Raw genomic sequence first — 144,179 nt, forward strand, 5'->3', positions numbered from 1 at the left:
ACAGTGGAGAAACTCAGCCAGCCACTAGGCCTTTAGCTTTATCATTTCTCACCAATTTCCATTTGAGGGTAGCTTTTCCAATCTCCTAAAGAGGGGTATGCACCTCCCTTTGTCCTGTATGTAAATTTTGAAATTAAAGCCCATCAGGAAAGGATGAGGCCAGCCCCTAAGCTAAGAGCCTATGCAAAGCTGGCCACCCTCTTATTCTGTTGCAAGAACCAAAGTGGACCATTTGTTAGGTTCTCCACTGGATACTCACCCAAGATGTGCCCCGGGCCATTGTCCCTGAATACTCAGCTGGGGAGGTTGTCCAGACCAGCCTGGTTCAGTATTCTACTTCTGCTTTGCTCTATATTTAGCAACATGTCAGAGGCAAAAATACTAGTATTAGAGGGGAGGAAACAAAAGGAGCCCAGGGGAGAACTGATCATGTTTGAGTAATCAATCATCAATCAAAGCTGAGCATTGCAGCTATTTATTTGGGAATCTTTAGGTTGTAATAGAGACATGTTTACTTATGGCCCAACTCTTTTCTGGGTCAGATATTTCAAAACACACACACATACAATTATACACATACATTTTCCTGCTCTCCCTGAACATAAAGCAGAAGATAAAGCAGAGCATTTTAGAATGGAGTGGGAGATGATCTGAGTGAAGATGTGGGCAGGATAGAGAGAATGAAATAAAAATCAATATAAGGGTGACCATAGTCTGGATTTGCCTAGGACAGTCCCATTTTATACCTATCATAAATCATCAAAAACCATTAATAATTACTTCCAAATGTATCCAGATTTGGAGGGTAAATTTTGCTCATTCTATCAAGTCCATTACTTTAATGAGAAATACCTTGCATTTTTATAACATAATTTTTGGTAGATTTAGTCTCCATGACCTCTAGTAATACTTAAAACAATCTTATGGGGTGGACACAACAGGTGCTATTATGCTCTTTTAACAGATGAGAAAACTGATGTCAAAAGGGTTTCTTTATCCTGAGACTAATAAATGACAAAACCCATTCTTCTTTTCTAGTCCTGTGCAAGGTTTTACACTTGCTTTGCATTCATTCATTTATTCAACAAATATTAAGTGCATACTGCACATCAGGTCACGTGCCAGTGACACAGAAATGAATAAGACATGGTTTCTGCTGTCAATGAGCTCACAGTCTAATGTGGAAAGCAAACAGGTAAATAAATATTTACAATACAGCATAATTAGTGGTATTCATTAATTTGTTCATGCATTTGTTCAACAAATATTTACTGAGCATCTATTATATTCCAAATGTCATTCTAGATACTAAGATATATGATAAGCAAAAAAGATAAGAGGTGGTCTCTCATATCTCTATGCCCTCAGTACTGTATACACAACAAAGTATCTGGCACAAAGACAGCTTTTAGCAAACAAATACATGATTTACTCTGTCATTATGTATAGGACACCTTGACTGCAGGCATGTTCTCTGGCAGATCAATTTTAGGAATTATATTTATGGAAGTTGAGATGATGCTAGAAATTTATTCTCTTCATTTTCTTTTTGCATGATACTCCCTGGGGAGTCTTTGTGATCATCCAGAGAGAAAAAAAGTTCTAATGATTTATGGTCATTCCAAGGTTTCAGAGACCTGACAATTTTTGCTTCAATGCTTCAATACTGTCAACTTGAGCATTATGGTGGTTATAATTGGTGCAAATACTACTAAAATTGTATATGTTATAGTAATAGCTTATATTACATAACACTTTCAAGTTTTCCAAGTTCTCACATTCATATTATTTCATGTCACACTTTCTTGGCCTTAGTTATCCAGAAAGCAGAGCCTGAGGGAAAGGCTTGGGTGTAGGTAGTATATTTGAGAAACAATTCCAGGGAGAGAGATGGAGCCATGAATTAGGGAAAGAAAATACAAGGGAGCATTCTTGAGTTGGTATCTATGTGGATGGTTGGGAAGCTGAAGAAACAAAGGCTGTGTCTCAACACTACCAGCCCAAGGAGAAAATGTAGAATGCATTTATACATCAACTTTGGCTCCCATTGTTCAAGAGTTGTCCCAAGGACATCCAACCCCAAGGTATTCTCAAAACCACAGGGCAAGGAGCAAGAAATAGCAGGAGATAAAAAATGCAGTAGTAGCTGGAGTAGTAGGTAAGGCCACACAAGAGGCACATTATAATGCCCTTACATCAACATTATGAGATAGGACAGATATTATTATTAACCTCATTTTAAGAGACAAATGTGTCAACAACCTATTGTGTTATTTTTAATAAATGACTTGACCTCTCTGTGTCTCATTTTTCACTGCTGGATAAAAGCAGGTATTTAGACCTCTTACCCCTTGCATTATGAAATTAACTAAGACAACAGCTGCAAAATGTATGAGCTCTCTGAAGAATACAGCAATCTAAAAAAATTAGTGTTATTGTGCTTTATAGTCTATTTGAAAACAAGATGAGTCTTTCAAAATATTAAATTCTACATCCAGCAAAATTAAAAATACATAGGGACCAATTTTATCTCTCATTCTTTATGTATATCTTTTATTGACTTTAAAGAGTTTTTGGCTCTTTCTGTTTATATATAGTTATACAGAGTAATCATAAAATTTCATATTTTAGTACTTGTTTAATGAGCCTCAAAAATCAACAATGAAGTAAAATTTTATAGAAAATATTCTTTGCTAATTTTTGAGTTGATAATTCACTGCTGCTTCTGTATTGTGATCAAGAACAGCTATTGGTATGATTACTTCTCAGAATGTATGCCCTCATTCTGGAGCTAAGTGACTTCTTTTGATTGTACTGCATTTGTTTCATTCTTTGAAGGAAGCCATACTAAATCCTTTCCTGGCTCCCTGGCCATCTGTGACTACATGCTACACCAATAAATTTGGTTGTAGGAATAACCTGCGGCCAGATATTGACAGATCTTGTGGGTGGCCTTGAAAAAGTGTTTCCATTTAATTCTTAGAGTATTGGGAAGTCATTCTTTTTTTAAATATGTTTTTAATTATTGATTTCACAGAGAGAAAGGGACAGGGAGAGAGCGATAGAAATATCAATAATGAGAATCATTGATAGGCTGCCTCCTGCACGCCTCCTACTGGTGATTGAGCCTGCAACCTGGGCATGTGCCCTGACTGGGAATCAAACTGTGACCTCCTGGTTCATGGGTCAATGCTCAACCACTGAGCAACACCGACCAGGCAAGGGAAGTCATTAGTTTTTAAGTGGTGGAGTGATGTGGTCTAATTTGTAGTACATAAGATCATTTGACTGCTATGTGGAAAATGGATTAAGTGGAGGAAAAAGTGGAGTCAGAAAGATCAATTTGGAATTGCTTCAGGTGACAGATAACAGCTTGGATTGGGGTGATAGTCATGGAGGTAGTGAAGAATGATCAAATCCATTTTGTATTTTGATGGTACGACCAGAAGATTTACTGACAGATCAGAAGCTGAATGGTGAAGAAAAGAGAGGAATCAAGGATTCTTGGCCTGAACAATTAGAGATAGTCAGGCCATTTATCAAGATGGGGTATGCTGTGGGAGGAACAGATTTGGGGGAAAATATCAAGAGTTTTGTTTTGATCATGTTCAACTGAAGAGGCCCATAAGACCTAAGAGGAGACATTGAATTGGCCATTGGATAAATGAGTCTCAAGTTCCAGAGAGACATCAGGGCTAGATATGTAAATTCAGGAGTCAGAATATAGATAGTAACTAAAACCATGGAGCTGGATGAGGTCATTCAGGGAAAGTCTATTTTGTTTCTTGCCCGTCTCTTGCCCCACACTAGAATATAAGCTCTGTGGTGGCAAGTATTTTTATTCATTGGAGATTCTTTAGTGCCTATAATAGTTCACTTATTAAAAATTATTGAATATGTAGAGCTCATGATTTTAAGTGTCTCATTAAATACCTCTCAATGAATGGACCTCACAATCACATTTGGCCTCAGTTAGCCTCTCATCCCTTGTTTCTTTATTCTTTCTTGTTTCTCTTATAAGAGTCATATTCTCTCATGATACTGACAAATGTCACATCTCCCAGGTCAAAGGAAAGTTCTTAGCTGATCATATCTGTCTCTGCTGATGTATTCTTTTCTGTGAACTTCTTTTGCCTAGACCTTGTGACCCTTTTACTAAATCACCACTCCCACTTCTTTGCCCTAACACCTTCACCTAGAGAGGACAGCTAAAATTGGACCCCACATGGGGGAATCTGAATCATGGTCAGGTTGAGAATTGGCAAAGGCTGCATGCAGTACTAGAGAAACAAAATGGAATAAATGCATTAACTCCAAATTTGATTACATTCTTTGAGACCAAAGCAGCTTACTGTTTGTGTACAGATTGAGCTGCTTAAATTTATTGTCTAGAGCTTCTAATTCCAGAAAATGTTCCCAGAATCCTTGTAATCCAATTGTACTATATAATTTTCTTCAGATACTTTAAAGCAAATCCTCAGTGCATGTCCAATCTGAGTGCCACCAAACAAAATGCCCCACTAAGTCAATGCCTCAACACACGCCTGTTTGGGTTCAAGCCAGTACTCAGTGACACTGCTGTTAGAAGAGGCTTTCCCTGGCTGTTTCCCTTTACAGAAACTCATTGAACTGCCTGAAACAGTCAGATGGCTAGTGTTTGTGCAGACTAATGATGTTACTTGCTTTAAAAATTAATTGAAGTGAGCAGGCCACACACCCTGCAATGGAGCATATAGTAATTTTCCAGATTGGTTTAACCCAACCCAACTCAATAGGGACTAAGTCACATTAAGTAGAAAAATAAAGAGATGCGCCTCTAACTTGAATTAATGCAGTAACGTCTTATATGAACTTATGGACTCACCCCTTCCATGCATGTGTTCTCTAGTCCACGGCTAGAGACATTTCTCATTGGGCTATTTACATATTTAAAACCTCCAGTGACTACCCTTTATCCTCTCAGCTTCTCCATTCTTCTAGCAGCCTCTCAAAACTACCCTAATCTGACTCCAACTTACTGTATAATAAATCTTATCCCTCCCAACACCCCCCAATACACACACATATACACACAGAGCATCTTTTCTACCATCCCCTTCCTCCATCCTGGTGCCAGTACTATGCTCATTCCTACTTCTGTGCCTCAATCTGCAGAACTTCCACTCTTCATTTAAACTGAAATCTTTCATTTACTTAAGGCCTAGCTTAAAGCAAACCTTTTCTGTGGAATCCAGCTCATTGTGATATTTTCCTTCCTCATGATTTCCTCTTCCTTTCATCATATATCTTTTTAAGATAAATTTATTGGGGTGACATTGGTTAATAATATTATATAGGTTTCAGGTGTACAATTCGATAATATATCATCTGTATATTATATTGTGTATTTACTACCCCAAGCCTCGTTCCATCACCATCTATCACCCATATACCCTCTTCTATCTCCCCCAGCCCCACTTACTCTCTGGTAATCACCATACTATTGTCTGTGTCTATGACTTTTTTTTTCTTAATCCCTTCACCTTTTTCACTCAGTCCTCCAACCCCCTCCCCTCTGACAGCTGTCTGTCTGTTCTCTATCTTTGCATCTGTTTCTATTTTGTTTGTTTGTTTACATAGTGGCTGCATCAATCTGAATTCACAACAGGAAAGAGTTCCCTTTCTCCACATCCTTACCAACATTTATTGTTTGTTGATTTATTGATAATAGCCATTCTGACAGATGTAAGGTGATATCCCATTGTGGTTTTAATTTTCATTTCTCTGATGATTAGTGACCTTGAGCATCTTTTCATATGTCTACTGGCCATCTGTATGTCCTATTTGGAGAAGTGTCAATTTGGGTACTTTGCCCATTTTTAAATTTGATTGTTTGGGGGTTGTTGGTTTATTTTATTTTATTTTATTTTATTTTATTTTATTTTATTTTATTTTATTTTATTTTTTGGTGTTGAGTTTTATAAGTTCTTTATCAATTTTGGATATTAACCCCTTATCAAATGTGTAATTGGTGAACATTTTATCCCATTCAGTGGATTGTCTTTTTATTTTGTTGATGGTTTCCTTTGCTGTGCAAAACCTTTTTTGGTTGATGTATTCCAATTTGTTTATTATTTCTCTTGTTTTCCTTGCCTGAGGAGATATATCAGAAAAGAATATTGCTATGAGAAATGTTCAAAATTTTACTGCCTATGTTTTCTTCCAAGAGTTTTTGGTTTCAAGCCTAACATTTAAGTCTTTAATCTATTTTGAGTTTATTCTTATATATGGTGTGAGAAGGTAGTCTAGCTTCATTTTTTGCAAGTATTGTCCAATTTTCCCAACATCATTTATTGAAGAGACTCTTTACCACATTGTATGTTTTTGCCTCCTTTGTCAAATACTAATTGACCATAAAGGCATCAGTTTAATTCTGGCCTCTCTATTCTGTTCCATTGATCTATATGTCTGTTTTTATGCAGGTACTACCATGCTGTTTTAATTACTATGGTATTATAGTTTGACATCAGGTAGCATGATTCCTTCAACTTTGTTCTTCTTTCTCAAAATTGCCGTGGCTATTTGGTGTTTTTTGTGGTTCCATAAAAATATCTGGAATATTTGTTATAGTTCTGTGAAATATGCCATTGGTCACTTGATAGGAATTGCATTGAACCTATAGATTACTTTGGGTATTATGGACATTTTAATAATGTTATCCATGAACACGGTATTTGCTTCCACTTATTTGTATCATCGTAATTTCTTTGTTCAGTGTCTTATAATATTCTGAGTACAGGTCTTTTACCTCCTTGGTTAAATTTATTCCAAGGTATAGTTTTGAAGCAATTGTGAATGGGATTTTTTTTTATTAATTTCCCTTTCTGATAGTTCACTATTGGTTATATAAAAATGCCACAAATTCTGAATACTTATTTTGTATTTTGCTAGTTTACTGAATTAACTTATCGGTTCTAGTAGTTTTATGGTGGACTCTTTAGGGTTCCCTATATAGAGTATCATGTCATCTGCAAATAATGACACTTTTACTTCTTCCTTTCTAATTTGGATGTGTTTTATTTCTTCTTCTTCTCTGATTGCTACTATATTGAATATGAGTAGTAAAAGCAGACATCCCCCTCTTGTTCCCAATTTTAAGAGAAACACTTGTAGTTCTTGCCCATTGAGAATGATATTGGCTGTGTTTTGTCATATATGGCCTTTATTATATTGAGGTATGATCTCTCTATTTTCATTTTGCTAAGAGTTTTTATCATAAATGTGTGCTGGATTTTATCAAATGCCTTTTCTGCATCTATTGATATGATCATGTGGTTTTTATCTTTCAATTTGTTTTTGTGGTGTATCACATTTATTGATTTGCAGATACTGTAACAACCTTGCATCCCCAGAAAAAAACCCCACTTGATCATGATGTATGATATTTTTAATGTGTTGCTGGATCAAGTTTGCTAATATTTTGTTCAGGATTTTAGCACCTATGTTCATCAGGTATATTGGCATATAACTTTCTTTCTTTGTGGTATCTTTATCTGGTTTTAGAATTCGGATACTATTAGTCTCATAAAATGAGCTTGGGAGTCTTTCCTCCTCTTGAATTTTTTTGACTGTTTCGAGAAGGATAGGTGTTAGTTCTTCTTTGAATATTTGGTAAAATTAACCTGTGAAGCCATACGGCCCAGGACTTTCGTTTGTTGGAAGCTTTTTCATTACTGCTTCAATTTCACTAGTTATAATCTTTCTATTCAGATTTTCTGATTTTTCCTGATTTAGTTTTAGAAGATTGTATATTTCTAGAAATTTATCCATTTCTTCCACATTGTTCAATTTGCTGACTTATAGCTGTTTGTAATATTTTCTTACAATCCTATGTATTTCTTTTGTTTCAGTTTTTACTTCTCCTTTTTCATTTCTAATTTTTATTTGGATCTTCTCTTCTTCTTGATGAGTCTGGCCAAAAGTTTGTCAATCTTGTTTATCTTTTCAAATAACCAGCTCTTGGTTTCACTGATGTTTTCAAATAACCAGCTCTTGGTTTCATTGATTATTGGTATTTTTTTAGACTCTACTTCATTTATCTCTCCTCTGATCTTTATTATTTCCTTCCTTCTACTCATGTTGGGCTTGTTTGTTGTTCTTTTTCAAGTGACTTTGAGTGTAAAATTAAAGTGCTTATTTGAGATTTTTCTTGTTTTTTTTTTTGAGATAGGCCTATAATGCTATGAATTTCCTTCTTAGGACTGCTTTCACTATTTTTCATACATTATGTGTTGTTGTGTTCTCATTTTCATTTGTTTCAAGGTAAATTTTGATTTCTTCTTTGATCTCATTGTTAACCCATTTATTGTTTAGTAACATGTTATTTAGCCTCCATGTCTTTATGTGTTTTTCAGGTTTTTTATTGTGATTGATTTCTAGTTGTATACCATTATAGTCAGAGAAGACGCTTGATATGATTTCAATCTTCTTGAATTTATTGAGACTTGTTTTGTGTCTTAACACTTGATCTAACCTAGAAAATAGTCTATGTTCCCTTGAAAGTAAAGGATATTCTGCTACTTCGTGGTAAAATGTTCTGAATATATCCATTAAATCAAACTGAATTAGTGTGTCATTTAAAACCACCATTTCATTATTGATTTTCTGTCTGGAAAATCTGTCCACTGAGGTCAATGGGATGTTAAAATCCCCTACTATGACTGTATTACTGTCACTCTCTCCCTTTATGTTCATCAAGATTTGCTTTACATATTTAAGTGCTCCTATGTTGGGTGCATAAATGTTCACAAAGGTTATAGCCTCTCATTTGATTCCTCCTTTTATCATTATGTAGTGTCCTTCTTAGTTTTAAAGTCTATTTTGTCAGATATAAGTATTGCTACCCCAGCTTCTTTTTCCTTTCCATTTGCATAAAATATATTTTTCCATCCTTTTAATTTTGGTGTGTGTAATTTTTGTTCTGAGGTTGGTCTCTTATAGATGGCATATATATGGATCTTGTTTTCTTATCATTTCAGCTACCCTATGTCTTTTTAATTTATTTACTAGAGGCTCAGTGCATGAAAATTAGTGCACTCGGGGGAGGGGTCCTTCAGCCCAGCCTGCACCCTCTCACAGTCCGGGACCCCTCAGGGGATATTCACCTGCCCGCTTAGGCCCACTCCCCAGGGAAACGGGACTAAGCTGGCAGTTAGACATCCCTCTGGCATCCCAGGAGCCCTTGGGGGATGTCCTTGGGTAGCAGGCCTAAACCTTTAGTTGGACATCCTTAGCACTGCCGCGGAGGCGGGAGAGGCTCCTGCCACCACCACTGTGCTGGTCAGCCATAGCCGGCTTCTGGCTGAGTGGCACTCCCCTGTGGAAGTGCACTGACCACCAGGGGGCAGATCCTGTGTTGAGTGTCTGCTCCCTGGTGGTCAGTGCATGTCATAGCGACTGGTCATTCTCAGTTGTTCAGCCATTAGGGTCAACTTGCATATTACCCTTTTATTATATAGGATTTTAAAAAATACATGTTTATTGATTTCAGAGAGGAAGGAGAAGGGAGAGAGAGACTGAAACATCAATGATGAGAGAGAATCATTGATTGGCTGCCTCCTGCATGCCCCTCACTGGGGATCGAACCTGCAACCCGGGCATGTGCCCCTGACCAGAATCGAACCCAGGACCCTTAAGTGTGCAGGCTGACGCTCTATCCACTGAGCCAAGCCAGCTAGGGTAGCTACCCTATGTCTTTTGATTAAAGCATTTAAGCCATTTACATTTAAAGTGATTATTGATAGTATATATTTACTGCCATTTTATTCTTTTAATTATGTTCCTCTATTTCTTTTTTTCTCCTCCTCCTCCTCCTCCTCTTCCTTCTTCTTCTTTCTTCTTCTTCTTCTTCTTCAAATCCCTTTAACAATTGTAATACTGGTTTGGTGTTAACAATGTCCTCTAGCTTTCTCTTGTCTAGGAAGCTATTTATTTCTCTTTCAATTTTAAGTGGTAGCCTGGTTCGATAAAGTAGTCTTGGTTGTGGGTCCTTTCTTTTCATCACTTTTAATATTTCATGCAAATTCATTCTGGCCTGAAATGTTTCTATTGAGAAATCAGCTGATGGTCTTATGGTAGCTCCCTTGTACTTAACTAACTGTATTTCTCTTGCTCCTCTTAAGATTCTCTCTTTGTTCTCTCTCTTGTCCTTCTGGTGCCCCTCTGATGCACATGTTGTTACATTTCATTTATCACAAATGTCCCTTAAATAATCCTTGCTATTTTTTTCATTCTTTTTTTTTTCTTTTTGCTGCTCTGATTGGGTGCTTTCTGCTACTTAGTCTTCCAAATCACTGATTTGATCCTCTGTTTCATTTAACCTACCATTTATTCCTTTTAGTGTATTCCTTTTTTTCAGATATTGCATTCCTCATTTCTGACTGATTCTTCTTTATGGTTTGTATGTCCTTTTTCATACTGTTGGAATTCTCACTAAGTTCCTTGAATATCCTTATAAACATTTTTCTGAACTGTCTATGTGATGCCTTCATTTCATTTGGCTTTTTTTAATGGATATTTATCCTGTTTTTTCATTTGGGGCATGTTTCTTTGACACCCCATTTTGGCTACCTGTTTCTGTTTGTTTCTATGCATTAGGTAGATCCACTATGCCCATGACTTCAAGAATTAGTAGGGTGGCATTATGTAGTAGGTATACTGTGGGGCTTAGTGGAGCAATCTCTTTGATGACCTGACCTGGGTGCTCCAGGAATGTCCCTTGTGTGGGTTATATGAGCCCTCCTTTATAATTGAATAGTGATTGTTATTTGCCTGATTGTGCATGGGACTGTCCCTCAGACTGGCTAACTGTGTGACTCAACCTTGACCACGGTGTGTGAGCTGCTGTGCAGGTACTGACCACACTGTGCAGAATTCACCTCAGCATGATCTTGTGCCTGTTCAAATCTCCCTTTGGATATGCCTCTTGAGAAACTTATTTGATCTTGCTCTGATGTTGGCTGAAGCTGGCCACTGGGTGTATTTTTTCTATGCCTCTGTTAGGGACTCTGGTGCAGGCCAGTGTCAAACACTTCTTGTGGCTGTCCCTGGGCAACATTTTTGGACCTACAAAGTGATCCACAGATTTTTGGCTGCCTCTGCTGGACCTGAATGTGCATAGGAAGGACCAAGTTGAGCACCAAGGCCAACTATTATTAGTACTGGGTCCAGGGGCAGGGCAGCAAAATTCTCAAGGCACCCCTAAATCTGCCTCTGCCTGCTGGCTGCCTGTTTGACTCAGTTGCTGAAAAAGCCTCTGGTAGTACTCAAGTTTCATGAGGTAGGTTCTTAGTGAGTCACCAGGTAGGGGAGATTGGGATTCACCAGATTGATGCATATTCAAACTAAAGTGTTAGTGCTGGGTCTGAGGCCACTCAGCAAAAGTCCCCAGGTATACCAGTACCAATTCTAGCTGCCATATCTGCTGAGTGCTTATTCTTCTGTGGTGGGGCAGGTTCTCAGGAAGTCATCAGGGTGAGGCCAGCAGAATTTATTGGACTCAATCCACTAAGATTTGTTTATGTAAATGAAGGGCTCTTCACTGGTCAGAAGTGAGATGAAAAAATGGCCCCTGTCCTAGAGCCACACAATTTAGTCTGTCCCAGATTCTGCTGGGAGGAGCTTGAGCTCAGCAGGGTGGGGTCTCCAGGAGTCAGGAAGTTTGGGCTAGTGGATCTCCCATGAGGGGAATGTGGGGTGTAGGAACCCACCCCAGAGTCACTCAACCAAGCCCTCCTCAGGGCAGATCCACCAGGATTTTAGCAGATGTATCTGCAGGGAGTTTGGAAGGTGGGGCTAGTTGGTCTCCTGTGGGGGGATGCACCAGTCAGGTTCATGGGAAAGTAGGGGAAACGGCCTCCAACCCAAAGCCACAAAACTCAGTCACTGAAACCCCCCAAGTCTGCCCAAACCTCTACCCTGGCCAAGGCATCTGACTCCTCAGAAAGACATGAGCTCTGCAGGGTGAGGCAAGAGGACATTTAGAGGGTGGGGCTATTGCATTCTCCTAGGCAGATGCTGTATGAAGGAGAGTGCTCCACCCAAGAAAGATAGCATCTACCATATGGGAAAATGACTCAGCACATTCTGGTGGTTATCCCTTAAGCTCTCTCCCCAGTGCCACAAACCCCAGATCATGACTCAGATCCTACACATCACCCAGAGCCCAGGGTGAGTGGCTGCAAATGAGAATTCGTGTATTGGCCCTTTGAGAAAGCATCTGTGTCACTAGTGGACTCCTGTCTCTCCCTGATGGACAGAATCCCCATTGCTTTTCACAGCCAGATGTTATGTGGGCACCTCTTCCTAGCTCTGGTGCTCTGGGATAGGGAGTCCTGCTTGGGATTGAAATCCCAGCTTCTCAGGGAGAACACCTTGCAGCTGAGATAACCCATCAGAACCTCAGCCACCTTTCATGGAAGCGGGGACAGCGCATTTTGTTTTTCCACCCTTCCTACCAGTACCGATGTGGATTCTTCTGTAAATCCTTGGTTATAAGACTTCTCTTCAGCTAATCTTCAATTAGTTATTTAGGATTATTTTCTATAATTACTTATAATTCCAGTTTGGTCCTCAGAGGAAGAGCATGTAATTTCCACCTACTCTGCCACCACCATGTGTTTCTCTGATGTATACATTTTATGGTCTATCTTAAACTTTGTCTTTCCTATGATAAAGCTTTCTACTCCTTTTAAAATAAACTCAAGAATGCTTATGGGGCTGAATAAACCATAATGAACCTTTGCTGAGAGATTCTTAGCATTCTTGACTCTTTCCTACAGGAGAAAGTGAAGGGAAGACTGAGAGGCATAGCTCTTCAATCCCCACTCTCTGCCCCCAGCACCAGAATAATCAGAGTAGTTCTCCTTTTTTTCATTCTGTATATTGAGTTTCAGAGTAAGATTATATGTGAAAGAAAGGGTTCTCTTTATTTTCTTAAGTATGAAAGCCACTAATTAACACTATTCATTTGTTCATTCAGTTATTGAATATTTACTGCTGGGGTTCTTGTCCCAGCCTTACAAAGAATTCAGCAATCTGGAGAAAGGGGCTGATGTGTAGATTTAAGAAGGAGTCCAAAGACGAAAGATAGTTTTAAAAGGCATTGGGGGTCAGAGGAGCTTCAGCTAAAGGAACTGAAGACTACCCCTTGACTCAGGACCCTGCTTTTATTAACACAATTTGTCCTAAGGCAAGGTGGAGATAATACACTTCAAAGGATAGGGTTTACAGAAGCATTGTCAGGTTGGGGAATAGCCTACAGCTGTTCAGGTGTTTGGCCAACAGGAGGCAATAACATGCAGATTAAAATGCTCTGAGCTGTCTGGCAGCAAGCAATAATCCTATCCAGGTTTGGAGAAATGCCCTTCAGCCATCCCAGATGATTCAGCCCTTCTGACATGCTGGAATTGGCTTCCGGCATCTCACACTTTTTGATTTTTTAAAATTTAATAAGAATGTATGCTTTAAGATTTTTAAATTCAATGGAAAGGACAGAGTTCTATCAAGTCCCTTTAAATTGCTGTCAGGCATTAAAGGAATTAGCCTGCAGTCAGTTTCTTTTTGGGCCAACAGTTCTTTGAGTCCCAATTTCAATGTCCAACAGTTTTGAGTCCCAATTTCATTGTCCAATAGTTCCTTATGTGTACATGTCAGCAATGATATTTCAGTTCTGGATGGTGGACAAATGGTGGCAATGCAGGTCCTACCCACTCTGGTTTGGTCCTGGGCAACCTGCAGCAATGCACAGCTGCTGACTGCTAGCATGGCAAGGTGTCTTCACCATCTTCATTTCTGGACTGTTTCTCCTCTGTTCTTGGGGGCCACTGCTATTTCTGTGGCTGGAGAAGTCCTGTCAATTCCTCTCTGGGATCCGTTGTTGCAGGAATCCACAGGGGCTTGGAGTTTCCTGGAAATATACAAACATATTCTCGACCAAAGGTTAATAAAGAAATCTTTTCTATAAATTTGACTTGGGATCCTTTTTATTTTTGCCCAAACAATTTTCCTTTGGCTTATTTTGACACCATGTTTGTTTTCATGGGTGTCTTGCTATCAACATTACAAATGAAAATTAATTTTCAAAGTAAAAAATTTCTTGATGTAATTTACTTATAGGATATTACTTCTTACAGGATATTATTCTACTATCCCCCTTTTTTGATTTAATTATTAGGAGGCTTTTGGAAACTTTACAATGCAGTCTTGATAACTTTTAATTTTAATTTTTTTTGTACAGCATTATGACTGCTCTGGATTCATTGCATGTTAGGCAAGTTTACTATGAGATCAACCATCAATAAAAATTTTAGTTAATACTTCAGGAACAGTTTTTTGTCCAGTACAACTGAGTTTTCATGAATATTCACTTATTTCAATTAGCCAATTTAAGTTAGTCTGAAATAATGCTTATTTTTTAACTTCACTTGTCCTAGGTTATGGACAGTAAATGGCATTAATTAAATTTCTGTAATTAGTCTTTGAGTAACTTTACATAAACTTTGTCAGAGAGGCAAAAACACAAATTATTTACTTTAGTTTGAGGCCAAATATATAGACTTTTAATTAGTTCTTAAGATGTTTGAAGGAAACTTGTCTTTATTTCCTTCCAAAATAATTTTCAGGCTACAGAGAGTTTTATTTAAAAATCTTTGTCTTTCTTTACACCAAGCAATCTACAGGGCTGGTGCTTGGTGCTTGGTGCTTGGTGCTTGGTGCTTGGTGCTTGGTGCTTGGTGCTTGGTGCTTGGTGCTTGGTGCTTGGTGCTTGGTGCTTGGTGCTTGGTGCTTGGTGCTTGGTGCTTGGTGCTTGGTGCTGGCTTGTGCATCTGAATAGCCATATCACAAGAAATCTCATTACAGTGAAGTTGACTACTATATACTGTCAGATTTAATACTCCAACAACAATCTTCAGTTTACACTGCAAATATTAGTGGAAGAGATTTCAAAATTTTCAAATTTCTCCTTTTTTATTAAATTTAGAATTATATTTTTAGAGTATCCCCTTTGGCTTATTTGCATATACAGAGGGATCATGGGAGGTCTCAGTAACTTTCTTAGAAGACTTAGTCAAATTGCTTACAAAGATATTGGCTTATTCAAAGGGAGAGGTTGGCCTTTGCTGTTTCAAGATGGCAGCTTCCAGGGGAGCGGCAAGCCATGTGGCCAACATGGTGGCTGCCAAGTCAGGCAGTCCCAAATGGTGGCTGTCTAAACTGTTTTTTGACAGAAAAGATGGTTTGTTTACTCTCACAATAAACAAGGGAAGAGCAAACCAAAATCCCTAAAAAATAGACACTCAAAATTATATTGCAGACAAACAGAAATCTCACTAGCTGTTTTTGGTGGCTTTATTAGAATTTAATTGTTTATAAAAATATTGGCTTTTCATATAACTTAATTTATATAAGACCTTGATTATATTTTTAAAAAACTAATTTGTTAAGTAATTAAAGTAGGCATTTTTATTTAAAAAGCAAAGCAAGTAAATTTAGTAAATGTTTACATCTGATTCACAAGGCACAAACTCTGCCCCACCTCCAGCCTAATTAAAAATGCAGGTGGCTATGGGCTTTTGTCTTTTAAATTACATCTTAAAATTTTGCTGATGGATTTTAAGAAATATTTAGTTTTATTTTATATTGCCCTCCTTGGAGGCCAAAATCTTTATAACATTTAAAATATATGTATATAAGTAAATATATATTGATTAATTTTATTTGATAAAGCTTTCCATGTGATTTCAAGTATATTAAATTGGTTAAATTTCAAAAATATTTCCTTTAAGAAGAGAGAAAAACTTCTTGAAAACATTTCAGGGGCCGTGAAAATGTCTTAAAATTATCCCTCGGCTATAGCCTTGAAATTTTAACTTGGAAAAAAATCATCAAATATATATATATGTGATTTAAAGATTATAATACTTTTTATAATTATCTTAAAATATCAATTAAATTTAAACTGGTTTTTGCATAAAAAATTTTGGTTGGGATCACAGAATTAATCCCCTTTTTTAAATTAGATCAATTGTTAACGAAAAAAAAACATTGAAACCTATAAAGAATTTTTGTGAGTTTATTTGAGCCAAACTGTCGACATATGCCTGGAAGCAGAACCTCAATGAATTGAGATAATGCTCCAGAGAAATGGAGGGTTACATCTGTATTTATACATTGCAATCAAAGGAAAGGGACATAGGTGAGTTACATGAAATTCATTGGTGATAGATTAGGGAGGTGGGATAAAGCAAAACGGGGAAACCTCAGGGATAGGGTAAAAAGTGAAATGATGGACATGTGCTTCTTTTATAGAGATGGATACAGTATACTTTAACGTAATTAACAGTTGACAATTAACTTGATAACAATAACAATGAGGGAATGTCCCAGTGCCATTTGTTGTGCCCTGAGGGGTCTGGGTAAAAAAGAAGTTACAAGTTACCCAGACATCTCACAGATATGTTATCTTAGAGGCAAAAAGGCAAATGGGCTCAGTAAAGAAGATCTAAGTTAATCTTTGTCAGGGAAAATATCGGCCTAGGACATGACTACCCACTATAACCTGTTTGTAGTTAAATATTTAATTTTCAAACCATCTTTTGTGGTTATTTTAGGTCTCTGAGTTTGCAAGACTGCCACACAGGCCTCCCCTGAGCTTGTCAGGTTAGCATGTGGCTCCTTTCGTCCACACAATAAAAAACATTTTGAATTCCTAATTATTTCAGAGAAAACACAACATTTTTTCAACAATAAATTTTTATACTTTAGGCATTCAATTACCACAACTATATAATTTCTTCCAATTTAATTTGAACGTTGAACTTTTAGAGCTGGCAAGTCAAATATTTAGCTTATTTAGATTAGTAACACCTTTATATTTTTAAGAATTTCAAAAATACAAGACATAATCAATTAATAGCTTTAATTTTGTCCTCTAGATTTTTCATGAGGCAAATTCAGATTATTGAAGAAGTTTTTATCATTTGATTTAGTAAACCTCTAAGTCTTTTAAGTTTCCAGTGGCTCTGGAAAACCATGCTTGAGGCTGGCAAAACAGGTTTGGTCTTTTCAAATGTAAATTACCACATTCCTTAAAGATGGCTACTGGAGGGAACTGGCCTGCTTGTTCTGCTGGGGGAAGGGCGACCAGCCCCTTCCTCCATTAACAAAGGGTGTAGCCAGTCTTTACCTGGGCTACTTAGATCTTTATAATTAATACATTATTTATCTATATTTCAACAATTTCTTTGAGATTCTAGAGTCAATTATAATTATTTTAAAACATTTTCTTTGGCAAAATTTTTGTAACAGACAATTTACTGATTTTCTTGGAGGCCTTAAAGTTAACTTTTGAACATGGTTCATTAGCATTTTAAAAAACTACTCTTTATTATGGAAATGTCAATCTCACTGCTAGAACTAGCCTGAATTTTTTCCTGGGTCAAAATCCACCATCTTTCTTTTTGCAGGAAAAAACAGTTCTGGGGTTTTATTTATTTTATTTTTTTTTTTGTATAATCATAAAGAGAGAGATTTAAGCTTAAAACTATCTAAATGTCCAAAATTGGACTGTGCACACATTTTGTTTTAAGCTAGCTTCTCTCTTTATGAGCACAGAAATCCCAGACACATTTCTAAATTTTTCATGGAGAGAGAGAGAGAGAGAGAGAGAGAGAGAGAGAGAGAGAGAGAGACTTTAAATTAGCATACTGGGAGAATGGGCTTCCATATTGGCTTGCCACCTGTCTCCCTTCCCCCACATCCTGCTTGCTTTGGGGGAAAGAGTCAGTAACAGATCTGGCCGCTTATCTTTTCATGCTTAATAGACAAAGACAGATCTTAATTTTTTTTCTTTTTCGCTTTCCAAAGTAACAACTAGCACTTAAGTTGACCTTTGCCAAATTTTGCCGGGGGCCATAAAAGAAGAATTTGGTCTTACTTCCTGGTCAGCCCTACTTCCTGATTGAGCAAGGACAAAGCAAGGACAAAGAAAGCCCGAGCGCCCAAGGGCCAGAAGAACCCCCCATATCAGAATAACCGATCAGCTAGGACAGATACCCAGTCCCCAACCAATCATCCCATGGCAACTCCCTATCCTACCCCTCCCCTCTTGAGTGCTTATATACCGAAACACTCGAATAAAAAAACGAGGCTTGATCAGGAACCTTGTCTTGCCTCCGTTCTTCGCGTTCCTTGTTTGTTTCATTCTCTTAGGTGGTTCCTGCGTGCCCTCGTTGCTGCCCCGCGGGCCGGGGCAAAATTTTGCATTTTCCTGTGAGTTCTTGTATAATTTTTAAACAAAACATTGAGGAATCTCCTGGGGAGAGAGCTGACGGCTTTAATCTCTCTAGCTGCCCAGTCTCTCCTCTCCAGGGGCAGAGGATCTGGTAGCTTTTTAGAAATTACAGATTTTCGATCCTCAAAACAAATTGGGTTTTTTATGGTTTGAATAAGAAACCACATTAAAGATGACCACGGCACTCTTTTTTCAGCCTGATTTAAAAAAGTACCTTTTGATATTCCAATTTCTTTATATTTTTGCCTTTTGACCAAATTTTTCCCCATTCTAATCTGACTTAAACACAAAGTATCTCCCAAGCACAGATCCGTGGGGTTCCGAAGCTGACATGGGCTCTGTGCATAGTTAATTTTACCACCATACCAGTGTTTCTGCTCAGGCGAATCCTTCTTTCTCCAGAAGCGCACCATTAATGTTTTCAGGGTTGAAAGCCATCCCCAGTTCAGGTCACCATATGCCGGGGTTCTTGTCCCAGCCTTACAAAGGGTTCAGCAATCTGGAGAAAGGAGCTGCCTGTAGATTCAAGAAGGAGTCCAAGGACGAAAGATAATTTTGAAAGGCATTGGGGATCAGAGGAGCTTCAGCTAAAGCAGTGGTTGGCAAACTGCGGCTCATGAGCCACATGCGGCTCTTTGGTCCCTTGAGTGTGGCTCTTCCACAAAATACCATGGCCTGGGCAAGTCTATTTTGAAGAAGTGGCATTAGAAGAAGTTTAAGTTTAAAAATTTTGGCTCTCAAAAGAAATTTCAATCATTGTACTGTTGATATTTGGCTCTGTTGACTAATGAGTTTGCTGACCACTGAGCTAAAGGAACTGAAGACTACCCCTTGTCTAAGGACCCCGTGCTATTTATTAACACAATTTGTCCTAAAGCAAGGTGGAGATAATACACTTAAAAGGATAGGGTTTACAGAAGCATTGTCAGGTTGGGGAATAGCCTACAGCTGTTCAGGTGTTTGGCCAATAGGAGGCAATAACATGCAGGTTAAAATGCTCTGAGCTGTCTGGCAGCAAGCAATAATCCTATCCAGGTTTTGGAGAAATGCCCTTCAGCCATCCCAGATGATTCAGCCCTTCTGACATGCTGGAATTGGCTTCCTGCATTTACTATGAGGCCAGCACTGTGCTAAGCATTCCTATGGCCAATTAGGCAAGGTATTTGAGTTATTAAGGCATTATATACACCAAGGATTTGGGAGTGTAGAGATAATGGGGAAGGGCTTTCTGGGAACCAGTATAGTTCATCACCTAGTGTGTGATGCACTCAGAAGGCACAGGTTTTGGCTCTCCATCTCTGTTCTCTCAGAGAGATGAACACAAAGAGCAAGGTAGTCCTTCCCTAGTGTCCTCTTCCAATTCCAAGTTCCTTAAAACTCTTGTCACATCAGAATGATGGGGGGCTTAGTTTCTTGCATCTCTCAATCAGACCAGAAGTATTGTGGTGCCAGTTGGTTCTTTTCTGTTTTAAACTAGGATGTCCTGTGGGCACTGGCATTTCTGTGTCTGCTCACATAGCAGGCTGCCTATATGAAATCTTCCTCCTGACCCCCCAGGTCTACTGAGAGACGAAGTTAGCATCAGTAAACTGCTTTTCCCATAATTCACTTCTGTGATACTACACAACAACCACCTGAAGCTAAGTGTCCTACTGCTGCTACCACCACCAGGCAAAACTAAATCATGTGCAGACAGCAAAGCCCAGGCTGCTGGCTAAGAATAAGTTAAGCTCAAAATAACCTGCACTATTACCAGCAGACCTTGTTGCCTTCAACCCCTCTTTAGCACTGTATATGATTGGCTGAAGAGCCAGGTAGACAACTAGTTCCTGAGCCCTGGAATAACATAGAATAGAAATAAATATCTTGCCGGGGTTAGAGGATCATCAAAGCCAAAGGAAGAGCTGCTCAATCATTCTGCTACTTTGCTGCACTCACGATTTCTAGTATGGGCTTCAGTAGTCTTTGGACCCATCCAGTTCAGGAGAGTGGTGTATGCATTTGAATAGAGAAGGTTGGGAACAGGTTGTCAGAGGAACTAAGCTTAGTGGCAGGGGAGAAACAAGAGGTCTATGATCATAAACTCAAAACTTCACTCTTGCACTCAAGACGCTGGTGTTTTTATTCAGGTTGTCAGAATGGACAACTGCAGCCAATATGTGCCTGATTAATGGGAAGCAATGGGTTGCTAAGAATGGGGGCTCCTGCCCAGCTGATGTGGCTCAGTGGTTTAGCATTGACCTATGAACCGGGAGGTCATGGTTCGATTCCAGGTCAGGGCACATGCCCAGGTTTCGGGCTCGATCCCCAGTGAGGGGCATGCAGGAGGCAGCCAATCAATGATTCTCTCTCATCATTGATGTTTCTATCTTTCTATCCCTCTCCCTTCTTCTCTGACATCAATAAAAATATTAAAAAAAAAGAATGGGGGCTCCTCTCTGACCATACTATTAACTATTTCATACCACCTCTTCCAGATCTGGAGACACCTTTTCTAAGAGTGAACAAAATGCAGGAGATAAAGGTATTGGTGTTTTCTAAGTTGAGTCTCAACTATTTAACAATCTGACAGTTGAGACATCCAAGAGCACCCACTCACCCTTCTCATGGTTACTCACAGCTGTTACTTCAGAAGAGACATTTTCTTCTCACCTAGCACACAGTGGTGGTACCATAGGCTGGATTAAATTTTCGACTCTGCCTAACCCAAAGGCAGAAGCTACTGGTTCTTTTAGGATTAGAAGACTTATCAATAACAAGAAGTAGGGACATATGGGTTTATAAGACTGCAGACCTTTCTGACCTTAAATGACATGTAATATCAAAACCAGGGATTCTTAATAGGAATAGGAAGCAAAGGAGTATTTTCAAAAAATAGATTAAGCTTATTATGATGCTCACCTTGCACTTTATATCCATCTATTAGCAAGTTACTCTTATTAATTTCCTAATTCACTGAAGGGACAAAACTGTCCCAGATAAGTAACATGACCTACAAAAGGTCACCTAGCTGACAGCCATGCCAGAACCTGCCTATATCCTCAAGACCTAACACACTCATCACTGTTAGCCTGCTTAAACCTTTGGCTATGAGAATAAGTGACTTAGAGCAACTCTCAATCAGCACTGAGAACCAGGGTTTAAGAACAATCTTTCTGCACATCTGTATTAGTCACCTAGGGCTACTATAACAAAATACCAGAGACTGGGTGGCTTAAACAACAGATATTTATTTTCTCACAATTACAGAGGCTAGAAGTCCAAGATCAAGGGGTCAGCAGAACTGGTTTCTGCCGAGGCACCTCTCCTTGGCTTATAGATGGCCAGCCACCTATTTATACTGGCCTTTTCCTTACATGGCCTTTTCTGCTGTGCACTTCCCTCCCTAGTGTCTCTTCCTCTTCTTATATGGACACTATTCCTATTGGATTAAGTTCCCACACTTATGACTTAATTTATCCTTAATTACCTCTCTGAAGGCCCTATCTCCATCATATACAGTCACACTGCTATGGAGTTAGGTCTTCAATATATTAATTTTGAGGGAACAGAATTCAGTCCAGAAGAGCATAAGAATTCTGTGACAACTGGGTGCAAAGAATGTTTAACCCCACCTCACCCTACATTCATGAAACTACATTTATGTCCCCCTTTCCAACACCATACTAGAAAGAGCCTTACTTTACCCCTCTAAAACCATCACTGCTTCTTCCACTAAGTCACATCCCTTGCATTCGTCTCCGGCCCCAAAATATCCTGTCCCTTCAGTTCTTTTGCATGTGTCTTCTGCATGTCTTTTTCATATATGGGTTCTATGTTCCCCAGCAATTCTGTTAGCTTTTTAAGGGCAGGGACCAAATCACCTGTTTCCTTTGGGGCCTAAGAGACAGAAAATGTCTGGGCACACATGGGGCACTTGTACTGAAGCCACATTATTCCCTGTTCAATGACATGACATGACATGACATGAAATGAAAGTAAATGTCACAACACTCCAGAAATGTTGACTGAGTGACTTCTAAGGGACAGGAACAGGGTCATTTCATCCTCCTTTCTGCTCCCATTTTTAGTCTTTTCCAAACACCAAGGAAAAGGTCTTGCTCTTTGCTTCTGTTAGACTGTTCTATTTTCTGTCCTTACACGCTAGGCAGTGAGAAACTCAAATAGGAATAAAGGGCATTTATCTCACTCTGAGAATCTGAGTGTTTTTGTTTTTTTTTTTTTTCTGCTGCTCTGGGACTCTTGTTCTCCCAACCAAACAGCTTAATAGCAAAAAAAAAAAAAAAAAAAAAAAAAAAAAAAAAAAAAAAGTGATATTATGAATAGGGAGAAGGGAGGGAGAAGAAGAAGGAATGGAGATGAAAGAGAAAGCTAAGCCGACATTACATTGCCCACTGCTGCCCTCTGTGCTAACAAGAAGGGAGCTACATATTGCAAAGTACCTGTAAATATAGCCTTTCTCTGGACAAAAATCTTAATGAGAACTGAAAATGAAAATGAGTCCTTTTTCATTCTTATGATCATGTTAAAACTGTAACTTCATCATCTGGCTTCTCTTCAGCCCAAGAAGGAGGGCAGCAATTGCCTAGTGATTTTTTTAAAAAATTACCTTTATTATTGAAAGTACTACAGATGTCTCCCTTTTACCCCCATTGACCCTTTACACCTCACCCCCACATCCCACCCCCAGGCCTTCAAGGTGCTATTGTCTGTGTCCATGGGTTATGCATATATGCATATAAGTTCTTTGGTTAATCTCTTCCCACCCTCTTAGTTATTTTTATCCCTGATATCACCTCCTAGATCCCAGAGATAGTCCAGCCTGGCTTATTTAAGATCACCTGACATTGCGGTTAAATCCGTGTGTTCCTGAAGGACACTTCCTATCTGTTGTAGGAGAAGAGAGAACCTAAGCTGAACCCCTTGACTCTCTGGCCCTTATCTTCCAGCCAGCAGTTTAATAGTAGCAGTGAGCCAGAGAAGCAGCTCAATGACACTGCAAGTCCAATGAGCACACTGAGCAATTACACCTGGCCCAGTGAGGTTATTTGTCACCAGATAACAGTTTTGGAGTATGATTTATGCCTTCAGGACCTCCAAGATCAAGATTAATTCAGTAATGTATTCATTTTTAGTGATTGCTAACAAATTAGTATAAACTGTGGTTTAAATAACACCCATTTATTAGCTCAGTGATTTTCAACCTTTTTCATCTCATGGCACACATAAATTAATTAGTAAAATTCTGTAGCACACCAAAAAAGATATTTTTTGCTCCAAAGTGACTTTAAAAAAATCAGGTGCCTAAACTTGTATATAATGATTTCTGGTATCAACATCACATAATCAATAAGTTATAACACTATTATATTGAAGCATCCATCTTATATAAATACTGCTATTTGAAATTTTAGCCCTGCTATTTGGCTCCTGTAAATTCTTGCTTGCTAAGACTACTCCCACTTCAGAGAGGCCATTAAACCTTTCCCAGACAAGGTTATCAGTGCTGGTGCCAGGCCAGGCCTCTGGTTGAGGTCTCGAGGCCCCAGCACATACGGGCTCTTTAAGAACTTGGAAAAGGGGCCGGAAACACCCCATATTTGGGAGACAAAGAAGGTAAAAACATATAAATAGGGAAAATTCCTGCATGTTGGGGCCCAGAATTTGAGAGACATTCTCCTCTGGACCCGTGCGTAATAAATGTAACTCCATCTCTCTAAGTATTGCTTTGTTCTTCGGTTTTCTGTAACATTATTGGTTCTCTGAACCGAGGAACAACTGTGCTTGGCCTTTTTGGCCTCCGGTGAATGGGCCGGGTTTGGGGCCCGGGGAGCCAGATAGGCTTCCGGGAGGTGCCGCTCTGCTGATTTAGCAGAACTGAACCGGGGGACTCCGGGCGCTCCCGGACCTCAGCCCAGGACCCGGCCGGCATCTGGAGAGAGTGGACGGACACTTCTGGACCTGTCGACAGAATCTGTAAGGTAGGGGACCCGTCAGTTCAGCCCACTCCAAGTGAGTGGAAGGGGGAGATTGATCACCTCCCCGGAAGCCATACGGCTTCCTCAGGCAAATTAATCAGGAGTCAGGAATCAGGTGGACTGTTTAAACTCTGGGTAAATATCTGGTAGAAGTAAAAAACTCAGACTAGCTAGTATATAAATGTGGGACTCTGGAGGTGAATGAAGGAATTATGAGTGCACTTTGCTGTTTGTTTGTGTGGGACTAGCCAATTTGCTACTGAGAAGGGGGACTGGCCGCAGTCTTAACTCCTCCGGTAGGTTCTCATCAAGTCATTGGTTGAGAATTCTGTTCTGGGGCATGGGTGCCGGGAGTGCCCCCAAGCCCGTCTGGGGCGTTGGGAATTGTTTTGTTTATCTGCTCAGCTCCAGTTTGGGCTAATCTACTGAGAGAGTGTGAGTATGGATGTTTGTCTGTCTTGGCATAATTATCTGCTCATTAACTGGTCTGTGTGAAGCAAAAGCCACTTTGTGCATTCTGGTTGTACACATGAGAGTATTTGTTATCTCTTTCTATTGTTTAATTTGTTTAAAGATAGGGCGGACCTGTTGTGATGGTCTGCAAACGTCTTAAGCAGCGCTGCTGAGTTATTTTTCTGAGATGTTTGCTCTCTATCACAGTAGGAGGGAATCAGCCCATTTAGCTAATAAAAATTTTTCTCTCTGTATAAGTAAGGGTATCAGTTTGCTCTGATTTGTGAATTTGCTGTATTAAATTGAAATGTTAAAGTCCTAGTGTTAATTTAAAGGTATAAATTTGTGACATTTCAAAGAACAAAGAACTTTTATTTATGGCTTTCTTATCTCTTTTGGTGGTTGGAGACTTCCAGGGGCAGGGCTTACAGCTCCGCTGGGCGGAGAGATTTACAGGCCCTGTCCCTGCCTGTGACATCATAGTCCAACATTTGTTTGACTTGCTGTTTTCAGTTATTAGGATCCTCATAGAGGACATAACCTGGGTTTCCCTTCCTCTCTCATCCTGATTCTAATAGCATCTGTAACTGGATTAAAGATCTTTTCTTTCAGGAGGCCATCCAGGCTTTCAGTTCGCAAGAAATCTCCCTACACGCCCTTATCTTCCTCCTCCCTATCTTTCCAGGCTAAGAGTCATTTTTCCCCACAGGTCGGACCTCAGTCTTCGAAAGGGAGGACTGCTACAGTGGTAGTCTGTAGTTTTCTCTGAAACTCCCACTGTTTCTATTTCTCCTCTCTGTAGGAATTGTCTTCCTCTGACTCACAATTGGAAAGAGAGACAAGCAACTGGACTGGGGACGGGACGGGGTGGGGAGGGGATGGTCGAAGAAATCAAGAATGATAAAGGAGGAGGATTTAAGATCCTCTAGGGGCTTAGAGTAAAAAGGGAAAATCTATGAGGGAAAACAATGGTTATAAAAAGAAAAAAGTATCCTTAAATGTAAAAAGCCTAAATATACAGGATCTCAGACCATTTGCCTTGTTTCAGGACAGAGTAAATTGTTAATGCAGAAAAAAGGGGCGGGGGGATCAGCAGTTAATTATGAAGCAGGGAGAGATAGGTTTTTGTTGATTTTACTGGCTGCAGACCGCTCTGCTGGCATAGGGGTATGGTCCAGGTGTCTTATCAGAACTTCACTAGATTCAAGGTTGCAAGTTTTCTGCAAGCATAATTAATACATTAAAAGAACTAAACTCCCAGGAGCCAAGCGGAGGAGAAACGGAGCTGAAGTCCGCAGCTGCCCTGGTGATTTAAAACTGGGTGCTAGTGAAAGGTAAAGAATTTTGTTTACTTTATCTTATCTGGGCAAATCCTGAACTTCTTAACTCCAGAGATTAAAAAGCAACAATAGAAAATGGAGCTTCAGGAAAAAAAGCAAACCCTAACTGAAAGAGTAAAGTTTTTTTTTACAGCTGTCCGTTTTATCTTAAATCTCCAAGGTCTTCCCCCTTCGCCAGTGATGGGAACAAGACCCTTAAACCTGTCCCAGGAAACAGCCCTGAGCTAAGAGCAGACAGAGCAAATAGTGCTCTGACAGATAAGAAAAGCAGGACATGAGATTACCGGATGGGACTGTTGACTGAAAACTTAGGCCCTGTCATTAAACATGTTATTAACAAGCCCTGTTGGAATTTCCTGGCGACTTTGTCCTCTCTTCCCCCCTCACATGTGTAACCCCCCGATGTATGGTTTTTGCCTATATATACTTGTAAGACTTTCTGCTCGGGGTTCGACTCCTCTGCTCCCATGTGAGTTACGAGTTGAGCCCCAGCGCGCTGGAATAAAGCCTCTTGCTGTTTGCATCAAGTGACGCCTCCTGCGGATGATTGCGGTTGCCGTCGATCGGTGGGATAGAGTAAGGGTCTCCCTCTGGGGGTCTTACACTAGGCAGACTCATCACCCAAGAGCCAGATGAAAGAAGGGGGTGAAGGGGTTTGGATGCCTGAGCTGCCTGCAGTGGCCCTGGAAGAAGCCTCAGCAGCAGCGAGAAAAGCAGACATTTACCTGACACTAGAGCTGCCCTGCTGCTGCCCAGTGAGTAATGAGCGTTTTACAACAAGCAATACAAGACTTAGGCCTTTGGCTTGCTGGCTGCAGCAGTTAAACCAGAAGCCAGTGACTGCTACTGGCCTTCCGGCAGCCCCAGGAATAGAGCAGCAGGCCCAGGATCTGTAAAAGCAGCAGATAGAGCTAGTGAAAGCTCCCTGTTTGCAAATGTACTGAAAGGGTTTAGTACCTATTGCTGCTGGAAGAGGAGGGGCTGAGATCCCCTTCCAGCGCACTCCCTTGGGAGAGGCCTGGTCGCTGCTCTGCCACAAAAGGGACTGGCGGGAAGACAAGGGGCCTAATACCCAAGCCACTGCCACAGAAACGCTTTGCAATATGCAAAGCTGTTTCTAACTGCAACTCTGGCTGTTTTGGACTGGCAGCTTAAAGTCAAAGGGCAAAGGAAAGGCACTCTCCCTGGACCGGAGAGCCTTCAGGACTTTGAGATTCTCCAAGAGAGGAGGAGCCTGACTGAGGGATGGCAGAGACCCTGTTGGGTTGGAAGGACCTAAGGCCACATGTTAAACTTATAAATTACAGCTTTCTAGGCAGATGTCCAAGCCCAGTTATGTAGGGGTTAAGCTGCCTGTTTACAGCAAAACAACTTTCTCCCATGCCAGAATAAATTTTAAGGAAATTAGACAGGCTGTGTTTGTGGCTAGAAAGAAGAACTGACCACCATGCACAGCCCTGACAGTGGCCTACAGAAAACTGTATAACAGACTTAGATGATGCCTGCGTCTTCATGGGCATGACTCCAGAAAGACAAGGACAATTTTGCTTTGTGTGGGGAGGTCAAGAATAGACCTTAGTCACCTCCCTAAGATATTTGTATAGCCCTACCATATGTCATATATGGTAGCAGAAGATTTGGCTACCTAAGGTGGCCACAGTGCCAGTGTTACTCTCTTACAGGCCTGTGTGACCATGCCCATGTCAGGGGTGGCACAAACCTCAACTTTAGAAAACTGGAGAAGGCCTGTTTGGAACAGAGGGAAGTAGTGAGTACCAGCCCTTTGTATAGGAATTATAGACCCCGTGAGGTCCTGTGATGTGTGAGACCCTATAAAAGAATAAAGCTCCCTTAGTCCTTTCTGAGAGGGCATGTCATCCCCCCAGAGACCATATGAAATTTTAAGGACAAGTTAAGTAGGGGGAACCCTACTACAAGGACAGCTATAATTGTCTACTTGAATATAGACACATTTTGAATTTCTCCTTGTCATTTGAAGACAGTTATATTACTCTGAAGAATCCATAGAAAGGACTGACAAGGAAAATCAGAAGATCTTAAAGCAGGTCAGTATATTTTTCTCCTTATATAATTCCTCTGAAATTTGGCAATGCTTAATAAATCATGGCAATACATTTCTTTGCATACATTCAATAAGGCCGGTTTCTAATAGTGGTATTATTGACCAGAAAATTTGACTGGAGTGTCATGTTTTAAAGAGCCCTGTCTGAACTATGAAGACTTGAAGCCAGTAAGAGTGCCAAGGAAAAGCCTGGTATCCTGCTTGGGAGCCCTGAAAATGGCTGGTGCTGGAGCATCAGGCCCAGGCCCTACCATCACTGGTGGCTGGTCAGAGTAGAAGGGGAGCAATAAGGATGACTCTGCGTCCCTGCTGAACCCCACACACTCTAGGCTGTGACGAGTAGTAGGGCTACTGAGATAGGCCTTAAAACCTAGGGCGTGGGCCCAGGTGGAGTCGCTGCAGGTGAAGGATTCACCTAACTCAGCAGATACTACAGGCAGGCCTGACGGCAGCTGATTGGCTTGGCTTCCTGGCCCTATGGGGCACAATATGATTCAATCATGAAATTCCGGCAAAGGTAGTCAGTTATCATTCTTGTTGTGTTTATGCAAACAGGCCAAATTAAATACAATAGGTAAATTAGTCTTTATCTGGCTCTTTTGATAAACATAGAGGTAATTTTGAGGAGAAAAATTCTATTTCAATAGAGTTCATTAAAACTGAAATGTTTTCTTTCCCTTCCACTGGACCATTTCTTACAGTTTGTCTCTGCCAGGTCACAAGCCCACCTCCTTCTGGGCCCAGGCCTCATCGTCCCTGTGACAGATAGCAAGGATCTCTTGGCTCTGAGAGAAAACTTCGTCCCTCTTCAGCACAAAGCAGCTACAGAAGAAATTCAACGTCCATTTTCCCTAAAAGAATTCAGAGCCAGGATCCTTGAGGTAATATATTAGGCAGTTAGACAGACATGAGCAGAGCAGGGACGATGGGCCAACTAGTGCTACAAGATGTAACTAAGTCTTTCCACCTCTACGTATGTGAGACAAGGGGCATAGGCAAAGAGGTACTCTCCAAAGTCTCAGCCCCTAGAAAAGGCTGGTAGCCTATTTGTCCAAAAAACTTGACCCCTTTGCATTTGGGTGACTTACTTGCCTCTGGGCGGTAGCAGCCATAGCTATGCTTATTGAAAAAGCAAATAAATTAACCCTAGGGCAGTAACTAATCCTAACTGCCCCACATGGGGTCGAGGTTTTACTCCAGAACACACTAGAGCACTGGATGTCAAACACTTGAGTCACCCAGTTTTAGGCTCTCTGGTAGACAAAAGAAAAATCAGTAACAATTTATACTGATAGCAGGTATGCATTTACAACAAGGTAAGGGTTCTTCACAGAAGCAAGAGGGAACTGGGCCACAGATGAAGCTGCCCAGGAGGCTGCCCTAAAACCAGTGGGGCCTCTACAGATTCTAGTGACTCTTCCAGATCCTGACCTACCCAATCTAGAAAAGCTAAAATCCATAACCAGTCTTTATTCAAGTTCTTACAGTCTACCCAGGAAGCAATCCAGAAGCACATCTGAAATGCTCTGCCTGTACCAACTTCTGATCTGGTTCATCCCTTCCACCCTGGTGACTCTGTTTGGGTAAAGAAATTTGCCACCCAAGGACTGACTCCTACCTGGAAAGGACCACCTCCACGGCAGTTAAGGTCAACGGAATCCCAATGTGGCTTCATCACATCTGGCTTAAAACAGCCCAGGAAAAATTGAGAGTCCAGGACTCTTCGGACTCTCTAAAGATTACTCCTGGCCCTCATTCTGGGCCCTTATCTTATAAGCAGGCCCACTAACTTTATTAGGCAGAAAATTAAGATTATAATCCTCAGGGGTAAATATAACTACAATGACTAAGAGTCAATGATTTGACTCATGTACGTAAAACCAGTGGGGAATGAAGCATCCATCTTATATAAATACTGCTATTTGAAATTTTAGCCCTGCTATTTGGCTCCTGTAAATTCTTGCTTGCTAAGACTACTCCCACTTCAGAGAGGCCATTAAACCTTTCCCAGACAAGGTTATCAGTGCTGGTGCCAGGCCAGGCCTCTGGTTGAGGTCTCGAGGCCCCAGCACATACGGGCTCTTTAAGAACTTGGAAAAGGGGCCGGAAACACCCCATATTTGGGAGACAAAGAAGGTAAAAACATATAAATAGGGAAAATTCCTGCATGTTGGGGCCCAGAATTTGAGAGACATTCTCCTCTGGACCCGTGCGTAATAAATGTAACTCCATCTCTCTAAGTATTGCTTTGTTCTTCTTCAGTTTTCTGTAACAATATAACCTATATATTTATGGTTCAAGACAGGGCATTCAACCAGATGGATATTGTGTTGGCTGTTGTCATTTTTTTTTAATTTGGCAATCTAAGGGAAAAGAGGTCAATGCCCCTAACTAAATAGTCAGGTATCACATGTTTTAAAAAGTTTTGTGGCACACCAGTGTGCCATGCACACATGTTTAAAAATCACTGTATTAGGTCATAGGTCTGTAGGTAGGAAGTGCTACATGTTGTGACTAGAATCTCTGCTTAGGGTCATCCAAAGCTAAAATCAAGTTGTCAGCTGAACTGCATTCTCACCTGAAGTCCAGGACTCTTTTCCAAGCTTGTGTAGTTGTGGCAGAATTAAGTTCTTTGCAGCTAGAGGACTGAGCCCCTCATCTTCTTGCTGATGGTAGCCAGAGGGTCACTTTCTGCTCCCAGAGGCCACTTGCGTTCTTTCTTATATGGCCCCTCAATATTCGAATCCGCAGTAGCACTACAAATCCTTATCATCCTTTGAATCTCTCTGACTTCCATTTCTGCTTTTCCTTTATGCCACCAACCATGAAAACTTTTCTGCTTTTAAGGGTTCTTGTGATTACATTAAGACCACTGGAATAAGCTTCCTATCTAAAGGTCAACTATGCCAAATAACATAATATAACCGCAGATATCTGATCATATACAGTGGTTCTCAACCTTTCTAATGCCGCGACCCTTTAATACAGTTCCTCATGTTGTGGTGACCCCCAACCATAAAATTATTTTCATTGCTACTTCATAACTGTAATTTTGCTACTATTGAGAACCGCTGCTGTAGAGCCTAAGACCATCGGAAAACACAGATATTTACATTACGATTCATAACAGTAGCAAAATTACAGTTATGAAGTAGCAATGAAAATAATTTTATGGTTGGGAGTCACCACAACATGAAGAACTGTATTAAAGGGTCGCGGCATTAGAAAGGTTGAGAACCACTGACCTAGGCTTTTCACCTTGAGTACATTATTGCAAAATGGTATTGAGTATAGAGGGGTTTGAGGAAAAGGAGATTAGAGGATAGGGAAAGAGACCCCTTCATTACATTTATCATGAACACTAAATAAGGATAATCAAATAGTGACCAAAATCATTGGTGATTTGTTGAGCTGGTTATGTAATACATGACAGTCTGAAGATTCTTAACTATACACACACACACGCATCCACCCCCATGCACACAAAATGGTAATTATGTGAGGTTATGGATGTCTTAATTAACTTGATTATGTTTATCACTTCACAATGTATACATATATTAAATCATGTTGTATACCTTAAAACTACATTGTACAATTAAAATATATAAAATTTGTATTTGTCAATTATCCTGTAAAATAAAAGGCTAATATGTAAATTGTCCCCTCTGGAGTTCAACCGACCTGGAGTTCGACTGCCCACTATGATGTGCGCTAACCACCAGGAGGCAGCATGGAATGAAGGAATGCCCTGGCCAGCAGCCAGCAGCCAGGGGAAGGAAGGCCCCGACCGGCCCTGATTGCTGGCCAGGCCTAGGGACCGTACCCATGCACAAATTTCATGCACCAGGCCTCTAGTATTTCAATAAAGCTGAAAAACATAAAGATTCATAGAAGCATTGATATGTGAATTTTACAAAAAATTTCTCACTGAACTGGTAAAGTAAAACAGTTTGTTTTACAGAACTGATCATCTTAAAGGGGGATTTTCCAGGCTGAAGAGCAAGTTTGTTCACTTGTGTCACTTCTTGTTGAATGATAGTATTTCAGTCTAGCTGGAATTACCATTTTAAATGACCAAGAGTGAATCTAATTTATAGAAACAAAAAATGTAAAATCAGAAGATTGTGATATATTAGAGACATTCCAGGGGCTTGAGGAAAGGGCAGAAGGAGGAAAATAAAGCACCAAAAGATTGACCACTATAGCAGGTTACATAATGATCTATGTGTTAACTTACTTTCCCAAACTCTCTTGCATTTAGGTTGGAGTCATGTAGCTAGTTCTGACTAATGGACTCTAAGTGTAAGTCATGTATACCAATTCTAGGTTCAGGGGGTTAAGAGCTAGTATTCCTCCTCCATCTTTCTCTTTTCTTCCTATGATCTTGGAAACTACATGTTGAGATAATGATGTCACAAAATGGACAAAACCTGAATCCCTGAGTCTCTGCTTGGAGAAAAATCTCACCAACTTGAATTAGACTTGGGTAAATAAACATTTGTTGTGTCAAGACATTGAAATGTATACTTATCTTCTGTGGCAGTTAGCAGTAACAATCCCTAATGCAATATTTTCATGAGAATAACCAATGCAGTCACTCCTTTGTGTGATAACCATATTCTTCCCATACATGTCATTAAATGCATTTCTAATTGTTGGCAAATTATAAAAGCTCTTGGTCATTTAAATTTGTATGAATTCTACAGAAATTAATTTTGTACCACTTCATTGGAAGGTACTTATTCCATAAAACTATGTAGCTAAAGTTTGGACATTTTCTAGAATTCCCATCAAGAATACTGAGTAATGGAACAAGGAATGCATTAACCATAAACATGTTAAAATTAGATTGTGTTGATGGTTACACAGATTTATAAATTTACTAAGATTTATATGAAACATACAGTTAAAACAGGTGAATTTTATGATGTTTAAGTTATACTTTAATAAGAATGTTTTAAAAAAGAAATCAACTAGGAACAGGTATTTTCACAAACCTTTGCACATGTTTGCGCACTGATTATAATCACTCCCAAATTCACTTCAAAGAATCCTAAACATGTCCATAAAATGAAATTTGAGCTAAATAATGCAGCCTTCTAAACAGGAGAGCTAAGGATATTATTCCCAGGCTCAGGAAGAAGTCTGGCTAATAACACCTGTGTAGTGAGTTTGAAGTTGTTTTCTCTTGGCAGGTCCCCAATAGGGGGGAGAGATAATGGAACATAAAACAGCTAGAAATAGTCTCAGAACATGGAACACTTGGGAACCCTAATAGAACTTCTTATAGGGTTCTCAATCTCTCACCCACATTACAAGTGACAGACACTACAGAGTTGACTCCTAAGACAGAGCAACTAGAAGCAATTCTGAACAGGGTCATCCTTAAGGTAAAGGGGTAAATAACCCAAGGTTGCCTTTAAAATTTATCCCTTCATTTCTGTTCCCAAACCTGCACCCAAGTCCCTCATGTTGCCCATCTGTCCAACATATCACATAACGTGAATGAGGCTAAACTGTTGGGAGCATAATCCCAATAAAGTTTATAAGAAGCAGCTGGAATGGATATAACATAAATCAAAAGAATAATTTCATAATGGTGAAATTTATGACGCAAATGACAGGTTAGTCTGGAAGATACTATTTTCTTAAAGAAGCCTTCCAAATACTCTTGAACTTATACTACAGAGCAACTGCCTATTTTGTAGTAGTATTAATAGTAGTCATAATAATTATAATATTAATAACAACAACAACAAAAATAATAATAATAAAGCAGCTAACATTTATTTGGCATTTACTATGTGTCATGCCCTCTGCTAAGTGCTTAATGTAATTATATCATTAAATACTCTCAACCAACCTTTGAGGTAGGTATTAATGTGAGATCTGGAAATGAAGACATAGGGAGGCTAAATACCTTGTTAAAGATTGCACAGCTAAGAAGCAATAGAACCTAGACTTTGAGTGTTGTATACATTATTGAGATAGTTCAACAGGGAAACTGCAGATCCAAAATAGAAAAAGAAAAGAAAGGAGGCTGACATAATTGAGTATCTAGATGACAAGTATATGTGCTCATGGACATACTCTCATTTAACCCTCAGTATAACCTTACAAGGCTAGTAGTATTGTCCTATTAACAGATGTGTAAAATTTGTATTTTTTCAACAAGTATTTATTGAGTGCCTACTGTGTGCTAGGCAATGTTTGTGATGCTTGTTCCATAGCCGTCAACAAATAAGGAAAGTTTCCTGCTTTTGTGGAATTTACATTTTTTTGTGAGGGAGAGGGAAACAATAAACAAACACATGAAATGTGGTAAAATGAATCAGGATAAAGGGGGGAAAGGATTCATTGTTCCCTCTCAAAAATAACCACTCTCCTAAATTTACTGTTTATTATTCCTGTTCTTATTATGTACACGTTATCATCTTTAGCTAGGTATTGAAAGGAAGCAAAGGGAGAGTCAGGCATTGTTAAGTATGGTCAGCTGGGAAGCAGAGGCTTTTTTGTCTCACCAGGAAGCTATAGCTTTACACTGTCTCCAGGAAACCACCAGTACATTCCCCACAGATCATAGAACAAAGGGGGAGGTAAACACATGCACAATAAAGTCAAAATGGTGCAGGAGCAGATCTTTCGGTGTAACCTGGGAGAAATATCATTGGCTGGGGGGTAGAGCCAATGCAAGCCTAGGAAATCTAGGGAAGTTAATTGGATATTTTGAAAAAGCTCCTGGTTATAATGCCAGGAGACAAAGCTCTCCCCCACTTTCAATCTCTCCCTTTCTTGCTTCTGACCCACTCTAGCCCCATGCACTTGCCTGTTCTCTCTCCATACCCATGTGGCCTTAGCATTAGCTGGCCACTTCAGACTCCAAATGCAGGGTCCAGGAGGGAGACTGGGTATAGCAGCAAAGCAATGGATTGCAGCTGGGAACAAAAACTAAGCTTGCCAGATGCTGGACTAGGACTAAGGTTTAATATGGCACAGGATCTCTGGACATTGACTCTATTTCTGGACCTAATGTTCATGGTCGGACAGACAGAGATCAGACAGATGGAGTTGGGCCATTGGAGGGGCTTCTTTCTGATTTTGCATTACAAATAAATATTACCCCCAGACCTCATCCTTTCTTGTGAGCTCCAGACATATTTTTTCTCACAACACTGCAAGAATTCTACTTCCATCAGCAACACACATGCATTACAAATATATACATATATATACTAGAGGCCCAGTGCACGAAATTCGTAAATGGGGGTGTGTGTCCCTTAGCCCAGCCTGCACCCTCTCCAATCTGGGACCCCTCGAGGGATGTCCGACTGCCCATTTAGGCCCGATCCAGGTAGGATCGGGCCTAAACGGGCAGTCGGACATCCCTCTCACAATCCAGGACTGCTGGCTCCCAACTGCTTGCCTGCTTGCCTTCCTGATTGCCCCTAACTGCTTCTGCCTGCCAGCTTGATCACACCCTAACCACTCCCCTGCCAGCCTGATTGATGCCTAACTGCTCCCCTGCCAGGCTGTTTGCCCCTAACTGCCCTCCCCTGCAGGCCTGGGTCCCCCCCAACTGCCCTCCCCTGCTGGCCTGATCGCCCACAACTGCCCTCCCTTGCAGACCTGGTCCCTACCAACTGCCCTCTCCTGCTGGCCATCTTGTGGTGGTCATCTTGTGTCCACGTGGGGTCAGTCATCTTTGACCACATGGGGGCAGCCATCTTGTGTGTTGGAGTGACAGTCAATTTACATATTATTCTTTTATAGGAGGATTAGATAGGATAGAGGCCTGGTGCATGGGTGGGGGCCAGCTGGTTTGTGCTGAAGGGTGTCCCGGATCAGGGTGGAGGTTCCCTTGGGGCATGGGGTGGCCTGGGTGAGGGGGCCTGTGGTGGTTTGCAGGCTGGCCACGCCCCCCAGTGACCCAAGCAGAGGCCCTGGTATCTGGGATTTATTTATCTTCTATAATTGAAACTTTGTAGCCTTGAGCGGAGCCAAGCCTCCTGCTTGCTCCATGGCCACAGCTATTTTTGTTGGGATTTATTTATCTTCTATTATTGAAACTTTGTAGCCTTGAGTGTAGACCAAGGCAGGCCAGGGCTGCAGGATCTTGGCTTCCTCCATCACTGGGGGCAACTCAAGCCTCCTGCTCTCTCCAGCTCCGTGGCTGCCACCATTTTTGTTGGGATTTATTTATCTTCTATAATTGAAACTTCGTAGCCTGAAGCAAAGGCCAAGGCAGGCCAAGGCAGGCAGAAAGCTTGGCTTCCTCCATTGCTGGGGAAGCCCAGGCCTCCTGCTCTCTCCCTGGCCGCAGCCATCTTGGTTGGGTTAATTTGCATACTTCCTCCTGATTGGCTGGTGGGCGTGGCTTGTGGGTGTAGCTGAGGTGTGGTCAATTTGCATATTACTCTTTTATTAGATAGAATATATATATAGTGTATATACATAGATATATATGTGAATGTGTGTGTGGGGGGGTGTGCATGTGTAATCATAAACAACATTGTACTTTTCAGGTTTGGCTGTATATCAAACCTAGTGTCATAGAACAATAAGCATTTTTCCAGGTAGGCGTCGCTCAGTGGTTGAGCATCGACCCAGGAACTAAGAGGCCACCAGTTCAATTCCTGGTCAGGGCACATGCTCGGGTTGCAGGCTCAATCCCCTGTGGGGAGCATGCAGGAGGCAGCAGATCTATGATGTTTCCCTCTAATCGACATTTCTATCTTTCTATCCCTCCCCCTCTCTATAAAAACAATAAAAACATAACATATTTTAAAAATAAGCATTTATTCTTCTGCTCCCAGGTCTACATGTCAGCTGAGGAAGATTTTCTCTGCATATTTTCTTTCCCTTTCCTTCTGAGGGTGAAATTGAAGGAATAGTCTCAGGGGATATGCTATGTTGAGAGAGAGAGGGAGAGGGAGAGAGGGAGAGAGGAAGAGAGGGAGAGGGAGAGGGAGAGGGGAGAGGAAGAGGGAAGAAGAAGAAGAAGAAAAAGAAGAAGAAGGAAGAGGAGGAGGAGGAGGAGAGAAAAGGGAGCAAATTCTCTGGTATCTCTTCTTATAAGGCTACTAATCCCATCATGAGGTCCCCACCATAATGACCTTATCAAAACCTAATTGCCTCCAAGAGGCCTCCATATCCAAATACTATCAAATTGTGGGTTAGGACTTTTAACGTATGAATTTTGGGAAGACAAAATTCAATCCTCTATTCTGTTCCATTGGTCTATTTGTTGATCCCTATGTCAACATTACACTTGTTACTCACTATATCTGATATAAGTTTTGATATCTGGATACATATCTGAAAATCAGCAAGTAAACTTACACTAAAAAGAGATGTGATATTTATTGGAACTGCTTGGAATTTACAGATTTGTTTAGAGAACTAAGATACACTAAAATATCTGGTTTTCATTCATGTAACCTATTTATCTCTTCTTTTAGTCTGTTCCCATGTTCTTGAATGATATTTTGTATCATTATCTGCATCTTTGCTTAGATTTAGTCGCAGGTGCCTGATGTTATGGGTTTCTGTTATTGACCTAAATATTTTTCATTGTCTTTTTCTGAATTAAATTAGAATATTTCTAAGATTTATTAGTACGATGTTTGCTGGAGACTTGATAGGTATCTGTTATCAGGTTAGAATATCCCATTTAATCCCAGTTTTCTAAGAATTTTTTATCATTAATGTTTTAGGATGATGGCAGTAGAGATAAGAGAAATAGAGAGATAAGGAATGTATTTCTGGGTAGAATTTATAGGATTTGCACATGGATTGGAGGTAGGGGCCAAGAGAAAGAAAGAAATCCGATATTATTTACAGATTTTTGGCAGAAACAAATGATTGGAGAAGAGGGGAAATAAACTAGTGATTTTCTTTTATTTGAGTAACCTGACCATGTTTAAATTAGAGCATCATTAGCATCTATACCAGGGGTGGGCAAACTTTTTGACTCGAGGGCCACAATGGGTTCTTAAACTGGACCAGAGGGCCGGAACAAAAGCATGGATGGAGTGTTTGTGTGAACTAATATAAATTCAAAGTAAACATCATTACATAAAAGGGTACGGTCTTTTTTTTTATTTCAATAGTTTTATTCATTTCAAACATTTTAACAAGAAGAATGTAAACACTAATTATTATAATTTGAAACTTCAAAAAATGGAGGAATCCTAGCACAATAACATACCTTATATTGAAGATGGCAAAGGCAAAATAAAATTGCCTAACAAAGGAAAGGTACAAAAGCCTTTCAAATTAAACTTAAATATAATAAAATAAGTTAAAACTAAAACAAATAGAAAAGAATAAAATGTGTAAACAGTAAATTAAACATTTTCTTTAGTGCAACTTCCAAATTATGCCCGGGACGTAGATGTAGACGGCAATGTAGACTGGGTTGAAAGGTTTTTGGTCTTTAAAACATCAACTTCAGTGGGAACAGTGTTGTTGGTCTCCTTTTTAGCTAATGCTCTGATACTGTGCTCTCCAGGGGCGTGTCTCCCTACATCACCACGATAACGTGTCTACGCATTCCCAGGGTGATGTCGGGGGACGTGTCTGCGGGCATTACAAGGAGCCTCTGGAAGACTGAGAGGTTGTTCCTTCTACTGAATGGGCGGATATAAATCCACCCACTCAGAAGAAGGAGCTGCGGCGGTGTTTCCCGACGTTGCCATGTTAACACTGCTGCTGGTGAAGGAGCGGAGGGGAGAGCAAGAGAACCCTCTGCTCTTTCGGCTCCGTGGGCCGGATAGAACAGCCGAATGGGCCGGATCCGGCCCGCGGGCTGTAGATTGCCCACGGCTGCTCTATACTAATAAAAGGGTAATATGCTAATTAGACCAGGAGACCTTCTGGATGTCCTTCCAGACAAAGCCATAGTGGTGGGGCCAAGGCAGAGGTGGTTAAAAGCAATCAGGCCAGGAGGGGAGGGCAGTTGGGGGTGATCAAGCTGACGGGGGGCAGTTGGGGGATGATCAGGCCAGCGGAGGGGGGGGCAGTTGGGTGCAATCAGGCTGGCGGTGGGGACAGTTGGGGGTGACCAGGCAAGCAGGCAGAGTGGTTAGGGGAGACCAGGCAGGCAGGCAGGTGAGAAGTTAGGAGCCAGCAGTCCCAAATTGTGAGAGGGATGTCCAACTGCCAGTTTAGGCCCGATCCCACAGGGTCCCAGATTGGAGAGGGTACAGGCCGGGCTGAGGGAAACCCCCCTCCATGCATGAATTTTGTGCACCAGGCCACTATTTTTTATAAGATCACCTGGGGAGATTCTGCAAATTTAAAGGAAAAATGTGTCTCCTGGAGCATTTAAACATTAAGAGGTAGAACAAAAGAAAAGAGTCAGAAAAGGATGGGAAGGGCCACCAAAGTAGTGAAAACCAGGTAAATATGGTGCCATTTACTTACTAAGATGGGGATAATGAAAAGGAGCAGGATTAGGGAGAAGGATTTGGATCTTGGTTGTGGATATGTACAATTTGTCAAGGCCATTAGATATCCAAGTAGAAATATAGAATATGTAATTGGAATTATGAACCTGGAGTTAATAGAAGCTTGGCCTAGAAATATTAATTTGAGACTTCTTGAAGATGGCAGTTGGCAGGACAGAGGTGAGGGAGAGGAAGTGAGTGAGTGAGGGATTGAAAGGAGAGTGTGTGGATGTGTGTGGTGTGTGTGAGAGTGAGTAAGGGACAGTTAAATCCCCCTAGGAGCAGCAGGGGCTGGCAGACCAGGCTCTCTTGGACAAGGAGAGACGACCACCACTGCGGGCACTCCCTGGACTGCGGGACTCCAGCACAGCATGGAGACCATGCCATCTTGAAGGGGAGAATGGCCTTTTTTAGGAACTCATCAGCACAACCAACCAAACAGGCCTTGGAACTGCCCCGCAACCCAGCAGCCACTCCAGCCAAAATCCTTTTGCCCCACCCGCAGACCCATGGACCCTGGGACCTCCTCCTCCAAAGGTGTACCACTCGGCAGCAGTAAGTGCATCTTCCCCCTCCCCAGTGGCAGAACTCCAGACATCACCTTCTTGCGCTTCCAGCCACGCAGGCATCCAGGGCACACCACTCCATAGGCAGTGCCTGGGAGCCACTGGGAGCTCCCGCTGGGAGTGATTTTGTACAGACAAGGACACGCTGCTCTGCAGTAGAAATTCTGAATTCACTCTTCCTGAATAACTGCCCACAGACACCCCAGCTGTGCCCCTTCAGTGCCAGGGCCCCTCAGAGTGTGACAGAGCTCTGCACAGGCAAAGGCACCTCCAAACTCATGCATTTCCAAGGAGCAGGACACCTGAGCCCATGTATCCACAGGGTGCTCCTGGGAGCCACTGTGTGCTCTCCCTGGGTGTGATATTGGACAAACAGGGGCTCACTCCCCCCTCGGCAATAGAAATTCTGAATTCACTCATCCTAGCTACCTGCCCACAGGCTACTCAATTACACAGCTAAAATGCCAGGGCCCTTCAGAGTGCTTCAGTGTGCCTCGAAGCAAACGTACACTGGGTGCCCCTGTGAGCTGCCACTGGGAGTGAGTGCCTATCCACCACAGGTGCATCAGCAAAAGCTGAGTCTGCCCACCCCACAACTACAGAACTCTGACACCACAGTTGCACCTTTCCAGAGTGCAGGCCCCCTGATCCCCATCACCCCAACAGATGGTTCCTGGGTGCCACTGTGAGTCCCTGCTGGCCACACGTGATTTCAATTAAGGGTGCAAGACAGCCAAAATTGGGACAGTCCCCTCCAAGGCTGCTGACTTCTAGACACCACAGTTGTGACTCTCAAGCTCGCAGACCTACATCAAGAGAACCCAAATAGCTCAAGTAGGGAGATACACCAGATTACAAAGCCCAGGAGAACTGAGAGATTACACCAGTAGCACCATCCCCAAAAGAACCTGGGTAGCAAAGCAATTGGATATACAATTAAAACATTACAGGAAAACATGGGGAGACAAAAAAGAAATCCCAAAGGAAAGAATAAGAGGAATCACCAGAAAGGGAGTTAAATGAAATTGAGGCTAGCAGCTTAACAGAGAAAGACTTCAGAGTAATGGTTATAAGGATGTTTAAATGGCTGGATGACAAATACACACAACTGAATGAGAATTATAAGAGGCTGAATGAGAATGTTGCCAACATGAAAAGGAACCAAGAGGAGATGAAGAACGACATAGCTGCAATAAAGAACACAATGGAAGGCTTAAACAGTAGACTAGAAGAGGCTGAGGACCGCATCAGCGAATTAGAAGACAAGGTAGGAAAAAACACACAAACACAGCAGCAACAGGAAAGTAGACTTAAAAAGAAAGAGGAGAGCCAAAGGGAGCTTTGCTACAACACAAAACGAAACAATATTCGCATAATAGGGGTACCAGAAGGAGAGGAAGAGAAGCAAGGAAAAGAAAACCTGTTTGAAGAAATAATGACAGAAAACGTCCCTGATATTGGCAAGAAAAATAACATGCAAGTCCAAGAAGCACACAGATTCCCAAACAAGATGAACGCTAAAAAACTGACACCAAGACACATCATAATTAAATTGGCAAACACCATCAACAAAGTAAGAATCTTAAAGGCTGCCAGAGACAGACAGAAAGTTACCTACAAGGGTTCTCTTATTAGAATATGAACGTATTTCTCAATAGAAACACTCCAGGCCAGAAGGGAATGGAATGCAATTTACAAAGTGATGCAAAGCAAGGGACTGAACCCAAGAATACTATACCCAGCAAGGCTATCATTCAGAATTGAAGGTGGAATCAGGAGCTTCACAGACAAAAAAGGGCTAAGAGAGTTTATCACTACCAAGCCAGCAATACAAGAAGTGCTAAAGGGACTGCTGTATAAAGAAAAAATAGAAAGGCAAGAAGAAACACAAATATTAAGGAAAAATATGACAACAAACTTGTACTTGTCAATAATAACATTAAACATAAATGGATTAAATGCACCAATCAAAAGACATAGGGTAGCTGAATGGATAAGAAAACATGGTCCATATATTTGCTGTCTGCAAGAGACCCACCTCAGAACAAAGGATTCACACAGACTGAGAGTGAAGAAATGGAAAAACATTTTTTTCAGGCAAATGGAAATGAGAAAAAAGCTGTGATTGTGATACTTATATCTGATAAAATAGACCTCAAAGTAAAGGCCAGTACAAGAGATAAGGAACGCCACTACATAATACTAAAGGGAGCAATTCAACAAGAAGATATAACTCTGGTAAACATATATGCACCCAATACAGGAGCACCCAAATACATAAAACAACTTCTGGAAGATATCAAGGGAGAGAGTGATAGCAGTACAGTCATAGTACGGGACTGTAATATCCCACTGACACCACTGGATAAATCAACTAAACAAAAAATCAGCAAAGAAACAGCAATCCTAAATGACACACTAGATCAGATGTACTTAATTGACATGTTTAGAGCATTTCACCCCAAAGCTACAGAATATACATTCTTCTCCAGTGCACATGGAACATTTTCAAGGATAGACCACATATTAGGAAACAGGCAAAGTCTCTTCAAATTCAAGAAGTTAGAAATCATATCAAGCATCTTCTTAGATCACAATGGCATAAAACTGGAAATCAATTATAATAAACACAATCCAAAAAAATCAAACACTTGGAGACTAAATAGCATGCTATTAAACAATGACTGCGTTACGAGAGAGATCAAAGAAGAAATAAAAAACATCATGGCAACAAATGACAATGAAAACACAACAATCCAAAATCTATGGGACACAGCGAAAGCAGTCTTTTTTTTTTTTAATATATTTTATTAATTTTTTACAGAGAGGAAGAGAGAGGAGAGGGATAGAGAGCCAGAAACATCGATGAGAGAGAATCATCGATCAGCTGCCTCCTGCACACCCCCTACTGGGGATGTGCCCGCAACCAAGGTACATGCCCTAGACCGGAATCGAACCCGGGACCCTTCAGTCCGCAGGCCGACGCTCTATCCACTGAGCTAAACCGGTTTCGGCGTGAAAGCAGTCTTGAGAGGGAAGTTCATAGCTCTATAAGCCTACTGCAAAAAACAAGAAACAATGGTAATAAATTATCTAACCCTACAACTCAAAGAGTTAGAACAAGAGCAACAAGAAAAGCCCAGTGTAAGCAGAAGGAAAGAAATGATAAAGATCAGAGCAGAGATAAATAACAAAGAGACCAAAGAAACAATACAAAAGATCAACAAAAACAAGAGCTGGTTCTTTGAAAGGATAAACAAGATTGATGAACCTGCAGCCACACTCACCAAGAAGCGAAGAGAGAGGACCAAATAAACAAAATCAGAAATGAAAGAGGAGAAATAACAACAGAAACACAGAAATACAAAGGATTGTTAAAAAAATATTATGAACAACTCTTTTCCAACAATCTGGAAAACCTGGAGAAAAAGGACTTATTCCTAGAAAAACACAACCTTCCAAAACTCAATCAGGAAGAATCTAAACATCTCAATAGGCCAATAACTATGGAAGAAATTGAAGCAGTCATTAAAAAGCTTCCAGCAAACAAAAGCCTGGGGCCAGATGGCTTCACAGGGGAGTTTTACCAAACATTCAAGGAAGAACTAAAACCTATCCTCCTCAGACAATTTCAAATAATTCAAGAGGAAGGAACACTTCCAAGCTCATTCTATGAAGCCAGCATCACCCTAATACCAAAACCAGATAAATACAATACAATGAAAGAGAATTACAGGCCAATATCCCTCATGAACATAGATGCCAAAATCCTCAACAAAATTCTAGCAAATCGGATCCAGCAGTACATCAGAAAGGTCATACATCATGACCAAGTAGGATTTATCCCAGGGATGCAAGGATGGTACAATACCCGCAAATCAATAAACGTGATACATCACATAATCAAATTTAGAGATAAAAACCACATAGTCATATCAAGTGATGCAGAAAAAACATTTGACAAAATCCAACACCCATTTTTGATAAAAACTCTCAGCAAGGTGGGAATAGAAGGATCATACCTCAACATAATAAAAGCCATAAATGACAAACCCACAGCCAATTATCATACTCAATGGGCAAATACTAAAACCATCTCCCCTAAGTACAGGGACAATACAGGGATGCCCACTCTCACCACTCCTGTTCAACATAATACTGGAAGTACTAGCCATTGCGATTAAACAAGAAGAAGAAATAAAAGGCATCCAAATTGGAAAAGAAGAAGTAAAACTGTCCTTATTCAGAGATGACATGATACTGTACATAGAAAACCCTAAAGACTCCATCAAAAAGTTATTAGACAATGAATTTGGCAATGTAGCAGGATACAAAATTAATGCCAAGAAATCTCTGGCATTTCTATACACCAACAGTGATCTTACAGAAAGAGAGTCTAAGAAAACAATCCCATTTACCATCGCACCAAAAAAATTAAGATACCCAGGAATAAACTTAATTAAGTAGGTAAAAAACCTCTACTCAGAAAAATACAGGACATTGAAAAAAGAGATGGAGGAAGATATAAATAGATGGAAGAGCATACCGTGTTCATGGATTGGTAGAATCAACATCATTAAAATATCCATACTACCCAAAGCAATCTATAGATTCAATGCACTCCCCATTAAAATACCAATGGCATATTTCACAGACCTAGAAAGAACTCTCCAAAAATTCATCTGGAATAAAAAAAGACCCCGAAAAGCCACAACAATCCTGAGAAAGAAGAACAAAGTAGGTGGGATCTCAATACCAGATTTCAAGCTGTATTACAAATCCTCTATTCTCAAAACAGCCTGGTACTGGCACAAGAACAGACATATAGTTCAATGGAATAGAATAAAGAACCCAGAAATCGACCCAATCCACTATGCTCAATTAATATTTGACAAAGGAGGCATGAACATACAATGGAGTCAAGACAGTCCCTTCAATAAATGGTGTTGGGAAAATTGGACAGATATATGCAAAAAATTGAAACTAGACCACAACTTACACCATACACAAAAATAAACTCAAAATGTATAAAGGACTTAAACATAAGACGGGAAACCATAAAAATACTAGAAGAACCCATAGGCAGTGAAATCTCAGACATATGCTGAAGCAATTTCTTCACCGATATCACTCCTAGGGCAATGGAAACCAAAGAGAAAATAAACAAATGGGACTACATCAAAATAAAAAGCTTTTGCACAGGAAAAGAAACATCAACAAAACAACAAGAAAGCCCACTGTATAGGAGAACATATTTGCAAAAGTTATCACTGATAAAGGTTTAATCTCCAACATTTACTGGGAACTCATACAACTCAATAAAAGGAAGATAATCGACCCAATAAAAAAAAGGGAAACGGACCTAAATAGATACTCTTTGACAGAAGACAGAAGAAAGGCCAAGAGACATATGAAAACATGCTCAAAGTCACTAATCATCAGAGAGATGCAAATCAAAACAACAATGCGATACCATCTCACTCCTGTCAGAATGGCTATCATCAACAAATCAACAAATGACAAGTGCTGGCGAGGATGCGGAGAAAAAGGAACCCTCTTGCACTGCTGGTGGGAATGCAGACTGGTGCAGCCACTGTGGAGAATGGTATGGAGTTTCCTCAAAAAACTAAAAATGGAACTCCCATTTGACTTAGTAATCCCACTTCTAGGAATATATCCCAAGAAACTAGAAACACCAATCAGAAGGGTTATATGCACCCCTATGTTCACAGCAGCACAATTTACCATAACTAAGATTTGGAAACAGCGTAGGTGCCCATCAGCAGATGACTGGATCAGAAAACTCTGGTACATCTACACAATGGAATATTATGCTGCTATAAAAAAGAAGGAATTCTTACCATTTGCAGCAGCCTGGATGGAACTGGAGAGCATTATGCTAAGTGAAATAAGCCAGTGAATGAAAGAAAAATACCACATGATCTCACTCATCTATGGATAATAAAGAACATTATAACCTGATGAATAAAAAGATAGATACGAAGGCAGTAAAGCATCAAACAGACTGTCAAATTACAGTGGGATGTTTGGAGAGGGGTCGGGGAGATAAGAGATCAACCGAAGGATTTGTATGCATGCATATAAGCATTACCAATGGATGCAAGACACTGGGGGGGTGAGGGTATGTATGGGAGTGTGGTGTTGGAGGGGGCAATGGGAAGATATGTACACATGTAATACCTTAATCAATAAAAAATGATAAAAATTATTAATTTGGGAGTCATCAATATTTAGTTAGTAGTTCTCAAACATGGCTGCACATTCAAATCACATAGTGACTTACAAAATTTATGTATGTCTAGACCAGTGGTCGGCAAACTCATTAGTCAACAGAGCCAAATATCAACAGTACAAGGATTGAAATTTCTTTTGAGAGACAAATTTTTTAAACTTAAACTTCTTCTAACACCACTTCTTCAAAATAGACTCGCCCAGGCTGTGATATTTTGTGGAAGAGCCACACTCAAGGGGCCAAAGAGCCGCATGTGGCTCGTGAGCCGCAGTTTGCTGACCACTGGTCTAGACCCTACCCTAGACCAATTAAATTAGAACTTTTAAAATTGGTTTTAGGCATTAGCAAAGTTTTAACTCTCCAACTGATTCCAATTTGCAATTAGAGCTGAGAACCACTAGTATAGATCCTGGGAATCTTACTAAAATGAAGATTCTGATTGAGTAAGTCTGAGGTGGGATCTAAGACTCTAAATTTCTAATGTACTCCCATGCTTTTGGAGTATACCTCCCAGTTTGAGTAGCAAGATTACATATAACTAGAGGCCCAGTACACAGATTCATACACCAATGGGGTCCCTCACCTGGCTTCTGGGATCGGGCCAAACCTGGCTTTCTGACATCCCCCAAGGGGTCCCAGATTGCGAGAGGGCACAGGCCAGGCTGAGGGACCCCACTGGTGCACATCCGGGCCCGGGAGGGACACCGGAGGTTGGCCAGCTGGGGAGGGACCACGGGAGGGCTCGAGGGCATGTCTGACCCATCTCACTCAGTCCCAATCATCCGGACCCCAGAAGCAAGCTAACCTACCAGTTGACTATCTTCCCCCTGGTAGTCATTGCACATCACAGAAAACAGTTGAGCAGCTTTAGCATATCATTAGCATATTACACTTTGATTGGTTGAACGGACAACCGGACAACCAGACACTTAGCGTATTAGGCTTTTATTATCCTAATATATAAAAACCCTTGGTCCATCACATCCACGACGACCAGGAGGCTCGACCAACCAGAAGTCAGTCCTGCAGTCAGCGCTGGGTTGCCATGGCGACCCAGCACTGACTGCTATGGCTGCAGGCACAGTGACCCAGCACTGACTGCTGAGGGGACTGCCAATCAGGCCTGGAGAGAGGCCTGAAGAGAGAAGCAGGTTCTCATCTGTAGCCTCTGTGGCAGCTGTTAATTGGCACTTGCCTCTCTCTTTCTTTCCAGGCCTGGTCAGTAGCCATGCCTCCATTTCTCTCTAGGCCTCCACCAGGGCTGCTGATCAGCCCCACCTTTTTTTTTTTTTTTTTTTAAACAACAAAAATTTATTATAATTCTGGAGGTCAGAAGTCACCACCCATGGCTGAGCTTCTTCTGGAGGCTGCAGGAGACAGTCCCTTTTCCTGCTGTGCAGGGCCACCTGTGGTCCTTGGCTCCTGGCTCCTTTCTTGAATCATTCCTGCCTCGGCATGTAATCTTCTTCTTCTTCTTTTTTTTTTTTTAATATTTTATTGATTTCTTACAGAGAGGAAAGGGAGGGGATAGATAGTTAGAAACATCGATGAGAGAAACATTGATCAGCTGCCTCCTGCACACCTCCCACTGGGGATGTGCCCGCAACACAGGTACATGCCCTTAACCGGAATTGAACCCAGGACCCTTCAGTCTGTAGGCCGACGCTGTATCCACTGAGCCAAACTGGTCAGGGCAGCCCCACCTTTTTGATCAGGCCCCGTTGATAGGCCTAGAGACACTGACTGGCATAGAAACCGACCAATCAGAACCAAATCTGGGTCAACTGTGAGGACCCAATGGCTGCCTAAGAGGCAGAGCTTTTGATGCTGACTGGCATAGAAACTGACCAATCAGAACCAAATTGGCCAACAGAGGAGGGCTGTTGGGACGAGATCAGGCCTGCAGGGGAGGGCAGTTGGGGGCAAGATCAGGCCAGCAGGGGAGGGCAGTTAGGGGTGATCAGGCAGGCAAAGGCAGTTAGAGATGATCAGGCTGGCAGGGGAGGGCCGTTGGGGGTGAGATCAGGCTGGCAGGGGAGGGCAGTTGGGGGCTATCGGGCCAGCAGGGGAGCAGTTAGATGTTAATCAGGCTGGCAGGGGAGCAGTTAGGGGGTGGTCAGGCTGGCAGGCGGAAGTGGTTAGTGGCAATCAGGCAGGCAGGCAGGTGAGCAGTTAGGAGCCAGCAGTCCAGAATTGTGAGAAGGATGTTTGAGCTCTGGTGGGATCGGGCCTAAACCGGCAGTCGGATATCCCACAAGGGATCACAGATTGGAGAGGGTGCAGGCTGGGCCAAGGGACACCCCCCCGTGCACAAATTTCGTGCACCAGGTCTCTAGTATAGGATATTTAAAGCCATAAGTTTGGATGAACTCATCAAAAGTGTAGCCCAGCTGGCGTGGCTCAGTGGTTGAGCATCAGCCTATGAACCAGGGGTGTCACAGTTCAATTCCTTGTCAGGGCACATGCCCAAGTTGCAGGCTCAATACCCAGTGTGGGGTGTGTAGGAGGCGGGCAGTCATTTATTCTCTCTCATTATTGATATTTCTGTCTCTCTCCCTCCCTCTCCCTTCCTCTCTGAAGTCAATAAAAATATATATATTTTAAAAAGAGTAAGTGTATACAGAAAAAAATGCAAAAACCATTCTTGTGTTTCTCTGTCAATGGTTGAAAATTTGATGCAAGCTCAGATCAGGCAGATTATTACATTTAGCCAGAATTAGGGCTTTATTGGACAAATATATGACAAGGTGAATGAGGGGAAAAAAGTGGGATATTTATTTAAGAGGTGAATATATTGATGAACTATGGATTCTATACTGGGTAAGTAGCATGGAATCAGAGTTGCTAGAGTGAAAATATTAAAGAACATGAGCTGAAAGGATAAGAAGTGTTGATAAGGAATAGGAGGCTTGAAAGCTGGATTTTGGTGATGTTGCATTTGTTGGTGATGTCAAGAGTGGGAGTAGCAGTGGTTGGGTGGAAGAAAAATATCATTGGAGGTAAGGAAGTCAATGAACTTAGAAGCCAAGAAGTTGGTAGAGTGGTTCACGTGGATTTTGAAGTTTACAAAAGTCTGACAGCAATATGAACAAAAAAGAGAGTGAAACAGGTGCTGAAATTTTCAATAAATGGAAGATGACTAGTAGGTCAGTAAATGCTATCAACAATGAAGATATCATAGTATGGTCTAGCAGCCCCCATAAATTCGGACTCAGTTGAACTAGGGTGAGACATAGCCATCAACCATTTTAAAAGCCTCTCAGAGGATTATGTTGTGAACCAGGATTAAAAATCACTGTGAAAACTGGAAGGTGTGTGGCCATTGGTTAGTAAATGTCTTCTGTAGTTCCTGGGGAGAGCGGGGGCCAACAGCAGACAGGATTTTCTGTCTTATAAAATTTAGTAAATACAGAGAATTTATGTAACTTGCCCAAAGACAGAATTCAGAAGTGTTTGGACTGGGATTCAAACCTTGGTCTGTGTGACTCCAAAGCCTTTACACTCTTCACTTTACTATGTTATCTAGGGGAATTATTTTAGCTTAGAAGATACAGAGAGATATCTTGGAAATAAATTTAAATTTCCCCAAATGAGATTCTAGTAGGCCTCAGTGAAAGGCAACATGTCTCTGGAATGATTCCAATATTTACCTCTCTACCTCTTTTTATTCCCCCTTGATCTTTCTACTTTACTTTGTTTCCTTTCTGTAGTTGCCACCACCTTTCCAGGAAGGAGAGGCACTACATGGATGCCAGTGCCATGGATGCCAGCTGACCTCAATGTCCCTCTCCCCCAAGTACTGTTTTCTGGGGCCTCCTTTCTGTAGAGGGAGGAAGGAGCAGGACACAGTGCTGCAGTCAAAACCAAGCATTTTGTCTCCCCCTACTTCTTCCTCCTGACACATCAGCAGTTCTATAAAATGAAAATCTAAATCATTTGTGTGCACACATAGCAACTGTTTATTTGCTGTTAGCTTTGAGGACTCAGTGGGGGTTCAATGTGTTTAGAAAAGAGATCAACTCTGGGAGGGCCTAATCTCATAAGTAGACAAAATAAAGATTAAATCTGAAAATGCATCTCTCTACATCTGAAAGAGAGGCCAGTAATAAATATTCTTCAACATCAGCACCAATCCAGCTTTAAAAAATGCTTTTAAACCAAGGACACAGGGCAGAGATGACTTTTTGGAAGTGTCCTGCCTCCTGTCTGTTAAGAAAGCTTTACTAGGCCTAGTTGGAGATTGATTGTGAGTTCTGGAAATAGCACACCTTTCCCCTCAAGCCACCAAGTGAGATGCCTTCCATGTTTTACAAAATGCATTCACTATTGTGTGTGTGTGTTTTTTTGAAACTCGTTTTCCCCCCACTGACAGTCTGCCTTGGGACTTAACACAGTCCTAAAGCTTCTCCACATTAGAATTTCTACCAGGAGTGAATGCCATACTGAAGAAAGTGTCCTTATCACATTCTGAAGGGCTAGGCCTTTCTGTCTTAGGGCAATTTGTTGGACAGTGTATAAAGCTTCTGCTTGCCAGCAGCTTTCTCATCCCCTTACCCTTCCAGGATTCACCTTCTCCAGAAACCTCCTATTCCCACCTATTCTTGCAGAAGCCAGAACTCCCTTTCCCAGAGGCCAGAGCCTGTGCTGTCTGTCTTGGTTCACAGCTCATATTCTTGTAAGGTGAGAACACACTGCCAGGAAGCCACCAGAAGCTATAAATGAATGGAGGTGTTTACTCCCAATGGGAGCAGGGATGATGAGTGACATTAAGGAGAGGGCACCACTCAAGACAGACCTGAGTGACTTAACACTTGCAATATACCAAGGGCCATACCAGGTGTAGAAATTGTAACCCTGCACACACAAACACATGCCAATCAGGCAGTGGCTGCCCATCTGCCATCTCTGCTAAATGGACTCTTAATGAATATTCAGTTGATTGTGAGCTAGCCCAGGTGAAAAACCTCCCACCTCTCTAAGTTCCCCCCACCACACACACACACACATAAGATCTAAGTGGTTCCAAAAATCAGGAAGGACCCATGGTTAGGCATTTCATTTGTATACATGCAAGGAGCATGACAACCAGCCAGGCATAGGACAAACCAGTCTCTGAGGTCCTCACTTCATTTGTTTAGCCCTCCATGTGACCTATGGGCTCTCCTTCCTCTGCTCAACAGAAGCCAGACCAGGTAAGCTTATCTTTGAAGATCCTGTTCCAGACCATATGAAACAAAAACAAAAACAGGCTAATCAAAGATCTATGCAAAATATAAGGCCTGGCAAGAAAAAAATCAGACACAGGCAGGAAGGAATTTAAATTCAAACTGAACAAGGGACTGGATCCCTCTTTGAATGTAAGCCCCTGCAGGCCCAGTTTCTTGACAGAAAAAAAATATTTTTAAATTCTATCCCCTTTCTGTGGAAAAGGAGAGGAAACATTCCAACTGACTAGGACCTTATACAAAGTGACAGTCATTTAAAATGGCTCTTTAAATTAACCCTTTCTTGAACAGTTTCTTCTCTAGGGTGCAACTACTTCACAGGGTATTTAGATATCTGGGCCACGGAGAGCAGCAAAGCATTGACTTCCTGGGAAGCAATGGGTAAGGGATTGGTAGCATCAGAAGCTAAGAACACTTACTGAGCTGTTATTTTCCATTTTGCCCCTCATGCCCCCAAGGTCCTTTCTCTGCCCTTCTCTGTCATGCTTTGTGCCAAAGGAACCTGACCTCAATGGACTGTAACAACAGGGTTTCTTGTACCCAAACACTCTGGAGTAATTAAAAATAAAAACAGATGAGCTGGCCTTTTGAGTCATAGGCCCTGCCTAATCCCTAAAGCTGTAGTTATGGGACAGTAGAGCTGACCTGAAGTAGTTGGGTGTGGGGGAGAGACAAATTCTGTCCCTGAGTGACAAGTTCTTCTATACCATTCGTCAGCCTTGAGCACATTTGGGATGGCGGCCAGGCCTAAAAATACATCAGCCCTTGGTGACATCAAGGCTGTGTTCTTTTATGTCTAACTCACCCCAGATGGAGGGGAAATCATTTGATGAGCACTCTTTGAAATAGGCAGAGAAACTTATAACATGGTAGGAATGACTACTGTGGATTTCCTAGTCAATAAAAATGAACTCTGATAGAAATTTCAATAAGAAGTCAGCAGAAACAGTCTTGTCATCATCATCGTAAAATCATGTTTATTGAGTGTACAACAAATGCTATTATATGCTCAGAACATTTAATGAACACCATTTCTGAATCTATAAAGGACTAGAGAATACTTGCCACTATATTTTAATGCCAGTCACCAAGCCAAAACACAAAATGAACTCTTATGAATATTCTAAAGCATAATGAGGAAGGGATCTTAGACTATAAGTAAGTATCCTTGGTTAATATTTTCCTTATTGAGAATCACCCTTACCACAAGCTTTCCCACAAAAGAAAAGGAAAAGAGGCCGGATAAAAGAGGAAGAGTCAAGGTATAGTCCTGAGAAAGTCTCAAATATTTGATCAGTGGCATTTTATAGATAACAATCAATACTAGGGGGAGGGCCATAAGAATGGAATGGCAGGAACCAGCCCTGTCCATCTCCTTGTCCCTCCCTTCTCAAGTGTTCTTACCTAGCCTTGTGCAGTTACATTTCAAGTGAGGATCTTCTCCTTATTTTTCATAAAGGAGTATTTTGGGACTTGGGGGCTAGTGGGTACTCACCAGCTAGGTAAACATTTGAGAAAATTATATTTCTTGATGAATTTTGTAAGTAGTCACTGACCCACTGGCTTAAGGGAAAGTGAAAATGAATGACTGGTGAGTTAAAAAGCATGCAACTCTAGGCTACACTGCTGACAGGCAGGTGGCAACTGGTCTAGTCTTAGTACCTCTTTTCAAGGCTCCTTTCCCTCCTCTTTTCCACCCTCTCCAATCTTCTGCCAAAGCTCAAGGCTTGAGGCAGTAGTCAAGCTCCATGGCATAAGAATTGGTGTTCCTCATGATGCTCTCCACCAACATAACAGGTTTGGGGTTTCTTCCAGCAAAGCAAGAGAGCCAGGTACAGATCAACATGGCTGCAGCTGCTCCACCTCCAGCACAGTAATAGGCCCAACCAAGCCTACAGGTACCTGTAGAAACAGGGACAGAGACATGAGGATTAGTGTAAAGAGTAGGAAGCAGTGAATGCAACTGGGATTCCTGTGTCCTCTTTTCCTCCTTTGCCAGTGGTTGGTATTTGCTTTAGCAGGAGGTTATAATGTTATTCTGTTACAGTAGGAATCTGAGAGTGATGTGGATGGTGAAAGTGGTGGTGACACTGATGACAACGATGATAAGACAATGATAAAGTGTCAAGAACAAGGCTAAGGTCCTTAGACATACATCTCCTTGATCATTACAATAACTATGAGATAGATACTCTTATTATCTTTGTTATCAAGGCATAGGTTAATAGTGAAAAACAACAAAGCTTGAAAGTCATAGAGTCTAAAATATAAACCCTGGCTCATCTTGATTCTGACACCACACTTTTTACCACACTGATATACTATAGTGCATGGACTGTTTTCCAAGAACAATATCCTGCATCATCAGGAGATTTGACAGGTAAAATTGTATTATCTTGACACTCACTCTATGTCTCTATCCCAACCTAGCTTTTCAACATCCAGAAAGGAAATATACATTGGAATCAAGGCCAAGCTACTAAGTGGGTAGTTTCAGTTTGAAGGGAAATAGGAAAGGTCACCTGCTCAAAAACTCTACTCTACCACCTGAAACTCTATCAGAGGTATATTCTTTCATTTGAAGTATGTGTGTGTGTGTGTGTGTGTGTGTGTGTGCGTGTGTGTGTGTGTTTCAGATAATTTTCTCTCAGAGAATTTTCCCTCAGAAAAGGATGATGCCCAAATATAGGAGAGCTATTATGAGCTATTATTTTACCAGGGATGAAAGTAACAATTAAATGTAAAAAATCAAGTGCTTAAGCAAATAGAACTCCAGAAATTGGGATATATGCCCAGTGTTAGAATATTGCATAGGAGTCCTGAGAAAAGAGGTAGACAGCAACCTTCACCTGCCTTACAGTCTTGGAAAAACCTAGTACTGACTACAGTCAGTTGGGGATGTCAAAACTGATCTTTGTAACAATTTACTGTTTAATAAGCAATTATTTATGCTTACTTGGTGCCCAGTGAACCTTAATTTTTCTTTTAATTGACTGGTTGGCGTGTCATATACAGAGTCTAAGATGGCCCCAAGTTAGGTTGTTTTGCTTTTCCAGTCAGGCCACACTAATTTATCTCAAATTTCCCACTTCAAAATAGACTTTCTGCACAAAGTCATCATTCATGCTGACTCTCCTGCCAGAAATATCTTCTTTTTTATCCACCAGTTCATATCATCCTCGGACCACTATATAGGACTCAGCACCTCCAGGAAGCCTTCCCTAATTAATTCCAGTGGGCTCAAATCCCATCAAGCAAGTAGTCCTCCCGGAATTTGTCTATATACCCTTTATGTGTGTGTATATGTTGGGTAAAACATTGGGAGGAATATTTATATATAATATTTTTCATCTGCCCTTTACCTTCTACCAGATTGTTAGCTCAACAGTGCATATGTATTTGTTTCTTTCTTGATAATGCCTCCCATGGTCTCTCAACAGTGGGTACTCAGTATGTGTTATTTAGCCTAACAATACTTCAAATGGGTGTACTTGCATTTTTTACATTTTTATTGATTTCAGAAAGGAAGGGAGAGGAAGAGAGAGATATAAACATATATGATGAGAGAGAATCATGGATAGGCTATCTCCTGCACACCCCCCACTAGGGATCTTTCCAGCAATCCAGGCATGTGGCCTGACCTGGAATCGAACTATGACCTCCTGGTTCATAGGTCGATGCTCAACCACTGAGCCACTACAGCTGGGTAGTATGCTTGCATTTTTAACCCTCAACACCCCAAACTATGGCTTAAATTTTGAATTAAAGTTAAAAACCAGCTATAGTTGTATAATATGTGTTTCTGGAATGTGCTATGGCCTTTCTCACCATAAGGCCTATGCACATTCTGCTTACTTCATGTGCAAGTGTACACACACACTTCCCTCCATTATATTTGCTTAGTCAATGTTTAACCACATTTTGGAGCTCAGGTCAATCATTCATTCCTTAGTGAAGCCTTCCTTGACCTCCCTAAGTCAAATTCCTTTATCACAGGCCCTCATTGCCACTGTGTATCTTTTCTTCTGTACTTAAAATGAATAAGTGAACCCCTTATTCCCACCTATGGCAAGTATCAAATTCTAGTTCTTCAGAGGAAATAGCATTTTACTTATGGACTCAGATAGTCATGTAACTTCTTGATGTTTCATAGCCCCACCCAAAATCATGGTGAAAGCCAGACTGCAATAGCTAAGGAAACAATGCAATTTTAAGAGAGAGGGGTTGAATTTAAAAGAGGAGCCTTCTTAAAGAAAGAAATCCAACTATCTACAAAGTGGTTTCAACATGAATAATAATGATGTAACTCTGGGAAGAGTAAACTAAAGAATACAGCCCAAGTGTCCCTCAGCATATTATTGGATAAAGAAGATAAGGTACATTTGCACAATGAAATACTATCCGGCTGTAAAAAAGAAGGAACCTTTACCCTTTGCAACAGCATGGATAGACTTGGAGAGTATTATGCTAAGTGAAACAAGCCAGTCAGAGTAAAACAAATACTATATGATCTCACTAATATGTGAAACCTAATGAACAAAATAAACCAACAAACAAAATGGAACCAGAGGCATGGATACATGGGAGTGACTGGCTAAAGAACATATATGAATACCCCATGGACATGGACAATAGCTTGGTGAAGTCCAAGGGATGGGGAGGAAGGGGCAGATGGATGTGGGCAAAGGGTGGGGGAAAGGGGACACCTGCAATTAGGTCAACATTTAAAAATTAATTAAAAAAATAAAACCATATTGAGACAAGCAGCCAATAGTTCTGTATCCCCTCCACATCTTGTTGTGCCTCCCCTTAGACACATACTTACTCATTCACTAAAAGTAGGATGTTTTATATAATGCTTTGAATTTCACAGAGTTGAAAATTCTAGAGACAGACAAACCTTCAATTTCTGCCCCCTTGGGAGGAAGGCTGAAGGCTTTATTGCATCCACTACACAGACAGGAATGTGAGCCTCAATTGACAACCCTAGGAATGCCCTCAGAATCAGAGGGGTAGAGGCAGGAATCCAGACCAACTCACTGCTCTCAATCTGGTGCCCTGCCCTCTACTGGTTTTCTAATCCTTCCAAAAGCCATTTTCCTCTTACAGGATCCTTAACCTGCAAGACCTAAAGTGGAGGCTCCTAAATCAATTTGTAATAGACTCATCTGAGCTTCTCCCTTACAACCAAAATCTCCTGTGCTCATATGGGAGAGTAGACAGGAGCCAGTGCTGGTGTAGGCCCAATGTTGGATAACTCCCTCCTTTCTGCCATCATCCCAATCTAGTCTAGACAAGGCAGTAGAGGTCTCATTCTGTTTCTTCACTTGCTTGTCAGGTCATCACTCACATTAGAGTAGCAGTGATATTTCTATTAAGTATGTGAACCCTGGAACCAGGGAAAGACTTGTTTCTGTAACTAAAAGGAATAAATGCATAGCATGCCATTACCCCACAGCTTTAAGCAGGAAGAAAGCCAACAAAATGGGAAGCTCCAGAGTAGGAAACTAGCTAGAAAGGTGTCAATAAAGCTTACTGAAATCAACTCATAACCACGTATCACTGGGCTCGGAGTCAATACCAAATTGCTCTCATTGCCACCCCAAGTGCATTCTGAATTTTCCCCACAAAAACTTTTATTAGGCCACTGCAGAGCATCTAAGCCCCAGACTGCTCCACAGAGAAATCTAAAAAATAAAGGGAATATATCTTCTATTCAACCCTCTCCCCACAACCCTACCTGTTATCTCCTTGAGGAAACAAAGAGGTTGTATCACTACCATTGCAAATGGAAACAAAAACATACCTTCTAAAAACTACATTTCTAGGTTGAGAGCTTCTGTTCGTACTCACCTATTCCACAGAAAGCTTGGATACTATTCTGGTGGCCTACAGAAGAACTTGTGTTTTCTATGGAAGACTGCAAAATTAGGGAACAGGAGCGATGAACTACCACCCGTTACCTCCAATCCTATATAATAAAAGCCTCAGTGTCATCACAAAATGGCCACCCCAATATGGCCACCCCTACATCATCACAAAATGGCCACCACAAGATAGCCACCCCCACGTCACCACAAGATGGCCACCCCACATCATCACAAGATGGCCACCACAAGATGGCTGCCTGCATGTCATCACAAGATGGCTGCCACAAGATGGCCACCACAATATGGCCAGCAGGAGAAGGCAATTGTGGGCAATCAGGCCTGCAGGGGAGGGCAGTTGTGGATGAGATTAGGCCAGCAGGGGAGGGCAGCTGGGGGCAATTGGGCCGGCAGGGGAGCAGTTAGGCGTCAATCAGGCCAGCAGGAGAGCGGTTAGGGGACAATCAGGCAGGCAAGCAGACGAGCAGTTAGGAGCCAGCAGTCCCAGATCATGAGAGGGATGTCTGACTGTGGGATCGGGCCTAAAGCAGCAGTTGGACATCCCCCAAGGGGTCCCAGATTGGAGAGGGTGCAGGCTGGGCTGAGGGACACCCCCCCTGCACAAATTTCGTGCACCAGGCCTCTAGTAACCTTATAATAAAGTCCCATAACTATCATCCATCCCTATATCCTATTCCTTGAAGTACTGCTAATACTTCTATTCATCTGACAAATACTTATTAAGTACCTACTACGTGCCAGACACTTTGAATATACCATCTTATTTTATTCTCATAACAGCCATGATTATTTCCTCATGCAGTTGAGGAAACTGAGTCTCAGGAAGGCAAATTACTTTGCCAACTTACAAGTATCAGAGTTGAGACCTGAATACCAAGACTTGAAGTCCATGGTTATTTATTTCAACCATGCCAAGAGAGTAGAGCCAAGGGCACAAGATTGGTCCAAATTTTATAGGAAAATCTGATACCTTTAACTAATCCACCTTTTTCTTTCAATTTTCATTTTTTTCTAAGTGAAGGTAATTTTACTGGTGAGATTTCTAAAAGCTCCCTGTAATTCAAATTTTTTTTCTACTATGAATGTGATAAATGCTTTGAAAGGCATATGAATAAAATACCACAGGGATATCCAGAGAAAGAGAAAGTATTTGTAGCTGGGAGAATTCAGGCTCAGGCAAGGTTTTGTAGATGAGATAGCATTTCAAATTTACTTTAGTAGTGGTAAGTGAGCATTCAAGGGAGCAGGAGTGATTGGTGTGTGAGCAAAGTTATATAAGTGAGAAAGTAGAACATACGTTTCAGAAAAAGTACTGCATTCAGTATTGTTTCAGAAAAGGTGTTGTTGACAAATAATAAGCTAAATCTAGACCGGGGGTGAGGGGACATGAAATCTGTCATCTTTACCTCTAGTAGTGGGGAACAATGAAACATTTCTGATCAGAGGATGATATGATAGAGCAAGGTTTCTCAACCTTGTAACTATTGACATTTTAGGCCAAAACATTCTTTGTTGTATGGGAGTAAGGTGGGGAGGTTTGTCCTGCACATTGTAGCACCCTGGCCTCCAACCACTAGATTTTCACAACTTGTTCCTCCCCCTGAGTTGAGGAAAGCAAAAATGTCATTGACAGCCATTGTCAAATGTTCCCAGGGGTGGAGAGGTAGATTGCTTTTCATTAAGAACCACTGAATTAGAGGTATGGTTTGGGAAGATTAACCTAAAAAGGACTGGAGGAAGTTGTACTATATGAAGAGACCAGATAACCAGAGGCCAGGGATGCTATTAACACATTCAACAACACCTACAATAGCCTTTCACAACAAAAAATTATCTGGCCAAAAAATGTCAACATTTTCAAGGTTGAGCTACCCTCTTCTAGGCAAACACCAGATATGTATACGTTGGAATTATCTCCAAAATGAATCTTGATGACTGAATGATTAGCCCAACAGAATGGAATCTTCTCCCTTAAAAACAGCTGTGTGTGGTTCGTTACTGACCTGGGAAGCTCGCTGGAACTGGAGCATGGTCAGCATCAAGCATTCTAGTATGTTAGCCCAGGGAAGCTGGGGAAGGTCAAGAAAAGAGACGTCACAAGGTTTCCTCATTTATTGAGGAGGAAGCACTGGAGTCAGGAGACTGAAATCTTTGAAGAAACCTCTTAACCTCACTTGAACACACTCCATCACCCTTAAAATAGGACAAAATAGTTAGGTGCCTGCCTAGAGACAGAGCAATAGGACCAGATGAGTTCTTGAGGTCCCTTTCATAAATAGCCAGGCTCATTGATGCCTTACCTTTCAGGTTGAATGTGAGCTGATATTGCATGTGGAGATTATCTCTACATACATTCATAGGTATCAATGAAGAGAAAGATTGGGGAGAGAAGAGGTCCTAATTGCAAATTAGCTTTATGCAAAGATTCTGGGTGAGTCCTGAGATAAGAATGTTCCTTTTTGTACTCCTCTATATCATTTCTAACACCCTATAATGAGTCATTCTATCCCAGTGTTGAATTTGCTGTGACAAGATTCCTCATAAAAGTTATTAAATCATCACTCAACAGTGGATCTGGCATTTAAATCAAGACATGTTGCTTTTATTCCAAGTTTCAAATCAAATTGGTTTAAAGTTTAACTCTATTTATTTTGATTCAGCATTAACTTCTGTTATTACATCTCTGTTATTTAGAGAACAAATTGTCAGTGGCTGCTACTTAAACTGACCCCCTTCCCTAGAGCCCCAGACTAATTCCCTTCAGGCACTTGGTATCTGGCTAGGTGTTAGTGGATCATGCTAAGCTACTGGGAGAAATTAGCCACAAACAAATGTTTTTGGTGGGGCCTAGCATTGGTGTGGGTTCAGGGTTGCGAATCAGAGAGGGAAAGAGTCTGAAGAGTCTAAAAGAAAGGCTCTCTGTGCTGGGGCATGTTCAGAATACCAGTTTGAATCCAAGAATAATAATGAACTAATCTAAAGAAATGTGTCCTCCTTTGAGGAAGGGGGGAATGCATAAAAAGAGAGTGAGACAACTTTGGAAGACAATTTGATACTGTCTTATAAAACTAAACATACTTATACATATGTGTAGACAGCTCCTGGGAAGGCACATGGGCATTCCTTAATTATTGTCAGCTGAACCCAGTGGAGTCAGCAAAGCCACGCCCTGGGAACATGCCTTGCCGAAAGGGCAAGGGTGTTGTCAGCTTGACCTTCATTTCAGCCCATGGTGTGGGGAAGTGGTTTTGATATCTAAATCCAGCCTAGCACCAGGAATGCTCAGGGCCTACTAAAGAATGCAAATAATCTCCTTTTGTCTTGACCTTTTGGTGAAACTTCCTGGTATTTGGGATATAAAATAAACTCGCTGGATTGGCTCTGGGTCCCTGTCTCTCCATCAGAAGAGGACGGTGGTCCCATCCGGTCCCAACTTTTTCCTTCTATCTCTGTGTCTTGTCTCTTTCTTTTATTTCTCAATCCCCAGCCGCCCCTACTCAGGAACTGGACCCGCTCTCTAGCCATGCTGGACGCAGAAAGAGAGAAATACCTACACATATGATCCAGCAATAGCACTCCTTGGTATTTATCCAGAGGAGTTGAAAACTTATGTCCACACAAAAACATGCGCACAGGTGTTTATAGAAACTTTATTCATAATTGCCAAAACTTAGAAGCAACCAAGATGTCCTTCAGTAGGTGAATGGATAAGGAAACTGTGGCATATCCAGACAATGAAATATTATTCAGAGCCCCCAAAATGAAATGAACTATCAAGTCATGAAAAGACATGGAGGGACCACAAATGCATATTAGTAAGTGAAAGAAGCCAATCTGGAATAGCTGCATACTTATAGTATGCCAACTGTATGACTTTCTGAAAAATGTAAAAAGATGAAGACAATAAAAGGATCAGTGATTGCCATGAGTTAGGAGGTGTGGAGAGGCATGAATAGGAAGAGCACAGAGGATTGATAGAGCAGTAAAAATACTCTGCACGATATTATAATGATGGATACATGTCATTATACATTTGCCTAAATACATAGATTGTACAACACCAACAGTGAACCTTAAAGGTAAATTATGGATTTTAGGTGATTATAATGGTGTTAATGTAGGTTCATCAGTTATAACAAATGTACCAGTCTGGTGCAGGATGCTGATAATAGGAAGACATGTGTGGGAGCAATGGGCATATAGAAAATATGTACCTTCCCCTCAATTTTGCTATGAACTTTAAATTCTTTTATTAAAGCCTAGAGAGAGAGAGAGAGAGAGAGAGAGAGAGAGAGAGAGAGAGAGAGGTAAGTCTGTCTTTTGTGTTTCTCACATCTTCCCTTTTAGAGAATCATCTGATGGAATTCTAGGCCCCTGAAAGGTTTGAGGAAAAGACAGGGAAGTAGAGAAACGACAAGCACATAACGACCACTAACACTCTAAAACTGACCAGGACAGAGTAAATGTAATGGAATTTTCAGATATTTTAAGTTTTGATTTGATGCAAGTGTTGCCAATATCAAGGGTTGAGAGCTGATACTCCAGAAAAAGGTATGCTTGTGACTCAAGACCAGTGGTAAGAAGCCACAAATATTAGTTTGGTCGGGGAGAGGGTGATGGAGGGGATAAGAACTGTAGAATAGCTGGGAGCTTTGAGGTAGTTCAAGAATGGATATAGATAAATGTTTCTTGAGAATATAAACAAACAGTTTAAGGATGTGAGAGGATATTGTATTCTTATAAAATTTATATTCAAAATCTAGGAACTCAAGGAATCAGGATGCTGGGTGGTGTTTCAGGTAGAATTCAAATAAAAAAATTGACATCTGTTATTTCATCTACTATAGTCCAATAACCAGGGAATTTGAGAGACACTGCTCTAAACATAGATAGGCCAAATAAAATAAGGATTTACCCCAAGGATGGAATAGGACCTGCAATGGGAACCAGCATATTACACTCAATCTCACCACCCAGAGCAGGGGGGCAGGGCAGATAGGCAGATATGTCTGTCTTGGAGCCAACTAGAGGGGGTGGCCTTCACAGCCTTCATCATATTAAACCAGGCTGCCTGCACTGACCCTCAGGGCAATATTATCAGCTACAGAGAGACATCTAAGCTTCCTTTGGAATTCTATGGAACAGAGAGGGAAAGGACCAGAAAAAGATCAAAGAGGAGAAAGAGACTAAAGGAGGGTCAATGGGTTTGGTGGAAGAGGAAGGGAAGAAAGGAAGATGGTTTGCTTAAAGAACATTAGAAGATTATAACACTAAAAAACATGGTCCATATGGGCTGAAAAGTGCAGAAATTGAGCTCTTCCACAGACCTCTTATTAAGGAGGGTATTATTTTTTCCAAAGAGGAGCCAGCTCAGAAAATCCAGCTGCTCTTCCCATCGCTGTGTCATCATCTAAGCTTATGAAACCAGGACTACAACTTGCCTCCAAAATGCTGTTTGGTATGTATGGTTGAGGGGAGGGAGAGGGTGGGTTGCTATTTGCTTACTTAACATATTTTTGTCACTGGGACCTGAATTTTGTGTTAAATAAGCAGCAGGAGTTTGGAAGATGCTGATAGTCCCATCTGTTGAGAGAGATACTGCTGACTTTAGGGTCTCCATAGGTAGCAACATAAAAATATTTTCAATGCAGCCAAGGTAAATGATCAGAGAATTTTCTCTTTTAGGTTCTACATAGATGAATAATCATCAGAGATGAAGCAAAGCCAAATAATTCAAGGTCAATTGCCAAATGCCCTACCCTTACACACACACACACACACACACACACACACACACATGCAGCCTACAGTAAAAAGATAGCCAAACCCGTGTGAACAACATTCTTCTCACTCTCCAGGCTGGGTGTCAACAGGAGCCCAGATTGGAGGCCCAGGAACCTATCAGATTTCCTTGCCAGAGATTCCAGGAATCTGTCAGGTTGCCTTGCCAAAGAAGGAAAAAGCATCTTCTGAAAACTTCATTAGTTCAGGTAAACATGTTATTTATTGCTAAAGTGATTATTTGGTTCAGTCAATTCTTCTAGGGAGAAAGTACATTATGAGTGGTAAACACCATCTTGGTCCAACCCAATATTCTAAGGTTAAGAGCAGAAACCAGAGTACTTTCTAAAAAGTCAGGGTAGCACTTAGTAATCCTCATGGTGACAGAGGTACTCTGATATAGTTGATTTTTTTTCTCTTACACACACTTTTGCCAAAAAAATTGTGTCCTTCTATTGAAATCTTCCCCACCACTATTGAGCATTTGCTTCTAACTGATCTTCATACATCAACCAATCTTTCTCATTTATATAATCCCTTGCATAGCTAGCCTGAGTTTTAGCTCATCTGCTCATATTTCTATTAATCGGGGAGTTAGGGGAAAAACCATATCTCAGGCCAATTTAAAATGTGCTTTTGGAGAACCAAGATGGTGTTGTAGGTAAACACCTGCACTCACCACCTCCCATAACCACATCAAAAGTACAGCTAAAATACAGAACAACCATCATTCAGAACTGCCTTAAAGCTGGCTGAATGGAAGTCCTACAACTAGAAAAGTAAAGAAGAAATCACATTGTAACTGGTATGAGGGGTGGAGGTGAAGAATGGGCTGGTCTGACACCCACATGTGCCACTTTTTTAATCGGGAGAAAGATTGTTTCTGTAGAGGCTGCCTGTGTGGGAAAAAGGGGTCCCAGCCCCATACCAGACCCCCATCCCAGGGTTCCAGAGCTGGGAAGAGAAGTCCTGGTAAATATGGGCTATAAAAACCAGCAGGAATTGGGGCTGAGAGACATGGAGGTTGCTGGAGCCCCAGCTGTTCCTTTTAAAAGGCTGGTGCACAAACTCAGACTCAAGACTTCTGAGCTCAAGCACCAGTTGCCTCTGGGGGACCCAGACACTTACAAGTAGGAACTAGACTATCTGGCAGCAGAGAAGGAACTCAGGGGCGGCTTTCTCCCAATCAGGGGTGCTTGCAAGGGTCCTTGTTTTTGTGCTAGAACCTCCCCTGTTGTAGGGTTGACTGGCATCCATATCTGAGCCTCAATCAGCCGAGAGCACACTGTTTGCCCCACCTAGAGGATTCACTGAGAACTTGTCCAATCCATTTTGCAGCCCCACCCAAGCTGTTTGCAACAACTTTTCCATATGAATAGTCTGTCCTGGCTCAGGCTTCAGACTTTGCTAAAATCTCTCAAACAAGCTGCATTGGTAACAGCAAGCCCCAACCTACCAATAAAAGTCCCAAGACCCAGTACTAGCACCAGACTGCCTTACTTCACAACTGGGCTTCACCTCCTACACAGCAGCTCTCTGACTGTAGTCACAGCTTATCCTCACAGCCAATTGGCCTGGAGATAAACTCCTCCCAGAGATGCCAACAGCAACCAAGGCTCAACTACAAAACTGTGCACACAGCGCACACAGGGGCACACCTAGAGTGCCTAGCTCAGGTGATTAGGGAGGTTGACCACTGGGCCCCACAGGACACTTACTATATAAGGCCACTCTTCCAATTCCAGGAGACATAGCAGCTCTACCTAATACATAGAAACAAACACAGGGAAGCAGCCAAAATGCAGAGACAAAGAAACATGTCACAAATGAAAGAAATGGAAGCAAGCAAACTACTGGATACAGAGTTCAAAACTATGGTTATAAAGTTACTCAAGGATCTTCATGAGACTTTCAAGGATATTAGTGAGAAGGTCAAAGACATGAAAAAGGACCAGTCAGAAATTAAGCATACACTAACTGAAATATAGAAAAATTTACAGGGATTCAACAGTAGAGGATTCTGAGAATCAAATCAATATGAGGAAGCAAAAAACACCCAATCAGAAGAGTAAAAATAAAAAAGAATCCAAAAATATGAAGAAAGTATAAGGACCCTCTGGGACAACTTCAAGCATACCAACATTTGCATTATGGTGTGCCAGAGGGAGAAGAGAGAGAGTAGGATATTGAAAACCTATTTGAAGAAATAATGACAGAAAAGTTTCCATACCTGGTGAAAGAAATAGACTTACAAGTCCAGGAAGCACAGAGAGTCCCAAACAAGAGAATTCAAAGAGGCCCACACCAAGACACATCAAAATTAAAATGCCAAGGGTTAAAGACAAAGAAAGAATCTTAAAGGCAGCAAAAGAAAATCAGTTAGTTACCTACAAGGGAGCACCCATACGACTGTCAGCTGATTTCTCAACAGAAACTTTGCAGGCCAGAAGGGAGTGGCAAGAAATATTCAAAGTGATGAATATTAAGGACCTACAACCAAGATTACTCTACGAAGCAAAGCTCTCATTTAGAATTGAGGATCAAAAAGCTTCACAAAGAAAAAGCTAAAGAAGTTCATCACCACCAAACCAGTATTATATGAAATTTTGACCAGCATTATTGAAAAAGAAGAAGGAGGAGGAAGCTGAAGTGGAGGAGGAGGCAGAAAAGGGGGAGGAGGAGGAGGAGGAGGAGGAGGAGGAGGAGGAGGAGGAGGAGATAAAAAACATGAACAAGAAAATGGCAACAAAAACATATCTATCAACAATTAAATCTAAAAATCAAAATAAATGAACAAGAAATCTAATGAACAAAATAAATTGGTGAATAAAACAATTAGTGCATGGAAGCATGGAACAGACTGATGAGTCTCAGAGGGAAGTAGGGAGGTGGAACGGGAAAAGAATAACCTAAGATCTTACCCATGGACACAGGCAGTAGGGTGGTGATGGCCTGGGGTGGGGCAGGAACCAGGTGGAGGGGGGCAATAGGGGTGAAAATCGGGGACATCTGTAATACTCTCAACAATAAAGATTTAAATGTTTAAAAAAATAAATTGTGCTTCTGGGTCTTTCTCAAGATTGATCCCCACCTGTTCCTGAAAAAAACTTCCATACTACTCTGTGTTATCCTTTGTACAGCCCACCAATTACACTGGAGCAGCTTCCTCAAAGAGCTTTGGGTCCCCCAAAATTTGTAAATTAAATCTAATCCCCAATGTGATTGTACTTGGAGGTGGGGCCTTTAAGAGGTAATTAGGTCATGAGGGCAGAGCCCTCATAAATGAGATTAGTGCCCTTATAAAAAGAGACCCCAGAAAGCTCCCTTGCCCCCTTCTACCATGTGAGTGCATGGCAAGAAGATGACCATCTATGAATTAGGAAGTAGGATCTCACCAGACACTGAATCTGCTGGCACCTTGATCTTGGATTTCCCAGCCTCCAGAATTGTGAGAAATAAATCTCTGTTGTAGCCTTAGCTGGTTTGGCTCAGTGGATAGAGTGTTGGCCTGCGGACTGAAGGGTCCCAGGTTCGATTCCGGTCAAGGGCACATGCCTGGGTTGTGGGCTCGATCCCCAGTAGGGGGTGTGCAGGAGGCAGCCAATTCTCTCTCATCATTGATGTTTCTATCTCTCTCTCCCTCTCCTTTCCTCTCTAAAATCAATAAAAATATATTTTTAAAAAACTTAAAGAAAAAGTCTGTTGTTTATAAGCCACCCAGTCTTTGGTATCTGTCATATTAGCCCAAATGGACTAAGACAGATACTTTCCCCAAAGAGACAGGTCAAAACCCACTTAATCAAGTGTTGGGCCTCTTTTAGTCAGCATGAGTTCTCTAGGATACTTGTTCTCTAAGAAATTGACCTCTCTCCTCTAACATCTGCTTAATAAGTCTCTGCTTGCATCCACTTGAACTTCCTCAGCTAATTAAGTCTGGAACTGAAATAGTAATAGCTAATATTGGTCAAATGCCTCCATGTGCCAGACACTGTGGTAAATTCTTTAAACATATTCTCACATAGGTAAGATCAACCAACCAGATGAATGAAAGGTAGCCATAAATGGAAGTGGGACAAGTAAATACACTGCTGGTTTGACAAGTACTGTGACATAGGGTAATTGGAGGATATAAGTGAAGGATATCAAATCAGATTAAAGGGGGCAAGGAGTTTTCAAAGAAAAGTAAGGAGTTAGCTAGGCAAGGAAGGGGAGAAGAGTATTTCTAACAAAGGAAAGAAAGTATGAAAGGTTTCAAAGATTTGAAGATACATTGTATTTGCAGGGTGGCTGGACAAGAGAAAAAAATTGAGTGATGAAGGAGGTGAAGGCCAGGTTTCCTACAGGCCATGTTAAAGAGTTTGGACTTTATCCTGAAGGCAATGGGGAATTACTGCTAAAGAATGGGAATGACATCAGATTTGCATTTATGAAGCATCACTTTGGCCATAGAATTGCAGACCAATTAAGGGAATGGTATGCAGTATCTTTGGGAATAGGGAGAGTGTCAGGGGCTGTTTTTGGTAATCCAAATGAAAAGTGATACTAAGGAAAAGAAGATAGATCCTACTCATTGTGTGTCTTAGCTAGCAGTATTTATTCCTTCTAATGATTGACATAATTAGAGTTTGGGATTGGCATTATTATGGTTGTATTTGTTAAATGTCCATATATATAGTTTCCTTAAATAAGCTACAAGGTCATTGAAGACTATTCCTGAATTCACTGAATTATGTACAGCATCATTCAGCATCTTATATACAGTAAGAGTCCAGGATGTGCTTATTGAGTGACTGTTATCTGTTTTTGACATAATTTTAAAATACTTATGAATGTAAGGAGGCCAGTCCTGGCAAGCTGACTTATTCAGGAGCAGGTGCACCATCATTCTGGCCACTGACTTAGCCCTATACCAACAAGTCCAGCTTTAAGCATCAGCTGTTTCTATGCATGCTCCATTGGCCAAGAGATATAGACCACAGGGACTTTCCTGGGACCCAAGGTCCTTAGATAGCAACCAATCCCACAAATAATATCACCCAATGTGTGTTTGGTGCTTAATAATTTACAAGGCACCTTTGCCATCCATTATCTCATTTAATCTTCTTTCATTTGTTTTATTCATTCATCAAGTCCTAGCTAGAGGCAGGAATATTGTTAAAGAGAAAGCAGCCAGATAAAGTGTTGGACCAAGATTCCCTCTTAGTCAGGAGGTAGGAACTAGGACAGGCCCTTGTGTGCTTGAAAAGTCATGTGATACAGGAAGAAGAGCCTGGGATGAGGGTTACAGGGAACTGTTTTTGAAAACATGCCCTGTCATTTACAAACTGAACCTCTGGGCAAGTCATTTAACCTTTCTGAGTTTCATCTTCCCCGCGGGTAAAATGGAAGTGACACACCTACTTCACAGAGCAGCTGTGAAGGTTAAATGACATGACAAATAATGAAGCACTTAGAACAGCACCAAGAATAATCAACACTTCTCAGCTCCTTTTCTCTCAGCTAAACACTTTTCAACTAGTCCACTAGTTCACAAAAAATATCTGGGGAGAGCTTTATAATACAGATTCCTAGGCCCTGCTCTAGATCTATAGAATTATTATCTCTGAGGAGAAGGCCCAGATGATTCCGATGCACAGTTTAGTGGGCAACATCCTGAACCAAACCATATCCTTAGCCCAAACTGGTCTAGCTTTCAGATGAAAGGTGAAAGGAAATCAACATTTACAGTATTGTGGTTAATGCAATGCTAGGGGCTTTTCTGGAAATATATATTTGTTTGTAAATTCTACTAATTCACCTGGTTGGGACTTGGTAAAAATGATTTGAAAAAGTTATATGACACAGACTACAGACATATATTTTCACACCTATAAGTATAACTTTATCAGAGAATTGTTCCTAGGATGTGGAGTTGTCCCTGGTTTTCCTTCTGGTTCCTACCTTTGCAACCTATTTTATGGTGTTAAAAAATCTTCTGGTTCAGTCTAACCTATAATAATAACAATATTAATAACAGTTATCGTTAACATTTATTGGGTGCAAGCCCTGTACTAAATATTTTAGCTACCTCATTAATCCTCATGAGAGCCCCGTGAAATGGATGCTACAGTATTAATAGCCCCATTTTAAAATGTTCTGTTTCTAAACAAAGGCTTAGAATACAGCATCGTTCTAGAGTAGATAGGGCTAGATAAATGCTCACTGAAGGTGAGGAGGATAAAGAAAACCGATGCTGAGGTTTATGGAAAGAAACCGAGTGTGGAAAATGGAAACAAGGAAATTAAGCGTGAATCACATTCTTTGATCTGAAGACCCAGAGGCAGGGCTGTGAAAGAAGCTGAGAACAGAATGAATTCAACTGACTTTACTGCCATCACGTGGTGGTCCAATGTATACAGACAACCATTGTGCAATTCTGCATTCATTATCTCAGACAGTGAGCCTCCTAGACCCTTTGCAAGGCACTGAGTGGGGAAATGATGTCACATAAAGCAGAACACCTGCTTGAAGCCTTTTTTTTTTTTTTTTTTTTTTTTTTTGAGCCTTGTCTTCCTCTGGAGTCACCAGGCTGGAAGTCACCTTAGGAATAAACTACAACTACCACAGGGGTAAGCACCATTTACTCATGCAGGCTATTTTAGGACAGAGAAATGTTTATAAGCATCACATAATTTTTATTCAAAATGAAAAGAGCTTAGCATCCCATGGATGTATAGAGTCTCATTGTTTTAACTTCACTATTTTGAAGAGAAGATGGTCAGTGAAAAAACTGGCTCTGAATTTTAGGTAATAAAATGATAGGAAGGAGAAAATTTAATGGTATATCAGCTTTCTTATCTTTTACCCCTTATACATGTAGGACATTGTTTACATAAAGCACATTTATATGTACTTAAGTCATTTCTTGGTCAAAACAACCCCTTGAGGGTAGAGAAAATCATCCTCACATAGTCATGGGGAAATAGTTTTAAATAACTAAAATCTATGTGTAGGATCTAAAAAAGCCAAACTTGTAAAAAACAGAGAGCAAAATGGTGGTTACCAGGGGCTTGGGGTATGTTGGAGGTAGGACAGATATTATTTAAAGGTCCAACATTGCAATGAGTAGTAAATAAGCTCTAGAGATCTAATGTACAACAATATTGTATTATAATCATCAAACTTGCTAAGAGACTAGAACTTAATTATTCCAACCACTAAAATAATGATTATTATGGAACATGATGTGCTAATTATTGCTACAATGCAATCATATTACATATAAATGTATCAAATTAACATGTTGTATTCTTCAGATTTATGCAATGCTGTATGTCAAATGTATTTCAATTTAAAAAAAAAAAAAAGAACTGAACTGACTTGGCTGTAATCACTTTTATTAAAGTAGGATGGCAACAGAGATGCCCTAGAATGTTTTCATTCCAGTCAATGAAACATTTAGAGAGTGCCAACAGTGTGCCAGACACCAGGGACATGCAGTTGAATTAAGTTGTTCCCTGACCCCCAGATTCTTTCCTGCCTCCTCTGGTTTAGCCCAGCTTCTCCTCTGGAGGGAGTCTCCTCTCTGTATGGGCTAGAAGGCAACTAAAAAACCTTAAGCAACACCTGAGTTATGAATTTTCCAGAAAGACTGGCTGCCCAGAGCATTCTAGCTGATGCTGACCAATGAATGAGTTGCTTTTGGCAATCCCCTTGGCTGATCTCTGACACTCACCCACATGGATGAGTAATACTAAAAATCTCCTATCCTCTACAAGGGCTGCTTAAATAGATTGCTAATTTTTTCATTATCCTTCTGGTCTTTAAGAACAAAATAGAAAAATATAAAATTAGATCAAAGGCCTCACCCTAAAAGTAAACAGATCACAACAGGCAACTAGTTAGATATCTGGAACCTCAGGTTGCTCTTCAGTCTAGTCCAGTGCACTCTATCTAAAAACAAGGAAACTAAGGCTCAGGGTGGGAAAGTGATGTGCCCAAGCAAGCTTTGGAAATTAAAACCCAGCTGTCCTTATACACAGGCCAGAACTATTTCTACCACACTCTGCTGCCCCTCTGTGGACATGAGGATGAATTAAGCTGCCTCACTGGACTCTGGTGAGCACAAGAAAACAGACTGTCCTTAAAGAAGGAAACTGACAGAGCCTAAAGGTATCAGGAAATGTCTGGAAACTGATCCCACAAGGGCCAAACACCAAATCACCATAAAGGGTTGTGAACTGGTAAGAATAAGAGGAAATGATGGGAATACAAAGGAAATGACCCTCTGAGAGAGGAAACAGGGAGCACACACAAGGGCTTTGGGTAGCTTCTGTTGCAGGCCTTTGTCAAGTTGAGTGGGTCCCTCCCCCACACCCAGCAGCCAAGCCTGGGGCATCCTCTCCAAAGAGGCTCTTGAGAAAGGGGCTGATTACCTACTAACAGCAAATTACATTTAGTGCATACTATTGTACTGAATGCTTTGTATGTATGTTACTTAATTTTCTTAATATCTTATGGAGAAAAATAGTTTTATCAATCCCCTTTGATGGAAATACAGAGAGGTTAAGTAGAATGCTAAAGATGCACAACTAGTGAGTGACAGGGCTCAAATTTGAACTCGGAACTTTCTACCATTAACTTGTGTTTATAACCATCAAGTTATAAAGTAGCTGCTTGCTGTAATAGGTCTTTCTTTTCTGAAAAATAAAGCACTATTGTGTGGTTACTACAGTGATTTTCAACCTTTTTCATCTCATGGCACACATAAACTAATTACTAAAATTCTGTGGCACACCAAAAAATACAGTTTTTGCCGATCTGAATAAAAAAAGGTATAATTTTGATTCATTCACACTGGACAGCTATTGTTGTGTTGGCTGTTGTCATTTTTTTTTTTTAATTTGACTATCTAAGGGAAAAGAGGTCATTGCCCCTGACTAATTTGTCAGGCATTTAATGTTTTTTTAAAATATGTTTTATTGATATTTTTGGATTTTTCTAAGTGAGACTGTGAGTTACTGGATAGTTTTGTGTGTGTGTGTTTTAAATTTATCTTTATTGTTGAAAGTATTACAGATGTCCCCTTGCTCCTCCCCACCCCCATTGATCCCTCCTCCCCACTCCTGTCCCCTCCCCAGGCCTTCACAGCACTATTGTCTGTGTCCATGGGTTATGCATATATGCATATAAGTTCTTTGGTTAATCTCTTCCTACCCCCCTTTCCTTCTGTGATTCATCAGTCTGTTGCATGCTTTTATGGCTCTGGATATATTTTATTTGTCAGTTTATTTTGTTTATTAAATTCCACATATAAGTGAGATCATGTGGTATTTGTCTTTCTCTGACTGGCTTATTTCACTTAGCATAAAAATATCCAAGCCCCTTCATGTTGTCTCAAAGGGTAATAGATCTTTCCTTTTTATAGCTGCATAGTATTCCATTGTGCTATATACCAAGAAGCCTGAAACACCAATCAGAAAGAATTTATTGATTTTTTTTTTTAGAGAGAGAGGAAGGGAAAGGGAGAGAAACATCAATGAGAGAGAGAAACATCAATAGGCTGCCTCCTGCATGCCCCTTATTGGGGATCAAGGCTGCAACCCAGGCATGTGTCCTAACCAGGAATCCAACTGACGATCTCTTGGTGCATTGGCCAATGCTCAACCAACTGAGCCACACTAGCCAGGGCTAGTAGTATTGCATATTTTAAAATTCAGAATTGAAGGGCAGACAAAGAGCTTCACAGATAAGAAAAAGCTGAAGGAGTTCATCACCACCAAACCAGTATTATATGAAATGCTGAAAGGTATTCTTAAAGAAGAGGAAGAAGAAAAAAGTAAAGAGAAAAATTATGAACAACAAATACATATCTATCAACAAGCGAACCTAAAAATCAAGTGAATTAAAAACCCGAGGAACAGAATAATCTGGTGAATATAATAGAATCAGGGGCATAGAAAGGGAGTGGACTGATAATTCTCAGGGGGAAAGGGGTATGGGGGGTTCATGAAGAGAATGGACAAAAATCATACACCTACGGATGAGGACAGTGGGGGGGAGGTAAGGGCAGAAGGTGGGGTGGGAAATGGGTGGAGGGGAGCTATGGGGGGAAAAAGGAGAAATAATTGTAATAATCTGAATAAAGATTTATTTAAAAAAATAAAATAAAATAAAATAAAAATAAAAAATAAAATAGCAAAAAAAAAATTCTTGTGGCACACTAGTTGAAAATCACTGGGTTACTTTATTTTATTTTATTTTATTTTTATTTTTTTATTATTATTTTTTTTTAAAGTGAAAAGGGGCAGGTAAACAATCATCTTTTTTTTTTTTAATATATTTTATTGATATTTTACAGAGAGGAAGGGAGAGGGATAGAGAGCTAGAAACATCGATCAGCTGCCTCCTGCACACCCCCCACTGGGGATGTGCCTGCAACCAAGGTACATGCCCTTGACCGGAATCGAACCCGGGACCTTTCAGTCCGCAGGCCGACGCTCTATCCACTGAGCCAAACCGGTTTCGGCCACTGGGTTACTTTATACCAAACACTGCAGTAAATATTTTGCATGTGCAATCTCATTTAATCCTCACAACAACCCCATGAGATAGCAATAAGCTCCCAAAAGCCCAAGGTCACAAAGCCAAAGATATAGCTATGCTAAAGCTCACTCTTACCACTAGTTAATCCTCCCATGAATTCTTCCTTGGCTTCCACTGTTCTTACTGTCAATTAGAGGCTTGGTGAAGAATAAATAGGAGGTGGAGTTAAAGAATCCATTTAATGTTGGACTGAGAAGGATTCATTTGTTTGGGATCAAGTCCCTGAAATCTTCATTTGATGGTTAGAGTCCAATTAACAGCCATTGAAATAGCTTTCTCAGCTTAAATCTTTCATTTACTTAATTAAAGTATGGGAAAGTGTTCATTGACAGGGCTATTCCTGGGAGTCTTTGTCTTACTTTGTCCTTCTTACTGAATGGGTGATTCATTCAACAAACAGAAATTGTATTGCCATTGAGCCACATCTATAGCATATGTGAGAGTCAGGAATCTAGTCCCTAAGTCTCTCGTGCGAGGCCTTGAGAAAGTCAATGGCGCTTATTGGGTCTCAGTAGCTATAAATGAAATCACTGGTTGATCCACAAGGTGCCTTCCATTGTAGGTTCCAGTGCAAGCTCATGATTAATGTCTTTTTTTTTTCTTTTTTAAATATTTGATTATAAATTCTTATTTTTATTAGCTGTAATTGGCATATAACATTACATTAGTTTCAGGGGTGCCACATAATTTTATATATATACTAGGGGCCCAGTGCACAAATTTTGTGCATGGGTGCGGTCCCTAGGCCTGGCCAGCAATCGAAGTGCAAGCATCTGGCATGAAAGGGCAGGTCCCAGTTGACCTCTGGACCCTGGGCAGCACCTGGGCCCCCAGGCCCCCACACCTCCCCCCTCTTTGCCTGAGTTAGGGTGCCCGAGTCCCCATGTGGAGATGCAGTGAGTGTGGCTGGACGCCATGGCCAGGGCACAGCGTGGGCCTCTGGGCTGCCCAGCGGGCCTCATGGAAGCCAGGTGGGCATGGCACTCTCTCCCAGCCGCCCTTGCAGACCAGCTCCTGTGCGAACCCCTGGGGTGCCCGACTGGCCCCTGTGGTCCTGGCATCTGCAGCCTGGCTTACCTGGAAGAGGCCGCCCGGGTGAGGGGTGGGCTCCTTGCGGGAGCCCAGCACCTGAGCATGGGGGCTTCCCAGGTGCAGGAGTCCTGGTGTCCCGGGATAGGGTAGCAGGGCGAGTGAGAGAGAACTCGGCGGACACCCCGCATTCTCACCGCACCTCCATCCCCATCACCCTCGCCACCAGGTAGCCAGTGAGAGGTCGCAGCCCCCCGCCTGGTGCCACAGGAGGTTGGTCGCAGCCACCCACTCCCAGTTCCCCGTCCCAGCCTGGGGCCCTGCCCGGATCAGGTGATCAGGGCCTGATGGCCACTGGTCATCATCTGTGGGGCAATTGATAGGGCCATGCCCCCCTCCTGGCTCCCTCAGCTGCTGGCCCTCATCTAAGGGACAATCTGCAGGGCGATTGCTCACACCTATTTGGCTTGGCGCCACCTGTTCACCTGCTCCACCATCCTGCTGGTCCTCATCTAAGGGACAATCTACAGGCCTCTGCTCACACCTATTTGGCTTGGCGCCACCTGTTCACCTGCTCCACCATCCTGCCGTGGTCCCACTCTCATTGGCAGCGCCTCCACTGCCTCCAGCTGCGAGCACTGCATCTCCGATGCCCACCATGTTCTGTGCCGCCCCCTGGTGGTCAGTGCATGTCATAGTGAGTGGTTGAACACCCAGTGAATGCCAGTTGAACAATTTCCATATTAGGCTTTTATTATATAGGATATATATATATATATATATATATATATATATATATATATATAATATTTATAATATATAAATTATATACATACAAAATTATTACCACAAAAAGTATAGATAACATCCATTACTAGGCATAGTTATAATTTTATAATGATATTTTTTAATATCTACTCTTGTAGAAACTTTCAAATATCCTATCTAATAAAAGAGTAATATGCAAATTAACCATCATTCCGCTACACCACCAGCCACGCCCACCAGCCACACCCACCAGCCAATCAGGAGCGAATATGCAAATAAACCCAACCAAGATGGCTATGGCCACAGAGAGCAGGAGGGAGGCTTGGGTTTCCCCGGCAATGGAGGAAGCCAAGCTTTCCGCCTGCCCTTGTTGGCCTAGGCCTCCACTCAAGGCTACAAAGTTTCAATGATAGAAGATACATAAACCCAAACAGAAATGGCGGCAGCCACGGAGCTGGAAAGAGCAGGAGGCTAGGGTTGCCCCCAGTGATGGAGGAAGCCAAGCTTTCCGCACACCCTGGCCGGCCCAGGCCTCCGCTTAAGGCTACAAAGTTTCAATTATAGAAGATACATAAATCCCCCCAAAAAAGGCTGCCGCCATGGAGCAAGCAGAAGGCTTGGCTCTGCTCCAAGCTACAAAGTTTCAATTGTAGAAGACAAATAAACCCCAGATACCAGGGCCTCTGCTTGGGTCACCAGGGGGCGTGGCCAGCCTGCAAACCACCACAGGCCCCTCGCCCAGGCCGCCCCATGTCCCAAGGGAACCCCCACCCTAATCCGGGACACCCTTCAGGGCAAACCAGCTGGCCCACACCCATGCACCAGGCCTCTATCCTATCTAATAAAAGAATAATATGCAGATTGACCATCACTCCAACACACAAGATGGCTGCCCCCATGTGGTCAAAGATCCTGCCCCCATGTGGACACAAGATGGCCACCACAAGATGGCCAGCAGGGGAGGGCAGTTGGGAGGGACCAGGCCTGCAAGGGAGGGCAGTTGGGGGTGATCAAGCCTGCAGGGGAGGGCAGTTAGGGGTGACCAGGCCTGCAGGGGAGGGCAGTTAGGGGGTACCCAGGCCTGCAGGGGAGAGTAGTTGAGGGGGACCAGGCCTGCAGGGGAGGGCAGTTAGGGGTGACCAGGTCTGTAGGGGAGGGCAGTTAGGGGTGACCAGGACGGCAGGGGAGCAGTTAGGCATCAATCAGGCTGGCAGGGGAGTAGTTAGTGGGTGATCAGGTTGGCAGGCAGAAGCGGTTAGGGGCAATCAGGAAGGCAGGCAGGCGAGCAGTTGGGAGCCAGCAGTCCTGGATTGTGAGAGGGATGGCTGACTGCCCGTTTAGGCCCGATCCCATGACTGCCCGTTTAGGCCCGATCCCACCGGGCTTAAATGGGCAGTCGGACATCCCTCCAAGGGTCCCAGATTGGAGAAGGTGCAGGCTGGGCTGAGGGACACCCCCTCCACCGTGCACGAATTTCGTGCGCCGGGCCTCTAGTACAATATAATATTATTAACTAAAGTCACCATGCTGTTCATTACGTCTCTAGGACGTATTTTATAATTGAAAATTTGTATTTTTTTTACCTCCTTTAGCCATTTTGTCTATTCCCCAACCCCACCTCTGACAATCACTGATCTGTTCTCTGTATCCATTTTTATAATCCATGAGTTTGTTTGAGGGGTTTTGTTCTTGTTTGGGTTTTTTGTTGTTGTTGTTTTAGATTATATGGTATTTGTCTTTCTGTCTGACTTATTACACTTAGCATAATGTCCTCAAGGACTGTCCATATTCTTGCAAATGGCAACATTTTGTTTTGTGGCTGAATAGCATTCCTTTGTATGTATGTATGTATGTATGTATGTATGTATGTATGTGTGTATTTTTTTCTTTATATGTATTTTCTTTATCCATTCATTGGTTGATGGACATGTAGGTTGTGTCCATGTCTTGATTATCTATAATAATAAAAGTGTAATATGACACCCACTGGTGCCAGGCCAGCCAAGGCAGGTGTGAGGCAATTGGTCAAGGGACCTCACAATCCCCCCATGACTGCCCCACAGAGGGAGGTCCAGGCCACCAGCTGGTGGGGCAACCATTTGGGGGGCTCCACAATCGCCCCAAAGAGGGAGGCTCAGGCCACAAATCAGTGGGCTGCGGTGGGTGGGTAGGGCCTCCCTCTGGGGGGTGATCCATTGTGGGGCTCCTGGACTGCGAGAAGGCTTAGGCCATGCTGATGGACACCCCCACCCCCAAGTGCATAAATTTTGTGCACTGAGCTTCTAGTTGTAAATAATACTGCAATGAACAAGGGAGTATAGATATATTTTTTGAGTTAGTATTTTTGTTTCCTTTAGATAAATGCACAGAAGTGGAATTGCTAGAAAATATGGTCATTCTATTTTTTATTTCTTTTTTTGTTGTTGTTGTCTAAAGCTTTACATATGTCTCCTTTTTCCCCAATTAACCCCCCCCCAGCCATTCCCACCCTGGGCAAGCCCCCACTTCCCCAGTGTCTGTGTCCATTGGTTTTGCTAATATGCATGCATACAAGTCCTTGGGATGATCTCTAACCCCCTCCCCACTTCCCCTGCCATTTGTCTCTGGATCTATTTTTGTTCATCAGTTATGTTGATCATTATATCCCACATATGAGTGAGATCATGTGATATTTATCTTTCTCCGATTGGCTTATTTTGCTTAGCATAATGCTCTCCAGTTCCATCCATGCTGTTGCAAATGGTAAAAGTTCCTTTTTTTAACAGCAGTGTAGTATTCCATTGTGTAGATGTACCACAGTTTTTTAATCCACTCATCTGCTGATGGGCACTTAGGTTGTTTCCAAATCTTAGTTATTGTAAATTGTGCTGCTATGAACATAGGGGTGCATATATCCTTTCTGACTGGTGTTTCTGGTTTCTTGGGATATAGGCCTAGAAGTGGGATTACTGGGTCAAATGGGAGTTCCATTTTTAACTTTTTGAGGAAACTCGATACTGTCTTCCATAGTGGCTGTACCAGTCTGCATTCCCACCAGCAGTACCCAAGGGTTCCTTTTTCGCCACATCCTCACCAGCACTTGTAGTTTGTGGATTTGTTGATGATAGGCATTATGACAGGTGTCAGAAGGAATCTCATTGTTGTTTTGATTCGCATTTCTCAGATAATTAGTGACTTTGAGCATGATTTCATATGTCTCTGGGCCTTCTGTATGTCCTCTTTCGAAAAGTGTATATTTAGGTCCTTTGCCCATTTTTTGATTGGATTGTTTATCTTCATTTTGTTAAGTTGTATGAGTTCTCTGTAAATTTTGGAGATTAAACCCTTATATGAAATAGCATTGGCAAATATGTTCTCTCATGCAGTGGGCTTTCTTGTTGTTTTGTTAATGGTTTCTTTTGCTGTGCAGAAGCTTTTTATTTTGATGTAGTCCCATTTGTTTATTTTCTCCTTAGTCTCCATTGCCCTAGGAGCTGTGTCAGTAAAAATATTGCTATGACATATGTCTGCTATTTTGCTGCCTATGGAGTCTTGTAGTATTTTTATGGTTTTCCATCTTCCATTTAAGTCCTTTAGCCATTTTGAGTTTGTTTTTGTGTATGGTATAAGTTGGTGATCTAGTTTCATTTTTGTGGGTATGTATCTGATCAAATTCCCAGCACCATTTATTGAAGAGACTGTCTTGACTCCATTGTATGCTCTTGCCTCCTTTATCAAATATTAATTGAGGATTATGGCTTGGGTCAATTTCTGGGTGCTCTGTTTTGTTCAACTGGTCTATATGTCTGTTCTTGTGCCATGACCAGGCAGGATTAAGAACAGTGGCTTGGTAATATAGCTTGATATCTGGTATTGTGATCCCTCCAACTTTGTTCTTCTTTCTCAGGATTGCTGTGGCTATTCAGGGTCTTTTTTTATTCCAGATAAATTTTTGGAGAGCTTGTTCTAAATTTTTGAAATATGCCATTGAAATTTTAATGGGGATTGCATTGAATCTGTAGATTGCTTTGGATAGTATGGACATTTTAATGATGTTGATTTTACCAATCCATGAATATGGTATGTTCTTCCATTTGTTTATGTCTTCCTCTATCTCTTTTTTCAATGTCTGTATAAAAACCTGTAGTTTTCTGAGTATGGGTCTTTTACGTCCTTAGTTAAGTTTATTCCTGGTATCTTTATTTATTTGGTGCAATAGTAAATGGGATTTTTTTTTAGTTTCTCTTTCTGTGAGTTCATTACTGGTGTATAAAAAGGCCATAGATTTCTGGATGTTAATTTTGTATCCTGCTACATTGCTGAATTCATTTATTAGGTCTAATAATATTTTGATGGAGTCTTTGGGTTTTTTGTAGGTATAGTATGTCATCTGCAAATAAGGACAGTTTTACTTCTTCTTTTCCAATTTGGATGCCTTTTATTTCTTCTTCTTGTCTGATCGCTATGGCTACCACTTCCAGTACTACATCGAATAAGAGTGGTGAAAATTGGCATCCCTGTCTTGTTCCTGTTCTTAGTGGAAATTGTTTTAGTATTTGCCCATTGAGTATGATGTTGGCTGTGGGTCTGTCATATAAGGCTTTTATTGTCTTGAGGTATGATCCCTCTATTCTCACTTTGCTGAGAGTCTTTATCAAGAAAGGGTGTTGGATTTTGTCAAATGCTTTTTCTGCATCGATTGAAATGATTATGTGATTTTTGTCTCTCAATTTGTTTATGTGATATATCACATTTTTTGATTTGGGGATATTGTACCATCCTTGCATCCCCAGAATAAATCCCACTTTGTGTATGAACTTTCTAATGTAATGCTGAAACCAATTTGCTAGAATTTTGTTGAGGATTTTAGCACTATGTTCATCAAGGATATTGGCCTGTAGTTCTCTCTCTCTCTCTCTCTCTCTCTCTCTCTCTCTCTCTCTCTCTCTCTCTCATTTTTTTTTTTGTGTGGTGTTTTTATCTGGTTTTGGAATTAAGGTCATGCTGGCTTCATAGAAAGAGCTTGGAAGTGTGCCATCCTCTTGAATTTTTTGGAATAGTCTGAGAAGTATAGTTTTTAGTTCTTCTTTGAATGCTTGGTAGAACTCCCCTGTAAAGCCGTCCAGACCAGGGCTTTTGTTTGCTGGATGATTTTTGATAACTGCTTCAATTTCTTTGGTAGTTATCAGCCTATTCAGGTTTTCTGATTCCTCCTGATTGAGTTTTGGGAGTTTGTATTTTTCTAAGAATATGTCCATTTTGTCTAGGTTGTCTAGTTTGTTGGAATACAGTTGTTCATAGTGGTTTTTTTGTAATCCTTTGTATTTCTATGGGATCAGTTGTTCCTTCACCTCTTTCATTTCTGATTTTGTTTATTTGGGTCCTCTCTCTTTGCCTCTTGGTGAGCCTGGATAGAGGGTCATCAATCTTGTTTATCCTTTCAAAGAACCAGCTCTTAGTTTTGTTGATGTTTGGTATTGTTTTTTGGTCTCTATGTCATATATTTCCACTCTGATCTTTATTATTCCCTTCCTTCTGCTTGCGCTGGACTTTTCTTGTTGCTCTCTTTCTAACTCGTTGAGTTGTAGGGTTAGATAATTTATTACAATTTTTTCTTGTTTTTTGAGGTAGGCCTGTAGAGCTATGAACTTCCCTCTCAAGACTGCTTTCACTGTGTCCCATAGATTTTGTATTTTTGTGTTTTCATTATTGTTTGTTGCCAGGATGTTTTTCATTTATTATTTGATATATTTGGTAACCCAATCATTGTTTAATAGCATGCTATTTAGCCTCCAGGTGTTTGATTTTTTCATTGTTTTTATTGTAGTTGATTTCTAATTTCATGCCATTGTAATCTGAGAAGTTGCTTGATATGATTTCTATCTTCTGGAATTTGAAGAGACTTTGCCTGTGTCCCAATATGTGGTCTATCTTTGAAAATGACCCATGTGCACTTGAGAAGAATGTATATTCTGTGGCTTTGGGGTGAAATGTTCTGAAGATGTCAATTCCATCTGATCTAGTGAGTCATTTAGGATTGATGTTTCTTTGCTGATTTTCTGTTTAGAGGATATAACTAATGGTTTTAGTGGGATATTAAAGTCCCCTACTATGATTGTATAGCCATCAATCTTTCCCTTGATATCTTCCAGAAGTTTTTTTATGTTTTTGGGTGCTCCTGTATTGGGTGCATATATATTTATATCTTATTGTAGAATTGTTCCCTTTAGCATTGTGAAGTGGCCTTCCTTATCTCTTGTTATGGCCTTCACTTTGAGGTCTAATTTGTCAGATATAAGTATTGCTACCCCAGTTGTTGTTTTTTTCATTTCCATTCGCCTGAAATTTTTTTTTTCCATCCCTATGCTATCAGTCTGTGTGAGTCCTTTGTTCTGAGGTAGTCTCCTGTAGATAGCATATATATGGGTCATGTTTTCTTTTCCATTCAGCTACCATATGTCTTTTGATTGGGGCATTTAATCCATTTACAATTAATGTTATTATTGATAGGTACTGGTTTGTCACCATTTTTATTCTTTATGCCAATGCTACTTCTTCCCTTCCTATTTCTTCTTTTTACAGCAGTCCCTTTAGCATTTCTTGGATTTCTGGATTGCTGGTAATAAACTCCCTTAGTCCTTTTTTTGTCTGTGAAGCTCCTGATTTCATCTTCAATTTTGAATGATAGCCTTACTGGGTATAATATTCTTGGATTCATACCCTTGCTTTGCATGACTTTGTATATTTCATTCCATTCCCTTCTTGCCTGATGTGTTTCTGTTGAGAAATCAGTTGATAGTCTGATGTGAGATCCCTTGTAGGTAACTTTCTCTCTCTCTCTGGCAGCCTTTAAGATTCTTACTTTGTCATTGGTGTTTTCTAATTGAATTATGATGTGTCTTGGTGTCAGTCTTTTGGGGTTCACCTTATTTGGGACTCTGTGTGCTTCTTGGACTTGTGTGGCTTTTTTCTTCCCAACAACAGGGAAGTTTTCTGTCGTTATTTCTTCAAACAGGTTTTCTATTTCTTGCTCAGTTTCCTCTCCCTCTGGCACCCCTATAATGCAGATGTTGTTTCATCTCATGTTGTTCCAAAGCTCCTTTAGGCTCTCCTCCTGTTTTTTAGTTTTTTTTTTTTTTTTTTCCAGTTGCTGCTCTGCTCGGGTAGTTTTTCCTACCTTGTCTTCTAGCTTACTGATGAGGTCCTCCACATCTTCTAGTCTACTGTTGATGCTTTCTATTGTGTTCTTTATTGCAGCAATGTCATTATTCATTTCTTTTTGGTTCTTCTTCATTTCCTCTTGGTTCTTACACATGTTGTTGAATTTGTGTTCCATCTTTTATTGCGTCCTTATGACCATTGCTCTGAATTTTTTCTCTGACAAATTGCTTGCCTTCATTTACTTCCTTTTCCAGTGATTCCTCCTTTTCTTTTGTATGGGGCTGATTCTTTGTCTCTCCATTTTTGCTCCTTTCAGGGTGTCTGGTTATGTAGCTCATTCTCTACCACATTGACTTAAAAGCACAAAATACAACACGACAAGACAGACCACAGAGGGCACCAAATACGAAAAATATTCATGATACCAATAACCCCAAATAAAGGTGACCAACAAAGAAAAGAGAGTTAGGAGAGAAAAGAGTGCAAAAATGATATTGAGAAAAGAGAAAAAGGTAAGAGAGAAAAGAAAAAAAATGAAAAAAAGAAGGGGAGAAAAATATATGTATATGGGGAGAAAACTCCAAAAAACGAACAAGTAATCCAAAAAATACAAACAAACAAACAAACAAAAAAACCCAGAAAAGAAGCAGGGAAGCTGAATCTGAAGAGGCAGAGCTTATTTCCAGAAGGTAATGTCAAGGAATTGAATGAATGGGGAAATGGCCACGATTCAGTATAGAGGAGTTAGAAAGAGAATTGAGTGTATAAGAAGAAAAGTAAAAAACAAAATACTAAAAATAAATACATAAATAATAAAAATAACAAAATAATAATTGTATATATATATATATATATATATGTATATATATATATATATATATATATATACACACACACATTTTCCCCTTTCTTTAATCTATCTATCTATGTATTCATCTATTTTTGGAAAAGGATAATAGAGAGCAGATAGGCCTGAGTTGGTGATTGAAACTAATTAAGCTATTAGTTGAAGAAGAGAACAAGTGAGGAGAGAAAAAAACAGAAGCATTAAAAAATTAAAATAATGAAAACAGAAAAAAACAAACTAACAAACAATAAAAAAATAACAAGAAGAAAGAAAGAAAGAAAGAAAGAAAGAAAGAAAGAAAGAAAGAAAGAAAGAAAGAAAGAAAAGGGAAAAACTGGCTAGTAAAGAAAGAGAAAAGAGAAGTGTGCATAGACTTGGAACAGGGGAGAGGAAATTAGATATATAAGTAAGATCAATTTTTAACAGGGAGTAAAAAGACAGAATAGAGAAAAACTAAAGCAGGAACAGGTGAAGAGAAAGAGGGTGAAAGGGGGAAAAGTGAGGAAGAAAGTGTTGGCATAAAGGAAAAATTGAGATATAGTAAAATAATGATAAAAATAAAAATGTAGAACACTAATCCAGAAAAAAATAAAATAAAATAAAACTTTAAAAAAATGGTAAAATAATAGTAATAATAATAAAAATATAATAATAAAAAAGTAAAATAGAGTGAGAAAAAAATGTTTCCTAAGTAAAAAATAAAAATTAAAAAGTGAATTAGTGAAGTTTGTTCACTTCAGTGGAGCTTCAGTGACCCATGGGGTCTGGTTTAATACCCCTCTCTACTGTTCTGCCTGGCACGTCTATTTCCTGTCATGTAGTCAGCACAGTGTTGAAGTTCCCAGCAATCCATCGCTCCTCTGTGTCATACGCCACAACCTTGGTTTCAAGTAGGTGGGATCACTCTGCTCACTTTGTTTCTCTGCCTGCCTTCAGTTGTATTTACACAAGCATCTATTTCTGACACAGCCCATGGGTGGTGGTGTTTCTGTATTAGTTTCTGGGACCAAATAGCCCCTCAATCCAATCCCCCAGGGCTCCCTGGGGGTGTTTAGACTCTTCCTTTCCCTGCCACACTCAAGAATGGGTTGGAGGAACCGACTGTCCCAGAGCTGGTTTCCTGCTCGTCTCTCCCTATTCTGCTCCCCAGTTTCCACAAAAACCACCTTCCCCTGCAGTATTGGTGAGTGTTTTTAATTGAAAGATCCTATGCACTGGGTTTAGTAAGTAAAAGCAAGGAAGTTATAAAGACAAAGGAACCATGCCGCCTTGCGTCTTTCTCCCCCTGGCACTGTATGGCTGGTATAAAACTTCAGGCTGCCATTCTGGGCATAGTCTCCCATGGCTGTTGGCTTAGATCTAGAGTACCCCCTGCCAGCAGCCCTGTGGACTCCCTTCCACATTTGAGTGCTATACTGACCCCAAGGGCTGTGGATTTGGTGCAGCACAGTCTCCCTCTGAGACTCTAGTCCCCACTGTGCACATTTTTCCCTCCAGCCCAGAGCCCAGATCCCACTTCTCTCCAGGCGATCTCTGACCTTTCCATCCATGGATTGCCTCACCATCTGTGTTTAATTCACCAATTCCAGGTGTATGTTATTCGATTCAGCTATTTCTTCTAGCTGCTCTGTGAGAAGGCGCAGGACCCAACCACGTATTCGGCCGCCACCTTGTCTCCCCCTGGACAAACTTTTCAGGCACCCGCAGCTGGGTAGGCTTGAGTCTTGGTGTTCATGGGTTCACAGCTGAGGCAGCTGGTCCCTGGGTGTTGAGGCTGTAGGGTCCCAGGAGGTATCCAAAGTCTCCCTGGGTGAAGGTAAGGCTAGGCTTCCGATCACAACTGCTCTCCCCTTCAAGATGGCTCAGTCTCTGCAACAAAGCCAGCCACTCTAGGAGAGATTTCAGTGGTAGGAGAGGCTGCCCAACCAGGGGAGCTTGGTCTGCCAGTCCCCAAAAGTCCTGTGGAATATAACTGTCCCTCACTCACAAATACACACACTCCCCGCACATCCATGCTCTCTTCTTTCACTCTCTCACTCACTCACACTATCTTGATGACTGACGTCCCATCAGCCTCCATCTTGGATCTCTATTTTAATTTCTTGAGGAATCTCCATACTGTTTTCCAAAGTAGCTGCACCAATATGTTCTCAACAACAGTGTACAAGGGTTCTCTTTTCTCCACAACCTCACCACCACTTGTTATTTCTTATCATATACTAGAGGCCCAATGCATGAAATTCATGCAAGAGTAGGCCTTCCTTCCCCTGGCTGCCAGCACTGGCTTCCCTCTAGCACCTGGGACTGGGATTCCCTCGCAGAGTGAGGCCCCGCCCACCCGCTGCAGCCTGCCAGTGGGTGGTGGCCTGGGCCTCCCTCTGTGGGAGATCATAGGGCGATGGCTGGGCCCCTGACCAATTGCATTGCACCCACCTTGGCTAGCCTGGCACCAGTGGCTGTTATAGCATGGTCCCAGATGGTTGTCCAGATGGTCGTTCCACTGTTTGGCTGTTCAGTCGATTTGCATATTACACTTTTATTATATAGGATAATAAAGAGCTAATATGCAAATGGTCATCACACCCTCATGCCCTTGTGCCTGGGCCAGGGGACCTGAGGCCACAACCCTCGCCCCAGTGCTGGGCTGGGGGACCTGAGGCTGTGCCCCCACCCAGCAGGGGTTGACGGGGGACCTGAAGCTGGGCCAGGGGATCTGAGGCCATGCCCCCCCCCCACCTGGCTGGGCTTGATGGGGGACCTGAGGCCATGCCCCCCACCTGGCAGGGCTTGACGGGGGACCTGAGGCCATGCCCCCTCGCCCAGCAGGGCTTGATGGGGGTGGGGTTGGCTGGGTCTGGGTCTCGCACAATTTCAAGGCACGAGTGGGTGGATAGGGACTTGATGCTGGGTCCCGCAGCATGCCTCAGACTCTGACAGGAGGGAGATTTTCATATACATTTTACTAATTTTCTTTCATCTCTGACACTTCTATTATAGAGAAAGGGCAAACAGCAATATTAAAATATTTCCTCTATTTAATTCCTTTTTAATGTGCATGAATTTCATGCATCGGGCCACTAGTCTATATATATATCTATATATATATATATAGATATATATATATAGATATATATATATATATATATATATATATATATATATATAAAGCCTAAGTGACTGTTATGACTGGATGACCAGCCAGTAGCTATGAAATGCACTGACCACCAGGGGGAAAATGCTCAATGCAGGAGCTGACCCCTGGTGGTCAGTCTGCTCCCAAAGCCAACCTCCCATGGTCCCTCCCCCCCGCTGGCCCCAATTGGTCCCGATTGCTGGCCATGCCAAGGGACCCCACCTGTGCAAGAATTCGTGCACCGGGCCTCTAGTTTTTTTTTTTTTTTTTTTTTTTTTTTTATAATGGCCATTCTAACAAGTGTGAGGTGATAGCTCATTGTGATTTTTACTTGCATTTTCCTGATGATTGGTGATGCTGAGTCCCTTTTCATGCACCATATGCTTTTAAAAAATGTTTATTCAGATTCTCTGTCCATGTTTTATCAACTTTTTGCTATTGAGTTGTATAAGTTCTTATATATTTTGGATATTAACCCTTTGTCATATATATGATTTGCATATAGTTTCTCCCATTCTGTGGGTTACCTTTTCATTTTGTTGATGGTTTCTTTTGCTGTGTAGAAAACTTTAGTTTGATGTAGTCCCATTTGTTTCTTTTGTTGCCTTTTCCTTTGGTTTCAAATCCAAAAAAAATCATTGCCAAGATCAATATCTGGAAGCCTACCATTAATGTTTTCTTCTAAGAGTTTTATGGTTTCAGGTCCTATGTTCAAGTTCTTAATCCATTTTGTTACTTTTTGTGTATGGTGTAAGCAAGTGGTTAGTGCAGCTGTGGGCAAACTACGGCCCGCGGGCTGGATCCGGCCTGTTCGGCTGTTCTATCCGACCCGCGGAGCCGAAAGAGCGGAGGGTTCTCTTGCTCTCCCCTCAGCTCCTTTACTTTGAATTTATATTAGTTCACACAAACACTCCATCCATGCTTTTGTTCCAGCCCTCCGGTCCAGTTTAAGAACCCATTGTGGCCCTCGAGTCAAAAAGTTTGCCCACCCCTGCCTTAGAACATACTTTAGCTTTATTGTTTTCAAAAACAAATGTCTGGCACATTATGGAAAGTACCCAGTATTTTTTTTTGTAGGGAGTTCTTTTTTATACCCATGAGTCCAACATCCAAGTTTGAACTACTGTTCTTCATCAACAGAAGATTTCTCAGAATTAGCTATATGAAAAAATTTATCTTGAATGAATGATAACACATATCCTGGATTTTCAAGTGTTAATTCCCTAATTAATGTTGGGCTCTTTTATTTACACATTTGGAGCTTTTGAGATGAATATGACTACATTAAGTAAAAAACATTTTTTCATACCCTAGCCGGTTTGGCTCGGTGGATAGAGCATTGGCCTGCAGACTGAAGGGTCCCAGGTTCGATTCCGGTCAAGGGCACATGCCCGGGTTGCAGGCTCGATCCCCAGTGTGGGGTGTGCAGGAGGCAGCCAATCAATGATTCTCTCTAATCATTGATATTTCTGTCTCTCTCTCCCTCTTCCTTCCTCTCTGAAATAAATAAAAAATATGAAAAAAAGTATTTTTTCACAATGGGGATATTTATTTTAATAATAAAACAATAAAAAATGATCAAAGGACCTAAATAGACACCAAAAAGGACATTTAGATGGCCAAGAGACATATGAAAAAATGCTCAATGTCACCAATCATCAGAGAAATACAAATTAAAACTACAATGAGGTATCATCTCTCACCTGCCAGAATGGCTACCATCAATAAATAACAAATGACAAGTGCTGGAGAAGATGTGGAGAAAAGGGAACCCTAGTACACTACTGGTGGGAATGCAGACTGGTGCAGCCACAATGGAAAACAGTATAGAGTTTCCTCAAAAAATTAAAAATAGAACTGCTGTTTGACTCAGGGATTCCACTTCTAGGAATATATTCTAAGAATCCCAAAATACCATTCAGAAAGAATATGTGCACCCTTATGTTCATAGCATCGTTATCCACAATAGCTAAGATCTGAAAACAATGTAAGTGCTCATCAGTAGATGAGTGGATAAAAAGCTGTGCTACATTTACACAATGGAATACTCTGCAGCATAAAAAAAGAAAGATATCTTACCCTTTGAGACAGCATGGAGAGACCTAGAGATTATTATGCTAAGCGAAATAAGCCAGTCAGAGAAAGACAAACATCACATGTTCTCACTTATATGTGAAATCTAATGAACAAAATAAACTGATGAACAAAATAGATCCAGAGACATAGAAACATGGAACAGACTGACAAATCTCAGAGGAAAGGGGCTAGGATGGGAAGAGATTAATCAAATAACTTATATGCATATATGCATTGCCAATGGTCACAGACAATAGTGCAGTGAAGGCCTGGGGTGGGGTGTGAACTGGGTGGAGGCGGACAATGGGGGGAAAAAAGAGGGGACATCTGTAATACTCTTAATAATAAAGATAAAAAACCAACAACATATACTCCAATGAGGATTAAAAAGAAAATGTTAAAAAGTAATAAATACTCAAAATTCATTGTAACTATAAAAAAACAGCATCTTTCATATTATTTCCTCTTGGAGTATTTGAGAATTAAATTTTATAATTTTTATTGAAGAGCAGCTTAAACATTTTGTTTATAGGAGAGAGAGAGAGAGAGAGAGAGAGAGAGAGAGAGAGATGTGGGGTGTGTGTGAGTGTAAACTCTGTGAGGTGGCTATTTTTATCCTTATTTAACTGATAAAGAAATTGAGACTCAGAGAGAATTCATATGTAATATGCATATGTGTGTGTGGGTATGTTTATGTAAATACATATGCATGTGTGTTTGTATTTATGTATATGCATGTAATTTGAATTAAGAAAAGTAGTGATTATAGAGGGTGGGACAAAAGTAGGTTTATAGTTGTTTGCATGGAAAGTAATACATAATAATATAAGAATAAAATGTGTTTTGCATACTCATAACTGTAAACCTACTTTTGTCCAACACTGTATTTACATTATAATGTTAAAACTTGTCTCCTCTGTATTGTTGATATTTCAAGAAGTATATTCATATGTATTTTTATTTTATTTTTTAACTTTTCAATTACAGTCGACATCAATATTATTTTATATTAGTTTCAGGTGCAGGGGTGGGCAAACTTTTTGACTCGAGGGCCACAATGGGTTCTTAAACTGGACCGGAGGGCCGGAACAAAAGCATGGATGGAGTGTTTGTGTGAACTAATATAAATTCAAAGTAAACATCATTACATAAAAGGGTACAGTCTTTTTTTTTATTTCAATAGTTTTATTCATTTCAAACATTTTAACAAGAAGAATGTAAACACTAATTATTATAATTTGAAACTTCAAAAAATGGAGGAATCATAGCACAATAACATACCTTATATTGAAGATGGCAAAGGCAAAATAAAATTGCCTAACAAAGGAAAGGTACAAAAGCCTTTCAAATTAAACTTAAATATAATAAAATAAGTTAAAACTAAAACAAATAGAAAAGAACAAAATGTGTAAACAGTAAATTAAACATTTTCTTTAGTGCAACTTCCAAATTATGCCCGGGACGTAGATGTAGACGGCAATGTAGACTGGGTTGAAAGGTTTTTGGTCTTTAAAACATCAACTTCAGTGGGAACAGTGTTGTTGGTCTCCTTTTTAGCTAATGCTCTGATACTGTGCTCTCCAGGGGCGTGTCTCCTTACATCACCAGGATAACGTGTCTACGCATTCCCAGGGTGATGTCGGGGGACGCGTCCATGGGCATTACAAGGAGCCTCTGGAAGATTGAGAGGTTGTTCCTTCTACTGAATGGGCGGATATAAATCTGCCCACTCAGAAGAAGGAGCTGCGGCGGTGTTTCCCGACGTTGCCATGTTAACACTGCTGCTGGTGAAGGAGCGGAGGGGAGAGCAAGAGAACCCTCTGCTCTTTCGGCTCCGTGGGCCAGATAGAACAGCCGAATGGGCCGGATCTGGCCCGCGGGCCTTAGTTTGCCCATGGCTGTTATAAGGAAAAGAATTCTCAAATGATTCAAGACATACCCTCACCAAGAGAAAGGGATCTGTTTTTGTTCATCAGTTTATGTTGTTCATTATATTCCATAAATGAGTGAGATCATGTGATATTTATCTTTCTCTGACTGGCTTATTTCACTTAGCATAATGCTCTCCAGTCCCATCCAGAGACAGAAACATCTATCAGAAAGTCAAACCTCAGAGGGAAGGTAGGGAGGGTGGGGGTAAGGGGGAGAGATCAACCAAAGGACTTCTATGCATGCATATAAGTAACCAATGGACACAGACAACAGGGGGGTGAGGGCGTGAGTGAGGGGGGCGGGTTGGGGGGTAATGGGGCAATAAGGACACATATGTAATACCTTAATCAATAAATTAAAAAATAATAATAATAAAGAGAGAAAGGGAAAATGTCATTGTAGCACACACAGGGCAGTGAATTAGGAGATAGGCTCCATTCAGAGTTGTACCTTTAACTTGTTGTGTGATCTTACACAAATCACTTTGCCTTTCCATATCTCATGGTTTCCTCATTATAAAATGAGCATATTACAATCTGCTATGCGTGCACTTTTAAGGATTAGATTAGATTAGATTCGGATTAACATGTTGCAAATGTAATCTATTGATAGATGATACAGACCTTACCTTAGAATTAAGTGCTATTGATAACAGAATGGTTTTATAAGCTTGTTTGAAAAGAGCTATGTTCCATTAGAAGTATTTAGCTTTACTAAATTCTCAGTGAGCCTAATTTGTGTGTCCATTGTCTATAGGACATTGGATATGAAGGAATTCTCTAGCAGTTTTTGTGGCTCTAAGAGGATTTTGAAAATCACAGCAAAGCTGAAATATGTTTATTAGGAAATCAGTTTAGAACATTTGAAATCTCAGTTCAAGGGTCCTCATTGAACCTTCACTTTCTCAAGTACCTTGTTTTTCTGCATCAATCTCTCTCCAATGTAGAATCATTACCATCATCATTCAAGTTTTTGGCTATCTTAGAAAAAGCCTCTTTTCTTCCCACTTGCTCCTCCAGCTATTGCTCGATTTTGCAGCTCTTCTTCATAGCAAAACTTTTTGAAAGAATTGTCTCCACATGCTGCTTTCATTTTCTGTATCTCACAATACCTCCAATATCTATAACTGCAAAAGTGCTCCTCTAGGTCACCTTTGTCTGGCTGACACCAATGGTCACTTCTCCATTCTCATATAGCAACCTGCAAAAGCATTAAACACAATTGACTATGCCCTCTTCCTTGACATACTCTCCTCCTCTTGGCTTTGTGACCTCATATTCTTGATTTTCTTTACATGGTTCTCTGGCTACTCCTTCTGAGTCTCTTTAAGAGGCTGTTTCTTCTCTACAGAGGAGCATAGCAGCTAAGAGCAAAGACTGTAAAGCCCTGCTGCCCAATATGGTAGTCACTAGTCACTTTGTGGCTATTACATTTAAATTAATAAAATAAAAGTAATTAATTAATTAATTATTAAATAAACTTTAAATTAATAATAATAAATTATGAATTCAGACTCACTAACATACACATTTCAATTGTTCAACAACCACACGTGGCTAGTGGCTAACATATTGAACAGTAAGACACAGAACACTTCCATCATTGCAGACACTTCTATTGGATGATCCTACCTAGACCAGACTTCTAGAATTTGAATCCCATCTCTGCCACTCTACCAGCTGAGTTATTCAGTCTTATAGACAAAAATTTCTGCCCTCATAGACTTTATGCTATCCCTACAACGGAAAAATATGGCATACCTAAACTGTGGGAAGAGATCTATAAACATTAATAACTCTCCAAGAGATATTAGTAAGTGAAAAATGCAAGGTGCAGAATGGTATAGCTAGCTAGATGGCTAGATAGATACATAATATGATCTTGCTTAAATATGAAGATATGCATAGAAACACATTATATTAACAATTCTGGAGAGATAAAAAGGAATTTAATGGTCCCTTTGAGGAATGGGATTGAGGTCGGTAAAAAGACTAACTTTGCATTTTAAACCTTTATGTACTGTTTTGTTACATATATTACGTTTTATTATAAATAATTTTAAGTTTATATGTGTATGATTTTGCATTTTCTGGTTATCCATCCTATATAATAAAAGGCTAATATGCAAATAGACTGAACTGCAGAATGACCGGTTGCTATGACACACACTGACCACCAGGGGGCAGACGCTCAATGCAGGAGCTGCCCCCTGGTGGTCAGTGTGCTCCCACAGGAGAGCGCTGCTCATCCAGAAGCCCTGAGCTGGGCTCACAGCTGGCAAACACAGCAGCAGTGGCGGGAGCCTCTCCCACCTCCGCAGCAGCACTAAGTATGTCCAACTGTGGGGTGAGATCTATAAACATTAATAACTCTCCAAGAGATATTAGTAAGTGGGGAGTGGGCTTAAGCCATCAGTCAGACATCCCCCAAGGACTACCCAACTGCACGAGGGTAAAGGCTGGGCCGAACCCCCCCACCAAGTGCATGAATTTCATGCACCGGGCTTCTAGTTGTATAATAAACTATCCCCAAAACATAGTAACTTAAAACAACAACCATTTTAGTATATTTCATGAATCTGTAGGTCACAGTTTTGTCAGGACTCAGAAAAGCGATACTTCTACTGCAATTGGCACTAACTAGGGCCATTCGGTGGCATTCAGATGGCTACTATGGAGTTTCCAAGACTGCTTCAATCACATATCTGGTGCCTTGGTAGAAATGGTTGAAAGTTTTACCTCAGCTGGGACTCTCTCTGTCTCTAAATCTATCTCTGAAATTTTCCATATCTCTCCAGCAGAACAGTCAGATTTTATTATATGATGGCTCAGATTTTCAAGAAACTCACATGGAAACTACATGTTCTGTAGAGGTTAGGCCTAGAACAAGCTTGATGTCCTTCTGCCATACTCTATTGATTAAAGCAGTTATAGGCGCCAGCCCAGATACGGGAGAGAGGGGTTAGAGATGGACCCAGCTTCACTATGGGAAGACTATCAAAGAATCTGTGGCTATGTTTAATCCAATGTAGACATCAAGACTGCTGCCTTAATACAAGTTATATCTTTGGTAATTCAGATTAAGACTAAAAATCATAATTGTGGATGGTTTAGGACAGTGGTCAGCAAATGGCGGCTCATGAGCTGCAGTTTGCAGCTCTGTTGACTAAGGAGTTTGCCGACCACTGGTTTAGGATAACTTGAATGGAGACCTAGGAAAAAAGGAATTGAAGACATGGGTGTGACCCCTTTATACCAGAGGCTGTAGGAGGCCATTCATAGTTTCAGAGTGAGAAATCTCTTTTACTCACTCTCAGAACCATTTTGGTAGACTGACAATGCCCATTTCTATTGTCCTTCTTACCCCCTTCATCTCTCTCAAGGAAGTCAGGGTAAGAAGCTTTGTTCCTTAAATAAGATCCATGTCTTTCTTGATTCTATGAATCTCCCTTCACAAAATAAAGAATGCATAGTAGAGTGTAGAGCCTACAGCAGGATTAAAGTAAATGCTATCAAATGACAGTCTACCCCACCCCACCCCCAGCACATTCTACTCTATCTTTTAAAGAAGGCTACATATACTTTAAGTCAAACACTATGCTTGGTACTTTAATATACCTTTTCTTTTCATTGTAAAAACACTGGTACCGTTATTATCCCCCATTTAAAGATAAGGAAATTGAGACAGAAACATCAAGCAGCTTTACCCCCATGTATTACATAGATGAAAGAGCCTGGATGCCAACTGAGATCTTTGACTCCAAAGCCTACGCTCTTTTAGTATACCATGCTGCCTCTCAATGAAAAAGAAACAAAAGACTGTAAAATAGACATTTCATGTATGTTCTTTTTATTTTGTTCATCCATCCAGAAAATATCTAAGGTGTGTTGAGGATGCTTCCACACTGCCAGAATCTCTAGAGTATTAAAGGAGAAAGGATGTACTTCTAGCATGGCATTCCCAAACCTTGATATTTACAAGCTTGGCATTCCCAAACCTTGATATTTACAAGTTTGGCATTCCCAGCACATCATAAAATTTTTAAATTCTACTCTATGTTTTTCTGATGTGCCTGGATCACCTCTATTTTTTAAGGGAACAATTAATACAGCTGACACTCGTGTGTGTTTGGACAGCTGACCAGAAAGGGGCCAAGGATGGCACAGGTTGTTTCTTCTTTTCAACATTAACCATTAAGGTGTAAATGTGGGGACATGTAATTGGAGAATATGGGCAGCACGAAATGTGAGTCTAAGAGGGATGAGAGACACTTAGGCAGTTGAAAGAATGCAAAGGTGTTTCAAAACAGGAACTAGGAGGCTTGACAAGCAGGATTCAGCAATACCTTTATCCATAAGGATTCATAGAATAACACTGTCCAGTGCACTGAGGAGAGGGGAGTTAGCACCCTTGGGCAGACACATGGTGCAAAAGAGAAAGGTAAGTAAAGGAAGAGAACACAATGGAGAAAGAAGCAATGACAGAAAATTTAGTAAAAGAAGAAAGGGAAAATTAATGATCCTGCGATAAACACAATTGAAGGCCATCAACTTGGGGCAGAGACAGCCACACACAAAATTTTCTGTTTGTAAACTAGGTTCCTGGGGATGCTGATTAATGCAGAAAACTGCCAAATGACTACATGCAAATGATGTATCTAATTTTTAACTTTTGGCATTTTACATTAATCAAAGTAGAATCAGAGCAACTCATTCTATGAGGCCAATATTACCCTCATTCTAAAGTCCAAAAAATACATCATAAGAAAAGAAATATACAGATCAATATTCCTAATGAGTATTGATGCAAAAATCCTCAACTCAAAATACTAGCAAACAAAATCCAGAAAAGTATGAAATGGATTATACAGCATGACCAACAGTAATTTATCCCAGAAATGCAAGGTTGGTTTAACATATGAAAATCAATCAATAGAATTCATATAATTATCTCAGTAGGTGAAGAAAAAGCATTTGACAAAATCCAGTACACTTTTTTTAAAATCCTCACCTGAAGATTTTTTTCCATTGATTTTTAGAGAGAGTGGAAGGGAGGGGGAGAGAACAGAGAGAAAAACATCAATGTGAGAGAGACACATCAATTGGTTGCCTAATTCAGGAGTACTGACCTGGGCTGGGGATCAGGGCTGGGGACTGAGCCTGCAATCGAAGTATGTACCCTTGACTGGAATTGAACCTGGGACTCTTCAGTCTGCGGGCCAAGGATCTATTCACTGAGCCAAACCAGCTAGGGCAGATAGAAACACTGATGATAGAGAAACATCAATTGCCTGCCTCCTGCATGCCCCCTACTGGGGATCAAGCCTGCAACCCGGGTATATGCCTTGACTGGGAATAGAACCAGCAACCTCTTGGTGCATGGGACAATGCTCAATCCACTGAGCCATGCAGGCCAGACACTTTCATTATGAATGGATAGAAGGGAACATTCTCAATGTAATGAAAACCATCTATGTAAAAAACAAAGATGGTGAAAAATTGGGTGTTTTACCCCCCCTAAGATCAGGGATAAGACAAGAATGTGTGCTCTCACAAGTTATATTCAATATTGTCCTGGAGGTTTTAGCCAGGGTAATTAGACAAGGAAAAGAAACAAAAATTGGAAAGGAAAAGGTAAAACTATATCTATTCTCAGATGACATGATCTTGTATATAGAAAATCCCAAGTCATCCACTAAAAATCATTAAAATTAATAAGTGAGTTCAGCTAGGTTGCAAGATAAAAGGTCAATATAGAAAAATCATTTGTATTTCTATACATTGACAATGGTATCCAACAATAAAATTATAAAAACAATTCCATTTATAATATTATAAAAAACAATAAAAATAATTAGGAATATATTTTACAAAGCCACTAAGACTTGTATACTGATAACTATAAAATATCATCAAAATAAATTAAAGATGACCTAACTTGATGGAACATTATCTCATGTTCATGAACTGGAAAACTTAATATTGCTAAAGAAGCAATACTCTCCAAACTAATCATTGGTTCAACACAATCTCTATCAAAATCCCAACTGGCTTTTGTGCAGAAATTGACAAGCTGAACCTTAAATTCACATGGAAATGCAATATTAGCCAAAACAGTCCTCATGACCTTGGATTTGGCAATATATGCTGAGGAATGACACCAAAAGCACAAGCAACAAAAAAAAAATGAAATTGGATTTTATCAAGATTAAATAATTTTGTACTTCAAAGGATATCATCAAAGAAGTGAAAATGCAAACCACAGAATGGGGGAAAAATACTTGCATATTATATATCTGAAAAGGGTCTAGAATCCAGAATACATAAAGAACTCTTACAACTCAACAAAACAAAGCAAATATCCTGTTAAAAATAGCCAAATAATTTGAATAGACATTTCTCTAAAGAAGATAAGGAAATGGCCAATAAGTAAATACAAAGATGTTCAACATCATTCATAATAAGGAAAATGCAAATTAAAGTCACAATGAGCTATTACTTCACACTCATTAGGATAGATATAATTTAAAAAATGGAAAATGAGTATTGGTGAAGATTTGGGGAAATTGGAACACTGGTACATTGTTGTTGGGTATGTAGAATGATGCAGTCACTTTGGAAAATAGCCTGGCAGTTCCTCAAAGTTTTAAACATAAAGCTACCATTTGACCCAGAAATTCTGCACCTAGATACATACTCAAAAACATTGAAAGTATATATGCCCCTGGCCGTGTGGCTCGGTTGGTTAGTTCATCATCCTGATACACCAAGTCTGCTGGTTCGATCCCTGGTCAGAACACATACAAGAATCACCCAATGAATGCATAAACAAGTGGAACAACAAATTGATGTCTGTCTCTCTCCTTCCCTCTCTCTCTCAAATCAATTTTTCAAACTATATATGCATACAAAAATGTGTACACAAATATTCATAGCAGTATTATTAATAACTAGTGGCCTGGTACACGAAATTTGTGCATGGGGGGTGTGTCCCTAAGCCCGGCCTGCACCCTCTCCAATCTTGGACCCCTTGGGGGATGTCTGACTGCCGGTTTAGGCCAGATCCCTGTGTGATCTGGCCTAAACCAGCAGTCGGACATCCCTCTTGCAACCCAGGACCACTGGCTCCTAACTGCTCACCTGCCTGCCTGCCTGATTGCCCCTAACCACTCTGCCTGCCATCCTGCTTGCCCCCAACTGCCCCCCCCGGACTTCTTGCCCCCGTCTGCCCCCCTTGCTGGCCGGATCACCCCCAACTGCCCTCCGCTGGCCTGATTGCCCCCAATTGCCCCCTTGCCAGCCTGCTTGCCCCCAACTGCTCCCCTCCCCGCTGGCCTGATCGCCCCCAACTGCCCCCACCCTGCTGGCTTGCTCACCCCCAACTGACCCCCCCTGCCTGCCTGCCCACCCTGCCAGGGCTCTGTGATCAATGCTGTGCAGAGGGAGGCCCTGCCCACCCTGCTGGGACTCTGGGATCAATGGCAGAGCAGAGGCAGGCATTTCCCTCCCAGCCCGGGTTCTGCCATTAATCCCCGCCACAGGGAGGCCCTTTCCACCAAGCCTGCACTCTGTGATCAATCACTGCCCACAGGGAGGCCCTGCCTGCCCTGCCCATCCTGACACGGCTCTGTGAACAATGCTGTGCAGAGGGAGGCCCTATCCCATTGTGGGATCAATGACAGAGCAGAGGCAGGTGTTTCCTACCCGGCCTGGGCTCCGCCATTAATCCCCACCCACAGGGAGGCCCTGCCCACCAGGCCTGGGCTCTGTGATCAATGGCAGAGCAGAGGCAAGTATTTCCCACCTGGCCTGGGCTCTGCCATTAATCCCCACCCACACAGAGGCTCTGCCCACCCTGCAATCAATCACTGCCCACAGGGAGGCCCTACCTGCCCTGCCCACCCTGCCAGGGCTCTGTGATCAATGCTGCACAGAGGGAGGCCCTGCCCACCCGACTGGGGCTCTGCAATGGGCTCTCCCAGCCTTGGCGGCTTGCCTCGGCCCTCCCAGCCATGGCTTTGTCAGGAAGGAGATCCAGAAGGTTGTCTGTAAGGTCACCCGGTCTAATTAGCATATTACTTTTATTAGTATAGATAGTGTACATGTGGAAAACCTCATCTATCTACTGTGAGTAGACAAATAAAATGTGTTATAGCCATACAGTGAAATGTTAGTTAGCCATGAAAAGCAAAAGTACTGATACATGCTACAATGTGGATGAACTTTAAAAACATTATGCTAAATAAAAGAAGCCAAACACAAAAAGCCACATATTATATGATTCCATTTATATGAAATGTCCAGAATAAGCAAATCTATATATACAGTGGTTGCTGGGGGTTAGGCACAGGGGGAAATTGAGAGTGACTGCTAATGGGTAAGGGATTTCTTTTGGGGTCATGAAAATATTCTGAAATTGAATAGTGATGATGATTGCACAACCTTGTAAACATACTGAAAATCATTAATTACACATTCTAAAAGGGAGAATTTTATGGTATGTGAATTATATATTAACTAGAGGCCCAGTGCATGAAATTTGTGCATGGGTGGGGTCCCTCTGCCTGGCCAGCGATCAGGGCCAATCAGGGCCATCTCGAGCCAAGTACAGATCAAGGCTAATCGGGGCCAGTGACTGGGGAGGGACTGCAGGAGGGACTGAGGGAGGGCTCCAGAGCATGTCTAGCTCCGTCTCGCCCAGTCCCGATCCTCCAGACCCCAGCAGCAAGCTAACCTACTGGTCGGAGCATCTGCCCCCTGGTGGTCAGTGCATGTCATAGTGACCAGTCGGTCGACTGCTTGGTCAGACACTTAACATATTAGGCTTTTATATGTATAGATTGTAACTCATGGCATGGAATGGTCAGCATGCACTTTCCCTCCAGCCCCTGGTCTTGGAGAGCTCATGTCCTTCCAAGGCTCTGCTCACCCTCTTCAGCTGCCACACGAAGTAAATTGCATCGTGTACGTGGAAACCCTTTGCAGGCTCCATGGGTGTGTCTTTACTTCGCTGAAGTTCCGATTACCCCAACATAAGGAGAGACACCCTCATTATCAGGTAACACCATTGTGGTAAGACCCCTGCTCAGCCTACTGCAGCGGTTTTAAATAGGCCATGTGTCGCCCTAGCTGGTTTGGCTCAGTGCATAGAGCCATGACCTGTGGACTGAAGGGTCCTGGGTTCAATTCTGGTCAAGGGTACATTCCTGGGTTGCAGGCTCAATCCCCAGTAGGGGGTGTATGGGAGGCAGCAGATTGATTCTCTCTCATCATTGATGTTTCTATCTCTCTCTCCCTCTGCCTTCCTCTCTGAAATCAAGAAAAATATATTAACAAAAATAAAAATAAATAGGCCATGAATCAAACATTGCTGTTCTCCATCCATCCAGTCCCCTCACACTCTTTTTTGTCCCCCTCCCTCCCCCCCACACACAAACACTCTGCTGAGGTCTGTAAAATGGGGTCAGGATTTCTACTAGTACTTCAACCAAGGGCGACGCTTCAGCATGGCCCACCTACCTTGGCCATCTCTGTTCCCAGTCCTGTGGGGTCTTTCCCTCTCTCCCCTCCATCTAACTTGGTGGGCCCTACTCTGCCCCCTCCTCATGGGACCTCCTGTCTGCAGCCTCCCCCTTTCTCCTCTGGGGGCAGAGCTCCCCAAAGGCTGTGGGGGGGGGTGCAAAAGGGGTGGCAAGGAAGTGCAGGCGAGGCAGTACAGGAGGGGCTGAGGTGGTGTGGAGCTTTTCAGGGGAGAGCCCAGGCAGGGCCTCAGAGGAGAGCTGGGGTGACAGGTCACAGGGAGGAGGAGGGAGGGACTTGGAGCCTGTCCTGTGGGAGAGGCACCAGGATCCTTGGTTGCCCCCACCCAGCAGCTTTTCTAGGCCTCTGGGCAGCTGTCACCCTCCGCCTCTTGCTGCCTCCCCCTTCCTTTCAAGTTTTGGACTCGGTTTCTCTCACTCAGCCCCATCCCCCTCTCTGCTGCATCCCTGGGTCCCCAGGAGCCTGAGGCCGTCCCTTGGCCTTGGGCAGGCGCGCCTGGCCTGTCCCTCCATAATGGTGCTACCCACTCTCCTGGAGTAGTCAGTGAAACTTAACAAATAAAAAGAAGCAGCTCTGAAGATTACAAATTGCGCACTGAGAAAGCCACAAGCTGCAAAGGGCTACACAGTCCAGGGCTCTAGGATCACAGCAGCCTCCTACACCACCCGGTCTCTCCTGGCTCCTGCACCTGCCTGCCTCTGCCTGGGGCTCAGGCCAAACCCTGGGAGCTTCCTGAGGGCTCTCACCTCACACCTCACTTTCCAGTCCAGCCCACCAGTGCCCGAAGCAAGCTAACCTATCAGTTGGAGCATCTTCCCCCTGGTGGTCAGTGCAGGTCATAGTGACTGGTCCAGCGGTCGAATTCCCAGGGGAACTCCAGTTGAGGGCACAATTTGCATATTAGGCTTTTATTATATAGGATAAAGCTTTTTAAAGTAGAATTATAGATCTAACAACCAAGTAGGATAAATGTATAAAATACTTATCTTTCTCTACCCCAGCTAGCAGGATTAGTAGCTTGCTTCCCTTTTCTCCACGCTTGTCATATCTTGCTTCCCTTTTCTCCACGCTTGTCATATCCTTCCCTTATGTTATGTTTTTATAGTGAGCAACTCCTTCCTCCAAAAATTAGTCACATGAGACAAAAAACAGTGTGAGTCAACAGAGAGAAATGGAAGTAATGGGGCATAAGCTATAGGAGATGGGTGGCCTCATTGTTCCAAAGTTCTCTCCTACCTTTGAGAATAGTCAAGGAAATTTAGACATTTTCCTTCTTATTCTCTTCCATCATGGTAAGTTGGAAAAATACTTTTAAGTCTTCTAATTAGAGCCCAATCTATTCCCATTCATATTAGTAAATGTAAGCCATTCTCATTGAGAGTTGGCAATCATAGGATAGTCAAGAGCTATTTCTGTCACTCCTTCTAATATTTAACAGTTATTGCCAATGTAACAATGCCCGTAACATGCCAGTAACAATTCCCAATATTTAACCTGGGTTCCTAATACATGATGAAAACCAAATTACCCTTTGTTATATCCTCAGTGGAGAATAAGAAGAGATACTGTTGATTTGTATTTGAAAAACAGTGCCTAGAAGGATGTATTAATAGGAAGTAGGATTTATTCAGAGGATGACAGATCATCAGTCTCCAAGCATTTGAAATCCTGCTGTAGACAGAGTTGCCCCAAACTGGTCATAAAACTCCAGGTAAAAGTACACAAAGGGTGTGGAGAGACACAGTCAAGGAAGTGGAATTTATGTCTACTCCTTGTGAGTTAGCAAGGCCAGATAATCTGGCCAAGCCACCACTTCTCACAAGCTAGCATAGTGAGAGAGACTCAGGCAAGCACCACTAGCAACCAGAGGCCCATTCAAGATGTAAAGCACTTTGAAAAACAGATGAACCACCATTGCCATCCTGCCCAGGCCACCTTACCTAACTGAAATTGATTGGAGATATTCCCACATGTTTGCATTACTTCTGGGCTATTCCATCCTAAGGGGTATAATGCACAGCCTGAGCTTATCAGCAGCCCTAGAAAGAAAAACACACACAGGTAGAAAAAATAAAATAGGTCTTATGTCACCCCAATATTCCCTAAAGATTATCTCAGCTCAAATTCTGCCTTTTACACTCAGAGTTTACCTCTCCCCTTTTACCCTAAATGTCTATAACACTACCCAACTCAAAAGGATATCTTTGCCATGCCATAAGTGATGAGTTGTAGAGGGGACAGCTTATAAAAGGCAGTATTGGGAATTGAGACAGGACAATGTAATTTTTACAGCTGAAATATTTTTAACAATGATTTACAAAGCTAATTTAGTCTCTCCAACCAGAATCCTCTTCTATCTTTGTCTGATTTACAAAGAGTCACAATATAGAGACTAATACTGCTTCCTAAAAATTCAGCTTTTTCTAACAATCAATTAGGTCCCTAGGAGTTGAAGGTAGGTCATGATTTCTGTAACTTGGAATCAGCTGCCAGACTGAGATCTACACAAAGCATGCATATTGCATCAGCTTCCCCTGGTGAGCAGGCACCACACGCCCTGTTCCAGAAACGCTTACTTCTGAGAAATCATTCCAAATTCATGCTAAACCTGCCTCCTTTCTTTAAAAAAATATATTTTATTTACAAGCATACAAGTCCTTTGGTTGATTCCTCCCCTGCCTTCCCACTGAAGTTTGACAGTCTTTTTGATGCTTCTTTGTCTCTGTATCTATTTTTGTTCATCAGTTTATAATGTTCATTATATTCCACAAATGAGTGAGATCATGTGGTATTTATCTTTCTCTGACTGGCTTGTATGCATGCATATAAGCATAACCAATGGACACAGACACTAGGGTGTGAAGGCCTGTACCAGTGGGTGGGTGTGGCTGGGGGAGGTCAATGGGGGAAAAGGGAGACATATGTAATACTATATGTAATATTTTAAACAATAAAATAAAACTTAAAAAATAAAGTCAAATCTAAAGCTGAAAAAAACCTCCTCATGAACAGTATATTAATGTGTAAGTATTAAACATTGAGCTTTACTGTTTATAAAAACTTGAGTGCCAAAAAGATCACTTCCATATCTTACTCCTTTTATTGTTTTTGTTTCTTTTTTATGTATATTTTATTGGGGTTACATCTATATGTAACCCCAATAAGCAACCAGCCGACCAACCGACCATTTGACCAGTAGCTATGATGTGCACTGACCACCAGGGGGCAGATGCTCAACGCAGGAGTGGAAATCATAGGCATGGAAACATGGAAGAAACTGCCCTGACTGGTTTGGCTCAGTGGATAGAGCGTTGGTCTGCGGACTGAAAGTCCCCAGGTTCGATTCCGGTCAAGGGCATGTACCTTGGTTGTGGGCACATCCCCAGTAGGAGGTGTGCAGGAGGCAGCTGATCGATGTTTCTCTCTCATCGATGTTTCTAACTCTCTATCCCTCTCCCTTCCTCTCTTTAAAACAATCAATAAAATATTAAAAATATATTTTAAAAAAAGAAACATGGAAGAAACTGATGAATTTCAGAAGGAAGGAGTGAGGGGGGAGGGCAGGAAGGATTAACCAAAGATCTTATAGGCATACTAGAAGCCCAGTGCACAGATTCGTGCACCGGTGGGGTCCTTCAGCCTGGCCTGCACCCTCTCACAATCCTGGACCCCTCAGGGGATGTTGGAGAGCTGGTTTTGGCCCAGTACCCACAGGCCAGACAGGGGGACCCCAATGGTGCATGAATCCGTGCACCGGGCCTCTAGTTGGTTAATAAAATTATATAGGTCTCAAGTGTAATATCCTATCTAATCAAGAGGGAATATGCTAATTAACCATCACTCCATCACAAAGATGGCTGAACCCACAGCTGAGGCCAACTTTCCATAAGGAGCCTTAACAAGCAATCAGCAGGGACCTGACACTATGCCCTCCCCCGCCCCCGTGGGGCTTGACAGGGGACCTCAGCCTGCCTTCTACACCCAGCAGGGCTTTACAGGGGACCTCAAGGTGCACTTCCTGTCCTGGTGCTGGGCTAGGGGACCTCAGGCTGCTCCCCCCGCCCCAGCGCCAGGCCAGGGGACCTTAGGCCATGCCCCCCACCTGGCAGGGCTTGACAGGGGACCTCAGGCCACGCCCCCCACGAGGTGGGACTTGACAGGGGACTTCATGCTGCACTCCCCACCCAGGCAGCAGGCCGGGGGACCTCAGGCCTCACCCCCCGCCCCAGCACTGAGCCAGGGGACCTGAGTCTGCACACCTGCATGGTGGGGCTTGACAGGGGACCTCAAGGTGCACCCCCAGTGCTGGGTCGGGGGAACTCAGGCTATGCCCCCCGCCCAGGAGGAACCTGAGGCTGCACCCCCCCTGCCGATGGGGCTTGACAGGGGACCTGAGGCTGTTCCCCTCTCCCAGTGCCAGGCTGGGGGACCTGAGTCTGCGCCCCCTTCCACCTGGTGGGGCTTGATGGGGGACCTCAGGCCATGCTCCCCACCCAGCGGGGCTTGACAGGGGATCTCAGTCCATGTCCCACACCTGGCGGGGCTTGATGGGGGACCTCAAGGCATGCCCCCCCACCCCAGTCTGGGCTGGGGGACCTCAGGCCACACTCCCCCTCCTGGCGCCAGGCCAGAGGACCTGAAGCTACGTTCCCTGCCCTGTGGGGCTTGACAAGGGTGGGACTAGCCAGGTCTGGATCTATCCCAATGAGGTGGGGAGGGCGGCTGGGTCTGGGTCTCACATGATTTTGAGGGGTATGTGGTTGGACAGGGACTTGACTCTGGGTCTCATGGTGTGCCCCAGACTCTGACAGGAGGAAGGTTTTCATATACATTTTACTAATTTTCTTTCATCTCTGACACTTCTATTATAAAGAAAGGGCAAATAGCAATATTAAATTATTTCCTCTAATTAATCCCCTTTTAATGTGCACGAATTTCATGCACCGGGCCACTAGTATATATATATATATGGTTGATTTTTACACAGACGAAGGGAGAGGGCTAGAGAGTTAGAAACATCAATGAGAGAGAAACATGGATCAGCTGCCTTCTGCATGCCCCCTCTTGGGGATCAAGCCCACAACTAAGGTACATGCCCTTGACTGGAACTGAACCTGGGACCCTTCAGTCTGAAGGCCTATGCTCTATCTACTGAGCCAAACCCGGTAGGGCTATGCCTCCTTTCTTTAGCTTCACATACCTTCCACTGTGCCCCTTGTCTTCATCTCCACTTTGTTTAGTTCATTTAGTTACTACAGGGAAACTTTGTGAGATCTTATTAATAACCCTACTCTTCCAACCAGAAATATTAATCTGGTACTTGTGAGCACTGCCTTTTAAGTAAGGGTAAGTGCAAAATCCACAGCTCTTGCTGCTGCCTAGGTTTACATTTTATAACCTCTGACCTCCCCATACCATGCCTTTGGTGACAGTGAATTGGACCTAGTATTGGCATCTGATACAAAACAATAAAATTTATTGGCTGGCCAGTAATTGGTGACATCATAACCTGGCATGTAGATATGATCTGGACCAGGCTCTTGTTTCTGAAAGTTTTAATCAAGAAACATAGAAATGCTATATTATCCAAAAAAGAAGCAGAAATGCCAAGTTAGTTAGCAGATACAGAAGAAGTTGAGAAAAAGATAACAGGAGGTAAAATCAAGTCTGTGTCAAGTTGAAGCCAAGTTCAATCTAAAGTTATGAGTATATATAACAGCTTGGCAAGCTGAGAAAACTGATTGATACAGTAGCATGAAGCAGACATACCATGAAGAAAAACTCCATACTGCCCATGAAAGAGCTAGAGAGAATCCAGTGCTTCCCAATGGCTTTTGAGTTCAAATTTCCTTATCTATACTAATAAAAGGGTAATATGCTAATGAGACCAGATAGACCTGGTGTCTTCCAGACATCCTCTGGACAAAGCCACAGTGGTGGGGACTGAGGCAGAGGCAGTTAGGGGTGATCAGGTAGGCAGGCAGAGGCAGTTAGGGGTGATCAGGCTGGCAGGGGAGAGCAGTTAGGGATGATCAGGCTGGCAGGGGAGAAGTTAGGGGTATCAGGCAGGAAGGCAGAGGCAGTTTAGGGGCATCAGGCAGGCAGAGGCAGTTAGGGGTGATCAGGCAGGCAGGCAGGTGAGCAGTTAAGAGCCAGTGGTCCTGGGTTGCGAGAGGGATGTCCGACTGCTGGTTTAGGCCCAATCCAGCAGTCAGACATCCCCCAAGGGGTCCCAGATTGGAGAGGATGCAGGCCGGGCTGAGCCCCCCCCCCAACTGTGTGCACAAATTTTGTGCACTGGGCCTCTAGTCCTATCTAATAAAAGAGTAATATGCAAATTGACCATCATACCAAGACACAAGATGGCCGCCCCATGTGGTCAAAGATGGCAGCCCCCATGCAGACACAAGATGGCTGCCACAAGATGGCCACCAGAAGATGGCCTGCAGGGGAGGGAAGTTGTGGGAAGTTAGGAATGACCAGGCCAGCAGAGGAGGGCAGTTGGGGGTGACCAGGCTAGCAGAGGAGAGCAGTTGGGGGAGACCAGGACAGCAAGGGAGGGCAGTTGGGGGGAGGAACCAGGCCTACAGGGAAGGGCAGTTGTGGGGGACCGGGCCTGCAGGGGAGGGCAGTAGGGGGGACCAGGCGTACAGGGGAGGGCAGTTCGGGGGGGGGGGGACCAGGCCTACAGGGAAGGGCAGTTGGGGGGGACCCAGGCCTGCAGGGGAGGGCAGTTGGGGGTGACCAGGACTGCAGGGGAGGGCTATTGTGGGGGGCAGGCCTGCAAGGGAGGGCAGTTTTGGGCAATCAGGCCAGCAGGGAGGGCAGGTAGGGGTGACTGGGCCAGCAGAGGAGGGCAGTTGGGTGAGACCAGGCCAGCAGGGGAGGGCAGTTGGAGGGGACCAGGACTGCAGGGGAGGGCAGTTGGGGAGAGCAGTTGGGGAGGACCAGGCCTGCAGGGGAGGGCTGTTGGGGGGGCAGTCCTGCAGGGTAGAGCAGTTGGGGGGGACCAGGCCAGCAGGGGAGGTCAGTTAGGGGAGACCAGGCCTGCAGTGGAAGACAGTTGGGGGGGACCCAGGTCTGCAGGGGAGGGCAGTTGGGGGGACCAGGCCTGCAGGGGAGGGCAGTTGTGGGGGACCAGGCCAGCAGGGGAGGGCAGTTGGGGGGGACCAGGCCTGCAGGGGAGGGAAGTTTGGGGGGATCAGGCCTGCAAGGGAGGGCAGTTTGGGGGGACCAGGCTTGCAGGGGAGGGCAGTTGGGAGCCAGCAGTCCTGGATTGTGAGAGGGATGCCTGATTCCACTGGGATCAGGCCTAAGCGGGCGGTTGGACATCCCTCTAGGGATCCCAGATTGGAGAGGGTGCAGGCTGCACTGAGGGACACCCCCCACCCGTGCACGAATTTTATGCACCAGGCCTCTAGTGTTATAACAAAATCCCTTTTAACTGAGAGATCTCAAGTGAGTATCCTACTTTCACCCAAGAGAGCATCATACTTGAGTGCTACATCAAAGGTCATGGAGTGGTCACCTGCCACAAATATGGATACAGAAACTAACATTTAACATAGAACCTCTAGAGAGCAGGTGTTTGATCAATGATGAATGAAGGCCATATTTGTAGATTCCAGAGCTTTGGGGCTCAGCTGGACAGTGAAGGCCAGACTGCTTCAGGGATTCCTCAATGAGGAAAAGTCAATATATACTCTAAGAAGATAAGCCCATTTTGCCTTCCAATGAAGACTTTAGAAAGAAAATCACAAAGTACTCTCTAAGCTTGTCTGCAACAAGGCTATCAGCTTTTTGTACTCAGAGAATAAGACAAGGACTTCAAGAAATAGCAAGAAGCATTTTAACAGGTAAATAGAGAACATTCTGACAGTGAGATGGTTTAGAAACTTAGAAAATGATCAGTTAAGGTTAGAAATTCCCTTCGGTGGAATGCTTAAGTTAGAAGGAATTCTTATCTGTCTCATAGTCTTAAAGGAAATGGAACTGTGTGTGTGTGTGTGTGTGTGTGTGTGTGTGTGTGTGCCACAGATAAACTGAATTCCTATACTCAGGGGTCCTCAAACTTTTTAAACAGGGGGCCAGTTCACTGTCCCTCAGACCGTTGGAGGGCCGGACTATAGTTTTAAAAAAAAACTATGAACAAATTCTTATGCGCACTGCGGGCCCGGGACAAGTTGGCTGCTAAGCAGGACAGGCAGCAGCACCCGGCGGGCTGGATAAATGTCCTCGATGGGCCGCATGTGGCCCGCGGGCCGTAGTTTGAGGACCCCTGCTCCTCGGGTTACATCGGAGATCCGTTCCTACATCGCGACATAAGGCGACTTTCGTCGATTTTCCCTGTAAGTCGGAACCCACCTACATAAGCACCTATGTCACTCACATGGCGCACATACACAGCAGTAATGAAGTGAAACAGTAAAAAAAAAAAATTAAAAGAAAGATAACAATTCCTGACCTTTACTTGTGTTAAATAAATAATAAAAAACAGAAAGCACATATGTACATACATTGAAATGATGGAACTTTTTTTATATAAATAAATGGGAGATGGTGACATAACCACGAAATGGTGTACATCAAGTCCGATGTAACCTGAGGACTGCCTGTAATATGAAGGAGTATGAGCCAGAGTGTATGAGGTCAAGATTTGCACAATGGGTTAAAGACAAAACTGGGTATGAAAACTAAGCCTTTTCCTCCTTCCAGTGTATGTTCTTTAAGGGAAGAGTTAATAAAAAGTGAGCTTTCTCACACAGACAGGAAGAAAAGCACCCAATTTTATAAAATAACAGTAGTTCAGCTTTCCAACCTCCATATTCAGATCCCTGGGACTGGCATGAACTCTGACTTCTCAAGCAGGAAGTAATGCTGGCCAAATGCCTTTCTTGACATGGCAGGGGGGGGGGACATTCCACCTTCTTCAGTCCCCTTGATCTTCAGATGTTACCATGCAGGTCAGGGAATACCTCCTCAAGGAAGCCTTTCCTCACCATCCCCAACCCCAAGGCAAAGTTACACATTATCTCTTTTCTCTCTCTCTCTCTCTCTCTCTCTCTCTCTCTCTCTCTCTCATCTTTCCCTATCCCTCTCTCTCTTTCTCTTTCTCTCTTTTCCCATAGCAACCTGTGCTTACTCCTGTGATTAAAATATACTGTGATCTACATTTTTACAACTCTGTTGTCTGTATCCCTCAATGGAGTGTGTGGTCCTTGAAGAGAGGAGCCATATTTATCCTCAACTGTGTATCTTTGGTACCTGGTATATAATAGGTGCTAAATAAATGCATATGTTTCACAGTGTGCTCTGCCTACCTTGCACACAGCTTCCTTCACCTGCACTACCCAAACAGGAAGACTTCTGAAGGGATCTCTGTGAAAGATGATTCTAGATAGCTCCACCTAAGCACCTCTAAAATCCTGATGCCCCTCCCCCATGACATATAATTCTTATTATTAAAAAAGTGAACTCCTACTCATGTGGAGGAAGCTTAAAAGGCCATTAACTTGGTCTAAACAAGCTTTCAAAGAACATGACATCCATGAAAGAAAAAAATAAAAGAATGAAAGGACAGTTGAAGTATTGAGGAAGAAATTATTTAAAAAAATAATAATATGAAGTGATATGAAAAATAGCAAATAAAGTTTCAAAACATATAATAGAGAACTGAAATGTTAAATGTCACAATATATATTTATATACTGTATATGAGGTCCCTAGAACCATAAGAAATGCAAACAATTTACTGTTAATAACACATTCTCTAATTGCTCCCCCTTAAAAATCAAATTGCCCCCCCCCCATGGGGCATGTGCCCCACAATGGGAACCACTGGTACAGACCTAAGTTCAAATTCCAGGTCTGACACCTAGAAGCTGTGTAACTTTAGGCAAGTTCCTTAAATCTCTCTGTACTTCAGGTAACTCATCTTTAAAATAGGAATACTAGTACTCTATTTTATAGGGATGTTTCAAGAAGTTATACTCATAAAGTTTCTGGCACATAGAAAGTGCTCATTAAAGATTAATTATTATTAAACAGTATCCTTTCTCTATGGCTTCTCTCTTACTTTCAACCTATATTCTCCATGCTAATATTTTCCCTCATCTCTTTGTTCTCATAACAAACGACTGGAAAGTGAAAAGCTGAATAAGGATCCATTCAAAAGCTGCCTGGTTGGAGTTGTTATCTTGCAATAATTCATAAGTACCAGGACAGAGATCAGAAATCTTTGCCAGGCATGTCTTCTGTCCCAGTGCATGTGGCTCCATGCTCTGCCCAACCTGCATTTCTACTCCTCCTATCTCTTATCCTTCATTTGGCCTTTTAGACAGGTGAGCACAATAGGTTGTACACATACATCTTGGAGATATTGGACTTGTAACTGACAGCTGATTCCATCACATTTCATCATAGCTGGAGAAAGATGTCCTGGGAGACATTTTAAAACATGAAGTCACAGGGGAATTTATTTTCCATTATATTTGTCCCCAGCAGTTCTCATCAATTTCAAATTGTGAAGATGTGTTTCAAATAGCAATACGGAAGTCATTTGCCAGCACCAGGCCCTGCCACCTTCAGGAAGAGTGGGAGCTTATTAAAAATTTAGATTGGTCTGGCAGGTGCAGCTCAGTGGTTGAGCATTGACCTATGAAAAAGGAGGTCACTGTTTGATTCCAGGTTAAGGGCACATGCCCAGGTTGCAGATTTGATCCTCAGTGAGGGGCGTGCAGGAGGCAGCTGATCAATGATTCTCTCTCATCATTGATGTTTCTATCTCTCTCTCCTGTCCCTTCCTCTCTGAAATAAATAAAAAATGTATTTAAAAATAAATAAATAAATAAATAAATAAATAAATAAATAAATAAATAAATAAAATGTAATTTGGGGCCTCATCCACAGGTATTTGATTTAGTAACTGCAGCCCAGGAATATACATTTCAAAAGTACCCCAGTAATATGGTGGTGTTGCTTGGTGGTTAGAGCATCAGCCCACTCATCAAAGGGTCCCAGGTTCAATCCCTCACCCCAGTTGGGGCACATGTGGGAGGCAACCAATTAATGTGTCACTCTCACATCAATGGTTCTCTCTCTCTTTCCCTTCTCTCCCTCCCTTCCATTCTCTCTAAAAAAAAAAAAAAATGAATGGAAAAATATCCTTGGGTGAGGATTAACAACAGCAACCAAAAAAGAAAATCACCACTACTACAAATATTAGAAGCATGGGGATCTGGTGGCAAAGAAAATAAGATGAAATCCTAGCTCCCACTTCTCTATGTGTCATTGCTCATTCCCAGTTGTACTGCCCTTTGAACCATGTATGCCCTTTGGAGAAGTCTGTTTCAACTGCTTATGCTCAGCCAGGTACTTCTCCATAGGAAGGGAGAAAAAACCCTTTAGAATATGTTACCTTCTTCACTGCCCTATTGCACATGTGCAGGTGACCATTTTGTTTCTCTTCCTCAACTTCTCCCTCCACAAGAATCTCCTTTCACAAAATATACCAAATACTCTCCCCAAACATAATTGCTGTAGTTTGAATTCACTTCTCCAACCAAGCAGAAGCCCAGAGTTGGGTACTTTGCTCAGCTTCAGGCCTTATGGCAACCTCAACACCAATACAAACCCTCAGGCACACAATCTCAAACAGATCTTGGAACTCTACCTGCAGCTACATCCCAGCTGCCCTAAATGTTCCCTGCAGCCAGAATCACTACTTCCCCATATTTCAGTAGCTATATAACCCCTTCCCAATTGCACATTCTCAATTAGACAAATGCCTAAATTTGGTCTCTGTCTGGCCAGAGAAAGCCTCCTCACTGGGTGTAACCATCCCCCTTGGCGTCCCCTTCCACATTCACAAGAGTAACTTTTGAGAGGGCAGTGATTTTGTTACATACTCCACCCAATCCATAAATACTTGTCCAAATATGGTTATTAGTACTTTGAATTTACTACCCTGAGCTGAAGCCTAGTATGAGTTCGTTTGTTATTAATTTGCTCAATTTATTGCTCTTGTAGCAATTTCAACTCAAACACAGTGGAAAATTTATACCTACCCTCCAGCTATATCTCAGCTTTCCCTTTCCAGGGAACTCCCCCACCGCTCAAGTCTCCCATTTTTTCAATCTAATATTTTCAGTCAGAGTTTATAAGACATTTCAGTGCTGCTAGAGATTTCTAAAGTAGATCAGTGAAGGCTTCACAGAGAAGTTGCATTTGACTTTACCTTTGAGAGATAGAGAAATTGTTTATGTACAAGCAGACATAGAAGAAAAGGGAACTCCATTTTAAAAGCAATATTAAAACAAAACTGAGCAGAGGTTCTCAACTTTTTATGTGTACTGGAATCTGCTAGAGAATCATAAATAATAAATCCAAGGCAGTAGTTACCTTTGCTGTGGGGACAAGGGACTATGATGAGGGTAGGAAGGAGACTTCAACTGTATTGGTAAAACTCTATTTCTTCCGCTGAGTGGTATATACATCAGAAATATTTCCTACTATAGTTTCAAAAATAAATCAGCATGAGAGGCTGTATAAAACGCAGGGTGCCTGGCATCAGTTCTGATTCAGTGGTCTTAGAATGACCCTAAGGAATCTGCATTAACAAGCACCCCAGGTAATACTTATATAAGTACTTCATGGACCACTCTGAAAAACACTGTGATAGCATTATTTTTCTCCAAAGGGAAAAAGAAAAATCAGTAGCACTGGTGCATAAAGCCCAGAGCTGAGCATCAGAATCCCCAAACCATATTCTCTGTCCTGCTTCAATTTGTACTTGAGTCTTTGCTAGCAGGTTAACTTCTTTGAAAACATTTTCCCAAACATAAAGCCACTTTTATAATCCTTGTTCAGCCTGGTAAGGATAAGTTAAATGATTCCTGGTGAAACTTTGGAGGACTTTCCAGGAAATGGTTTTTAGAAAAATAGCACCCTTTCCTTGAATCAAGTTCTCAGTGATCTGTTTCCAGTGGCAATTTTCATAAGCATGCAGCACAGAATAAAACATGGGTGCTTCTCTGAGTATATTAAATTGTATAAATAATCTCCAGGGTGGTGGTTCTCACTTGGGTTGGGGAAAGGGAACACAGCATACACATCAGAGTCACTAGGGAGATTTTTCAAAACATGCCTTCCACCTTTTGCTGTGGATATCAGAATGGGAAAGTGTGGAGTCCACATTATTTAAGCACTCCAGGTGATTCTGATACATTCCCTACTCTAGAAAGATTCTTGGCCTCCCTCAAGCAACCCGATCCAAGATCTTACACTTTGTCCTGCCAAGAAGTTCCTTATATTTACTTCTCACTTATGTCTCCTTTGTTTAGCTCTCACTGAAGATAGAGGATAATTCACAAGTATCTTGTATATACATACACAGGGGAATGTGAATAATGACCCTGTTCTCAGAGGTTGGGGGCCAGCTGGTTGGAAACCTCAGCATCCTCAGGGCTGAAATAATCTCCTGACCAGATGTTTCCTTCACCAGTTGGAGCAGGGCATGAAGGTCCCAGTGGAAGGCTTTCTGGACCCCAGGCTTGTCCAGCTGGATCAGCTGCAGGTGGAGCAAAATGGGACCCAAGGGCCCCATCAGGTCACCTTGCTGAGCATGACTCAGTCAAGCAGATCTTTATTTCTTCCTGTCTCTCCCACTTCCCACTGCTCATCTCTGTGGGAAGCCGCCAAACTGGGGAACAAGAGTCAAGAAGGGGGAGGAGATATTCTTAATGGATACTCCATCTCTTCAGTGGTTTGGGGTCTGGCAGAGATAAACCAGACCTGAAACAAATTGGCTCCTCCCCTTAATGCATTTCGGTTAATGCACTAGCTGCCGAGAATCAGCCAGGCCTGGAGCAACAAAATCAATTCCCCTCAGCTGAACAACAAGTTTAAACTAAACCCCCACAGCTCTTTCTCTTGAGTCTGGCTTGGCTGTCTGCCACTGGCAGAGCCGATCTTTGAGGGGACAGACCTGAGATCTCTAAAGAGCCTTAGGTAATAATCATGTGCCAAAGGACTCCTAGAAAATATGATATATCCAAGCAGTTTTCACCATTACTTCACATCTGATGCCACCTTAACAGGCATAAGTTTCTAAAAGGTAGGTGGTAATGACTATTGCTTGGTTGGTGTTACAGATATGGAAACTGTGGAAAATTAGTTATCTAGTTATCTGTCCAATATCATTCCCTTGCCCAGGGATAAACCTTATAGCACACATTGGGTCTTGATTCTTTCCATGACTACTGTCAAATGGCATTTTATTCTTGAATTTTAAAGACCCTCATATCAGTGTAAATACTGTGACCATGCTCATATGAGCAAGGGTCAATGAAGAATATAGAATGGCAGAATCATATGGGATGAAAATGGCACTATTTTGACTCCCCCTATATGACACCTGCACTCAACCAAAGTTCTTCCCCACTCAGTCCAAGAGTGTCTAAATCTCTATTACCTATCCACATCTCCCTTCAACAATTTCCTTTGAGTTTCTAGACCTAGGAGGTGGGAACAACTAAAATATGTCATATAGAGAACCATAAGGGTTTTGTAAAAGTCTCAGCCAAGCCCAAGATAGGATGCAAGCTTAGAGTAGGAGCCATTGTTAATTCTTGGAGTCTGATGGAGGCTATTGCTACTGAACTTCTGATTCCTACAAGTTACCACTTCCTCACCCTTTGCCAGAAATTCTTAGAAATGCAAGTGAGGCTAACTTGTCACTCTCAAGTCAGAAGAGAACTCAGGAAGTTAACACCCTTGATGGAAGTCTGGAAAAAAGGGAAGGATGTGAATGAACCCAGCTCTCATATGTCCATTTTATTCCAACATTCACTAGACATTGCCTTAGCATGTGTTCATTCTCTCTACAGTTATTAAAAACCTTCTCTGTGCCTGACACTGAGGTTGCCCTGGAGCTATAAATATGAGTTTCAAGGACTACCCCTTACTCTTGACAGGTAAGTGAAAGGTGAACCTGCTTAAGGCTCATTTGTGATATCCAGGGAGCCACTAAAGGACATTAAGTCATTGGCTTAGACTAGTCTTAGTAATTAGTTCTATACCATGGTTTTCAAGGGGAAGAAATAAACAATCTAATGACTTTCCAGTGTGGCCAGAAAACCATTAATAGCTATGAGTAAACAAATTCAGAGATAGGGGAGACTACAATGTTAATTGAAATTTCAAACTTTTGCAATGAGTCTGAGTAAAGAGAGAACCTGAAAACATCACATTAACTGTGATTCAACAAAAAGAATCTGGTGCTTTTCAAAAGGAGGGCAGGAAACCATGATACCTTAGCTCAGGGTTTCTCAACCTTGGCATTATTAACATTTTAAGCCAGTTACTTCTTTGTTGCTGGAAATGGGGAGCTATCTTGTTCTTGTCCACTGTGGAGTATTTAACAGCATTCTTAGCCTTTACCTACTAGAAGTGAGTAGCACCCTCCTCAAATTGTGATTACCAAAAGTGTCTAAAAAATATTATTAGATGTCTCAGGGAAATGAGGTTAAAAAAATCAGCCCCAGTTGAGAACCACTGTCTTAGCTCATCACAACCATCTCATTCCAAGACCACCTGAACAAGTCATTGTAAAAAAGGAAGAAAATTGGGATCTGGACTATCTTGCCAGTGAACAAAATCAAGGAAAGAAAGGAAGTGATCACAGGAGATGTCACTGTCATTTGCCCATGATCACAGGGCAATGTAGAGGAAGAGCCAGAAGTGAGATCCAAATTTCTTGGCTACAGTCAATCACACTGTGTTGCTAATGGAGATGAGAATGATAACAATGAATTAAATAGTGATTTCAAAACTTGATGAACAACAACCCTCTTCAACAATAGCTTCTAGCAACACTGTTTCCCAGTGCCTCAACCAGGTGTAAAATATAGCTCATATATTCATACATATATTTGCCTGTCTGTCTAAACTTGCTTTTTTACCTTATACAATTCAAAATAAATTTCTCCCACTGCCTTCCTGAAGGTTGCCATTTTGTATTTGGTCTTTCCTAGTCCTTTTATACAACCAGTATCCATGGTTTACCTGCACTAATTTAGAGGGAGTTTGAATGAAGGAAAAGATAAATAAGACAGGGCCATAAAAAATCTAGATAGACTGTTAATGGCTACCAGACAGGGCTAACCATTTATCTACAGTCTGTTTGGTACCTAACATTTCACTATTCAATGTATTTCTTTGTTGAGGACTTTACATTAAACTCTTGTTTGTAATTAGTACTTGTGTGTATGTGTTTATCAGATCACTGTCCTCTGAGATCAGGGCTTTTAAAAATCAAGTGTATTTTGAAGCAGTAATACTAGAATATATGTTGCTGCCCCTGGAAAGTAGACCTGGATAATATTCTTAAGTGGACACCCTGCAGGCAGAAGAAGGTGATAAAAATGGAGGCTAAAAAACACATATCAACTGCCTACTAACCAATTTTGCCGTGAATAAAACCCTGATGTAGATTAGACTTTAGAGAGTCCTAGAGTATTTCAAATGATTCATCTTTTGTAGCCTTAGAGATGGAAATAGAGGAGGTAACATTTCTCATTCCCTTCCCTCCCTGCCCCACCCCCCCCCCCGCAATGATCCCCAACCAACCCAATCCCAGCAACACTGTCTTACCTCCCACGAACTGCGCTGCTCCCATGCAACGTCCCATCATTCTGGAGATAAGCTCCTCCATGCAGCAGCCCAGGACTGCAGTCATTGCCACCAGGAGCAGGAGAGCACAGCCGACACCTGTCACCACTGTGCACATCTGCCAGGCAAGGCTTGGGATGGCGCTGAAGCTGGCATAGCGCCCACACTCTTCCACCATGATCAGACTCTGCCCCTCTCCCCGCACAGGGTAGTTGCACCTCCGGAATGTGCTGAATGACACTGGCTTCCCAAGCTGGGATCCAAAGAGCCAGTATGGCAGGAAGTAACTGGTAGAACTGGCCATAGCAGTAACAAGGGACAGGAAGGCCCAGAGGGTCCCCACCAGTGTCAGGCTGCTCCTCATGGTCCCAGGTTTCTCTGCGCGTATGGGGAGATGAGTTGGGTCACAGAACCAAATACAGAAAGCTATCACGTAGGCTCCATCAGTCTATTTTTCATCTGGCTGGCCAGTCCTATGGCTCATTTATGTGTCACTTGGCCCTTGCTTCTGGATAAAATTATTCTCTTGAGGACCATTTGGGTCCTTATGGGCTTCCTCTTTCCAGCACTTTTTCCATCATTCCATCCTTCCACCTGATTTAGAGTTCTGTGGTCTCTAGGCTGCAATGAAAAAAGATGTAGAACTGAATTAGTGACTTTTCTGCCAACTCAAATGCAGCCTGATCTGACATCTTTTAACTCTTGACATCTAGCATGAAACAAGTGGCCAGAGGGAAGCCTAAATGAAACCCCGGCTGCCTCGAGAGACTCCAGCTTCCAGATGAATGGCCTTTCTGGCTTGGAGGCCTGGAAGGCGGTGATATCTCAAGAGGGTCAGAAACCAAGCTTGTTTTCAGTGAGAAAGGGACGAAAGAAAACAACTCACAGAGCCTGCTCTTAATACAGGGAGAAGAGGGAAGAAAAGCTCACCATGGAGTTGCAGGATGTGTCCACTTGACCTAGGTAGAATGTCCAATAGTGCATTCATGTTGGCTTCTCACAGGGATGCATCAGCCAGGTTGAAATGGGTAGAATAAAATAAAGGGTGCCTAATCATGCACTCTATGCTTATCACTGAGTAAGTACCATTCAGTCACTTTGTCCCAAAATCAAAATGTGAGGCAACTTTCTAACCAGTGAGGGTTGTTTAACTCTAGACTGATTACTAAGAAAAGCTGCCTCTTTCTTTCCTTAATATAATCAAGAAAGCTTCTCATCTTTTATCAGGTGTCCCCTGCCTGGCAGCAGGAAGCTGTAGTTACAGGGACCTTTCAAGGTGCCTTTGGAACAAGTTATCTCAGATTCAAGGTGCTAAGAGTCTTTATATCTAATCTCCTCAACCCAGCTCACAAATGGCTTTCACAGACCCCTCTGTCAAACATCAACTACTTCCCTCCCAATTCCATTAATCTGCCATTGCTTACTGGCCTGTTTCTCAATTAGGGCAGCCAGAGACCACACTAGATCTTGATGACAGCACTGTGAATGTCTCCAGCAGGTAAATGGTGGAGTATGTTTCAGAAGTTTCTCCTTGTTTCATCATTACTGGTTAAAGTTACAGGTGGTGGAAGAGTAGTTCAAGGGTGGAAGACCCAAGGCAAGAAAAGTCTAGGAACTGGCCTACAGGGCCAATCTATGACAGTGAGGAGCAAACAGCAATTGTACACAGGGTCTCATCTCAGGACTGTTCCCAGTCATAATTTCAACCACCATCATATTGTTAGTGCCTGACACAGAATAGTTACTCCAAGTAATGTTTATTTAATGAAACTCATTTCATAAAAACGTACAATTTCCAGATTGACTGGGACCTTAATGAATCACCTAATTCAACCTTCTTGTTTTACATATGAGGGATTATGCCCCAGTAAAGGGGGAAATTATTTCTCCCAAGTCACAGAGTAAGTAGGCAAGCAATAACAACAGAATAGGAAACCTGATCTGCAAATTTCTGGGCCAGTACTGTTCTACACTCACACACCCATCACGTACATATGGGATCACAGAAAGGAAGTGATTTACCCATGGGTAAAGGGTTAGTGAGATACACAGGCCAGACCACAGCCCAGTTATTTGAGTCTTAGTATAATGCTCTATTTTCACTCCACTGTAATTCCTCTCCTGATACATATGTATTGTGTGCTATGTGTTTTGTGCTGCAAGGGAAAAGAGATCATAAATTGCAGGTGCTTAGTTTGGAATGTTAGGGCTTGGGAAGAAAGTGCCCTGAGATGGGCCCCTGGGAATGAGGCTTTGTGCCTGAGAATGGGGGAGGAATGAGAGAAAGATGTGATGAGGGATGGAAAGTCAACAGGAGGAGAAGTGAAACTTGTTATGAGTAATTGATGCTAGAAAGCAAGTATGCTTCACCACAATGAGGTAATGCCTCTGCTTGTTATAGTAGAGTTGGTAAGATTATGAAAAATGCAAGCAGCCCTCTGCTGTGGACTCACTTCCTGGTGAAAAAGTTCAGGCCAGAGAATGAGAGGAAACAAGCTGATAAACATCTGCAGCTGCATCATCACAGTCCCTTCCAAGTCCATTATTTCATTTGCTCTGTCCAACAATCTCCTTAGGTTGGTAAGAAAGGTATTAACCCCAGTTTACAAATGATCAAATTGAGGATCAGAAAGCTAAGAAACCTTCCTCCATATTCTTTCTCCCTCATGACCCCAAAAGTATTACAATTAAAAGCTTCTATGATCTCTCATACAGGATTTCAAGAAAAAATGTTTAAGGGTGGGAAAAAATTAGAGGGGAAGACAGGGATGTTAAGAGGAAGGCCATTTTCTCTAAGCAGTGTGTAAAGCAACAGAACAAGAACATAAGTTATTTCAAGCTCAGAAATTGTAGTCAGAACTAACCGCATATGTCCTCTGTGACTGTCATCATCTGGAGATCAAAAGTCCCAGTATGACAACCAGTAGAAGAACAGAGAACTTAAGAGAAAGGAACTATATCAGCAAGTAGTACTTAGATTATACTAGAAATAAAAGGAGGGGTTCTGACATAAGCTTATATCATCTGTGACAAATCAAGCTGTTTAAAAGACAATACTCTATTGTTACCTTATGGTATAAAGAAGATGCACACACATATATACAATGAAATATTATTCAGCAGTAAAAAAAAATGAAATCTTGCCATTTGCATCAACATGCATGGACCTTGAGGGTACTATGTTAAGTGAAATAAGTCAGACAGAGAAAGACAAATACCATATGATTTTACTTATATGTACTTAAAAAATGAAAAAGCAAACCAAAACAGAAACAGACTCATAGATATAGAGAAAAAAAGTGATGGTTGCCTCAGGGGTGGGGGTGGGAAAATGGGTGAAAAATGTGCAGGGAAATAAGAAGTACAAATCGCAGTTATAAAATAAGTCATGGGGATGTAATGTACAGCATAGGTAATATAGTCAATAATATCATAATAAGTTTGTACAGTGACAGATGGTTACTAGACATATTGTGGTGATTACATTATAAGGCATATAAGTGTAGAGTCACTATGTTGTATACCTGAAACTAATATAATATTGTATATAAAATACTTTAATAAAATTATTAGAACACTAGCAACCACTGTCACCATAATTTTATTTTTTAAATTGTATTTTAAGGCCAAGATTTGGGAAGGCAGAATCACAAAATTCAGTTTAAATTAAATATATTTAGTTTTAGAAAAGCTTATTGGCTCTCAAAATTTAAGTTAAATATGTTCAACATTAGGAAAAACTCATTGTCTTTATTTCATTTAGGACTAGGATGACCAACCATTCCAGTTTGCCTAGGACTAAGGAGTTTCCTGGGATATGGGACTTTCAGTGGTAAAACTAGGAATGTCCCAAACTTGGATGTCCCTCTAGGACTAGAAGGGTGGTGAACCAGCACTGCTCATGGACAGCAGGTTGAAAATCACTGTCACACTTAATTTTCTAATGTTCTCTCTGCAGGATTCAAGCAATAAAAGTTAAATGTGGTCACAGAATTAAACAATGGAGGGATAAAGCTTATATATTTTGAATGTAAACCTTTGTGAATCATAGACTTGACCTTATGCAGTCAAGGAAGAGATCTCAGAGATCCAGTGACTCAATGTTTTCTGAACAAAAAATAATCCCCAGCCCAGCTTCTTCTATGGCTGGATAGAGAAGCAATGGGCTGTGTGGAGTCTGTGCATGCTCATTGCTACATGTTCACATGTGTCAGATAGGAAAGTGCATTCAAGTAAATGCTTTTAGTTCCTGCATAATCTGCAATGAAGTAACTTCCCTTTGTCCCTCCAAAGCAATCCAAGTTCACTCACAGGAACTAGCCAAGTCTTTGCTCTCACATAAATAAAAATCACCCTGGCTGGTGGTGCTCAGTAGCTAGAGTCTTGGCCTACGCACTGAAGGGTCTCGGGTTTGATTCCCAGTCAAGGGCATATGCTGGGTTGCAGATTCTATCTCAGGCCCCAGTTGGGGTGCATGAGGGAGGCAACCAATTGATGTGTCTCTCTCACATCAGTGTTTCTCTGTCTCTATCTCCCTCCCACCCTCCTTACCACTCTTTCTAAAAATCAATGTGGAAAAATATCCTCGGGAAAGGATTAACAACAACAACAAAAAAATAATTTAAAAAATCACACATAATTCTATGTTTCTTTCTATCTTTATTCTTCTTGTATATTTCATGTATGCAATAGCTTTGTTTCCACGTTCTGGAATGTGTAGCTACACTGGATTTCAGAAATCAGGAACTCATAATGTGGTTATGCTAATTGGCCCAGTAACCAGGCATTGATAGATTCATTATTGACCCTCTCTCTTTAGTGTTACATGGTCCCTCATCCCTTAGTTTGTTTATCGCCTAAATGGGTTACATGCCTGTTTCTGACAGTGGTTATATGAGAAGCAGTGAGTGTGGCCAGAAAGTTGTAACAATCAGGGTGAAAGCATAAAGTCTGTTCTGAATTTACTATCCTTACTAAAGACTACTGTTCACTACTTTGGAGATAAGGTAGTTATTCTAACACAGATCATGGTAGAGATCACTTCAAACTATATAAGTCAGGAAACCCACCTAAGCTGTATATGTAAAATGGTTGTCTATAATGCTTTTAAAGAACTCTAAAGAAAAAGACTACATTTTTTTTTTCTCAGTAGCTTAAGAACTCTCACTGTCAAGAATTATTTATGTCTCATTTTAAACATTTTCTGCTGAAATTTATGACCAATTCCTTTGGTCAGGTCCTCAGAGGGAATGGAGAACAGGTTGGCAACTGTCCTCCAGATGAGAGCCCTTCATCAACTACGATTGCTGGTAGCTTATTGTTGGCACTTTTTCCCAAAAATGAATATTCTAACTCTCCCTGTGGTGACTTATTACCCAGTCTTTAATCATTTGTTCTTACCTCTGCACTCTTGTGTGTACCTACTCACTGTGGGCACTTATTTAGTATCAGTAAAACTGGAAGCATTGCTCTTATATTTTTCTTGGTGGAGAAAAACAAACCAAATCATTCCTTTACCTAGCTTCCTCCCCAGTCCCCACAGAAGAAGACTAAAAATCTTTTTGTTCCCACTTGAGCTTCTCATACAACTTATGAGTTAAAGAAAGCAATACCTTACCAAGGGCCCAGGCAAAACAGCCAGCGAATTAATGACCAGAACATGAAGTGGTCAGAAAGGGAGTCTCTGATATGCAGCTGCTGAGGAAAACATAGTTGTAAGACTGCTGGGTTCAGACTGGTCTGCTAGGAGCCACTTTGTTGTCACTGATTTTAGCAAAAGAATATGAATAGGCCTTTCTACTCACGCCCCCAGATAGTATGCATTGCCTACGTGCCAACCCTATTACAAATACTCAGTGTTGAGATAAACAGACATATGTTTCCAGTGCACAAATAGAGCTCTATTGCAGAAAAATGTCTTTGCCCAATGTGCCTCCTTGTATCAAGTTGGGTATATAAGCAGCCTGACCATTCTAAATCATCCTGTTTCAGACACAACATCAAAAGGATCTATTTCTACTTCCCAATAATTTCTCCCTTCACTTTCTGCCACCAGAGTCCCTTGGAAGTTTCTCCTCCTCTGTATATCTCCACAAAGAGAGTTGCCTCAGGTTCTGCTATGCCTGAAATCATATCATGATGTAGTTACACCAAAGGCTTTATTTCCCATTTGCATATCCACAACTTGAAGAACATCTCACTTTTTTCAAACTTTTTTTTGGGTATAATTGTTATATGGGGAAAAATGTACATACCGGTACTTGAAATATACATCTCAATGAGTTTAGACATATGCCTATATCTATAAAACCATGAACACAATTAAGGTACTAAACATATTCATTACCTTCAAAAAGTCTCGTGTGTGTGTGTGTGTGTGTGTGTGTGTGTGTATTAAGAGCACTTAATGTAAGATCTACCCTCTTAACGTATTTTAAAGTGCACAACACTGTATTATTAACTATAGTCACAAAGTTGAACAGAAGATCTCTAGAATTTATTCAATAGCCTAACTAAAACTTTGCACCCATTGAGCAACAATTCCTCATTTCCCCCTCCACCAAACCCTTGGCAACCATCATTCTACTACTCTCTACTTAAAAAGACCTCACTTTTAACTTAGCTTTATCTTTCAAATTCCTCATCTTTCATACTTGCTATCTTCTTTCTAAGCTTTCTCCTCCCTTCTTTCCTCTTTTTTTTCCCCTGGGTTATAAAGAGGCATTAGAAGACAAGAAATGAGAGAGTAAGTAGAGAGAGGGGACCATCGAGTCATTGACAACCTAGAAGGTCAATTGTAAACAATCAAGTTGGCCATGCAAAGATGGAGAGAGTCCATAAAAAGAACAGGGGAAGGTCAATGGGGAAGAAAAGGAGACATATGTACTACTATTTGTAATACTTAAAACAATTTTAAAAAAAGAACCTCCAGCCCAGCTGGTGGCTCAGTGGTTGAGCTTCGACCTATGAACCAGGAGACCAGGAGGTTAAGGTTTGATTCCCAGTCAGGGCACATGCCTGGGTTGCTGGCTCGCTCCCCAGTGGTGGGTGTGCAGGAGGCATCCAATCAATGATTCTCTCTCATCATTGATGTTTCTATCTCTCTCTCCCTCTCCCTTCCTCTCTGAAATCAACAAAAAAAAAAGAAAGATCCTCCATATCAGGTCCTGAGTTATTCCCTTGCTCTAGAGCAGGGGTGGGCAAACTTTTTGACTCGAGGGCCACAATGGGTTCTTAAACTGGACCAGAGGGCCGGAACAAAAGCATGGATGGAGTGTTTGTGTGAACTAATATAAATTCAAAGTAAAGGAGCGGAGGGGAGAGCAAGAGAACCAGATAGAACAGTCGGATCTGGCCCGCGGGCCATAGTTTGCCCACGGCTGCTCTAGAGTCTGAGGTTAGAAAAGTAGGGATTAGACTGATATCTCTAAATTTCATATGACCTTATCCCTTCCCTGAAAAAAAATGCTGTTCATTGAGCTTCTGCTTTGGAAAGTAGGGTGCCAGCTGGAGATCTTCTTTGCAGTTATTACTCTGGATTGACAAGTACCACTATCTTCGGTGCTCAATTGGTTGGCTAGGAGTGTCATACCCTATACAAGTTAGAAACTACTCCTACAGGCCTGCTTTGGCAAGACATTGTTAAGCACTACCAACAATGAGCTAACTGGTAAACCATCTATTCACATGTTTAAGCTCTAGCCCCAGCTCTGCTATTGTTGGCCCAGTAGTCCCTCTAACCATGGCCTCAACAGGAAATAAAATGCCATCACAGTTGACCACCTCCATTCAGTGAATCTGGCCAATGTAGGAAGAAGGTGAGCTGAATGCTTCTCCAACCACTTCAGCAGACATGAGGGGCAGCATGGCATATTGACTATTTCTCAAAATGGGGCTCTAGACCCTCTGCACCAGAATCATTTTCAATGCTTATTCAAAATGCAGACTATTACATTCCTTCTCCTATTCACTAAATTAGAGTTTATGGGATTCACATTTTTTTTAATCCTCAATCGATTCTGATGGGAACTAATGATTGAGAAATACTGTTTTAGTGGAAAAGAGCCAAGATTTTGGAATCAGATCTGGTAGAGTTCTGAGGTCTGTCCCTTATAGGTTCTATGAACTTGAGAGGATCACTTAAAACCTCTGAGGTTCAGTTTCATCTACAAAATGGAGATAATAGAATGTAAAGTTCAAGTGAAGTAACACATGTGGTCAACCTAACACTAGGATAGCTGTCAATTCTCCCCCCTACCAGAGAAGACTCCATTTCCCATAAGTATCAGAGAAGACTTGAAGTCACCTAAGAAGTAGAACATCACTCCTTTCCCCTTCTGTTTCCCCAAACACTCTCTAAGTGATTTCTCCTCACTCCTAGTCTTCTTTCTGCTTTCAGTTTTTCACCACAAAATGGAAACACTTGGTCCAGTGTTCTTTCAAGAATGGATTTATAGTTAAACTATCTCAGGTTTTCTGGAAGTCATCATGCTTGGCACATAGTTAAGAACTCACAAATATTTACTGAGTGAATGCACTCTTTTATTTCTAGCCTCAACTGATTTCAACATCTGCATTTCAGTTTAACGCCATTACCACATTTCAGTCTCATAGCCCCAGTTTAGGCAAGTCTAAGAGATCAACCCTAGCACATCAGCAAGCCAGATCCGCTTTTAATTCTACAGACAAGTCAGAACAAAATCCCTCTGTCCACTCCCAGAGACATGCACTTCCTCTCCTCAAGTTACCAATTCTTCTGGGAAAACCAACTAGCATTTAACCCTTCAGTCCTCAAACCATGTCAATATGAAATAGGAACCCAGCCCTGATTCCGTTTAGCCTCTGTGCAAACAACTATGTGGAAGGAAAAATGTACCAGGCTGCCTTTGGGAAGAAACAGCTTCTCTGAGCTGTGAGATGTAAGGAAGGGAAGCCTGGGAAAGGAAGGGGAGGAGGAGGCTGAGCAAAGGGAGAGCAAAGCAGTTTTTTATCCAGCTGTTTCAATTGCATTTGGTCCAAGCTGCAAATTTACCTTCTGGCCACAAAGGCTGATTGATTTGTTTCCTCTCTTCGAACTCAGATCTGAGAAACAACTTCTCCTTACAGCTTGTCAGAAGGGGATGGGAATCCCAGCTGCTCTTTGCAGGGATGCCTGAAAACCCTTCTTTACCTTTGGGAAAGAGGGGCGGAGTCCAACCTAATGGGAATTAACTCTAAACACGCTGGAGGCTTCAACTCCAGCCTCAGACATGCAGGCACTTGATTTGGCTAAACAGGCAATGAGTCCCCGACCTCCATCCTGACAGCTGCCAAGTCAGCTGTGTGTGTGTGTGTGTGTGTGTGTGTGTGTGTGTGTGTGTGCCCACATTTGAACTGCTTAACTGTCTCACTTCTGCATCTGTTGCCCAAATGCCTGCTGAGGAATAATGGTTCTCCCTAACTTTCCCCCAAAGCCCTAAACTATCTCCAATATACATATTGGGTAGCAGATATATAGAAAACACATGCCTGAACTGAGTAAAACAGAATAACCTCTTTTCCCAAACTAATTTCCACTGTCTAATGGGTAAGGCGCTCCAACAGCGAAATTTATGGCTCCAAAATGTAACAAATTCACATTTAAGAAACCTAAAATCACACATTGAGAAGACTTAATAATACATTTTTTAAAAAATAGCAGTACTGCCAAAAGGCAGTGTCTAACTTATCCCAAAACATCAATAACTGCTTTAGTGTTTGGGAAAAGAGCTGAGAGGTCTAGAGATTAATGGAGCTTTGCCTGACACTCTGCTCCAATGTAATGTCATCTCTCCTACCTATGGATGTCCCCGGCACTCCATATTTATTTTGGGAAACATCACTTTCTTTCTACATTATATTAGTGTGTGTGTCGGGGGGTAGGGGGCTAATCAGGTTTTTTTGTTTTGTTTTGTTTTGTTTTGTTTTGTTTTGTTTTGCATGTGTGTCTCATTTCCTGGATACCTTGTGAACAGATAACTTTGCTGAACAAAATGAGTTGGAAGGATGAAGGGCAACTAGGTTAACTTAAAACAACATACTAGATTGATCCAAAGTAACTTTGCTTCTATAATGGCCCACTTCCTTTCCCAGAATGCTATAAAGGTTATCAGTCCTGTTTTCTAGAATTTTGTGGTAATAATTTAAAATGTGAACTTGCAGTTTAACACATTCATTGTACCCTGATTATTTTATGAGTTAATAAAGTGTTTCCTCTCTGCTGTGGATACAAGCAGGTGAAATATGTCTAAATTTTTTGTCATAAGAAAAATAGTCGCTTCCACTTTATGCAAAAGTAAATATTGCCACCCTAACCGGTTTGGCTCAGTGGATAGAGCATCCGCCTGTGGACTGAAGGGTCCCAGGTTCAAGTCTGGTCAAGGGCATGTACCTTGGTTGTGGTCACATCCCCAGTAGGGGGTGTGCAGGAGGCAGCTGATCGATGTTTCTCTCTCATCGATGTTTCTAACTATTCCTCTCCCTTCCTCTCTGTAAAAAATCAATCCTATCTAATAAAAGAGAAACATGCAAATGGACCATACCTCTGCTACACCCACAAGCCACACCCACCAGCCAATTAGAAGCAAGTATGCAAATTAACCCAACCAAGATGGCAGCAGCCACAGAGCTGGAGCAAGCAGGAGGCTTGGGTTTCCCCTGATGATGGAGGAAGCCAAGCTTCCCACTGCCCTGGCCTGCCCTGGCCTCCACTCAAGGCTACAAAGTTTCAATTATAGAAGATAAATAAATCCCAGATACCTGCTTCCAGCCTATGCTTGGGTTACCGGGAGGCGTGGCCAGCCTGCAAACCACCACAGGCTCCTCATGCAGGCCGCCCCACGCCCCAAGGAAACCCCCACCCTGATCCGGGACACCCTTCAGGGCAAACCAGCCAGACCCCACCCATGCACCAGGCCTCTATCCTATCTAATAAAAGAGTAATATGCAAATTGACTGTCACTCTAACACAAAAGATGGCTGCCCCCATGTGGACACAAGATGGCTGCCACAAGATGGCCAGCAGGGAAGGGCAGTTGGGAGGGACCAGGCCTGCAAGGAAGGGCAGTTGTGGGCGATCAGGCCAGCAGGGGAGGGCAGTTGGGAGGGACCAGGCCTGCAAGGGAGGGCAGTTGGGGGGGACCAGGCCTGCAGGACAGGGCAGTTTTGGGGGACCCAGGCCTGCAGGGGAGGGCAGTTGGGGGTGACCAGGCCAGCAGGGGAGGGCAGTTAGGGGTGACCAGGCTGGCAGGGGAGGGCAGTTAGGGGTGACCAGGCAAGCAGGGGAGGGAAGCTGGGGGGATCCAGGCCAGCAGGGGAGGGCAGTTGGGGGTGACCAGGCCAGCAGGGGAGGGCAGTTAGCGGTAACCATGCTGGCAGGGGAGGGCAGTTAGGGGTGACCAGGCCTGCGGGGGAGGGCAGTTAGGGGCAATCGGGCTGGCAGGGGAGCAGTTAGGCATCAATCAGGCTGGCAGGGGAGTGGTTAGGGGGTGATCAGGCTGGCAAGCAGAAGTGGTTAGGGGCAATCAGGAAGGCAGGCAGGCGAGCAGTTGGGAGCCAGCAGTCCTGGATTGTGAGAGGGATGTCCTACTGCCCGTTTAGGTCCGATCCTACCGGGATTGGGCCTAAATGGGCAGTTGGACATCCCTCGAAGGGTCCCAGATTGGACAGGGTGCAGGCTGGGCTGAGGGACACCTCCCCCCCATACACAAATTTCGTGCACCAGGTCTCTAGTAAAATATAAAACAGTAAATATTGCCCTTTGCTTAGTGGCTGCCCCTGTCATTTGGGAAACTGATTACTATTTGAATATCGAAGAAAAGCTAAATTTTACTTGCTAGTTTTTATCCTCTATTCCATATGCCTCCAGTTACCTTAAGTTGAATAATATGGAAACCTAAATGTATACTAAATAATGATAAAATTTATTGGGTAATGCCCTAACTGGTTTGGCTCAGTGGATAGAGCGTTGGCCTGCAGACTCTAGGGACCCAGATTCGATTCTGGTCAAGGGCATGTACCTTGTTTGCTGGCACATACCCAGTAGGGAGTGTGCAGGAGGCAGTTGATCAATGTTTCTCTCTCATCGATGTTTCTAACTCTACCCCTCTCCCTTTCTCTCTGTAAAAATTAATAAAATATATTTTTAAAAAATTTATTGGGTAACGTTTTGTTTTCTGTTCTTAATATAATGGATGATCATTCTCTCAATAAAAAATTGCTTGCATCTTGTGGCTCTTGGTATTTTTTTCACATGAAAATACTCTTCAGTTCTGCATACAAAAGAGCATGTGGCAAAGATTGAGAACTAAACACTTCTTGTAATTTATGTAGGGAATTAATAGGATAATATATAATATTTATAATAATGTTTAAATGGGTATTGCTGGAGAAACCAAGATGGCGGCATAGGTAAACACCTAAACTGCTGCCTCGCACAACAATTTCAAAACTACAACTAAAAGACAGAACGGACACCATCCAGAACCACAGGAAAGCAGGCTGAGTGAAAATTCTACAACTAGAAGGAAGGAGAAAAGCTCACAGAGAATTGGAGGTACGGCAAAGGGGCTTTGTGCGCGCAGAGAGGAAGGGCGGCTGAGAGCTTGGCTGACTTCCTCTGGCGGAAGGGGGAAGGAAGCCTCGGACCGCGAGCTGGGAAAGGCAGAAGTCTGAAGGCGCACACGGGCCAGTGCGCACAAAGGCTGCGGAGGTAGCCATAGGCTTTCCCTAGTGAAAGGGAGTCAGAGGATCCCGACTGAGCCCCAGTTCTGACTGCAGTGAACCCCGGTTCCAGGCGAGCCCCTGGGGACCCACGCTCTTGTAGGGGGAGTCTGGACTCTCGGGCGGAGACTCAGGAGCCGGGGAAGGCGGAGGACTGAAAGTGCGCACACGCGCCGCGCCGGTGTGCACAAAGGCTGCGGGGGTTGCCACAGGCTTTCCCTAGTGGAGGGGAGTCAGAGGATTCTGACTGCACCGAGCCCCAGTTCTGACTGCAGTGAACCCCAGTTCCAGGCGAGCCCCTGGGGACCCACGCTCTTGTGGGGGGAGTCTGGACTCTCAGGCGGAGACTCGAGCTGGGGAAGGCGGAGGACTGAAAGTGCACATGCGCGCAGGGGCGGGGCTGACAGGAAGCCAAGACTGAGACTCCACCCCATCCAAGCTGAGCACAGAGGCTATTGCAATTTGGCAAGTCTAATCCTATAAGGCTGTCTCCAGCACCGGGCTTCTCCCAGCATAGACACAGCTGATCCTTACAGCCAACTGGCCTGGAGGTCAATTCTTCCCAGTGATACCAACAACAATAAAGACTTAATTACAACAAGGCTGTACACACAGTCCACAAAGGGGTGCACCAAGAGTGTCCACCTCAGGTTAACTGGGGAAGCAGACCCACTGGGCCATATTGGAAACCTAGCACAAATATCTACCTTACCAACTCAGGGATTCAGTGAAAATGCGGGGTCAAAGAATCAGATCACAAACGAAAGAAATGGAGGAAAACAAACGACTGGATATAGAATTCAAAACCACCGTTATAAGACTTTTTAAGAATATCCTAGAAAAGGCCGATAAATATAACGAGACCCTCGAAGATATGAAAAAGGACCAACTAGAAATTAAACATACACTGACTGAAATAAAAAATATTATACAGAGACCCAGAAACAGAATAGAGGAACACAAGAATCAAGTCAAAGAATTGAAATACAAAGAAGCAAAAAACACTCAACTGAAAAAGCAAAAAGCAAAAAAAAAAATCCAAAAAGTTGAAGATAATGTAAGAAGACTCTGGGACGACTTCAAGCGTACCAACATCAGAATTATGGGGGTGCCAGAAGAAGAGAGAGAGCAAGATACTGAAAACCTATTTGAAGAAATAATGACCGAAAACTTCCCCCACCTGGTGAAAGAAATAGACTTACAAGTCCAGGAAGCCCACAGAACCCCAAACAAAAGGAATCCAAAGAGGACCACACCAAGACACATCATAATTAAAATGCCAAGAGCAAAAGACAAAGAGAGAATATTAAAAGCAGCAAGAGAAAAACAGTTAATTACCTACAAGGGAGCACCCATACGACTGTCAGCTGACTTCTCAACAGAAACTATGCAGGCCAGACGGGAGTGGCAAGAAATTTTCAATGTGATGAATAGCAAGAACCTACAACCAAGATTACTCTACCCAGCAAAGCTATCATTCAGAATTGAAGGGCAGATAAAGAGTTTCACAGATAAGAAAAAGCTGAAGGAGTTCATCACCACCAAACCAGTACTATATGAAATGCTGAAAGGTATTCTTAAAGAAGAGGAAGAAGAAAAAAGTAAAGAGAAAAAATTATGAACAACAAATACATATCTATCAACAAGCCAACCTAAAAATCAAGTGAATTAAAAACCTGAGGAGCAGAATAATCTGGTGAATATAATAGAATCAGGGGCATAGAAAGGGAGTGGGCTGATAATTCTCAGGGGGAAAGGGGTATGGGGGGGTTCATGAAGAGAATGGACAAAAATCATACACCTATGGATGAGGACAGTGGGGGGGAGGTAAGGGCAGAAGGTGGGGTGGGAAAGGGGTGGAGGGGAGCTATGGGGGGAAAAAGGAGAAATAATTGTAATAATCTGAATAAAGATTTATTTAAAAAAAAAAATAAATAAATGGGTATTGCTCATGGACCTAGGGAATACCACATTTCTGTCTTTGATCCACCTTGAATAAGAGATCCTGCAAAGACAAGAATAGTGACAGATGATGCTGATACATATGCCCACACCCACCCTTAGTTTGCAAAACACTGGTCTATATAATAGAATTTCCCAAGCAAATGACCCAGTGATCCCACTTCTGGGAATATATCCTCAGAATCCTGAAACACCGATCAGAAAGAATGTATGCACCCCTATATTCATAGAGGAGTCATTTACAATAGCCAAGATCTGGAAATAGCCCAAGTGCCCATCAGTTGATGAGTGGCTAAAAACGATGTGGTACATTTAGAACATGGAATACTATGTGGCTACAAAAAAGATGTGTCTCTTACCCTCTGAGACAGCATGGAGGGACCTGGAGAGTATTATACTAGGTAAAATAAGCCAGTCAGAGAAAGACAAAGTATCATATGATCTCACTCATATGTGGAATATAATGAACAAAATAAACGGCCAAACTGACAAACAAAAGAGAACCAGAGGCATGGATATATGGAAAAGACCGACAGGTCTCAGAGGGGAGGGGCGTGGAAGAAAGTGGATGAAAGAAAGTGAAGGGATTATCCAAAGAACATATATGCATAGCCCATGGACACAAACAATAGTGTGGTGAAGGCCAGGGGAGGGGGGACAGGGGCTGGGTAGAAGAGGGCAAAGGGGGAGTTATGGGGGACATCTGTTGAAGCATAGTAATGATCCCTCCTTTGGGAAAACTGCTGTTTGAAACTGCTGTTTTGAAGTTCTCTACTATTTCTTGCTAGTCCCTTGTTCCATAAGTCAACTCTGTTATTTTTAGATGGTCTCTTATTCTGTAAAAATAACTTTGTTTTTTAGCTTAATTAATCCTATCTAATAAAGAGGGAATATGCTAATTGACCCTCAGCTGTCGCAAAGATGGCGGCACCCACAGCCAATAAGGAGGGAATATGCTAATTGACTGCATGCCCTCAAAGATGGCAGCACCCACAGCCACAATATGGCGGCGCCCAGTCCCCTCAGCCCCGCCAGAGCGGCAGGCACACGGCCACTCTGCACTCCTGCCTTTGGAGTCCCACAGTCACCTCAGCCCCCCAGCCACCTAGGGCCGGTCCGAGGCACAGGCAAGCCTTGGATGGCGGCTGCCCAGCTGATGCCAAAGGCACAGGCAAGCCTCATATGTCAGCTGCCCAGCCACCCAGGGCTGGCCCGAGTCACAGGCAAGCCTCAGATGGTGGCTGCCCAGCTGCCCAGGGCTGCCCAAGACTCAGGTAAACAGGGCCGGCCAAGGCTTGCGCTGCCGGCAGTGCTGGCAGCAGAGGTGGGATGGAGCGTCACCTTCTCCTGATTGCTGGGTCGCCTTCCATCCCTGAGGGCTCCCGGACTGTGAGAGGGGGCTGAGGGACCCCCCCCCACTCCAGTGCATGAATTTTCATGCACTGGGCCTAGAGTAGAAAAGATAAACTTAATTGTCTGACCTTGCAAGCTAGCCATCTAACATAAGGGACTGATATACTGATACTGATGCCAGGTGTCTGTATAGATATGTACTCAAGGATAGAGGTGTCTGTATAGATATGATATGTACTCAAGGTTACAAGTTGTCTATATAGATATGACAGGTGTTTGCTAGATATGATATATACTCAAGGTTACAAGCTGTCTGCAAAAATAACTTACACAAAGACCTAGAAGGATATAAAAAGGGAATACTCCTTCCTGGGTTTGTTCAGAATTTGACAGAGGTATTCTGCTCTGAACTTGCATGCAATAAACGACTCCTAATTAATTGGCTTATTAAGGCATCTTGTATCTAGCTCGCTGATTGACAATACAACACTGTAATACTGTCAACAATAAAAAAAGAATCACTTCAGGTGTTTAGGAGAGGAACCTGGGATCCAGTCAACTTGTTCATGTCATTTTTAAAAATGTGATGCTGGTTGTGTAACAAATTAGCCCTAGTTTAAGAGCTTAAAACAGTAATCATTTATCCTCTCTCACAGTGAAAACAAAATTAAATTAAAAAAAAATAAAAAGATAGTAGCGAAACACAGACAACAGTGTGGTGATGGCCAGGGGTGGGAGGGCTGGGTAGAGGTGGGAAAAGGGGGAGAAAATGGGAGACATCTGTAATAGTGTCAACAATAAAAACAAAGTAAAAAAAAAATCAACACTCCCACTACATTTCACAGTCTAGACAAGGGATTAGCTATGCAACAACTCCAATAGGCTGCCTAGTTTTATTGGCACAAAGCAACCATTTATTTTTATTTTATTTTTATTTTATTTTTATTTTTTAAATATATTTTATTGATATTTCACAGAGAGGAAGGTAGAGGGATAGAGAGCTAGAAACATCGATGAGAGAGAAACATCGATCAGCTGCCTCCTGCACACCTCCCACTGAGGATGTGCCCGCAACCAAGGTACATGCCCTTTGACCGGAATCGAACCCGGGACCTTTCAGTCCGCAGGCCGACGCTCTATCCACTGAGCCAAACCGGTTTCGGCGCAACCATTTATTAATTTGCGTATCATCTATGGCTATTTTCATGCTACAACTGTAGAGTTGAGTAGTTGTGGCAACGATCTTATGAGCCATGAAGTCTAAAATACTTACTATCTGGCTTTCTACAAAAATAAATAAATAAATAAAGCTGACCACTGGTTTAGACCCACACCAAAAGAGTATAGTAGAGACATTATGTTAATTGTTAGGAGAAATGGTTTGAAAAACAAGAGGGGAGTGAAATAAGAATAAACACTGCTTGCTTTCAGCTTTGTTAGTGTGCCAGTCAACCCTCTCCCATTCTTTAGAATCTGTAAAGGTAATGCACTATCAATTAGTATAAGCCAAATATTTGGTAAACATATGAAAATGTATTTATCTGCTAACTCTCCTTTAAGTCTGTGTTTATGTTGTTCTCTTGTATACCCTAAGTTGTTTTTTTTTTACTGAAAATGTCATTAAGATATAAATCACATACCATATGATACACCTTTTCAAAATATAGAACATTGTGGTCTGCTTTTTATATATTCACAAATTTGTGCTACTTGGGTCTTTTGTTTTTGTTGTTGCTGTTTTGTGTTTTTTTTTTTAAATACAATTTCTCAGAGGGAAGGCAAGAGAGGGTGGGTGGGAAGAGATCAACCAATGAACTTGTATGCATATATGCATAACCCATGGACACAGACAATAGGGTGGTGAAGGCCTGGGGGTGGGGAGGATGGAGCAGGCTGGAAGAGGTTAATAGGGGGGGAAGGAAGACCTATGTAATACTTTCAACAATAAAGATTAAAGGAAAATAAATAAATGCAATTTCTTATTACTGTGGGTGTATGCTCTGCTCTAGTCTTAGAAGAGGAAGCCATTTATTTCTTAAATCATTTCTAGAGTCCCATTGCCCTTGAAATTTGGAAAGTTTGCATATAGGTGCTTAGAAATTTAAAACCACATAGACTTCATGACCTATCACCCATGCAGGTTGCATAGGGAAGGACACCTTGCCTATACTATAGTTTTAGTTCGAGAGCAAAAACCTAGAAATTAAACTTATATTTATTTTTTTGTTAAAAATCAGAACTGACAATTATTTTGTTGAGTTTCCTTATTGACCTCAGAGGATGAACTGATAGTGCTAACCTTCGATGTAGTGTGCTGATAAATATTTAATAACTGGTTTTAGGTGGCAGGGGGAGCAAGAAAGTGCTGCTTGTGGCATATGCTGATTCCCATGCTATAAATATTCCACAAATGGCCAATTTCAAGCTACCAACTTGAAGTCAATGAAAGTGGAGTTGGGAAGATATATATACAATCTACTCTTATGAGCTGGTACAAGCAAGTTCCAGGACATCACTAGAACAAAATAGATCCAGATACATAGAAGCATGGAACAGACTGACAAATCTCAGAGGGAAGGCAGGGGTGGGTGGGTGGGTGAGGAGAGATTAACTAAACAACTTATATATGCATGTATGCTTTACCCATTGACACAGACAATAGTGTGGTGAAGGCCTGGGGTTGGGGGTGTGGTGGATAGGGTCAATGGGGAGGGGAGAAAGGGGACATATGTAATACTTACAAGAATAAAGATAATTTTTTTTAAAAGACCACACAACTTCAGACACACTTCTATAAAAACAGGAATAGCTACAGGAAAAAACAGCCATCAAATCCTATTTTTGTCTCAGGATTTTTAAGGTACTATTGTTCACAAATTTGGTAGTAGTAAGCTGAGGTTTGCTACTTAGGCCTGAGGTTACTCAACTTTATTAATTAGGCTGCCTTGACCTAGTATGAGTCATTATCTTCACGATTTTTGACCCTTGACCATGATTTCTGGTCTGGCCTATCACAGACCAATGGGAAGCTATTACCTGGTTTAAAACATTCTTATTCACATTTGAAAACTGTCTTCTTATAAAATAAAGAAATTTATAATATTGGCATTTTTAGGTATCAGATCTTTCTTAAAGCTTTCTTCTCCTCTCAGTGATCATATTGCATTTACTAGTACAACCTTCAATTCCATTTTTCATTTCCCTTTTAGCCCCTGCATTCAAGGTACCCTGATGCTGAACTAATTATGTGATTGATTTGCCTAGGAATGGAAGGTCCACTCTCTCATGCTCCTGTTGATCAAGGTTTGACAAGAATTCTGCTCCTATAGCAGGGTCCTAAATGATGTTCCAGATACCTGAAAGAACAAATGGTCTCCTCCTAAATCTATCAACAGTATTTCCTGTTATACTTCCTCAACCCAGCTCTCTCATCACAAGCCATTGGTGGTTTTGTTTGTTTGTTTATTTGTTTCAGAAAGGAAGGGAGAAGGAGAGAGAGATAGAAACATCAATGATGAGAGAGAATCATTGATTGGCTGTCTCCTGCACACCCCACACCAGGTATCAAGCCCCCAACTCAGGCATGTGCCCCGACCAGGAATTGAACCATGACCTCCTGGTTCATAGGTTGAAGCTCAAACACTGAGCCTTGCGGGCTGGGAAAGCCATCAGTGTTTTTTTTAAGCCTTTCTAGCCCTAGCACACCCATCTTCACAGTTGGCCAAACCATGTGGAGTCATGGTCACTGGTAGCATAACTGATTTTCTAAACCACCCTGATTCATTTTCCAGAGAATAAGCTAATTGGGGTATATGCGTTACAATGAAACAAGAGAAATGGCATTCCAGAACCAACAAATCCTTATTATTCTTGCCTCTGCTTCCTAAAGCAAGTCATGGAACTTTGTTAATTTAGGGATCTCACTCACAAAGATTGGCTTATAGGTATCCAGTTGGTTATTACAGCATTACTACACTTTGGATCTTTGCTGAATCGTGTAGCCAGCCAGGCTACTCCAAAAGACCTGGGTAACCACACAACAGAAGGACATTAAAAGAGATGAAACAACGAGTGTGTCTCCTGCCATTTTAGTATTGGTTAAAGGCTGAAGGAAAAGTATGGGTAATAGGATAAGCAAAAATGTTCAGGAAATGAGATGTAGAGCTCTGGAAATATACAACAGAATTTTCCACATGCGTAATCTGATAGGGCTAGTGGCTGGCCAGTGGAGACAGCACTATGAACCAGACTACTTGCCCACAAAATCCCATGAAGCAATAGCTGCAGGAAGCAAGGACCACACAATAAGGAAGGCTCTATTCTATGAAACTGAGCATTGTTCTCTAGGTAAGCATATGGCTACTGGGGTAATACCTCCCCAGAGCTTATTTGGGCATTTGCCTAGTGACCTGCAGTATATACCATGTTTTCTTAGCAGCTGTGAGAAAATTCAACTGACAGCCAAAAACTTTGTTCTATCTCTGGGATGTAATGCTGGTTCCTGGGGACATCATAGGCATATCAGGGATTCTAAATAGAAGACTTGTCTATGAAATTATTGTCATGGATATTTGCTGGAAATTGTGGGCAAGCATTTCTAATCTTTGCAAGCAGGATTTGCCTTTTTCTGAGTAATGTCTCTTAAATTTGAATAATAAAGTTGATCCTTATGAAGTAGACATTACCCCCATTTTCAGGGCAAGAAACTGAGACTTAGAAAAGTTAAATGATGAATCTCCATATTGTTTTTCCACAGTGGCTGCACCAAACTGCATTCCTACTGACAGTGCATGAGGGTTCCCTTTTCTCAACATCCTAGCAACCCTTGTTCTTTGTTGATTTATTGTTGACAGCCATTCTGACAGGTGTGAGGTGATATTTCATTGTGGTTGCAATGTGCATTTCTCTGCTGGTTAGTGACGTTGAGCATCTTTTTGTATGTCTATTTTAATATATCCTCTTTAGAGAAGTGTCTACACAGGTCATCTGCCCACCTTTTCATTGGATTGTTTGTTCTTTTTGGTGTTGAGATGTATGAGTTCCTTATAAATTTTGGATATTAAACCCTTATTGGATGTATCATTGGCAAATGTTTTCTCCCATTCAGTAGATTGTCTTTACATTTTGTTGACGGTTTTCTTTGCTGTGCAAAACATTTTAGTTTGATGTAGTCCCATGTGTTTATTTTTTCTTTTGTTTCCCTTGCCCAAGGAGAAATATCAGAAAAATGTTGCTAAGAGAAATATCAGAGATTTTACTGCCTATGTTTTCTTCTAGTATATTTATGGTATCAAGTCTAACATTTAAGTCTTTAATTCATTTCAAGTGTATTCTTTTTTTTAAAACAAAGATTATAAATATTTTTTTAATTGTTTGAAGTATTACAAATAGTAGTACATATGTCTCCTTTTTTTTCCCCATTGACCTCCCCCTGGCCTCCCCTTCCAGCCAGTACATGCCTTTACTTGCACCTCTGCCCCCGTGTCTTTTATCCATTGGTTATGCTTATATGCATGCATACAAGTCCTTCGGTTGATCTCTTACAGCCCCACCCCCCCAAACTCCTCTGCCTTCCCACTGTAGTTTGACAGTCTGTTCAATGCTTCTTTGCCTCTGTATCTATTTTTTCCCCCATTTCTTTCCCTTAAAAAATCTTGCCTCTACAGACTAGAAATAAACATATAATAAAAAAAAAATGTTTGAGTCCCAATTTCAATGTCCAACAATTCTGAGTCCCCATTTCAATGTCAAACAGTTCCTTAAGTGTACATGTCAGCAATGATATCTGGATGGTGGGCACATGGTGGCAATGCAGGTCCGACCCTCTCTGGTTTGGTCCTAGGCAACTTGCTGTGTCGCACAGATGCTGACTGCTAGCGTGGCAAGGCGTCATCAGCGTCTTCCATCTCTGGACTGTTTCTACTCTTGTCTTCGTGGTTGGAGCAGACCTGTCAATTCCTCTCTGTTGCAGGAATCCACATGGTATTGGAGTTATTTTCTGAAAATATACAAAAATATTCTCGACCAAAAGTTAATAAAGGAATCTTTTCTATATAATTGATTTGGGATCCTTTTTATTTTTGCCCAAATGATTTTCCTTTGTCTTATTTAGACACCATGTGTGTTTTTCATGGGTGTCTTGCTGTTAGCATTACAAATGAAAACTAATTTTGTAAAGTAAAAGTTTTCTAGATGTAATTTACTTATAGGATATTTTTCCTTACATGATATTACCCTACTATCCCCCCTTTTTTGATTAATGGAGGCTTTTGTAAATTTTATAATGCAGTCTTGATGACTTTAAATTTTAATTTTTTGCACAAAAATATGACTACTTTAGTTTCATTGCATGTTCAGGAATTTTACCATGAGATGAACTACCAATAGAAATTTTAGTTACCACATTAGGAATAGCTTTTTGTCCAGTACAATTAAATTTTCTTGAATATTCACTTATTTCAATTAGCCTATTTAAATTAATCTGAAAACTTGATTATTATTTTACTGTCAAATGTAATACTCTACCAACAATCTTAATTTACCCTGTAAATATTAGTGGAAAGGATTATTTGCATTCTTGAGTAGGCCCTGAGCATTCCTGGTGCTAGGCTGGATTTAGATATAGGGCAGCTGCTACACAAAAATAAACTCAAAATGGATAAAGGACTTAAACATAAGACGGGAAACCATAAAAATACTAGAGGAATCCACAGGCAGAAAAATCTTAGACATATGCCAAAGGAACTTCTTCACTGATACTGCTCCTAGGGCAATGGAAGCTAAAGAGAAAATAAACAAATGGGACTACATCAAAATAAAAAGCTTTTGCACAGCAAAGGAAACCATGAATAAAATAACAAGAAAGCCCACTGCATGGGATAACATATTTGCCAATGATATCAATTATAAGGGTTTAATCTTCAAAACTTACAGGGAACTCACGCAACTTAACAAAAAGAAGATAAACAACCCAATCAAAAAATGGGCAACTGATCTAAATAGACACTTTTCGAAAGAAGACAGAAGGAAAGCCAAGAGACATATGAAAACCTGCTCAAAGTCACTAATCATCAGAGAGATGGAAATCAAAACAACAATGCGGTACCATCTCACACCTGTCAGAATGGCTATTATCAACAAATCAACAAATGACAAGTGCTGGCGAGGATGTGGAGTAAAAGGAACCCTCGTGCACTGTTGGTGGGAATGCAGACTGGTGCAGCCACTGTGGAGAACAGTATGGAGTTTCCTCAAAAAACTAAACTAAATGGAACTCCCATTTGACCCAGTGATCCCACTTCTAGGAATATATCCCAAGAAACTAGAAACACGAATCAGAAAGGATATATGCACCCCTATGTTCATAGCAGCACAATTCACCATAGCTAAGATTTGGAAACAGCCTAAATGCCCATCAGCAGATGAGTGGATTAAAAAACTGTGGTTTATCTACACAATGGAATACTACGCTGTGGTAAAAAAGGAGTTCATACCATTTGCAACTACATGGATGGAGATGGAGAGTGTTATGTTAAGTGAAATAAGCCAGGCAGAGAAAGATAAATATCACATGTTCTCACTCATTTGTGGAATATAATGAACGGCATAAACTGATGAACAAGAACAGATCTAGAGACTGAGAAATGTCGAACAGCACGTCATACCTCAGGGAAGGTAGGGGAGGATGGGGGTAAGGGGGAGAGATCAACCAAGGGACTTGTGTGCATGCATATGAGCCTAATCAATGGACACAGACAACAAGGGGGTGGGGCATAAGTGGGGGGTGGATGGTTATGGGGGAATAATTTGTGTTTTTGCCTCCCTGACAAAGTTTATATAAAGTTTCAAAAAGAAATTGACAGCCAGTTTGAAATTGAATTGCCATGGCCTAGAGCAAAGAATATCCTTACATGATATTATTCTACAATGTCATTATAATTTTAGATATTTTACAACAGCATATTGTACAATTATTCCAAACAAACTTACAAACTAATTCTTGGAATGTTTGGCAGCAATTTAAAAAAAAAAAAGGACATGAAAGGATATAATCCCTTTCAGAAGGAATTAAGGGGCTGGGAAGGCACTTGAGCATTCTATATTGGCCCCTCTTGTATTTTGTGCCAAGAGGGACCCTCTTCTCACAATCCAATTGCCCTCAGCTGTTGCCTGAGCTTTCTGTTCATGCTGAGCTTGAAGCCTCGTGGTGGCTGGTACCATGGATCTCTCTCTCGTCCAATCGTGTGAGCTGGGCCCTCCCTGGAGAAGAAATCTGAGTTCCCCGAGATATGTGATCAGTGCTGGGGCCCTGCTAGCAGGCCAGGGGATCCCAAGGCAGGTGCTGGGCATGGAGGCCACAGGGGCATAGGCTACCAAGGAGACAGAACTGAACCTCACATCACCCTGCTTGGCCCCGGAGGATGACTGGTTAGCCAGAGACGGGTAAGATTCCTTAGGGAAGGAACAACCTGACAGGCACAGTCGCAGAGGGGCCATCAGGAGAGAACTTGGGGATCATCAGAGGTGGGGCACAGACCCTCACCCCCCCAACCTTGCAGGGGCCTGAACCCTCACCCCGTCTGAGGGAGGTCTCCTGCCCCCATGGCTGCTTTGCTTCCCACGCCCAGCTCAGATGGGGACACAGGTGACAGACAGTGACTTGGCCCAGCTCAGATTGGGACCCAGGTAACAGACAGAGACTTGGCAGACAGCAGCTGCCCTATATCTAAATCAAGTGTATTCTTGTATATGGTGTAAGAAGATGGTCTTGTTTCATTTTGTTACATAGATTTGTTCAATTTTCCCAGCACCATTTATTGAATAGACTGTGTTTATAAAAATTCCATTTATGGGTATATATCCAAAGAAACTGAAAACACTAATTTGAAAAAAAATATATGTACCTCAATGTTTATTGCAGCATTATTTACAATAGCCAAGATATGGAAACAACCCAAGTGTCCATTAATGGGATGATTGGGTAAAAAAGACGTGGTACATATATACAATGTACAATGGAATGTTACTCGGCCATTGAAAAGAATGAAATCTTACCATTTGGGATAGCGTAGATGAACCCAGAGGTGCAATAAATGTTAGGTGTAATAAATCAGCTTGTGAAAGACAAATACCATATGATTTCACTTACATGTGGAATCTAAAGAACAATATAGACAATTCTTTTATTTTTAGACTTTATGGTTTCTAATGGAAAACCTATTGTTAAATTAAATAACAATCAGAAACAACTCATAGATACAGAGAACAGATTGATGGTTGCCAGAAGGGAGAGGAGTTTGGGGGCTGAGTGAAAAAAGTGAAGTGATTGAGAAGTACAAGTTGGTAGTAACAAAATAGTCATAGGGATGTAAAATTCAGCATAGGGAATATAGTCAATAATATTGTAATAACTATGTATGCTGCAAGGTGGGGACTTGAAATATAGGGGTATTACTTTGTAAAGTATATGATTATCTAACCAGTATACTGTACATTGGAAACTAATACAAAATAACATTGAATATAAATTGCAATTGAAAAATAAAATTACAAATAAAGAAAAGTTAAATGACTTGCCCCAAACCACAGAGCTTTAGGTCTACTAAGTGATAGATTAAGAAAAGGACTTGGAGACAGAAGACAGGCCAAATGGGAACAGATGGGAGGGGCCAAAACAGTATGAGGGAAAAGGGAAATATGGTATGGATCCTACATTTCTGCTTTGAGAAACAGGGTGCATGAAGATATCCTTAATTAAGATAAGACTAACGGTAGATTGCAGTGTCACCTGCCTACACCCCTTCTCTTTGGTGATGAGCAGTGAAGAGTTGTAAATAATTGAGTTCAGCTTGGCTATTAGGATAGAAGCATCTCTGGAACATCATAGTGTATAGTAAACAGTTATACATGTTTGGAGGAAAGTTCAGGGCTGAGAGTTCAAGTGTGGAAGACAAGCGCTATGAGTAGATGACCAAGATGCTTATCCTATACTAGAGGCCTGGTGCACGAAATTCGTGCACTTGCGGGGGGGGGGGGCGGGCTCTTCAGCCCAGCCTGTGCCCTCTCGCAGTCCAGGAGCCCTCGGTGGATGTCCAACTGATGGCTTAGGCCCGCTCCCCATGGGAGAGGCTCCTGCCACCACCGCTGCACTTGCCAGCAGTGAGACCGGCTCAGGGCTTCTGGCTGAGTGGTGTTCCCCCTGTGGGAGCGCACTGACCACCAGGGGCAGCTCCTGCATTGAGCGTCTGCCCCCTGGTGGTCAGTGCATGCCATAGTGACCAGTCATTCCTCTGCTTGGTCGATTTGCATATTACCCTTTTATTATATAGGATTATATAGGATTACATATTACTTTGATGTCTCATTTCCCAATATGACAGTCACTTTTTAAAGTATGTTTAGGCTGCCTGGCTGGTGTTTCTCAGTGGTTGAGCATCAACCTATGAACCAAGAAGTCACAGTTTGATTCCTGGTCAGGGCACATGCCCGAGTTGCAGGCTAGATCCCCAGTGTGGGGTATGCTAGAGGAAGCCGATCAATGATTCTCTCTCATCATTGATGTTTCTATCTTTCTCTCCCTCTCCCTTCCTCTCTAAAATTAACAATAAAAATATATTAAAGTATGTTTAGGCTAAAAATTTACAGTCTTTTGGTATTACCCAAACAATTTAAATATTTGTAGACAAAGTAAACACCTATTTTTTTCAATAGTTTATCAGTATTACTACTGAGTCCACAAACTATGAAAATAACAAAAGACCTACTCTTTTACTTCCTCTTAAATTCCAATTATTGAATCATAAATGGTATGCCATTTGAGATGATATTTTATGCAGAATATTTGGTGAATTATATTGAATTGGTAGTATGATTTCTTCAGTGCTCTTAATCAGGATAAATCCTCTTTCATTTTTTAGGGTTACTGAGATGTAGAATTAGATCTTCATGGCACTATTTATCTTCAGATGGTAATATGACAAAATGGAGATTAGCATGGACTCTGAAAGTTGAGGAACCCAAGCTCAAATAGTAAGTGACTTTCAGTGCTAGAAAACACTTATAT

The 144,179-nt window shown here is 41.7% G+C and overlaps 1 protein-coding gene across 1 annotated transcript; it reads right to left on the reverse strand.

The window, feature by feature from the left end:
• Positions 1-53,399: 53,399 nt before the first annotated feature.
• Positions 53,400-117,428, reverse strand: LHFPL1 (LHFPL tetraspan subfamily member 1; the record flags this gene model as incomplete). The annotated part of the gene is made up of 3 exons (XM_080652122.1): positions 53,400-53,581; positions 102,337-102,435; positions 117,047-117,428. The coding sequence occupies 3 exons, from the start codon at positions 117,426-117,428 to the stop codon at positions 53,400-53,402; spliced, it is 663 nt and encodes a 220-aa protein (XP_080508248.1).
• Between the last annotated feature and the right edge of the window lie 26,751 nt (positions 117,429-144,179).

The sequence above is a fragment of the Plecotus auritus genome (genome assembly GCF_963455305.1).
Source record: "Plecotus auritus genome assembly, chromosome: X".
Classification (NCBI taxonomy): Eukaryota; Metazoa; Chordata; class Mammalia; order Chiroptera; family Vespertilionidae; genus Plecotus; species Plecotus auritus.